We start from the raw sequence: 141273 nt of genomic DNA, 5'->3' as shown, positions 1-141273 counted from the left end.
GGCATGGGAAAGCAGCCGTGGCTGTACAGGAGGAGATGTGATGTAAACTGTAACAAGCATGGAGCAGAAATGGCAACATGAGAAGAACAGCTGCCCCAGTGCTGCTTCCAAGAGGTCTTCAGGGCCCTAGCCCTTCTCCCTGACACGCTATCCCCTCCAGCAGCCCGATGGGGCCGGGAGGGGCTTGCCCACCCTGTTCCTGGGGCCCACAGGGACAGGTAATAGTGCCAAGAGCCAAAGAAGAGGATAAGTCATCTGCTGTGGCAGGGAAGGAGAAGCTGATGAAGGCATCGGGGATTGCCACAATGCCACAGCACCTCCCCTGTGTCTCTGGGCTGATGACAAGCCTTCCCCTTTCAGGCTGCCTTAGCATAATTCTGCAACTCACTGTTTCTCTGCAGCACCAGCCTAGGGAGAAGTCCAAGCAAACAACAGTAAAAACGCAAAAGCAAGCGCAAAGCAAATGGGAAGGACTAGGAGCAGCGCAAGTGCTCAGCATCTCACACCGCAAGGGAAGAGAAGGGAGCAAGAGGAGAGGAATCGAGAAAAGCATAATGAAGTCACAAGGAGTTGGGACACTTCTGGACAAAACATGTTGCCCAGCTGAATTAAAGAGGACATCAGCAGGTTTCTATTTCTGAGTTTTTTGAGTTCAGCAACATTGTCAGGATCAGGGTTTTAAACCACATGTATCAGATCCTTGAGCAGTAGAAAACTGCCTTGAAAATCATGAAAGGCTTTTCTTTGTTTGGTTTTTAATTTTTTTTAAATAAATGGTGGGTTCTTTCAATTTGCCTGCTGGTTTCTGAGACTTTCAGGCCTTTTTAATTTGCATATTTATGTCATCTTATGCAATGGTTCAAGCCTTTTAAAATTATCTTTTTTAATAAAAGCTTGGATTTTCCCAGAATCAAATTCCAAGTAATAGCAAAATGCCAAATATTGTCATGGTACTGATAAATTAGCTAGCTAAATTTAATAAGAATTTTCTGATAAAGAGCAAGTAATTAACAGGGTGATTACAGCAATCTTTTTTTATATGCTGGTGACCAGAATGCCATTGTATGTTCTTTTAATGTGCCCTAAGTGTGGTCTGACTATATTAATGTATGCACAGATCCTTAGTATTCTGAAATTTGGGAGTTAATCATATGCTGAAGTAGAGCTACACTGATCTGGTGAACTTGTCATATGGCCTTATCCTTTAAATTAAATATATTTATATTTATATTTATATTTATATTTATATTTATATTTATATTTATATTTATATTTATTTTTATTTCTATTTTTATTTTTATTTCTATTTTTATTTTTATTAATCTCTTCTTGAGAATCCCCATAAGAAGGTATCAGATTAGAGCACTTGTATAGGGACTGTTGTGCAAACACAGCCTGCATGTCTTACAGACCTCTGAGAAATATAATTTGATAAGGAAGTAACCACTCTTCAATGGTTTTAATTTTTTTTATTATTATTTTTCAGCTGAAACTTTTTTCTCGACAAAGCAAAGCAAACCTTTTTGTTCAACTATGGCACAAGTGTCTGGCCCAGCGAAGCCTTTTGAAGAAGTCAGCTAATTCCAGAATTATGTGGACTCTTAAAGAGGATTTTGGCACAGCCCATTGGTTTAGGGAGGAATCATAGAGCTAGAAAGGAGTAAGGGATTAATGTCGTGTGACATGATATCCACTGACCCTAATTGTCAACTTCAAAGCAGCTCATGGGTAGTGGAGTTATTGCCTCCCAGCAGACAGATGCTTCTGACTTATCTCAGCTCTGGCCGCAGCCCCAGTTGATGTCAGCATCATTTTTACAGAATGCAAGTGAATTAGAAATAATGTCAGGGAGCAGGGAAGGAAAGACAGTGGGGGAAAGACCAGTGGAACAACCAGCATTAGTGGGAGGATGGCCAGAACTGGAGTACAAACAGGAGCACATTGAAATCCTTTGGGTAAGGGAGGGGAAGCTACCTCCTACACTGCCCTACACTGCCCTGGGAGTGAGGGAGGGCTGGCAACACCCAAAATAAAGGACGCACAGGAGACTGGGAGTGTGACACAAATTTTTTAGAGTGGTGCCTGAGGGTTAGCAGTGAACAGGACCAAATATCACACCAGAAAGTGTGACACTCTAAAACTGGGCTGGCATTAAAGAAGGCAGCTGAGTTACACAGTCTGTTTGCAAATTGAGTGAGATGAATAAGCTTGGGCTGGAGGGGGAAAGAAGATTTAAATCATTTGTGGTAGGATGAAAGCTTTTTCCCACAGAAGTTCAGGACATAAGGGCAACATACAGCTTAGTGCTAAGAGGCACTAGGAAAGGAACTGTCCATCCAAGCTGCAGACCAACAGGGAGTCTTCAGCATCAGTGAGAAGAAACTTTCTCTGGTGGGATTTCTTGTTGTTGTTTGTTTGTTTGCTTGTTTGTTTAAAAAGAGGGAGATTTTTATGGACTTGGTTCTTCACTGATGTCTTCCAGTATCACACAGGAACATATGTAGAATCTAATCCAGGGATATTGTAGATCAAAGTGGTGCTCCAGCTGCTGCATCATTAGATACAGCTCTTGTAGCAGGACTCTGTTTGGTTTTCCCTTTTCAGACAATTTTCCGTCAATAAAAAAAACAGATAGAGAAAAACAAAATATGGATTAAAGTGCTGTTATTAAAATAAAAACTTCCTCTTTGAGCTCACATGCCAGGAGACATCCAGCAATCAGCATGGGAGAGTGAAGCATCCCCTTGCCTTTAGAGAAATTGAAGCAGAGCCATTTCTCCTCATTAGCTACTCACATTCCCTCCCTCCAGCTTTGAGAGCTACCTGTGTAACCATGTTACAGTGTTTCTACCAATACATGTAACTTCAAAGAGGATTTTGGGACTCTGAGAACATGATTGTAAGAAATAGCCTATACTTCGTGCCACTGTCAGGATGCCTCTTTGGGCCACTGAGCTGTTGGAAACATCACTGCAAGCAGCTGTAAAAATCAAATGACAGTGAATGCCCAATAACTTGGACATTTCTACAGCTTCCCTCTTCCACTGCAGTTAGTTTAATTCTGATGTTGCTAGGATATATCATCTTAGAGAACATAAACCCTACAAAGCCCTCACTGACAAGAGGATTAGAAGAGACTGTCTACCAGTGGATTATATACATGAAAGAAGAATAAAATGAAACATAAAATACTTCATTTCTGGATAAAATTATGTAATTCTATGGATGCAGAGATGAAATGGTCAGGCTGGCCTTATCAGTTGTGCACCCCCAAACAGTAATGCTCTGCTCCATCTGTTCTCTCAAGACACATCTCTGCAGAAGGGCAGTGGTGGTTTAGGGAACATCACAAACTTCTCTGTCATCTGATTAAATGCAGACAAATCCAAAGTAAACATAAGTACTCACTGTTTGAGCTGAGGCAACATTATTTCCCATTTATTCAGTGTCAAGAATTGCATGCTTTTAGAGAATGAGCCACCTCACTCTAACATATGTCAGAAGTTGTGCCATTGGAGTATCAGGCCAGAGAGGTCCAGCTTCCTTTGCAGGACACTCCAGCAACCTTCCCGGTCCAGCAAGGGTGGGGCAATGTAGTAGCTGTGCTTCCTCACTAACCTCTACCTAAACAGCATCAGCAAATACACAGACACTCTGCCATACATATATACACATGCACACATAGAGACATATATAAACAGATATATAAACCCCCAACAATATAGGACCTCTGTGTGTATGTGTCCATATATGCATATATGTGTATAAACTGCTCCTGTATTTTTTATTAATCAGATTCAGGTTATTTAATCAGGTATCTCCAATTTTACAGTTATTTCCCCTCTAAGCACTAAATATGTCATTAGAGGAAACCTGCCTATATCCATTGTGCCTTTTATCTCTTTTCTGATGCCAACTAACTGCTCAAACATTAAATAGCTGCATTCCAGCACAGTCTTGGACTTGACATCTGTATATGGACTAATGTGATTCAAGTAACCAGGGTCCAGCAGGTGCTGAAGTCTGTGCTGGTTTTGGCTGGGACAGAGATAATGTTCTTCACAGTGGCTGGTATGGGGCTGTGTTTTGGATTTGTGCTGAACACAGGGTTGATAATACAGAGATGTTTTTGTTCTTGTTGAGCAGGGCTTACACAGAGCCAAGGCCTTTTCTGCTTTTCCTACTGCCACACTGGTGAGGGGGCTGGGGGTGCATGGGAGGTTGAGAGGAGACACAGCCAGGACAGGTGACACAAAGTGACCAAAGGAATATTCCAGACCATGTGACATCATGTTCATTATATAAAGTGAGGGAAGAAGGAGGAAGGGGAGGACATTTGGAGTGATGCCATTTTTCTTTCCAAGTACCCATTACATGTGATGGGGCCCTGATCTCCTGGAGATGGCTGAACACCTGCACGCCCAGGGGAAGCAGTGAATGAATTCCTTGTTTTGTTTTGCTTTTGTGTGCAGCTTTTTCTTTTCCTATTAAACAGTCTTTATCACAGCCCACAAGTTCTCCAGCTTTTACCCTTCTGATTCTCTCCCTGATCCCCCTGGTGAGTGAGTGAGTGGCTGTGTGGGGCTTGGCTGCTGGCTATACCACAACCAAGTCACTGCTCAGTGGAGTGTAAATGCATGCATACAGATATGCTCATACCAAAATGGATAGGATTAAATTAATGCATTGCCACACTGGCTGGTCAAAACCATCTTATTTAATCCATGAAAGAGTCAATTAAATTGCTTGTAAACCTAACAGGAATACTGTGCATATCCAAGTCATGTGCTTCGCATGGGCTTAACTCCAAGTTTTCCTTCACAGCAAAACTCTCCCCTCTGTGGCACCCCTAAGATTTGGGGGCAAAGTCAGAAAGTGATGTAAACCTTAGTGAAAGAGACCTGATAATATGCTACAGACATTTGTGCCTAAATGGTACCCATCCTTGTGTCTAAAACACCATTCACTGGGACTGAGCAAACCTTAGACACAGGGAGCAAGTAACAGGAAATCCATTAGGTTTAGTGACTGAGTACTTACTTGTTGGTTAGTACTAATCTGTAGTTATTTCTCTGATGTGCACTTCAGTGTCTGTAACTGCCTCTGCATCAAAACAATGTGCTGTATGATCTTGACCCTTTACTTAGACTTTGATCTCAATCTTTTCTTTTCCATTTACCATCTTGACTTTGATCTGTTTGGGAAATCCAGACATCATGGAATTTCCCTGATATTCATCTCTGTATGTGACATATATGCCCTACTCGTTTGCTGCCACACTTATGGCCACATGCTTCTGCATGGGCACCCTTCCATAACACCATGTATTCGTTCCCTATGAATGTTCAGGATATTTCAGTCTCTAAGATCCCAGACAGCACTTTCTTTTTTCTTCAGCCAAGGCACAAAAAAACCCACCCAAACACTTGACAAAACAACACCAACAAAAACAAAACCAAAACCAAAACAAACAAGCAAACAAAAACCAAACAAAAGCCCACAAAAACAAAAACAAAACCCAAAACCCAAAACCCAAAACCCAAACAAACAAGTAAAAAACTAACAAACAAAAAAAACCAAACCAAATTATAGAAAACTAATTCTACTTCTTTCTTCTTGTTTTCTTCTTGGCTTTGGTCTTATTTCCTAATTCAAGTTCTCAAACTCATTAATGTTGCAACTCTGGGAATTTACTGGTCATGCAACTCTCCACCTCTCTGCTCTTGCCCTGTACAACTACACCATAAGTCTCATTAATACTTGCAGCATTAATTATTGTGAGATTCTCACATAGTTTGGGTTCTTTACCTAGGCATTTTCACAGAGCAACCCTCCTCTCTTTAACAGGTCCTCAGTTAAGCTCTTTCTGAGCATCATGCACTCTTTAGGCCATCACAGGGAGATACTGGGAATGTGACAAGTTGCAGCAAAGCCCAGTAGTTTTTTGGCAAACCTAAACTCTAGCTGAGCTGGCCAAGCCAGAAAAACCTGGTGCACTTCCTCACACCTAGTCCAAACACAGTTTTTGCGTGCATCAGGCTTAGCAGCAAGCACTCACATGCAAAGGAGGGTTTGTATCAAGGTATCTACAAATCCTAGTTATCCCTGGCAGGCAATGTCAGGATGCTTACTAGAATGACTGTGTCTTTCCCATCACCATGTGACAGGCTACCAGGACAGCAACAGGAGCAGCTATGACAGAGCATTCCCAGAGTATCTGTACACCCTGGCCCATGTTAAGAGTTTGCAAAGTTCAAGCTTTCTCCATCAGACCAAGCTGAAGATCAGCAGAAATCAATGCCTGAGTGCTAACAAGGTCTTTCTTGGGAACAAGAATAGTCTGAGGTGAGCCTGTCCCCAGTGAAGATGGTTTTCCAAGATTTGCTGGAGAGTCATTTCCGAAAGCAGAAAGTGGAGTTCTAAGTCAGGACTGAATGTAAGACAGCTTGTGAAATCCTGAGACAAAATATTCTTTTTCAGATAGGCCAGGTGGAGATAAGATGTCTTTCAACACCTGAGTGCCCTCACTGTAGTTAAGACGAGTAAAAAACTGTCCAACATGTTAGTGCACAGACTGGCTTGAGGGTTGCTTGTTCACATCCACATAGCTCTGCTCAGCACAGCACTCATTTTAGTCTCATTAGCAGATGTCCTTGAGGTGTTTGAGGTTGGTGCCTCAAGACAAAGAAAGAGGTTTACAGATCAAAGTACGCCTTTGATCATCCAGGACATTATTTTTATGAGCTGGGTGAAAACACCACAAATTCCACAGATTCAAGCATAATGAATAGGTCAGAGAGCAATAGGTGGTATAACTTGACACTCAATTTCTAAATGCAGAGGTGGCTTTCTCAACTTGGTGGCTGCTGGGCAGCAAGATTTATGGCTTTGCATACAGGAGATAACTCCATTGCTAATAGGAAGTGAGCTATTTGTTAAACAGAAGAGCAGGGTGGCTGTGTCCCTTGGTTCTGCTTCCCATATTGTGGCTTTTGCCAGCATTATGTTTCAAATGATGACTTCAAAGGTTTATAGGAAGCTCAGTGTCTGAAGACCTCTGAATCCAATACTAAGTCAAGAACAATGTTTTGTGTTGGAGAGCAATAGGAACTAAGCTTTCCCCTGTATATGAAGCCACACCAGAGAAGGTCCTCTGCAAGGGAGTTTGTGTGAATTGCTGGAGCTGGGAAAGGCCAAGAGGGAGATTAAGGCAACTTTTAAAGGCAACTTTTCTTTGTCTTTCCAAGGCTGTTTCACATTTCAGATGATATGTACGCACCGTTCTATTTGGGTAACCTCATGAAACGAGCAGAACAGAAGGCACATGGGGAGTCACATATCACTGATAGAACTGATCCTAATGCTGGTGTGGGACATACATTTTTCCAAACTGCTTTCGTTTTGCTCTAAAATGATACTGATTTTTGTCAGAGGAAATGCTTACAAAGTTCAGCTGTACAGGCTGTGAAATGCGTGCTGTTATGCTCAAATGCTTTTAGCAGTTATCTAAATCTCTCATTAGACAGACACACATACACACCCTTATGACTTGTCTGTGCCGTAATACTGTTGCTGAGCTGACTTAGTCTCTGTCAAGTGCTTTTTCTTGCAAATATTGCCTATCTCTCCTGGGGTGTCATGAGTCCAAACAGCTCAGCTGGCAACAAGTATGACCAGTGTTGGGTAGAAAAACTATACTTTGTGTTCAGACATATATTAGCAGAATGTTGCTGAACCATAGTGGAGTGTAGTACTGCAGAAGCTTCAAAATATTTCATCAGTGCGCTCCAAGATCATTGAGAGACGAGATCTGTCAGCACACTGAGACATAGAAGTTTTGTTCTGACCACTCACTGGGTTCTGTAAGTACCCATAATTCAGTGTTGATAGCTCTGACTATGTATATTTTTAAATCACCCTGACAGATGCAAAGACTAGAGGCCCAGCTTTCAGCTATGTCTCAGCAACTGCAGATCAGTAAAAACTGAGTAGTTGCCAAGACAGTTGTGTTTGCAGTGTGACTGCTGCTGGGAGTGACACGGCTATAGAGGTCAGATCTGCCACAGTCCTTCCACTTCGAGGCAATGAGGGAGGTTGATAAGTTTGGCAGAAATCCAGCAATGATAAACATATCTTGGAAAGGGTGGAAACCACTGATCCAGTTTTATGTATGTCCAGATAATTACCCACAGGAAAAATTCACATTGAGAACAAGCTCTTTTTTTGTTTTCCTTTCCTTTTCTTGTATTTTCTATTTTTTTTTTTTAATCTTTTTTTTTTCCTTTTTTCCCTAAAGATTGAGTCACTCTGGAAAACAATTAAAAAAAACCCCAAGTTGAGTAGAATGGGATTTCTTTTCCTGACACTCTCAAAAACAATCATTGTTTTCCCTCTTCCTGCCCTGCTAAATCATGTTGCGAGTCTTATCATGCTTTGGCTTTGTTGGGCAGGTCACATGTCAACATCAAGACAAAGTCATACTGAAAACAGCACAGCCCTTGCCTGTAGACAGACCTGTGCTTGCAACAGTGCCAACAACCCATAGCCTCTACTAAAATATCTGCACTAGTTACTTCCTGACCCTGCAGTCCCAAGTATATTTCCTAAGTCAGGAACATCTTGCAAATATTCTCCTATGAAACACAGAACTGTCTTTCAAGTAGCAAAATAGAAGTAATTGGTGCTGCAAACCTTCCTTCTTGTTCCCAAATAAAGAAAAAAAGGAAGGATGTTTTGGTTGTTACCACAAAGCCAATAAATGTGCTTCAGGGGTCATTAACTTCAAATCCGTTCTTTTGGAAAAAAGATTAAGTGCAGCACTGTACCTTATCCTGAGTCCCCTGCCAAGCTTTGTTCAGAAACAGCATTTTACTGACAACTTTTTTTTTCTCCCCTGTGAGAAAAACCTGTTCACCCAGGGCAGAAGCTGACTGTATGCAGCACCTGGCTGCATAACAAGTGCCACTCTAAACTACTCAAGCACATTAAAAGAGCCTCACTTCTCTCTTTATTTTAGGGTCTGCTGTGGCAGGGACAAGGGAGTTTAATCTCTGCAACTCAGGGAGCAGCACAGCATAGGAAGTGAGCTGGTGCTCCTGCCAGCCACTTTGAGATCCCACATCAGCATCCGGTGGCTTTGGGTCTCCCACATCCTGCCAGAGAGGTTCAACCATCTCCTGCTGCATCCTCCTTTAATGCTTTCCAATGAGAAACTGCCATGAAAAGGAGGAGGCAGCAGGAATTAGGAGATTTCAGGGTTGGGAGTCAGGAGAGGGGAAGGGAGCCAAGGTGGGGCAAGACACTTGCATGTCCATTTGGGCTCACTGGGAGAGTGGATGAGTGCAGGTCTTTCATGGCACAGGTGGTCACCTCTTGTGAGTGAGCCATGACTGATATGGGATACTTTATAGGGATGAGATTTTCCTTTTAATCATGGATGTGTCTTACATTTCAAAAGCTGTCCAGTAGCCAATGAATCTACTAAACTTTAGGGCACGATTTACTTTGTTGTGATTGACCACAACACATTCTGAGACATTTCAATGTATCCTCCATGTCTTGGAATCAGCTAATGCAATACTCCCCAGAAAGACTGAAATTGCTTTAGTTTGAAGCCTTATGTAATACAGTTTTTAACAGATTCACTTGCTCAATCTGCATCTGAATTAGAAATGGTATCATGAGTTTTAAGGGGTTTAAGATCATGAAAGGAGGAGGATTTATCCTATTTCTTAATAAAAGAATCCTGAAACATGTTAAAGCTGCTGTGCTGAGACTCTCAGTATATAAGAAATCTTATGAAAATATGTTGCATCCAGCTTTCTATCAGATTGAAGTCACTCACGAGAACTTACAGTGCCCTGAAAGTCACTGGTTTATTCAGAGAAATCATCTTAGTCAGATCGAGACTAAAACTAAAATCTGAAGTCAAGTATTTGAGTATGTGACAAAACCAATTTTTTTTTCTTCTTCACTAAGAAGTGTTTTAGATAAAAACTATACTTATGACTGAGGAACAACCAATTCTGTCTTGTGACTTACCTCTCATGAATGCATGATATAGTTAATTTTAGCACATGCATCATTAGGTCATTCAATTTTAATGTTATCATATTAAAAAATCTTGTGACACATTGTGAATGAAATGATAAACTTTTGATAATATCCCTTTGTTAACTGCATCTAAGTGACCATTTAAGAATTTTAAAATACAAGTGGGAAATGGTTCTCTAACATTCAAAGAGATAAAGAAGGAATTTTGGTCGGGGTTTTTTTTTAAGAGCTAGAAAAGATATTTTAAATTCCTTTTAATGCAACTTTATGAGATAACCACCATCTGAAGATATACCTAGATATTTTCATGTGTCTAAAATTAGCAAAAGTGAGATCTCTCCTGCAATTATAAAACTCTTGGAATTAAGAAAATATCTTTAAGTATTGCCAAACTGCTTTTAAAATCAAATTGCTTTGCTGTAGATGAGAGGTTTGATCAGCTAGAAGAAAATATCTTCTTTTTACTGCTAGAGAGGCATCTTCCAAAGTTAACATCTTGCATTATCAGAAGCTATTGATGACACCATGAAAGTTCAAATAATTTGAACTTTTTACATTTTCAGATATTCTTTGTGTAGTTTTAGCACCCTCTTGAAAATAATAAAAAAACATGATGGGTTTCATATCTGTGCAATAGTGAGCTATCATGGAAAACCATTTGACATTTTTAGTTGAAAGCACAGATAGAAAAAAAAAGCTGTATTCAACCATATTTCCAATGTTTTCTCAGTTGACAAAGAAGCTCAGGACTTGAGAAAACTTTCATCCTATCAAAATGTATCATATCAGCTCCTGGCTCATCTTGGGACCAATATTATTCAAGTTACTGTCAAGACAGAATGATCTGTATGTTTAACTATGGCTAACACTGCTGTAGCAGCAACAGCAGGCACCTCTCTGTTAGCAACAAAAAAAATAATTCAAGAATTTCCTCAAATAATTACTCTTCTTGTGATCAGCTCTTCTTGCTTTTAGTTTTCTTTCTGGTTAAAACCACTCTATCTGCTCTATACACTATGCATGTTGGAGCAATACCATTCAGCTAATTCAGCTCAGTATTTGTCCCCTAATAATTGCACAGGACAAATTCCCTTTAGATAATATAAGGAAATATATGGAAGGTAATCTTAGATATTCTTTCAAGTAAGCTAAAGCCTCAGTTGGATTCAATGATCTTAGAGGTTTTTTTCAGCCTTGATGGTTCTATGATTGACTCTATCATTCTTTGAAATGCATTTAAACCTGGTATTTTTACATTTGTACATTGCTTAAAATTGCTTCTGTAGGAAGACTGGAAAGAAACAGGACCCTTTGGTTTTACAAATAATGCTTTAACATGAACACAGTTTGAGTAAAAATGCACAGAGCTACAAGACAGTGTGGGGGAAATGAAGTAGCTTCCAGCAGAGATAACTCTAGGTAATTCATTCAGAAGTCCTCCTGGAGGAAGAATTATGCTTGGTTCTTCTGTTCCTTTTTCCCAGGACGTTACCTATCCAGGCCAAGTTTTTCCTTCTGCAAACAACAGAACTGTAGGCATACCCACTTCAGTTTTTTAGAGGGTTTTCTCATCTCAGTTCCCCTATAAAATCCTTACCCAAGCCTTGACCTAAACTCAGAAAGAAACACTAGATTTCCCATGCTGGCATTATCAGGGAGCTTTGTTCTTCAAGTGACCACTGTGGTATCACAGAGCCCCTGGTGCAGCACACTCAATCTCCCACTACTGGAGCTGGATAAACATTTTCAGAACCCCTGCTGAGACTCCAATCTTGACATCTCCAGGCCATGTTATAAAAAAGGTATCTTGACACCATGGCTTAAAGCCCAACCCTGTACACTGTGTTCACAGGAGAAGCATATGAATGGAATTTGTTGTGGTCTCTTGCTAGATGGGTGCTCATCTGGGATGTCCACAGCTACTCAGGCTCCCCCCGAGGTGTTGGAATGTCCTCTGGTGGTTAAAAACACACCAGATGTGCACTTCCAGCCAGATGTGTGCTGTCTGGAGAGGGGGCTTGGCAGACACCATGGGTGGAGATGTGAGACCCTCTGAAGTCACAAGTCATACAACTGAAAGGGGCAGAAGGACTGGGTCCATTCTGTGAGCAAACCAGGCATCTGCTTGGGACAGACAAATTAGGGAAAAGTGTTCTCAGAGCTGCAGTGTGACTTGGCTATCTGTCAGCCACACATATTTCCCCACAAAAAGGTACATTTTTGGTTCCTCAGTTACATGCAAGGCTTGCTGCCCAAGCAGGGTGCTGCCTTCCCAGGACCATAGCTGAGGGATTCGCCCCATGAAGGGGCAAGGCCAGCCCTGTCTTTGGGCTACATCTGTTGTGCTCAGAGCCAAAGCAGCAGTAGCAAGAAAATGTTGGATTATACATAACCATAACATAGGAGAGAAGCCACAAACCTGTTATACAGGAAAGGAAAAGAAAGTGGCAGTAAGAATGGAAAGCAATTTCTTATTGCAGGGACTCTTTCCTTAGAGTGGCAGTCCTGTCTTGAAGGCTATGAGAAAGAGAATTCTATGTGTGCTTTTGGCTGCCCTGAATGGCTCTGAAGACCAGGTGATCTCACCAGGTCATTTTTATGGTGATCTGTGGTCTGTCCTCAAGGTACATTTATGCATTCATGTCTCCTTCAGAAGAGTTATGACTACATAAACTGAGGGCTGAAATCAGCCCATCTGAAGTGAGTCAAAGCAGAAGAAACTCGTTTTCCCTTTGGGCACAACGTTAAATAGATCTGTCAACCTGATGTTTATGCTGGTGCTGTACAGGAAAAGCATTCCTCCACCTCGTGGCTAATGCCTGGCCATATGTTTGTAAATGCCCTTTGGCTTGGGCAGGTTAAATGCTCAGAGCCCAAATCTAATAAAAGCCCACATTTCACTGATACTATACCCACTGCCCTGTCATGTGATTTCATTTATAATAATGATATTTCTTGTTGTAATTCTGTTATATCAGGATGTGGTCTTCCTTGCAATTTTTCTCAGTTTTGCTCATATGACATGATCTATACCAGAATGTTATGAAAATCAAAGGAGATGTAAATCCTTCTAATGGCATGTCTGCTTTAGTACTACAAACTACCAGTAAAATACCTTAGCAAAAATGAGAATTAAAATGCACAGGAAATTCAGTTTCTGTGAGAATCTTAAATCAATCCAGATGCTGCTGACACCTTTCACAGCCTTTTCTGTGGTTGTGGGTGTTGGTGTGAACTAGAACACCTACTGTCTTGCTAATTTGTGTCTGTGCATTAACATTGATATAATCAGTAATATGCATAGCCCTGGCACAAAACATACCCAAGGTGAAAGATAAACAGGTTTTGTAAATTATAAACACCTCTAGCTGAAATTATTTTGCTATCAGCCATGGTACTCAGTTCTATATTTCAGTCCAGTGAAAGGGATGGAGAAGTTTCAATGAAAGCTATTTGACCAGACAACGATTACACTACTTGAAATACAGAAATACTGAATTTTGCACACTGAAGTGACTGAAGTTCAAGAAGCTGCTACTATTGTAAAATACAGTGACAAAATGTACAGAGAACTTACAGGGTTGCCTGGGGGAAACCTCATGATTGCAGATAAATTCTGTCAATGTGTCTGCCAGAAAGGCTGCTCTGCACTTAGAACTCAATAAACATGATTTGTGTCTAAGATTCACTTTTGTCAAGCCACCTATTACACATGTTTTATGTGTATTGCTTCCCCTCAGCCAGGGAGGGCAAATATATTACACTTCTGACATCATCCTCATCGTGTTTCTTCACTTGCTAAAATTATTTGGATTTATTTAAGTGGAACTAGTATGATTTACAATTTCCTTTTTCTTTTTATCTTTAATAGCCCTCACAATTTGCAACCTGTTGTTATGGTTTATAGCACTGTGTGCATGACAACATGCTTTGGTCTTTCCTTAGCTATGCAGTCTTAGATGGCTCCACCACAGAGGTGAGGGTGGGAACCTGGTTTTGGAAGATGCCTGCAAAGAGTAGGGTTGTGCTGCAGCACCACCTTTACCCAAAGAAACCCCACAGATGTGCAGGAAGAGGCATTATGGTAACACCCACAGAAAACACAAGTTATCAACACACAGCAGCAATGACATTGAAGACCACTGTAACCATTTCTTTGAAATGACATGGTGCTGCCTGAACTGTTTCTTGTTTCATAACCCCAGACTTGTGACTGTACATCCAGAGCTGCCCTGCTCCAAACTCTCTTGGATTTTAATGCATGGTAATGATCATAGCAGGACCAGTTCATAGGAAAGCAACCTCCCTGCTCCTACATTATGTTGCTTTAAGGGTATGCACTGCATACATATATAAAGCTTTTTATTCACAGTATCACACTTCAGTTCAGCTGCTTAGTCCTCATAGTTCCTGGTATATTTTTAGCTGGACATTTAGTTATAGACTCTGTGGTCTGTGACTGTTGGAGCTTGGCTCCTGTATGATTGTAGAGGTCAGGAGGTGGTAGGAATCCTTTTCTATCTCTGCAGACAAGCTATGGAGCAGGGCTAGTCATTTGGATGCTATGGGAAATGGCCCATCTGTGAGACTACAACAAGCTGATGGGTTACTGAAATTTGAGTCAGCTCCCAGCAGTACAGTTTATGCAGCCTTGAAAACCAAAATTCCTCTCGCAGACATCATTCAATACCTCTTCCGACAAAATTCATCACCTTTATGCCTCTTAACACCCTCCCTTCAGACTATCTGCCTGAAGAGCAGCATTTTTTTCTTTTTGTATTTCAGAAAGGTTACCAAAATACTATATGTTCTTCTGGATTCAAATGTTGCATGAAGGAAAGCAGACAACTTGAGCTCATGTTGCACAATTGAGGTCTGGAAAATCAGCAGGAACTTCAAACTTAAGCAAGTTAGAAAACTCAGGCTGTTGACTATAACCCAGTGTGGTACATCAAGGTGTCATTTAGCACACAAATAAAAGTTTACCACAGTGCAAAAACTTTAAGGTGTGATAAAATACAAACTTTAGACTTCAAGACCCCATTGAAAAGGCATCCACTTCTTTCCTTCATGTCTTGTTGCAGGGAGAGAGCTTCATGTAAAAATCCCTGCCTGAATTTCAAACTTTACTTGTTGGTTTAAATGAGCCAAATTATAGCCATTTGTTTCTGTTGAGCCCTGTCGTTTGAAAGATTCCTGCATTTTCTCTCAATCAAGGTACTTAAGTAGTGCAATGCACTGGTGTCTTAATTTTCTCTTTGAGATGCTAAAAATAAAGTAGTCTTCTGTTTTCCTTACTTCAGATTTTTTGGTTTTCAGTTCTTTAAAATTTCACTGGTCTTCCCTCTGTAGTTTTTATCAGTCTATTTCAAACAAGCCATGCAGATCAGATGCCAGACTGGTTTACTGGGTCCCTCAGCTCTTGGCCCCAGATGCTCCTAGCGAGCTGACTCTGTCCCTGGCCATGGTGTGTTCTCTTTGTTCTGACTTGGATGTCCTTTCATGTGGCTGGGCCAAAGCAAATCAAATATTACAATGAGGCCTTTCAACAAAACTGCTATTAATATGTATTACGGCAGTGCCTGGAGTAGCCAGTTGAGATGGAGACTGTGTGTGTTGTCTAGCTAAACACTGTCTCTGTCCTGAAGCAGCAACAATCCCTGGGTAAAATCTGCCACACTCCCCTGTAGTATCTTGATGCTCACAATCATTAGCTCCATTGAATTCAGTGGCACCATCAATGCATCAAAATATAATATTTTGTGTATGACAGCAGCAGCAATCTGTTAAAATTTAGAATTGCCCTGTTCCCTGGACATGTGATATTTCTTGAATTCATTACAAAAGACAAGGTGAAAGAAATATCACAAAGAGCTGCTTGCAAATCCCTTCTGAGAATCCTATTTCTCCTACAAGGAAAGTAAGAGACACTTTAAAACTAGGATTTAGGAATGCCACTTTATTAAACTGGTAGATGATGACATACTGTATGTCCATTTGTGCCTAGTTGACTTCAAAGGATTCAACTGACAATGCATAAATTAACTGATTAAAAACTTTATTGGAAGACTAATAAAATTAGAACAGGACCTGGATATTCCATTTCAGCTTTACTGAACTCTATTGTTAATAAGTTCTGCCTATTACTGTGGACATATAACTGTGCAGGGGCTTGGTGACCTATCAAAGCTTTTTGAGTTTAATTAATAATGATAAAATTCTGCTTATAAGTCTTTCAGCTTAGATAGTAAATTACATTTGAAACTATAGCCTGTGCTTTAGCATGAATAAATTTTTTCTAATTAGTGATGTATCTTCTTCAATAGAAGAAGCCCCTAGTCCATGATCCTAGGCTGGGACTTCCAAGCACTTCTGATCTGCTTCAGAAACATGGATGGAAGCACACAGGCCTGGGAGCTAAGTTGCAAAAGGAAAGAAAGATCATGGAGAGTCCTGTGCAACCACCTAATGTATAGTTCCATTGTCTCCACATCACCGCTAAATCAAAATGGACAGATAATGGTGAGGACAAATGAGCCATCAAGTTTCACTTACTTTCATTTTCAGAATGGGCTTCAGTGAGTATTGCAGAATTTCAAACGTTATTAACCCAGAGCTTTATAAAAAGAATATATAGATGAATATTACATATAGACAGAATAATAAATACAGAACAAGTGTTTGCCTGTTTTAATACACTGGCACATTAAGTCTTCCTCTTACAGACTTGCTCAGCTGCAGGTAAGGTTGGAATATCTAGATTTATTAGCCTAAAAAAATTCAATTGCTTTGTGCTTTAAATTTCTTTTTGATTCATAAAAAAGCCCAATTTTTATGCAGATTTTTTTTTAAATTATAGCTTCCAGCAGAAATCAGTTTCATTCTTTATCGGATGAAATGGACTACTGTGCCACTATGTGCTTCTGGGTTTTATGCAGAGAAGACAGAAGCTGGGGATGCCAAAGCCCCTACAACCTGGACAATGATGGCCCTCAGCCACTCTGATCTTCAGGAGCAGAGCCAGAGGGTTCAGACCCACATCTCTTCAGCCACATGGTGGGAAGACCCTGCTTTTCCCTGTGAAGCTGTCCTACTTTGCAGCACAGAGTAATAGGTTGCAGGGAACAGCAACAGAGCGTAGCTGTAGTCCAAGGATTAAGAGATTCACCCAGAAGGGAAGAAAACTGGTTTAATCTCTTCTTCAAGGGCTGTTTTATGCTGATGAATGCAAAACAGGTAAGCTGCCTGTGGAACAAGAACTGGCATGAAAGTACCCCTCTTTATTCAGGCATGAGCTTTGATGGGGCTGGGGGAGTGAGGATTCCTAAAGGGAGTTACTTCTGTACTGCTGGGCATCATGAGGTCTCTCTGCAAGGCTGAGGGACAGTCAGTCATAATTTCAGCACTGATTGCAATAACAACAAGCCTGAGCCCTGGGATTTTCAAGCCTTTTAGGAGGAAAGCGGCCATGTAAAGTCAAACCACTGTGCAATAAGGCATCACTTTAATCCATTAACTCTCCATTACAGGCTCAGTATATGTCTTAATTACCAAGGCTGACTTTGGAGGGTAGCTTAACCACATGATTGCCACTAATAGGAATGAAAAGTTTATTGTTGCATCCTAGACTTTGCCTAATATCTTAATTTCACCCTCAGAGCTGTGCCTGCAGGCAGCAGTCAGATGAGATCCATTTAAAGAAAAATGTGTTTAGTGTCAGCATTCAGGATTTAGTGCACATAGCTTGATCCTCTTTATTTGTAATTCCCTGTTCAGGCATTTCCCTTCAATGTTGTGAGAGCATCTTGAGCTCTGAAAAGGCCAGGCTGAAGGATAACATGTGGTGCAATTACAGAAGAGCTGCTTTTCCTGAAGTTAAGGAATGTGAACAAAAGGCTTCCTGGGCCTGTCCAGTTTTTAAAATCAATTGTGTCAAGCAGGGAACAGGAGGCAAGGAACAGACAGGGCTTTGGCCTTTTTCTTCTCCCTTGGACTGCCTCCAGTGTCACCAGTGCACAAGTCACAATCTCAGCTCTCCAATGACTTCTGTTCAACTGCAGGGAGCTGCTGCATCCCTGACCCGCTGGCAGCCCTCTCAAGGGCATTGCAACAGCTGAGAATAAAAGGAATGCAGCAGTTCAGGTCACCTTTCTCTCATCCCTGCTTCAAAATACTCCTCTTCCAGAAAGGAAAGCCATGGTTTGTTCTGGTAGTGCTGCACCATTCAGCAACTCTCCTCAAATTCACATTAACCAAGGTTGCGGGGGAGAGTTTAGAGGTGTCAGTGCACAGCAAACAGTTGACACCCTAGAAGCTGAGGCTCTTGATTTGGAAAGCCATCTCTGCCAGTGGGAAACAGGTTTGAAAAACTACTCTCTCCTTCAGCCCCTTCCTTCCCACCCACATGCTGCAGCTCATGCTCCCCTCAGTTGTGCCAAGGCAGCTGCTTTGGGGACTGCTGCAAACAGGATCGCTTCAATTCTCTCCGTTTAAAAATAAACCTTTTTTTTCTATTATTCTTTAGCTTAAAATACATCAATAATTTACTCTGCAGTCCAGCCACAGAAGCTGGTGCATTGCTCAATGGAGGGGACAGAGAGACACAGTGCTGGGCAGCAAAACTGTGCCTGAGGAACTGTTTCATTGTAGTACAGTCCTGTTCTCCTATCAGGTTGCTAGTGTGACCTGGATATTCCACTCTAGATGAGCTCTTTGGTCATTAATACTGAGCTGTACACTGCTTGGTCAGGCAGCAGTAGGAATTCACGCCCAGTGAAACATGGAACCATTGCACGTGTGCTGAATTTAGGAAATAATGCACCATGGACTGTTTAATCTTTAATATTCATGCTAACCTTATCTTACGGGAAACAAAGTAATACCTTTCCTGCAAGACTGCAAAGACAAAGTTAACTCATCCACACTCCCAGTTATCTGGAATTAAGTTCAATAAGTAGAATTAGGCATGTAAATCAAGCCTGTATCTTAAAAAACTCCTTGCATGTTTGAAGGAGACATTAGTGGTTTTGGATTTCCCAGTGAAGAAAACAGGTGTAACTCAAAGTAATGATGCAAAACTAAACAATTAAAAATTTACATTAAATAAAAACAGAGAGAAGTGGTGGATTCTGCACAATCTTGCATGAGCAATAACCTGTATTTCTTATATTCCAGAAGGATTGGATTAAATGATCAAACTGTAGCAGAGGGAATAATTTTTCATAGGCAAGACAAGCACAGAGATAAACTTACTGGTCTTGATCCCTGTCTACTTTCTGTGAATCTGAAAATGATTAATGGATTTATTACCCACAGAACACATAAAATAAAGTACATTTTTTACCAGCCACAACATAACTGATCTTATTAAATACTTAATTGAGTTCAGCTAACCTGTTCATATAAACAAGACTACAGAGATCAACCACAGGATGGCCATTTTCTGATTGGCCTGCAAATGTCACTGTCGCCACGGCCTTGGCACTGCCTGTCTGAGCTGAGGCAAATTTATAAGCTGGATCTACAGCACAACATTCACCACATAGTTTTTATACTGATTTTAACTATTTTGACTCAAGGTGTGGCTTACTCTGAGGAAGTTAAATGACATTGCCCTGGGGCTGATTCTTAAACTGTATTTCTACTGGAACTTGTGGGTACCTTAAGGAGGGTGGGCTATATTAGCCACAGTTCCATCCCACCCAAGAAGGGGCTGAGATGTGGTGTCTAAGCAGTATGTAAGTTGGTACTGACCTGAACCCAAATTTTTATCTGCCTTTTTTCAGCACAGGGATGTGAACTTGGTTGATTTACTCTGCTGAGTTGGACAACAGTATAAACATGTACATTAGCAGACAACTCTGGGTGCTGCATTTAAAGAGGAAAGACACTTGTCAAAATGGATGTTTACACTTGGACAAGTCAGACAACATCCTCAGCCACCACTTGCATCTCTCTATTTATTCCACTTTTCTTTTTTTAAGGGAAATATGTCTTCAACGGGACATCAAGACTGAGATTATTACACTGCAGAAAGAAGATGTGATGAGTGTTTCCTACCAGCTATGCTTTCTTTCCTTTGGGTCCTCTCCGCATAGGAGCATTGCAGTAGAAGAGATACTATATATCCAAATAAGGAATTCTGGTTCTCCCTGCTGGGGCCAGACGCATTATTTTTAAGCCTTGAGCTTAATGAGGGCATCAGATTTGGAAGATCTAAATGCTGCTTGTTCCGTATGTCCTTGTAACTCTCCATAAGACAGGGAAATAGTGTTTTTATTTTGCAAGTTGGGTGGAGTCTTTTTCCTAATTACACCATTGTCAGCTTAGAAAAGTATTTATCTGTTATTTACCTGTTATGGATGTTCCTCTTCAGCCCATCTGAATTCTGTTTGAACGTTTTTCCCCTGAAATTCAATATTGACAAGGCTGGCATCAGGAGGTAGTTTAACATCCTTGTGACCAAAACAAAATTTCCCACACATTTTGGTTAGATAAATAGTCTAACTTTAGAGGAAGTTATTCCTGCAAACATCCCAGTTTTATATGTGATTGGCAGCTTTAGCTGAGAACAGAACGATGCCAACAGGCTGTGTCAGGTCAGGTGAGGTAAGAGAAACAGGTGACCTAATTCCTTTCCCACCTGCCAGGAGGATCAGCACAATGGCTTATTATTCCTCTGCTTATTTATAGGCTTTTGCATATTCACCCTTCCACCGTCGGACCATATTAGTACCGAAATTCTATCTGTACCTCGTTTTCCGAAGTGGACACAGACTATTAGTTGGCCTTTCCGAAGCACGGGCATTATGAGCCTCCCTTTTGTTCTGCAGCCCCGCACTCTGAGGAGCGGCGTGCGGGACGTGCCGGAGCACCGCCAGCCCCGGGGCGTTCCGCAGGCTCCCCTCGCGCGGGTGCGAGGCACGGCGCAGCCCGGGAACGCAGGAACGCCGGGCAGGAATGCCGGGCAGGAATGCCGGGCAGGAACGCTGAAGAGCGGGAGCAGGCCCTGCACGGCGAGCGCTGAGGGCGGGCTCTGGCGCCCCCTGCCGGGCACGGCCCGCCACGGCCGCCTCCCCTCACGCCCGCCCCGCCCGCGGCCTGTGGCGATCCCCGCCAGCCGCCTGCCGTCGGGGACCTGCCAAAGCTTCTGGGGTTCCTCCCCGCCAGCCGGTGTGGGAATCAGCGCAAATCTCATAGGATCGTGGAATCGTTTATGTAGGAAAAGACATCCAAGATCATCGAGTCCAACCGGACTTAATGCGGCACTGCCAAGGCCACGACTAAACCATGTCCCTCAGTGCCACATCTACGTGTCTTTTAAACACCTCCAGGAACAGGACTCAATCACTTCCCTGGGCACCCTGTTCTAATGCATGACCATACTTTCTATAGAGAAATTTTTCACAATACCCAATCTAAACCTCCCTGGTGCAACTTGAAGCTGTCTTGTCCTATCACCTCTTACTTGAGAGAAGAGACCGATCCTCACCTGGCTACGCCTTCCTTTCAGGAGCTTGTAGAAGGTGATAAGGTCCCCCCTGAGCCTCCTTTTCTCCAGAATAAACACCCCCAGCTCCCTCAGCCTCTTCTCATAGGACTTAAGCTCCAGACCCTTTCCCAGCTCCATTGCCTTTCTCTGGACACACTCCAACAATGTCCTCAATGTCCTTCTTGCAGTGAGGGGCCAAGAACTGGACACAGGATTTGAGGTGTGGCCTCACCAGTGCTGAGTGCACGGATGATCACTGCCCTAAATCTACTCATTTCTACCATACACAGCAATGCCATATGCACCTGGGGGCAGTAAGAGCTGGGCTTTTTCTGTGGCACAGGACATTGCACAGCCTCTGATTCTTCTTTAACCAAGTGTGGCCTAAACCTAAGGCAGAACTGCAGTCTCCAGCATCCCACCCAAGGCGAATTCATCTCTGTGCTCACCAGCCACAGGTGGCTAGATAATACTGACACAAGTACCATCAGAATCTTAATTCCCACAGCCACTCCAGGGGAAATTAATATCCAATGCCATTTTTGAAAAAGCAGAGTATTTTTTATCAAAACAAAAGTTGTCGTCCTAAAACAGAAGATGTGAAATGTAGTACAACTTGTATTTGTGAGTCCCTTCCAACTCAGAATATTCTATGAATGTGTAAAAATATACTCTGAAGTACCATAGAGCAGCATGAGTATGTACTGCTGAACTTAAAAACATTTGCCACTATTTAATGACCTATAAACAAGGATGTTAGTATGAGGATTCCTCCATAAACGTTTCCCCTTTCTCAATCTCAAAACTCCAGTTTTGGGAAGTCTGTGTAGAGACATGACATGGGGCCAGATCCCACAGCCATGAACTCAAAACCACACGCCCAGCAAACCAAATGGACACAATGTGAAATAAAAAGCAGCTGTTCTGTGATGGCTTAAATCTGTCTCATCTGAGGCTACCATGGCCATCTCCCTCTTTTCCTTCCCTACCCTCTCAGAAGCTGACATCTGTCCTCCAGCTGAATTTGAGGAGTCTGATTTCAGTTTAGCTTAGAGATGGCCCTAGAACATCTTTTGGGCAGCCTATCACGCTATGACCTCATCCCCTGCTGCTCAACAACAGACTGAAGTTATTTCAACCAGCCTATTAAATTGGGGAACTACAACAAAAGCAGAAGCATTCTATGACATCCAGCATTTATAATACTTTTAGCATTAATCACCTGGTTTTTTTTTCCATGAGCTAGAAACTGTATTTCTTGTTAATTAGATTGCACGGGAAGTTACCCAGTAGTTTGCAAAAGCAAACGTGATCCCCTCCTCAAGATACAAAGACCTTAAACAAAACCTCTGTGATGTTTTGATAATGCTCTTGTGCAATTTGCTTTTATGCTTGGGATTTTTTATAAGGACTGTCTAATTATCTCAGACTAATCCTATGAACATCAGGCATTCTGCAGCTACAACCAACTTATTTGCAGCCACAGATAAATCCTTGCACAATGCTCCCTTTATGAGTTTTCTAATTAAGTTAGTACTTCTCATAACTAAAATCAGAAACCCTGGCATACTTTCTATTCTTCGGATCCCAGCACTTTTAATTGCACGGATCTATTAGATCACCTAAGTCAATTGACCTGTACAAACTGGGTCCTGTCAAAAACAGAACAGAAAGCCTTTTGGGGGAGTTCATTACCTTTTTTCAGGGAAAGCAGTAATTGGAAATCCTATTTTATAAAATATCTAGGTCAGTTTCATATTCAAAGATTAATTCCTCATTTCATTGCTATAAATGCCTAAAATGCCTGAATTATCAACTCCTTAAATGCAGTGCATTCTTTCTCAGCTATTGACATGTATCTCACTGCTGCTAAGCAATGCTGAGAATGGATGGGGGGACTCTGCACTCATTTACCTCCATGGGAAAAAGCCCACGTTGCTGCCAGTGCCTCTGTTACTAATTATTCCTGGTGATTTTCTTCATTCAGGATCTCAGCTGACAATGTGAACCATTTGGTAGTGCAGGATGGATTTTGTTCCCATGGAGCCTGTGAGCCTTTCTGTCTTTGGCCATCAGCTGATAGGGAGACACCAGCAGGTCTCTAGGTGGCCTGAAGTGCCTGTCACAGATCCACAAAAGCAGGAATTTTCCACAGGGTTTGAGGTAGGAGTGAGAGGTGGCATTTTTACAGCCAATGCAGCCACAAGGTTGGTCACTTTTATTTCACTGCACGCCAACTTTGTTCCCTGAACCAAGCCACCTCCCAGTGCTGGCCTCGGCACACCCCACAGAATATCACTTCATTCAGCACAGCTGGAGTCCTAACCCAGGGCTCAAATGCCATGAAGGCAGAGTGACGTGACTCTTCTGTATGCTCCCTTATGTCTCTAGCTTTTATAAAAAGGAATCAAAATATCAGGGGAAAGGAAAGAAAGAAAACAAAGATAAATAATTTAAATAGAGAATAGAAAGTGAATAGAAAAAAATAGCCAAAAGAGGACGCAACAAATGCTGTATGCCTGAAGAACAAGAACAAACCCTGCATTTACTTGTTGTATTCAATTAGGAAAACAAAAAAATTCACTGATTTCATTGAGAGCAGAATCATACCCTCGCTTGATGCCTGTGAGATTGCAAAAAAGGATATCTATGTTTACCATCTAAAATAACCCCTTCATACTGAAAATTTACTACTATTCATCTGCCATGGCTTCATCCAGTTTCAAGGACTTCAGTGGTCTTAAAAAAACTCAGTAACTTCTCTCTTGACAGCTAAGTTTTTAGTCTCATTCATGAATATTAAGATCTCAGCATTCAAAGTAGCTCACTGATTTTCTTCGAGGATTTTGTGGACTATTTTAGCCTTGAAAAAAAAGAAAAGCAAAGAATTTGCTTTGAAAAGCAAAAGATATGGACAACAGGCTTCCATCCACCACAGAAATTTATTCCGCCTTTGAAAAAATTCTAGGATGCCTACACATCAGAACAGTTCAAAAGCACTACAGACATAATCAGAAAAAAACCCCAAAACCCAAAACCCAAAACAGGAACAAGACAGAGAGCGAAACATGTAATGTGAAGAGGCATCTGTCCTAACAGGTCAGCATTATAAAGAAGACAGAACAGAAGGATACAACCAAACAGGTTCTACCACTGCATTTCACCAAATTCATTGCTAATGTTTGAACCTTCATTGCCAGATTAATAGTCCCTCAAGTAATCGAGGATGTCTGCTATCTCTTCCCTGTTCAGTCATTCACACAGCAGAGGTCAGCGCATCACTGACAGAGGATTTCCTGGTAAGAGTACTTAGCACTATGCATGGCTCAAAGCAAGGGCTGCCTCCCAATATCCCTTCCTTTGTGTGAATCCCCTGACAGCAAAGCTACACACTCAGCTTGTTTGGTTTTGAGGTTTCCAATGAATTCTTGTTTCACATTACATCTTTATTCAGAAGGAGGCTGAGCACATGCAGGTCATAGCATTAGGCCAGACCCTAATGCTGTAGACACTAAGCGCAAGTGTGTGAGACCTCTTACAAGGAGGCAGGAACTGCACCCACCAAACCTGCAGCCTTCTCAGTCAGAACCTTACCTCAGAACACAGCCCTTTCACAGACCCTAGGTCTTTGCTTCCCTGAAACTGAAAGATAGCATTTTTTTCTAATCACAAAAGGGGGGGAAAAAAAGGCTAAGTAAAACTGGATTATTAACATTTATGAATTTGACAAAAAAGTGTGTCTGTTGTTCCTGGGTTTTCAGCTGTTCAGATGGACAGTGAAATGAAAATTACTCTTTCAAATAGTCCTACCCAGGTGTCAATTAACTGGGAATCTGTTCAAAGGCTTCAGGTACGGATACAAACCCACTTATGGTTAATGTATTCAATAAGCGGCCTTGCAGTAGATTCCTGAGAACGGATAATAGACTGCAAAAGCAACACTTTGTTTTCATACAGTGAATGCGAGTCCTCCCAACAGTCCAGAAAGGTTGCCCCTCCCTTCAACCTTGCCTCTTCCAAAATGTGGAGTTCTTAATAGCTGCTAACAGATTATTTTATTATTATCTAAATTTCAAATATAGCCACACCCTGCAGCGTGAGGTGGTGCCCTGTCCTCACCCTAGTAAATAGTTCCCATTATCTAGCGCAGTAATTTACATTAATTATGAAATGATTGGCAAGAATCATGTGAAAACTTTGGCAAACTAGATGGAAGACAAAGGCTGGGGCAAGGAGTGACTTCTTATGAACCTCATATAGTTAAACAAGGCCAAGGGCAAGGTCCTGCATCTTCGTCAGGGCAAGCCCTAGTAACCAACACAGACTGGGGGAAGGATGGATGGGTGGATGGATGGATGGATGGATGCATGGATGGATGGATTGAAAGCAGCCTCGCAGAAAAGGACTTGAAGCAGCTGGCAGATGAAAATTTGGATGTGACTCAGCAGTGTGTGCTCACAGCCCAGAAAGCCATCTGTATCCTGGGCTGCAACAAAAGCAGCGTGGCCAGCAGGGTGAGGGAGGGGATGCTGCCCCTCTGCTCCACTTTGGAGAGACATCACCTGGAGTGCTGCATCCAGCTCTGGGATCCTCAGAGCAGGAAAGACATGGACCTGATGGAGTGGGTCCAGAGGAGGGACACAAAGAAGGTTAAAGGGCTGGAGCACCCCTTCTATGAAGACAGGCTAAGAGAATTGAGGTTTTTCAGCCTGGAGAAGTCTCAGGGAAGATCTTAGGGCAGATCCAGTACCTAAAGAGGGCTACAAGAGAGCTGGAGAGGGACTTTTTACAAGAACATGAAGTGACCGGACAAGGGGAAATGGCTCAAATGGAAAGAACGCAGGTTTGGATTAGATATTAAGAAGAAATTCTTTATTGTGAGGGTGTTGAGGCACTGGCACAAATTGACCAGAAAAACTGTGAATGCCCTGTTCCCATGTTCGAGACCAGATTGGATGAGTCTCTGAGCAACCTGATGGTAAAAATGTCCCTGCTCATGTTATGGGGGTTAGACTAGATGATCTTTAAAGCTTCTGACCTCAACCATTCTGTCATTCTGTGATTCTCTGAAATGCTACCAGTAGCCAAAGCTCCAACATAATTCACACAACTCTACATGTTAAATGTTCTTAAAATAATGCAACCTGAAGACCTCCTTCACAATGCTTTTTTCCCTCTGTAATTTTGTAGTATTGCAGCCACTACAGGTCTGCCTTTCTCAGTGAACCTGTACATATGTCAAGCTAGTACAACTAAGGAAAGACCCAGACTGCAAGACACATATTTTGAATAAGTATCAGTTGCTCCTTAACCTTTTTTTTTTCACATGTTGCCCAGCCCACATAAGATGAAACTCATTGCCAGTCTGACTGCTGGGTTATGTTGTGAAATGAAAAGATCATTTGGTTTGGCTTTTGGCCATTTGCATAGATATTATTAATGAGAGTTTGGATATATTTAAATTCTGGTTTCAGCAGACTCCAGTGCCAGGATAAACTCTGTACTTTGTGCACAAGTGAAACTCAGTGACAAGTCTGCACTTGAAAACAACTTCAAACCCAAACTCATCTGGCAACCTGGGCACACCCGGTATTTTATTCTTCCAAAGTCTGCCACACAACGCCCACTGTGGATTTACAAATTGGTGTCTAATTGACAAATAACTAAGCAGACACCTAGATTCTCTTCTGTGTTCTGAAAGAAACTGCCTTTCTCATAACAAGTTGCCCTACATCTTAAAGACACTTTAGATTTTATCTGGACTAAAGGATTTTGCCAGCTGAAGTCCTGCTAGTACAGGTTTCTGCTGGTGGTTTTGAAAAGCTGCCCAGAAAGATACCTTAAAGCAGCCACGGAGAATGGTAGGAGATATTATAGTGATGTCTAACAAGACTCACACCATTTAACACACTGAGTGAAAATACACACCAGGGTGGGCTAGCCTGAAACCTTAAGTTCTTCAACTGAGTTTGTTCCAGGTCAGTAGTTAAACAGTTCTGTAATTTTTAGGGTCTGAAACAGGTGGTGTGCGCTTAGATTCCATTTCATTGGTAAAAGCTGCATGCACAGTAGGAAATTCTTTTTCAGTAACATTTCAGCAAAATTTTTCAGTTACAAACCTGACCTGAAAACCAGATGGTTTTAATATCTTGGAGAAGTAATGCAGCCTCATGCAGTGATATTAGAAACAGCTGATATTCTCATTTATGCAGTAAAAGAAAAAAAATATATGTAATTTGATATGGCACTATGTACAGTAGTACCAATATGCTCTTGCAATAATGTTAAATTAAAATTTTGACATTCCTTGTTATCCTTTTTCCTTCAATCAAAAAGCAACTAATTTGTTAGAAGAAGTGCCATGAATTCATGGAAATGTTTTAGTTTCAATGGAGGACTATTTTGAGAGAAAATAACACATATGCAAAATCACTCTGACCTGCTCAAATTAACAACAAAATGGTATCAATATTGACGAGCATATGCTATACATATTTAAGGAAGGAAAGCAGAAGCCTACTGCTGGTAAATATTTGTCCCTAACTAAAGTTACCTTTAGCTTTGAATTTAAGAGAAAATGTCAGTGATACACAAAGAGTAACTTAGGTTTTACAGGGGATGTGACCATTTTGAGTTATAGCTCAGCTCTCCAATGGATTGCATCAGGTTAAACAAAAGCAAATACTGAGGTGATAGTTATGAACTATGCCTTGGAAGAAGCAGTTAAGCAATGAAAGCTCAGGTATTGCATTTTTCATGCATGTGTGACTGCTTGAAGGCCACAAAGGCTGTTTGCTATATACCACTACATCCTTTTTTTCCAGAGCACGTGAATGAGGTTTGCAGCATGCTACCTGGTGGCAATGCCCTTCCAAGATTTACTTTAGTATCTGAGCCCTGAGAAGACAGTCACATCCAGGAAGTACTGCAAAATCTCAGCTACTACTGAGAGCAGCAGGACGAAGAAGCTCAAGAGACGTGAAGGACCAGATCTCTCCAGGGCCCCTTCCAAGTGTTGGGGAGTTGAAAAATATTGTGCAGTTCATCCTGCAGGCATGGCTGGAGCTTCAATAACATGTATGCAGCACCTGAGAGATCTAGCAAGATCTTCTCATTCATTTAAGTTAATTTATGTCCTCAGAGGACATGGTTACACAGGCATTGTTTTGAATGGCAATAGTGCCCAATGGAGCTGCCATTCCCCTTGCAAATTCTCACATCAGCTTTATCCCTGCCCTGAGCCAAACTGGGGTGGGTGTGTGAGTGTGTGTGTGTATGTGTGTGTGTGTGTGTGTGTGTGTGTGTGTGTGTGTGTGTGTGTGCAGCTGCAAGGTAATCTGATCTGGCTGGAAACAACTTATTTTTTTCTGAATCATCCCAAGCTCTCCCCATTCCACCACTTGGTTCACAACCTCACTGTGCAAGATGCTGCAAGGGTATGAACCAAGCCAGTGAAGCAGCTTAGGCAGCATATCAAGGTCTGCCACTGTATGTGTTGCAAATAAATGAAGGGAGCCACAATAGCAGGCAAACAAGTGCTGGCTGACAAACCCTTGGCATAGACTCATCCATGAGCAGGACACTTTAAGGCCAAACCCCAAATCCCTCATAGCTGTTACAGAAGTCCTTGGTCCACACAAAGATAACTGGGAGGAAATCAGAGCTGTAACTAAATTCAGTGAATTTAGGTTACCATGTAAGAGATTCCAGGAAGAGAGGTTCTTGTGACATATCTTGGTAAGGGAGAAACAACATAAATTCTGTACCTCACATGTGTCTTGCAATTAGCTTCATCTGTGCGTGACAAGCCAGGCCAGTCTTATTTCTAGTCTCACAATTAGTAAAATGTTTTAAACAGAGTATATGTTCTTTAAAGTCTGAGGTTGGGATCCTTATTTAGGTGCCTACAGGGCAGGTTTCTGATCTCTTCTTGCTGTTTCCTCTTAGGAGGAACTGAATCACATCCTAAATGTGCACAAGCCCCAGCCTGGCTGAAAATGACTGGGTCAGAGGTGGGGATGGACCTGTTAAGTGAAATGTGTGGCTTCTCACCTGGGAGATGTGCACGGCCCCCACCTCAGTGCCACGGGGTGGGTAACAGCTACTGATATAACAGGATGGAAGTGACAAAAGTGTGAGTGAACAGAATCCCCAAATACACCTGCAAAACCATTTGCCCCAAAGCAGGTCACGCTAAAGAGGAAAATAACAATAATGAAATTTGCTTAGGAGATGGCCATCAGCTGGATTAAATAGTAACCAGGAAATTACCGAGAGACTTCTGAAGAAAAAAAAAAAAGTCAGCTTCAAAATAAGTCTAAACAAAGCATTAAAATTCATGATGAAGAAAGAGAAACTTGGCCTGACAATGCAAGATGTCATGCCTTGGGCATGGGGTATGTGAGTTATGGGTGCCTGTAACTTGTGCACCTGGGAGGGAGTTGAAATTTCGGGGAGTACTCACAGAAGGGTGTTAAAGCATTTGGTGTTTGTTAACATTCTGATTTATCTGCTGTAATACTGGTATGGATTCCATGTGTGTAGCACACTAATCACCACGTGATTGTGTGACATTAATAAATTAGTGACCAATTATTAATGAACCCCTGTGACTAAAACCATATGGGTGGAGCAGCTTTTTCCCTGAGAAGGGAGCTAGCAAATTCTAGTCCCACTGCCAAAAATACAGACAAGAGTGGAAGTAAGGCTGAAAAACTTTAATGCCAGTGTATTCATATAGTTTGTCTCTGAGACAACCCTTTCAGAATTCTGAATTCCTTGATAATTCTGGATTTTTTTTCTGCTCTTTCTCCAGCAGCATTTCATTGTTATTCATGGCAGACAGACACATATCCATTATCCTAGATCACATAAAAGTATGTGTGTTGTAGGAATTTAGCTCCATAACAACACTTTTCTACTGCACACCACTCCCCCATATTTGTAGAAACATATTTTAGGCCTGCTCAAATGCTCTGATCTATTTCCACATGTAGGAAAGTATCAGTATCAGATGTGAACTTCACTAAATGTGTTTTTTTTTGTCTCACACCAAATCCTAATTTTCTCCATCATTACTAAATTTGGTGATGGTCAGAAGGGTGTTTTTCCATGCCTTGTTAGAACTACAAAGTTTAAGCATTTTACTGATTTTTTTTTTAAATCAGCACTTCACCAAGAAGTATCACAGGATTTCAGTGCATGGATATGCCCATTTCATCTGTGTTTACAACAGAAAACCTATCATAAATTCCAAGTAATTAAAGGGAAAAAAAAACCCAAGCAGTTTTGGTTTAGACTGTTTTTTTCATTCATTGATAACAGATCTGTGCTACATCACCTAAGAGTTTGAATTTCATCCATATGAAGTGCCAGGCCACAGTATCACATCTGTCATGTTAAAGCATAGGAGATGGTGTTTACACCAGTGCTGTGGTCCCTGGGGTCTGGCAGATGATACCTGATCCACTGTAAAATATGCTCAGACAAAATTATCTCAGCCAAATATGTATTACACTTCAGCTGGCATTAAGAGTTTGTTCTACTGTGTTTCAAGGAACCCCAGTGGTTTTGATCCTGTACTTCGTGCCTGAGGACCCAGTCCTTCATCATGTGGGAAACATGGCCTTGGATGGTTCCATTGTTCAGGCTCCATGAACTGGGCCCCCACCCTCAATAAGATGAAGGGCTTTTTGTGCTCATGAAAGCCAGCCTGTTCTTCACCACTGCATCAGCTGGTCTAATAAAAGATATTACTTCTCACTGTAGGCATTGCTTCTCACTTTTGACCACTTGACAGTTCAAAAGTTTCCCACTCTGAAAGAGCCTCATGACATTTCTATATTCTCTCTACCACCAGAATAGTATGTGAGCAGAAAATGTCCATTATATAAATGAGATTCTATCACAAAAAGTAAACTTCTCCAGGAAGGAGCCTTCAGCTGGATTGCTCCCACTGTGTTTGTCTGGCTGGAGAGCTGTGCCTCCTTATGCTCCTCATTTCCAAGGAACTCTGTGAGCATGGTCCTGTTTCAAAAATGAGACTTCTGTCCCTGCCTAGAATACAAACACCACACCTGTTCATAAATCAGTCTAATTAAACAAAAGCATGACTGTCCTTGGAGAGAAAGTTGAACTGCTTTTGCAAGACTCATTTATTTAAAATTTAGTATGGCAAATACCGAAAAGCAGAAGTTCATAAAATAACCTTGGCACATGGATTGGTTCATGTTACAATTGAAAGGACAAGGGATGTCTAAATAGCAGAACTCCAGCTTAAAAATGGAAGGCAGAAGTAAGCGAATGAGTTTCAAAGTGAATCAGTTTCAAAGTGAATCTGTTTCAAGGATGCTGGACTGAGAACATCTGCATTTCCATCAACAGTGTTAACAGTGATGAAATGTACCCACTCTAAGTACTTTACCATCTTTTGCGAATACAAAACGTTTGGAGGAAAAAAAGAACATTTATGTTTAACTGGTACACATTTTCCATACTTTTCCATGTAGATCATGACCAGAAGTTTGATGACAGAGACAAGAGCAAAATATCCTTAAGCAACTGAAAATATTTTGCAGTCTGATTTAATTTGTCTTGGTGCTGCTGCTCAATCACTCAGCAGTAATTTTTTCCATGGTGTTTTCATACATTTTATTTTCACAACAAACAGCAGATGTCACCAGGACTTATCTTAGAAATTGATCTTTTAAACAGCAGCTTTAAAGCATGCTGGCTAAGGAAGTGGCATGAGAACACACTAACCGAATGCTCTTCAACATTAAAATATGAAAGCTTTTGAGGGTCTGTCTCTGACAAATGGACTCTCTAACATTTCTCAAGGTAAGACATCCTGTGAAAATACTCAGTTCTTCCAGCACACAGCTTGGCCACTGCATCTCACCAGAGCAGATGAAGCATCATTTCCTCATCGTGCAGCTCTCCACTACAGTGGTTACACAGAACAGATATCAGTAGTCAAACTTGTGATTCTGTGAACTAAACATTTATCATTTATCTGTTGAGTGCTAAACATTTGAATTAAAAAGAGCCATGGCCATGCTTTTGCTTTGTTTAAATGAGATACCTTAATGTAAATTTGGTACATCAAGTTCACATTTTTATTTGGTTCACATAGTTTTCCCAGCAAAGACAGGAGGGAAAGAAGCTGTGCCTCTCAGGCATGCCTACTTTAGTGACTTGCAGTCACTAATCCTGCTTGATCTTTCACCTTCCCTCTTTGCAACTATGGTTCTCAGCATTTTATTTTGGGTGCTTTCCTGAATTATTTAATGCAGGAGAAATGATTTGCTACTGAAGTTTTGTGAGAAGAACCAATTCCTTCCTCGTAGTAAGCCACTCAGCATCTGTGATGGGCAAAATGAAAAGGGAAAAACCATCTCTTTACAGGTGACCAGTCTAATGATATAGCTGTAGTTCCTTGATCCATTTTGTTTTATGAAAGAACCGGTTTAACAAGCAATCAGCCCCATATTTTGCCTTCATCTGCTTTTACTTCTCATCTGTATCAGTCCTGTGGAGCTGTGCTGCATATTGGATTGCCAAATCATTAAATTTAATAATAAGCTATAATACCTTGGGGTTTTTTCCTTCTAATGTATCACCTGAATTACAGTGGTGCTGGCAACTAAGGAGCAATAAACTGCAGAGTAGATGTGGGAACACAGAGCTATGAGACAAGACACCTGGCAGCAAGGACAAAAACTACTTAAGCCACTTTTACTATCCTAGAAAATATCCAGTGTCTCTAACAAGACGGGATATAGAGAAGTATGATCCACCTCAACTGTATCTGTTCTCTTTGTAACACATTACCCCCATCATCACTGGTAAGCATTGTGTGAGCTTGACTGTCCACCTCAAGTTTAACTGAGGATAGTTGAGAGATAGATCTTAAATGTCTCTCTTTCCTCTGTCTTTAATCTCTCTGTTATTCACTCCTCTCCCTTTTTCTCCATGATCCGCCCTTCCACACATGCTTCACTTCAGAAATTGCTATGCAAATTGTGTTCCTACATTACTGAGGTTTTTTTTTAAATTGTATTAATGAGGAATAGTTGCATCCTGTGCTATGTGGCAGGTTAAAAAGAGAAGTTACTTAAATATGAATGTACATATGGTATCTTACCGACTTTAAATACACTGTATAATCCTTGTTTCAGCAGTTCTATTGGTTCAGAGTTTACTATTAAAAACAACCAAAAGTGATGTTTTTTCAACTGTTTCTGATGTTCAGTTCATAGCTGTAAGGATTAGTCTTTTCCCAAGATGCCAAGTTTTCCCATATGCCTTGAAATGAACAATATTGGAAAGCCTTTACAGACTGATTTTAATGGAAAACTGCAAGGTCTTTCCAGTTTTTCTTTCCTTTTTTCCTTTTCCTTCTGAATCCATCTTGACTCTTCCTTAAACCAGTTCCACTCTATCCTTTTCTCTGCTCCATTTTCAATGGTTAAAAGGATGTGTGGAAGGACACTTGATTATGTTGTCTACTGAAAATTACTTCAGTCATTACAGGGTCTCTACAAAGACTTAATCTTGTTTAAAACATGAATATGTCTTAATTATGGCAGTTGCATAGTACCAGTAATGCAGAGTCAGAGTTCCTGAACAGGAATGACTAAAGTGCCTTCAGTTTCCTTGACCTTCTGGCTGAATCACTCATAAACATCTATTAAACTACTAGGATTAAATGACATTGCCTCAGAAAATATGGACTTTGGCTGCATTAGAATTTACTACATATTTGTAACTAAATATCTACCAGGAAAAGAAAAAGGAAAAAAGCATGATGTGCGTTGCTGTGATGGAGATGTGCGACAGCACTGTAAGGTCTACCAGCACACCAAGGTTCTGGTAGCTCATCAGGAGCAGTGTGGCCAGACACCCATGTGGGTGGGAAGCTGAGGACACTGGCTCAAGCTGTCATTCTCTGCCAGGGGACTAACACCCTCAGACATATTTTGTATTTTGAGTGGATGCCTGTAAATCAGCATGTTTGGAATTCTTTGGAAGGTCAGATGACCACCAATTTCCTGGATGTACATTTGGCTTGGGATAGTTCTGCTATCCTTGTAATTATTTTGGTTTTACATGCAATTACTTGCATACTTCCTCCTTTTATATTGCTTACATGTTTAACTTTAAGCTATTCCCGGTAGCTCTTTTCTAGAGAATTAAGAATACTGAAGAATACTGAAGAATTAAGAATACTGAGAATTAAGAATCTTTTCAAAAGGTTGAGTTTGGTCATTCTGCAACATTAGCCTTAAAATTAAAAACAAAATACAAATAAACAAACAAACAAGCCTTTGGGGCTTCTCTGTAGAAGTCGTCCAAAAAATTGCCAAGTTTGAGCTGGTTTAGGTGTGATTAAAAATCCTCCTCTTCCTGATTACTTTCAGGCAGTGTGATGCAAACATTACAGAGTCAGGACGCTCTTGGGTCCCTGTCAGGAACAATGCCTTTAACATAAAAGAAATAAACTCTATTATAGACACCAGGCAAATCTGCTTTAGCTCTCCCCAGTATCCCTTTGTGGTATATACCTTGGCTACTGCTGAAGTTTACAGGACATGTACTTCCATGCCCAAGATATGGAAAGGACGAAGATTCCTCTACAGAAGTCCACTGATGGGCTTTTAATCTGCTGTCTCTGCTCCTAACCTCTGGGTTTTGACATTCTGCTGTAAGGTTTGGGACACATCTTTGCTGATGCTTTTTGTTTTGTCAGGTACACCAGACAAAATAGATTGGGTTTGCCTCTTCCTAAGCCAACATGGGTGATTCTGGTATTGGCGTGAGCTGCCAGTTTGGTGCACCCTAGCCTTGTTGAGTTTCCACCTAATTACCTTTTAAAACAGTCCAACATTTTCTTCCCATTTTCTGCATGATTCTGCATTTGTCCAGTTTTCTAATATTTCTCTTGGTGACATCTGCAAAAACTGCTTTTAATCATGTCCTGAGCAAGGGGTCTGATACAATACAAGAGCTCCTGGCAACACACATACACATATGTATAAAGAGTGCAGCAAGGAGACAGGAAAAAAAAAAACGGTAAATGGATGTGGAAATGCTACCACACTTTATTTTTTTTGTGTGTGTGTGTGTCATGTTGCTTTCAGACATATTCAGTGTTTTGCATTTGTATGATTCTTTTCCTATAAAGATTTTGGAAAACTTTATGGGAATGAAACACAAATTCCCTAGCACATCTTTTGTCATGCTTTAGTAACAACTACAAATAACCCTATTACCTTTCCATCTTGCTACCTGCCCTTCCTGACATAAATGTGTCTCAAAAGTAGGATTTTTTTTTTCTTTTTGCAAATAAATTTGAAGCACACACCATAGGTTAACATGGAATCATAGAATAGTTTGTGTTAGAAGGGACTATTAAAGGACATCTAGTCACACTCCCTGCAATGAGCAGGGACATCTTAGAGGAGATCAGGTTGCTCAGAGCCCCATCCAGACTTAAATTCAGGCAACTGTGTAGCATGGCCAGCAGCTCCTCCGAAGTTTCCACAGCCCATTTCCACTGTCCTATTTACTGACTAAGTCATAATTTGTGCTTAAAAAGGAGGCAATTACTCCAGAACATCTGAAAGCCACATTTTCAGCAGCAGCTCTGTTTTGCATTCTATTTACTGTTTCTACTTATTTCTGCATGCTACCATCTGGACTCTATCTCCTTTCTACTTCCTCATGATTTGCAATTTCCTAAGTTCCTGAACATATTTTTTGCATTTTATGGACAATCAGCGATTTTTTAGCTTCACAAACACAGCTCAGCATTCCCTCACTCTATTTTTAGCTCAGACTGGCTACTAGAGACTACAGCCTGCTAGTTTTGAGCCTGCTAAGGCAGCCGACTTGTAGATGAGCCTGGCAGATGGCTCAATTCTTTTCCAAAAGCTCAGTGAGAATTGATCTGTCATTTCTCATCAGCCAGTTGATTGCAAGTCCTCGGACACAGCTGATCCTTGAGTTTTGTCTTCGTATGTTGCTTGAAAGCCTCAGTGTATCCCAGCCCCGCTCACACCGATTGAGAAAACACCTTCCATTCACTCCCGATTTACTCCTCTTGGGTTTGTTTGGTTTTCGGATAGACTCTTCCATTTGGAAGGGATCTACGATGATCACCTAGTCCAACTGCCTGAGTTATTGAGGGCTGACCAGGTTAAAGCATGTTGGTAAGAGAGCTGTCAAACAGGGACAGCCTTGCAGCATTGCCCGCCTCTAGGAAGCCCGTTCCACTGTTTGATCATCCTCTCGCCAAAGAACTGGTTCCCAGTGTCCCGTGTACACTTAAGGAGCAGCTTTGAACCATTCCCACGCGTCCTGTCGCTGGCTACCCGCGAGAAGAGCTCAACCCCTCCCTCTGCACTTCCCCTCCTCAGGAAGCTGCAAATAGCAACGATATCGCCAGCCCTGAGCCGCCTTTTTCCCAAAACAGACAAGGGCAGAGCCCCGGGCTACTCCTCAATGCTAGTTTTTTGTTGTTTGGGTTTCTTCGGGGGCTTTTGGTTCGGGCCCCGCCCCTGAGGGCGGGAGAGAGGGAAGGTAGGCGGGCCGAAAGAGAGAGAGAGGGAGGGACGTCGAGGAGGCATTGGCACCCATCGGCGCGGCGGCTGGGCGGTCTGGAGGCGCTGGGAGCCGCGGCTGCAGGTGGGAGCGCAGAGCCGCGGCCGGGCGGTCGGTGCCTTGCGGGGAGCACGGTACGCCTGGCTGGGGCGGAGGGATGTGTGGGCTTGTACCTTGGAATTTAGTGCTTGCCGAGCCGCGCGGCAGCTGAGTCCTGCCGTGCGCAGGGCTGCGCGGCGTCCCGGGGACATCGCCGGCTTTTGTCATCTTCGCTGCTTGCCGCTGCCCGGCACCGGGCGTGGGGGAGCAGCCTCTGCTGCAGAGCCGGGGCGCGGGGGCTTCGCTGATGCCCGCTCCGCTCTGTCTCTTCCTCGTTTTACAGCAAATTGTGAAGTACCACAGATCAATAATCTTCCTCTTACGCATGTGGAAGGCGTTCCTGTTGTGTTGCTTAAAAACAAGAAAACAAAAAGGCTCTAAGTTAGGCGCTTTTTTAAAGCACATTTCCATTGTTGCTGAGCTCTGCTTTTCGGTAAGCTTCTATAAGCATGCCAAGTCAAGACGGAAAACAGTTCAGAATATGAACTGTAGAGTCTGCAAAACAGATGGAGAACCGCGGATAACGTGGTGCTGCCTGTAATGCTCTCTCTATTGCTTCCAGGTACTTAACAGCACCAAAAAATGAAAGCTTTCCCATCATGTCTCTCCATGCAGTAGCGCTCGCCAGCTTCAGCGGAACAGAAGTCTTCAAGCACCCCTGCTCTGAAAAGGTGAGGCAAGGGAGACCTCTGAATGGTGGCTCGGTGTGCTCGTTAGCTGGGGGAACTTGGTTCAAAAACCAACTTTTAGTTTTCAGCGGTCGTAGTAAATTATTTTTAAATACTGCTGGAGTTGGGAAACACCGTCCTAGTGTTGGGGGCAGGGGAGAAAGGCAGACTTCTTTTATACTAGGAAAATGTCAAATTATCAGTGGATTTTATTGGTTATGGCAGTGTGTTGTGGTGTTTCTCACATGCTTCTGTTTTTGGATTTACTTACAGTGCTCTTTAATTGCTTTTTTCCCCCATTTGTTTGGGGGGGCAGTTATGTGGCCTTTTTTCTCTGTGATGTAGTTGAAATCGTAGCATCTTGAAAGTAAATGGAAATCTTACCTGAATGCTCAAACCACCGGTTGCTTCTGATAGGAACCAAGAGATGGGAACATGCTTAAAAAAAAAAAAATCTTAAAACTCAGCACCCTTAATAGTTATGCTTAGTGATAAAGTGCTTGCATTTATCCTGCTGTTGGGCAGTTGGGATACTTGCATTCTAAGAGGTAGAATCTGTTAATTGCTGGTATTGAAAACAATTTAAAAAAATTAATAAAATAATTACAAATAGTTCCTGCTTTATCCACTGATATTGACAATATGGTATTTTTATTTGCAAAGCCTGCCTACATGCCAGTTTCTCTAAAGGAGTGCAGAGGGGGGAAAAATAAAAAACACTAGCAGATACTGAAAAGAGTATTTTTCTAAGCACTGGCATAATCAAATGCTAAATATTTTAGATTAAACATACTATTTTTGGCTTGAAAAGTTATTCTTCAGTTAAAAGGGAAATTCTCTGTGGGTTTTAATTTCTTCTGCTTTCCATGAGTCCGAAGTGTATCTGGGCAAGATCTGAACTCTGAGTCACCTGCCTCTTCCACGTAGGAAGTGTAGAGGTCAACAACACTGGGTGGCCGAGGACAGCACACCTTTAGTTCCCTTCTCTTTGTATGGGATCACACGGTGCAGGGGAGGGTGAGAGGAATCCTGGACATGCTTCAGTGTGCAGACATTGGTTAAGTGTTTTTAACGATGTGCCTGTTGGAGCAGGGCATCCCTTTGATTGCCCTGGTTTCTGTGATGTGCTTGGCAGGTCCATTACGTGCTTGTGGCAGTAGGGTTGTGGGGGGATAAATTTTAGATCCTCGCAAGGAATTTATGAGCTTAGGGAGCATACCTGTTGCTTTGCCATCCTGAGTGTTTCATAGCACCTTGTTGGAATTAGCCCCTGAATATTTGCACTAAATTGCTTCCCTGGTTCAGCTTACACTGGTTGGACAGTATGGTAAATCCAGCTTTGAGGGTAGAAATACTGAATCGGAAGCATCGTGACTGCACAAAGTGAAGTGCTGCTCTGGTATAAACCTGCTCAGGCAATTCAAACGGATTCAAAATTTTGGTCAGTTTGTAATGGCAGGCTCTCATGCCAGGTCAAGTATTATCTATCTGTGTCACCTCTTGCTTTATGCTGGGTCGGTCACGCTGCTGTTGTGAACCACATGTACTGTGTTCTGTCAAATTAGGTGACATGACCACAGTTGCTCCCAGTTGTTAGGGCTGGGAGATCAAGCAGCACGTGGATCAGATGTTTGTGGAATTGGATCCTTACAGATTTAGCTTATAACTTGTACATCTAAATAGGCTGATTTCCAGATACAGGTTGGTGGTTCCTTGAATTCTTTTCCACTCCATTCTTGTTGTTTTGGTGGATACACAGACACCCTATTCAGCATTTTGGGTCATTTGTGCCTTATGTGCATGTTTAATCCTCCTGCTGTGGAGCGTTTTCTTTTGGTCACCTGCCTTCTGGAGTGAAATGAGAGATGCAGAGCTGAGATGCCAGTGCTCTCCAGACAGTGCATGCTTCTGGGGAGATTTTCAGGCAGCTAGAAATGTAGCCAGGCCTCAGAACAGTGTTCTTCCTGCTGGGATGACTGTGAGACTGAGGGTGTCATTAGCAGAGTGCTGTTATCTTATAACCAAATTGTCTGCCTCTCTGTTCTCGTTGTAGTTAAACCACGAAAGTCTGAAGGTGGCATTCACCGACTCAGCGTGTTCTTCAAATTCCTCAGTGAGGATTAGCTGCCTTGCTCCGACACCTCAAATCTCTGTTCTCTCAGGTAATGCCAGCTTGTTCTGAATTGCCTCACTCTGGGGAGTTTTGCTGGTGCTTGTAGTACTAGCAAAACCTACCAGTGTTTGTGTGTACTAAACAAGTCTAGTTTGTTTGGAGAGGGTTTGTTGCTTATTGGCTTTGAGGGTGGTATAACATTAAAATACATTATGCAATTTGCAAGTGTGGGTGTTTTTTGCCTTTTAACAGTAGTTTGGCCATTTTAGTTAATGCTGACATTTTGCATGTAAGGGTGGATCAGGTTGCCCAGAAAAGCTGTGGATGCCCCATCCCTTTAAGTGTGCAAGGTGAGATTGGATGGGACTGAGCAGCCTGGTCTAGTAGAAGGTGTCCCTGCCCGTAGCAGGGGGATGGGAGCTAGATGATCTTTTAGGCCCCTTTCAGCCCCTAAAATTTTATGACTTTTTGATTCTAACACTAAATGTTTTGTTTTGCACAGAGAAGGGGATGTTTGCAGCCCAATTGAAGGTACTCCTCTGCAATTGAAATGTCAGTAGTTACCAAAATAGCTTTATTTTCATGAAAAGATTGAAATATGTTTGTTTCAAAGTCAGCTAGTTTTAATTTTCCCATTTCTGTCCTTATACTGCCATGGCGGATACACTGGCAAGATGTTTCTTTGCAAGTCTAGCCAGTAAAATATGCAGTTTTGCTGCTATTTCTGCAAGAGCTGTGTCCCAGTAAGTGGCAGGTGACTGATCCTTATTACTGACATACTCTGGCTGATTTTGACCTCTCTCTACTAGGATAACTTTGCTAGCAGCTCTTGCAGTATAGCTTATATGTGATGGTCTTGGTTTTTTTCAGCTTTTTCTTGATGAGCACTCATCTTCATATGGACTTGTTCTTCCAAAATACATGGGTTTTTTATTTTGGTTTTGATCCCTTTGTTAGTAAAGTTTCTTATCATGTAGTTCGAGTGCATGCAGGCTTCCAGGTGAGAGACTTGTGGAGAAGTTTACTGTTTTCCAATGAGATATGTCCAAGGAGAGGAACCTCTGGGCAAAGTCTGCAGTCTGCAAGACTTGCTGCTTTTTTTACCAGCAGTGTTTAACATTCCTTGTTGTCCTAACTAGGAGTTCCTTGTCCTGGAAATGGTTCTTCTTAACTCTGTCTATTCTTAGAATTTTACAACCGACTTATCTTCCCCAAAGGAGACTGCTGTTCATTGTGTTGATGTGTTCAGTGGTTTCTTTTTGAACATAGACTTTGTGTCTAATCTCTCAATTACCTGGATTATGGAAGTTCCTCTGAGGCTTCTTTTTTGTTGATGTTTCAGGGTTTTTATTTATTTTGTTTTGTTCAAGGTATAGGACTTCAATTTATTCTTCAAAAGCTGCTGGTTGCAGTGCACACTTCTGTGTCCTGCTAATGTTGCCATGGTCTGCCAGTAAAAGTAGTTTTCCTATTTTCTGTTGAACCACAGCTTTGCCGTAGATCACATAGGACTTGTTAGTGCTTTTGATTCTTTCAGAGGCATTATAATGATCTTGCTGTGACAGAGCTAAGTTTGTTATGGTTTGGTGTAAATGTTGCCACACCTATGAATAATGGACTGAAGGTTACTTTAGCCATTTCTGCTCTAACTGCACTGAAACACACAAGCACGTTGGCCTTGTATTCCTAAGTGCATTTTTTTTTTTACTCTTTCTGCTCTATTGATCTTCCATATATCTTGCTGTAATATAATCTTCTATCCTATTGGCAATAGGACCAGTACCTGTATCAGTAACAGTTTTGTTATCCTGTTTTGTGAACAGTGATGTTTTTGAGCATACTGACAATCAGTCGCCATTAAAGTCTTAGCTGATTGTGTTTGGATAGTAGCAGAATATTTTACTGTTGGTTTATTACCTAGCCTTATCAATGGCAGAATTGCTTCCTGAGTGCAGAAAGCAAGAGCTTTCTTGCAGGAAGAGGCAGCAGTGAGTAGTGAGTGAATTGAGCTGTTTCCTGTCTTTTCACCTGTATAAAAAATAATGTGCATTTTATTAACATTGTATATTAACCTTTTCTTAGTAGTGTTTCCTAACCTCTTGGTTTCTTCAATTTTCTGAACAGATGAATCTTCAAGGCCAGCAGTGATTGGACATGCTGGATGTTTTGGATCATACCCAGGCAGTGCTGAAGCTATCAAAGGCATTCTCGTGTCTGTTTTAAATGCATCTGGTTTGAAACCCTCTTTGGTGTTGGAGCAGAGCACAATGCAGGGAGCTGAGCAACCAGACAGTGATGTGGAACAGTGGGAAGAAAGCAGTGCTGGGGACAGCCATGATGATAGTGACAGTGATTCTGCACATCACAGTACTGCCTGCACACAAACAGACATTCGGTTTACAAGGCCCCGGGTATGTTGGAACAACACAGACTGTGATTCCCCCAAACCTTCACTGGATACTTCTCCTTGTCCCCATTATACTGATGGAGATTCTGCTGCTTCCTCCTTGAATGGTTTCACTCTTTCGGACATGTCCCCTCTGAAGCGTGACTGCTTTACCCAGGTGACATTGACAGGAGGCACCGTCACATCCGCTGTTGTGCATACTGGAAAAGAATGTTATACCTCCCCCGAAAGAGACTTGGCTTTCACAAGCTTGCTTTCAGATTCAGCTGTTGGTAAAGCAGATCTAGTGAAATATCCTTATGCTGTGGAGCCTGCACCTCTCAGCAGCAGTGACAGCAATTCTCCCAGCGGCCTTTCCCACTCAGAGCCTGTCAATCCAACAGGTAACTTTACAGCTACATTTTTGTTGTAAGATTTCTGTGATAGGAAAGACAACTGTAATTGGAGTAGGCTTTGTTTATAGTGATTGCAAATTAGACAAATACTGTCATTCAAAACAGAGAGGGAAGAAACCTTAAAAACAAAAGAGAACCAGAGAGTTGGCCTTGGTAAAATAGGAGACACTCATGCTTGCAGTAGGCATCTCTCATAATGCCCAACTGCTTCTGTAATATGCAACTGTTGATGAAATGTAAAGATTGCTGATCTGTGAGAAATGTAGAACATTCACTGGATGAGCTTTCTACCAACTTTATCTTGTCTTCACTGTTACCCTTTTCCCAATAGCAAATAGCATGGATCTGGGCATTGGGTAGTGAGTCACTGGTCTGTGCAGGCTCCCTGGGTCATCTTGTGTTTGGTGTGAACTAGAGAAGACTGACTCGTTGGATTCTGGGGTTTTGGAGGTAGGGCATCCAGTTTATTATGAAAAAATTGGCTTGTGCTGGAGTGGTATTGTTTTTCCTCTTCCCCTTTCCATGTGCACTTGAGGTCTTGGAGACAAACCCACATCTGATATAGAACAGGTTCTTTATACCTCTCACCAGTTTCCAGCCATATGGATAATCCTGTTTGTTTGTGAAACGGACTGGCTGAGGGCTGCTAGCAGAGGGTGCCCCTTGAGCAGGGTGCCCTCTGTCCCTGCAGTGTCAGGAGGCTCTGGGCAGCACAGGCCTGTAGGTGAGGAGCTGTTCAGTGGTTACACTCAGCACTGAGATGGCTGGGGGAGCAGCTGGCCTGGCCTTGAGTCTGTGTGTGCCTCTATGAGATGTGCCAGCCTTCCTGGGCTGCAGGCCAGGGTCCCTGCCCCTTGCCTGGGGCAGCAGAACAGTCCCCTCCTGTTTAACACCTCATGTTGATAAGAGCAGCCTTTGGTACAGCGAGGTGTGAAGCATTTCGATTTTGTTTATAGAGGGTGTAATTGGTATCTAAGGACTTATTCTTAGTGTAGGGCCAGAAGAGTGTTCAGATGGATGGAGCATCTCTCCTATGTAGATAGACAGAGTTGGGGTTGTTCAGCTTGGGAAAGGCTCTGGTAAGACCTTGTAGAGGCCTTCCAGAACTTAGAGGGGGCCTTATAAAAAAGAGGGAGAGTGATTCGATATTAGGAAGAAATTTTCTACTTTGAGGGTGGTGATGCACTGTGGCTAGCACAGGTTTTCCCATGAGAACTTTCTCCTGTGTTTAATAAACAAAGATAAAGTTTGGATGTTGTTAAAACAGTGTGTTGAGATTTGGACAGTTCAGGCCTGGCCAATCAGGCCTAGGGGGAGGTTTCTGGCTGACCAATCTGGGTGACCTCTGAAAAGTTTATATAAACTGAAATCAAAATAATAAAGGGCTTTTTTTTTTCTTGCCACATTGAGAACCCGGGTCCTTTCTCTGCTAGCAGCTCAACAGAGACAATGCACTGTTGCCCAGGGAAGTTGTGGATGTCCCATCCCTGGAAGTGTTCAAGGCCAGGTTGCATGGGGCTTTGAGCAACCTGATCTAGTGAGTGATCTTGGAGAAAACTGGTGTAGTGGAAGGTGTCCCTGCCCATTCGGGCAGGGGCTTTGGAATGAGGTGATCTCTTAGGTCCCTTCCAACCCAAACCATTCTATGATTCTATGATGATAGATTATAAGCTTCAGAAAAATGTTGAAACTGAGGCCTGATTTTTCTGCTGGGATAAAGGCAAAGAGCAGTGAGTGTTCATCCTGCCTTTGTATTATAACTAAAAATGACAAAGGGTTTGTTGGTTTGTTTTGACTTGGATTTTTTCTTCCTCCTTTGGTCAATAATAGTCCTAGCAGTTACACTCCACTGACATCCACTACCAAGTTCTGATCCTTTCTCGGTGTTAGCCCACAGCTCCTCCAAGGTCTGAGCTGGCAGCAAGGTCTCAAACAGGCACGTGCCATTGCAGGACTGGGTGTTCTTAATGACACCTCTGTCACTGGGGACAGGCTGTCGTCAGCAGTTAGTATGTGACGATTGCGGCTGTTTCCTTCTGCTGGGTGTTGCGTTGGCTCTGTGCCTTTGGGAAGTGCCAGGCAGAAGGAAACCGCACCCAGCAGTTAGGGCTGGCTGAGGCCAGTCACGCGTGGTTGGGGAGCTGGGTCTGGAAAACACAGCCCAGGCTCTCGGGGTCAGCGAGGCACGTGTGTAAGAACAAATAAATCGTGCGTGACTCGACCTTCTGGCATGAGTCAGATGTGTCACAAGCTTGTGTTGGGTTAGTAGCACTGCTGGCTCTCCAGAAAACAAAGGGAGCAAGGAATGTGGCAGCAAGTCCACTGAGGAAGAGCATCCTTGATTTTACTAAAAAGTACTCCTCATAGGAGGCAGGATCCTGTTAGACACTTCTCATTGTGGTGCGCTCTGTCTGCCTTAGACTCAGGCCTGTTCTGTACAAAGTGAAAACTTTGGCATTTCATCATTCCCTGTTGCATTTAACCATTTAACTCGCTCCTGAGTAGCTTGGGTGATGAGGTCTCATTCTCTTCTACACTTTCCAGTACTATGAGGATGTGAAAAGTGAATAATAAAATTAAAAAGAAGAAATACATGTATAATATGAGGGCAGGAATTACACAATAGTATTTCCTGACTTGGTATTCTTTTGATTGCTATCTCAGAGATGGTGGTTTCTCACAGGAGAATTCCTGAGGAATGCACAAGATACAAGAAAATTATGTAATAGCATTTAAATATGAATAAATCCTTCTTTTTCAGTGGGATTTAACTTTTGTTTAGTGGATTTTCTGCTGGTCCCCTGAGATTCCTACTAGGCCTTGTTCATGTGTTTGAGGCCACCAGAGAATGGCTCTTATTCAACCTTTTGAAAAGGCTCTGTCATTGTTAGTGAAGAGCTTATGACTGAGTTTTGTGTTTTCTGGGGACTTTGATGTGTCTGGTGTGTCACTGTCAGTTCACAGGGCTTGTTCTTGCTCTTACCTTCGATGTACATCAAGGTCACTTCCTTCTCTGGCTCTTAGGGCTCTTTCTCCAGCCCCAGCAGCCTCCAGGCAACAGTGTTAAGGAGCAGAAGGGCAACCAGATAATTTTTCAGCATCAGCCCCAGAGTTGCATCCCATTGCTGGATGTGCTGGGCTTCTTACTTGTGCTTCTTTTACATTCTTTTTACTTAAAGATGTGAGTGGGATGCAAGAGGTAAACAAAGGAGCAAGCCCACATTAGATTTCAAGATTATATTGAAGGTGAATTGTGTCTTGTCTTTTAAAGAGAAAGGGGTCATTTTCCCACTTCCTTATTTCTGCTTATTTTAGTTTAGCAAGTGCTGTTTGTTAACTGATGAGAATAGTCTTTTATCAAGCTATAGAGCTTGTCTAGTAAGATGAATCACCAGGTAGGTATGAAAATAACTTAATTAGGCCATTAAATCTGTTCTGAAAAGTCATATTGTCAGCCTTTCTGTTGTATACACAATGGAGGTATTAATAATTCCGTACAAAAACCCTCCATCTGCGTCGCTACGCTCGAGCACATTGACTTTTCAGCCTGATGTCATTGATGCTCAGGGCAGTTCACCATGTTTTCTCTAAGTAAAACAATATAAATAATCCAAACTAGGCCTGAGAGTCAGTGACCCTTAGCTGCAGAAAAGGTTTACATAAATAATGATCATATTTTATGGGACCTCTTTATCCAGTCTGTGACTTTTAAACAAATTTAGGAAGGGTATATTTTTAAAAATAAAAAGCCATTGATTAGCTGTGCTATTTGCAAAGACGTTAAATGGTGTCTGTGTGGTGGCCATTTGCTACCACATGTGGTCTGTTTTATCCTGCAAACATCAAGAGAGTGAAACAGAAAATGCATGAGTTCAAGGTCCAAGAAGAGGTAGTAAACATCAGTAAATACTTGATGTGTGCTCTGCTGCACATTGAAAAGTTCTTACTGGGGAAAAAAGAGATTCATTTTGTTTCACGTGCTCGTCATACTCATCAGTGAATGCCAGGAAAACAAAGCTGCAGTTCTGGGAAGCAGGGAGTACTGTGGCTAATGCCACAGTTTGACACACTACCATTTAGTATGGGGTGCGTTTTGAAACAGGAGGGAGATTTCCTCAGGATATGAAAACTTAATGGCAAAGTGTTTTCCAAACTTGCTGTAGTCACACAATGCCAGCAGTGATATGGGGAGTCTTTTAAAGGCTGGTGCATCTCTCTGCATGCCTGGACAGCAGTAAGATCTGTGTTTCTTCCAGCAGCTGTGAATGGGCAGAGTTCATGGTTAGCTGTCTGTGTCACCAGCTGCAGAGCATCACTGCAAATCCAGCCTCAGGTTCTCTTTGTGGGTGTTCCCAGCAGCTCAGACTGGAGCTTGGAGAGAATTGGTGTGTGAGTGCAGTGATGCTGACACAGCACAGCATTTAAACTGTGTTTCTCTGGTAGTTCATACTTCAGGTTGCCAGAGGAGTTCAAATGCCGGTGTGTTTCTCACATTTTTCTCCTCCTTAGCTTCCAGCACAGCCTCCAGCCCCAATGATGTTCAGTTTTGGGAAAAAAGTTTGCCTTGGTTTCTGGAAGTCACCCTGCACACATTGCGGGAGCTGCAGAGGAAGAAGTAACTAATAAAAGCTCTTGTTGTACCCACAGGTTCTACTTCTCCTTTGAACATAAGTGCTATACCCTTCAATCGTTCATTGCAGGACATCTGCATGCTTCCAGAGGATGTGGAAAAGGTGAGGACGACAAATAATAGCATAATGTTTTTATATGTTTTATAGTGGCAAAACCAAATGGCAAGAGGTGTTCCTCAATAAAAGAACTTCCTGATAGATGTACTAATCTTTATAAATACTGTATTTTCCTTCTTCATGCCCTCTGTGGGAGAACCTACAAACCTAAAATGCCTATTTCATAATTTATTTTCTACTCTTGATCCATTAATTAAATATTTTAATTATTTTAAAATAAACAGATATATAGGAGCCCTGCACATTTACACATTCCATTCCATCATTTCTCCACACATTCCTTGAGAACAAACTTTAATGTAAATTTAAAGTTACTAGAGTAATCTTAGAGTATGTTACATAGAATTTGTTGTAGCTGCATGCGTATGGATGGATTTACCTCATGCTTTTACTGTCAAAAGATGGGGAGAGGATGGTTATTTTTTGTGTGTGCTTATGATGAGCATGTGATGTTTGCTGTCAAAGAATTACAGTATGAATAACAAGCACAATAACTCTAACAGCTGCAGTAATTCAAGCAGTTTCTCCTGGTTTCTAATAAGGGCCCCAAACAAGTCTTAGATGTGTTTCCAGATAGGCAGTCCACCCAAGCTTATAAACAGAGCTAAAGATGGGGAGCTAAAGCTGTCACACATAACTGTGTGCTAAATGTTAATCTTTGCCAACAGAAGAATTGCAATGAGTAGGATTTAATATAAAAGAGCTTTAAAAATGTGTAAAAAGGAGGTTTCTTTGCTGGACCATGTGCATGTCCTGGGCCCAAGAGGTAATCATCTTTGTGCTCAACACTGGTTTTACTGGAGTGGCAAGTTCTGCATTTGATTTGAAGCTCTCAACATCCATAAGGTGCATTTCAAACAGCAAAACCCACTCACTAAATCACACACCAAAACTCAACAAACTTGTGAACTAGTTTTTCATGTTGCTTTTTATGAAAGGTGTTTCAGAAAGGAGACAATGTTTCTCCGCCTGTAATGTGGGAACTAAAACAAAAGTAATTTGCTCTCAGACACCAGGAGACAAATGAGTAGCTATCTGGATTAGAAACCACAATCTTCAGTATTGAGTGAGCCAAGATTTTATCAGCTAATACTACTGTGCTGAGATTGGGGGCTGATGTGATTACAGGTTAAAAGATAGCAAGAGCTCAGTCCCATTATGGGCAAGGCTGCCTTTAAAAAACTCCAAACAACAAAACCCACAGAACTCCAAGTACTTTAAGCTTGTGAAATAATCTCTTTGAACTTTAGGACTGAAAACTAAGGTACGTGTGGTGTCAGCAAGTCCAAGAGTTGATGTTGTGTGCCAGGAAGGAAGTGGGTTAGATAGTCTAAAACGGGCTTTCCACTGATGTGAGTGGGAGGGAACAGAAATGAGAAGGTTGGTGTGTCACAGCTGAGTTGGTACTGCTTCCTAAGGTGAGGAAGCTATCAGGCAGAGCTGAAAGCTGATAGTCATGCTGAGCACAGAACTCCCTGTATTTTGTTTCATCTTTGTGCTATGCAGCTCTCTCTTAACTGCTTTTATCAGCAGGGCATGCTGATAGGCAGTGCTCTTCACTAACTTGAGGCTTTTTGAATCTTCAAAGTAGATATCTCCTGAAAGAAAAAAAGGCTGTTTAATTATTTCTGTGCTACTGGAAATATAGGAAACCCCTGGACTCCTAGAGTTTGCTGAAAGTTGTCTCTAGAGAAACTGTGCACTAAGCAAGTAATGTTAGTCAGTGTTGGGGAAAAGATAAAAGTCTCTCCAGACACCCAGAGGGACTTGGTGGGTGCTTTCTAATGCTAAGATTAACCTTGTTGACATGTATATGTCTGTGAGCAGTAAGAAAGCTGTGCTGTCTGTTGCACTCCTTAAGATTTAGCTATTTCTAAACACTGATGTCTTTCTTCATGATTCCCATACAAGTTGAGGGGATGTCATGAATACTGATGTTGAGTGGTACAATTTCCTGAATGTAAGCCACTTTTATAGAGCCTAAGTTATCCTGCACACAGAATCTCTAGCCTTAGATACTGCCATAGCTTTTCAGATGTAAGTTTAGGTCTGTATGTTGCAGTTGAGAGGAGAAAAAGAGATTATCCTGGCTATCTCTGGGTTTCCACCCAGGCACCTGAGTACAGCTATCTCTCCATGATGAATCCACTTTTGAGCTGAGACTGGTCTGGGAACTGTGCCCAAGCCATCAGCAGTAGCTCAGGTGGGCTGGTGGGATGCTCTGTTAGACCTTAGCAAGCAAAGGATACAGTAGTGATATTAGGATAGGGAGCCCCAGCTGTGTGTGGATGTCTCAATAGTCCCTTTTCCTAGAGAATGGGTGACCAGGGCAGCCAAGGTGGAAAGGGACATCGTGAGGAAAGGTTGTATGTTTTGGAAATGATATGCTGAAGCTTTGTAACAGCAGTGGGAAGCCCACGGGAGCCACATTCCTACTTACCCTTATCACAGACTTTCTGTGTAGCTAGAGCTGACCATGTAAGCTATCTCACTGCATATTCCCTACTTTACTGCCCTAACTCTTAACACATGAAAGCATTTTACTAGCTCCTGTACTTCCCACCACCTGAAGATCTACACTCCTTTCAAAACTTGCCACTTCTGGCCCCCTCCAGCTAGCATGCGTGCAAAACTGCTTGTACATGTTGACTTGAAATTAAATAATGTTAAATAGGCTACTTGGATGCATGCTTGCATACTAAATAATGCAGTGTAACTAGAAGACTACATCTCTCAAATGCATACATATACATCAGTTAGTCATGTAATCAAGTTCATTTTTATCTAATACGTGGGTAAGATAAAAGTAAATTGTATGTTGTAATCAAGGATGAGACAATTATCTGGGCAGTTGCCTTTTGCATATTGTCTCTGAATTGCCCTTGGGGTGGTTTTTTTGTGTTTAAATAAGAGGTTGAATCGGTTTACATTTTTATTTATAGAGTTGAAAAAGTATGGTGGGGGAAAATTATATATTTCACTTCATCTTAACTAAATATCAAATATGCTGTGTACTAATGAGTGTTCCAATTTTGCGTCCAGGAAAACGCACACTTTTTTGTTGCAGATATGATTATAGCATCGCTAGAAAAAATGAAATATAATATCCTAAGCCAACAACAAGCAGAGTCCTGGGGTGTGGAGGAAACAAGTGGATCAGATGGCAGCTATCACACTGATTCAGAGTTATCTTCTTACCCTGGAGTTAAGAAGTCTGATTCTTCTGTTACCTCTTCAGACAGTGGTTATGAAGGCAAGTTACTTAATCTAGAATGTAACTTTGTCTGAAAGGCTTTGCTGTTTGTTTCTGTGGAAGAAAATACTAACTAAATTGGGGCATAGCTTGGAACCAAATCCTCTATTACCTTTTTTGAGTCTCTGCAGAGCTGAGTCCGTTGAATATCATTATGCAACAAGTGTTTTTTCCTGTGGGTCAAATACTTCCTTTTGGATGTTCACACTAATGTTTTATTAATTGCAATTATTTTTTATGTTACAATGTAAAAATGTAAAAAAATGAAGGGAATTCATTCGCCTATAGTTTAAGGCAAGATAATAAATACACCTGGCATTATAATGCTTGAGTCAGCACATGCATTTTTAAGTAGGTTTTAGTCTCTTGAGCAGTAGAGATCTTAGTGATGGATCATAAGTCTAAACTCTAAATGACGTAACTTCTGTGGAAAAATGGATGGTGTGCTTGGACATGAAAACAGGAGAGACCGCTGATAATACAAAAGATTTGGGTTTATCACTACAAGATTCTGGCTAAGAAACTGAGGTGCATACACTTCATGGCAGACTCCCAAGAACTGGCCTGCTCTGTGTATGTATAAAAACAATTAAAATTGCTCTGTAAACGCAGTCTGTGCGCTAAAGTTTTGGTAAGTGATGAAAAATGTAAGCATAATTGCAGCTATTTATAAGTGCTGGAAATGTTTTACTGATTTTTTGTCCTTGTCCTGGACAGGCTGTGCTTTGCTGCCCATCAGCTCCCCAGTGCATCTACCATCACATCATGAGATTACCAGATTTCGTTGCCACAGTGACTCAGAGGATGAATATGTAATTATTGGTAAGACTTTAAAATTGTAACTGCAGAAACAGATTTATTGTTCAGTTGAATCTATGCCATTGTTTGGGAGTTCTATTGACTTAGTAGATGTTATCGTGGGATAAATAACGTGAGAAAATGGAAACAATTATGTTTGTGTAGCTCCTTATTAGAACACATGCAGAAATGCCAGATTGGTGCAGGATTTCCTTTCTAAAAAAAAAAATCTTTGCTGGTTTGAGCGTGTGGTGAGCTGACCCTGGCTGTACATCAGGTGGCCACCAAACTGCTCTCTCACTTCCCTTTTCCACTGGAAAGGGAGAGAAAACATAACAAAAGCCTTCTGGGTTGAATAAGGACAGGGAGACATCACTCAGCAATTACTGTCATAGACAAAACAGTCAACTTCGGGAAATTAATTTATTGCCAATCAAATCAGATTGGGTAATGAGAAATAAAGTCAAATTTTTAAAGCACCTCCCCCCCACCTCTACCTTCCTGCTGGGCTAAACTTCACTCCCAATTTCTCTACCTCTTGGGGCTTTCCACACATCTTGTCAGGAGCCTGCTGCAGTATGGGCTTCTTCTTTCTAGGTCACAGCCTCCTTCAGGCATCCTGCTGCCCCAGCTCCTCCACAGGCTGCATGTGGATCTCTGCTCCCCCATGGACCTCCATGGGCTGCAGGGGCACAGCTGCCTCACCATGGCTGCACCAGGGGCTGCAGGGGAATCGCTGCTCTGGTGCACCTCCTGCGCCTCCTTCTGCACTAACCTTGGTGTCTGCAGGGCTGTTCCTCTCACATATTCTCACTCCTCTCTCCAGCTGCAACTGTGCAGGGGTTTTTTTCTCTGATCTTAACTCTGTTATCCCACAGGCACTACCACCATGGTTCATGGGTTTAACCTTGGCCTGTGGTGTGTCTGTCCTGGAGCTGACTGGCATTGGTTCTGTCAGACATGGGAGACACTTCTGGCAGCTTCTAACAGAAGCCACCCCTGTAGCTCCTCCTGTTACCAAAATCTTGCCGTGCAAACCCAACACGGGGACTGAAATTATGTCTAAGGATTAAACCAGAAGAATGCGGGTGAAGAAAGTGTGAAACTGGTACAACCTCAGTCAACTATAGCAGCATTGTTTGAGAGAATTTAGGACATGATCATTTCCTGATTAAACAGATTGACTAGGTTTTCAGCAGCCTCTCACTCTGCTTCAGGATCAGAGGAGAGTGTCTCTGTTTTCTTATAGCCATATGTGCTTTGCTTCTCTTTAGGACATCCTGAATTTAGTTTGTTAACTTCTGGTTTTTACACATACAGAAATAGAAACCCTTATAAGTAGCCTGTGCAACTTTTAACCTTCATTTTATTTTTTCCTGATAACAAATGGATTTTTATTGTTCTCTTTGGTTTTAGAGATTTATTTTTTCACCTCATTTTCCCCTGATGTAAAAATGAAGAACTAGCTCCTAAAAACTGCATTCCTACTAGCCAGAGTTACTTTGAGATGTATAAATGGGGAAACATTTGTTTTGAGAGCAATAAGCATGGTCAAAACTAACACTACCAATGTGAACACCTTGTTGGCATAAGCATAACGTGTCTATGTAAACATAATGAAGAGTGTCCTTTAATTGCATTCATCTCACCTGCTACTAATGTGTTTATAGCATTAGCTGGTATGGTTGTGATTGGTGTCTCTGGATATCTGTCACTGTCCGAAGAAATTAACGTGGCCTCTCTTGGCTCTGTATGCTATTATTTGAGTGCCTTCTGGCTGGACTTTGACCAGCAGGCACTTAGTCTCTCCTTACCATTTCTGCTCTTGAAGGCAGGCTGATGGTGATGATAGGATGCAAAGGCATTAGGGAGTATTCTTCATCGTGTCAGAGATATGCAGAGGAGATAAGACTCTTTATGCCTGTTTTTCAACTAGGGCTGAGGTTATTTCCCACATCCAGCAAGGGTGTTGTGAAAATGAATATATTTGAAACTGACACTGTGGTAACACAGAAGGTAGATTTAAAATAGTGCTGAGTAACAGATGCTTTGTGTCTTAAGTGGCTCGATAAAATTTTCTCCTTTATTGCAGAACTTGAAGACCTTGAAAATCTGTCTGTCGCCCCTGATAAAAGGTGTGTATCTTTACTATAATACCCTGTGGCACTACCTTTTCTGCTGGAGCAGCTTTCTGGTGGTTGTTCTGGCTGGGGCAGGGAAGGATGTGGGAGTGGTAAATTGGGTCCTCCCAAGGAAGGGGAAGGAATGCTGTTTGACAGCAAGTGTCTCTGGTGCTTGGCTTAGCAGTGTTTCTCTGGTCCCCGAGTCTTGCTGGAGGGTGGTGTCTGTGGCTCTTTGAGGGCCTGGGTGTATCAAAGAAAGAGGTAGGAATGAAGGAATGGGAGAGAACTTTCCAGGGATGCAGAAAAGGCCACAGAGATGCTGATGACATGCTAATATTTTTCACTGACAGTATTTGTTACCTTTCAGATCATCTTTTGAACCAGGCAGTAATTCTGCTGAAGCAACAGCGCAAGAGTTGTGTAGAGCTTTCAGAAAATACTGGTTGCAGGCAGACTCTGCAGTTCAGCTGTCTGGTTGCCTGAGCTCATCTAAGCAGAGAGTGAGTCTGATCTGAAAACAACAATCTCTTTATTCAGTTCCCCAAATAATCATGGTCTCACTGCAGCTGCTTCACTGCTAGGAAAAGGAGGAAGCTACATGAAAAAAAAAGAAAACAAATACAGATGAGTGCTTACAGTTTATTAGTTCACTTTAGATACATTTTTAGAAAATGTCTTCACTAGCAATTTTCAGCACATTTAAGACATTTGTGACCAATCAGAATGTGCATTCTTCTGGGACTGATATGAGTTTGACTGAGGGAGGACTACATGCAGATGAAAACTTAACTTTAAAATACCAGAATATAAAGGGAGATAAACTCCCACAGATTTTTAACATGTGTCCAGCTGATGGGCTGGTTATCTTCATGAACTTGTCTCTCCCAATAGTCTGTGCTGAAAGAAGAGATTCCAAGAGAACTTGAGTCCAGTTTGAATCTGGCTGAAGAAATAAAGATCATATCCAAGTTAAGAGGATCTTCTGGCTGGTCCCCACCAAGATCGCAGATTATATTTAATATTCATCCTTCAGTCAAGTAAGTTTTGAGGAATCTGGGCACTGTCATTTAGTATAGCATGGGGAAAGTTGATGGAAGGAGCTAGGGTGATTAACAGATCTAGTGTATGTGCAGATGATCTGTGAACAGATCTAGAGCTGGTGCATGGCACAGCCTTCTCCAGTGTCTGTCACCAGCCTCACTGGAAAACAGATGGCATCTTTTTCCCTCTCTTGGCATGTCCTGATTAACACGGCATGTGCAAGTTTGCATAATTCCTTCTCATACACATGATAATACACGTATTGCTTGGTGTTATGGTGGCAGTGCACGTAGCTCCCAAAAATGTCATTTTGTGACACTACCTGGAGAATATTCTTGGCTTCCCACACTTTCCTGCTAATATTTTATGAGCAGCTGGCTTTCAGAAAGCAGGGGGAGGCACCAGGTAACGTGTGAGGAAATGGCTGTCTCACCATGCATCAAATGCTGTTAAGTGCAGACAGTGGGCAAACTGGCTGATCCCTGTGTTGGTGCATGTTCCGTTGCTTTTTCAATTGCAAATGTGGGTTTTTCCCTCTACAAAACCCATGATTATTACTGCCACATTAAGAAATGGAAAATAATTTAGGTATTTCAACAAGAATGCTATATATTTCAAATATAGAATCCCCCTTCTTCATGTGGAGGAGTAGGAATCAGCTTCTGACGCAAACAGTTTCTCTGGTGCCAGTGTAGCTCTTTTGCACTTTGGAAGAGTGTTAACTAAAACTGTGTTTTGGGTGCTGAGAGGTCTAACTATTTGCCTCCATATACAGGAGAGATGCAGTGGTGGCTGCTCAAAACTTTACATGTGTTGGTTGTGGAACGCCGATAGAAAGCAGTAAGTATTACTGAAAGTGGGGAAAAAAACCCTTAATAAATGCATTGCTAGCAATCAGACTATAATCTTCACCAACACAGATGTAGCACAATTGTAAGATCATCTGAGCCAGAAGGAAAATCTCATTGTTGGATGTGCCTATAATAGTCAAACAGACAGTGGAATCTTTCCAATGTCTGGAGTTTTTCATTGTGGACAAAATACAATAGTTGATAGATGTCCTTCTCATACACAATAAAAATTCATAACAGGCAACAACAAAACAGGAGAACTATTAAAAAACATCAAACTTCTAGGCTGGAAGGTGCTGGTTTTACATAGTCCAATTGTTTCTTTTAGTAATTCTTTCCCTGTGCCAATTTAAATAGTTCTGAAAGTCTCTTTTCAGAGATTTTATGCAAGCTTATGGAAGGTGTGGTTTTGTTCTTTTGGAGTGTCTTTTTAAAACTTTTTATTTCCTTAGAACTTGATCACAAAATCTTGCCTGTTTGTTTTTTTGGTTGGTTTTTTTTTTTCAAAATGTCTGGTACTTTTTGAGAACCGCTTGAAAGCACAATGATTTACAGAACTGACTAACAGACCTTGCCTAAGAAATCTTTGAAGTGGTGCTCAAGTCTCGTTCTGGGTCAGCTCACAAGAGCACTGTTTGTGATAGCATGTGAAGTATCAACAATCTATGATGGCACATTAACTCGAGGAAATACGAAATGGTGTAATAGCTGGGAAAAACCCCACAAACCTCTTGATGTGAAAATGTGTTAAACAAATGTGACTTCAAAATTGGTGGAAGTACTTTTGTTGCGTATTTTATCTTGTGCCTCTTTTGTGGGTAAAGCAACAGTAGTTTCTCTAAGATCTTTTGGTGATAATTACAATCAGTTGAACAAATGTGGAAGTGAGGAAAGCTTTCTGTTCTAATGCCAAGTACAAACCTTGTACATGTGTTCACCACGATAATAAAACCCCCTACTTAAAAAAAAAAAATCCCTTTCCCTTCATTCCAGTAGATCTGAGTTATTTAAACAGAATAGGCATACAGACAAGAGTTATGTCCCATAAATTCTTAAAATACTCACAATTTCATTGCTGTCTACCTGCAGAATATATCAGGAGACTCCGCTATTGTGACTACCTGGGGAAATACTTCTGTGACTGCTGCCACAGCTATGCTCAGTCTGCTATTCCTGCCCGAATACTTTCCAAGTGGGACTTCAAAAAATACTATGTGTGCAACTTCTCCAAACACCTACTGGACAGCATATGGCAGCAGCCCATTTTCAATGTGTCGTGTATTAACAAAACCCTCTACACGAAAAGTAAAGAAATGGACAGGGTCAGGGTAAGTATGGCCTTCTTTTTATTAGGAATTTCTGGGTCTGAGACTTTCAGGAAGAAGTCCTTAGGGCAGGATGTCCTTTGTGGCGTGTGTATGTGGGAAGGAGGAGAGTTGTTTTTTCTGGCTTATCCTGTTACCACTTCTGGGACTTGCCTTCTCTTCCCTCACGTGAAGGAGGGCAGGGGAGGAATTTCCAACCTATGCCAGAGGTTTCCTTAGCTCTGTTGTCTTTGGGATGTATTCCCGTAGTGGTTTCCAGTTTCAGTTCATGGAGGGGAGTTGGTCTCCTGTAGTAAATATTTACATCTTCCTGGCTTTTGGCTGTTGTAAAGTTCCGTAATTTTTGAATGACTCCTTAATTTTGTGGGCCATTAGGGGAAACACCCTTGGCTCATGTAAGAGCTGTAGCTCCTACAGCTCGAGGAAGAGTGTTCTGCTGGAGATTACAAGTAGGCATGTGTCCCCTTCTTGGCTGAGGAGACACTTACCTGTTCTTGCACAGGTGTGGGTCTAGCATGCATCAAGAGCTGCAGCCATTTTTGGCATTAGGACTTGCTTCACATGTCAGGAAATAAAAATAGCCTTTGCCGGCCTTTGGCTTTCGTGCATTAGAAAATCCATTTGTTTAATTCTGTGCTAAGTGTAAAGATCCTGGTTTTAGGTGTGGTCTAGTGTACTTACGAGGGCTGCTGACTCAAATAGTGCTGCTCCTCACTTATGAATATATAAATGCAATGCTTTTTATTTTAAAATAGTCTTGTTTTTCTTCATCTTTTAGGAGGTGCAAGAGCAGCTTTTTCATTTAAAAAAGCTTTTGAAAACCTGCAGGTTGGCTGAAAGGTATGGATTGTGATTATGCATGAAAAATAGCTTAGTAAAATGTACATGATGTGCTTATAGGGCCTTGTTCTCTTGAGACATTTGGGTGCAGTTTTAGATAAGTTGATATGATAATTAGAGAACTCTCATAACAAAACTACATTTTACTGCACTGCAAATATTGAGTGAAGTAGAAGTTTTATGTGGTAGCTGTTTCTTGTAATATAGTTAGACATTTGGTTTTAAATGTTGAATGATTTTAGTTGTGTATTTTTTCCTGTTCTGTCTCCCTTACGTTCTCACTCATTCTTAGAAGGTCAAAGATACTTACTTGTCTCTCTTAAAAAATATGTCGGGATTTTTTAAATTTACAAGTGTGTTCCTTGAGGATTTAAAGATTTCTTCCAGAAATCTGTCGTAATGCTCAATTCAGTTTATTCTATGAAAATACTCAAATGAAAGTAGTAGTAACCAAAAGTGATAAAGACCAAAACATGACCTTGCTTATTGCTAGAAGTGAAAGATTTTTGGTATTCACCTTCCCAAACAGTGAACATAACTAATACATAGGTGTGTGAATAATATGAACATCACTGCAGAATTGCTGACCTTTTTAAGAACAGGCATAAGCAAAATACGATTTAAAAGTAGACTCTGTTTTCTCCTTGACATAGACGTCTTCTTTATGCATCAATTACATGTTGTTCACCAAAATCAAAGAGAAACATGTTTTTATCTCTCTTCCCTGTGATTCCATTACTGAAATAAGTATTAGGATTGTCACTGTGCCTCCTGTCTGCATCAGTGGTATTTTAAAAGCAATAGCTCTATTTCCAGTGCTCACTTGCTCTGCACAAGCATAGTTTCACCCTGTAGTGACCTATGCAGGGTAAAGCCCCTCAAAATCCTCTTTGCAAAGCAAATAAATAAGCCTAGCTTGTTATAATAGATACAATACGGGGGTTTTACCTACTGTTCCTGAGGTAGGAGAGAGCCATTTACACATTATTTAAGGATTGCTGGGATAACTGTATATGGCAACTCCAATGCTTCAGGAATGTACATTTAAAGCAGATAGTTCATTCTAAATCCTGCAACCTCCAGTTTTTATTAAAGTGATCTCAGACTCGGAGGGGAGGTAGGATATAGCATGAACTTGCCTTGTATAATCCCTGTGTGACTGCAGAAGTGGAAGAGGCTTATTCTGGAAATATAATTGAAAAACGACTTTTTGTAACTTGAATTGGATTTTATTTCTCTTTGCAGTGTATTGAAAGAATTTGAGCAAGTCCCCAGCCATCTGACAGAGGAGCTGCATCTCTTCTCACTGGATGATCTGGTGAAGATCAAACGAGGGCACTTACTGCCCCTTCTTAAAGATATTCTGAAGAGCTCCACCTCTCATGTAGATGGCTGTGAGGTAAGGAAAAAACAGGGCTTTTAGTGTCCTTGCAGCTGCTACTGTGAGGAAATACCCTGCTTCTATTCCCAAGTAATTTTTTTTCTTTGATTTAAATTCAACCATTTTGCTGTCATTATAGCTCTGTCAAGCAAAGGGGTTTATCTGTGAATTCTGTCAGAGTGCAGAACTGCTCTTTCCATATCAGACTGCCAAGTGTAAAAGGTGCCCAGGTATGTTCCAGACTGAATGTTTTCCTTTCTTCCTTGGGGGAATTCTGTTGTGTAAAACTGTTTAGACTTAGTTTAAACATTGAGAACTAACTTCACTGAAAGCATGTATATTTGAAAACCTGCATGTGCATTTGGAAACCATGGGCAGTATGTATCTCTGAAAACCAGCTTGTGGCAGCTGTTTTGTATCAGTGAATTCAGAGAGCAAAACCAGGGATTTGTCTGAACATGGTTGTGCTTGCAGGGGGAGGCTATTGAGGCTATTTTTTGGGTCTATGCTTGAGAGAGCTGTTTTATCAGATCTTGCCAGCATTCACTGTAAATTATTACAGTGATGGTTATTGCCCTGGCCTTGCACTGCTTCTGTTTACTTTTGTACTGATAGGTACATGGTAGAACATCATTCAAGGAACACAGCTATTGATTAATTTTCTTTAATTCCGGGTTTGTTTTTTTTTTCTCTGAATGCTGCTCTGTATGTATAAACAGAGTGCAAATCATGCTTTCACAAAGCATGCTTCAAGTCTGGAGGCTGCCCCAAATGTCTGCGGATCTCAGCTCGGAGGACACTTTCAGAAACTCCATCACTGGTGCCTCAGTGAAACTGGGTTACTCTGACTGCTGACTTCAGAAGATGCTCAAAGCCAAATCTTCAGATGCATGACTAAGAGTTAAATAATGTTGTTTTAGACATTACTGTTTTTAATGCATGTCTCCTTTATGGGGGTTAAAATAAAAAAAGAGAAAAACAAAAAACAAACGTCAGCTTTATTATCCTCATGGAAAACTCACCCTAAAGGAGTGTCATCTTAACTGGTGACAAGACTGGATGTTAATTTTTGGGCAGCTTTTTGTTGCTATGTTTTGTCCTTGTATGTAAGATTTTTAATAGTATATTTTTTCATGTAAAAATGATCCATCTCTGTAATTCTGCAGATAATGTATAGATAGTAAATGAGTGTTGGAAGTCCTTGCCTGTGTTCAGTTTTGGAAATGGGGAAAAAAGTGGTTAAGAACAAAATTGTTCTCTGAAAAGCTCTACAATAAATAGAAAAGACTCACCTGCAAGTTTTAGTCAGATGCTAATCTGAAATTCTTATGGTAAATGCTTACTGTGAACCAGTGAATTTCAAGTTTCTTTTAAACACATCTATGCAACAACTTGTGGTGGGTTGACTTTAGCTACTGCTGGGTGCTCACCCAGCTGCTCTCTCACCCCATTCCTCAAGAGAACAGAGAGAAAATAAGACGGAAGAGCTCACAGGTTAAGGTACAGACAGGGAGATCACTTTCCAACTACTGTCATGGGTGAAAACGACCTCAATTGGGGAAAATTAAATGCATTGTGAATTAGAAATTGGCTAGGGTGGTGAAAAGCAAAGACTAAACCAGTAATTTCCCCTTACCTCACCCACCCCCTTTGCAGGCTGAATTTTGGTTCTTTATTCCCAATTTTTCTACCTTATAGCCTGCCCCAAGTGGTGCAAGGGGGATGGGGAATTGGGGTTGCTGTCAGTTCATAACTGCTCCTTTCTTTTCCTCCTGCCTCCTCAAACTTGCCCCTGCTCCAATGTGGATCCTTCCCATGGGCTGCAATCTTTCAGGTTAAACCTGCTCCTGCACAGGCTCTCCAGGAAGATATAGTTCCTTCAGGAAATATTAATATGCTTCAGTGGAGTCCTTTCCATGGACTGCATGGGAATCTGTGCTCTGATGGCTAAAGCACCTCTTCCTCCTCCTTTTTCAGTGACCATGGTGTTTTTGCTCCTCTTTCTCATGGTGTCTCTTAAATATATTTTCTTAGAGGTGTCACCATCTTGACTGAGGTGTTCAGCCGTGTTCATGGTATGTCCATCAGAGCTGGCTGGAAGCAGTTCTATCTGGCATGGGGTGGTCCTGGCCTCCTCACACAGAGGCCACCATGCAGTCACCCAGTGCCAACATCTTGCCACGTCTGCCAACTACTCTGCTCTAGAAGTTTCTTTCCAGAGCGCTTAGAAATGTGAGGAGAGGCAGTGAGTGAGCAGGAGAGATTCTCCTGTTTAAATCCACCCTCACACTTGTAGACTGAGTCCTTGCCTAAAGGTGAAGTGCTGGAAATTGAAAGCAGCTTTCTTTCCCTGCCTGATTGGTTACTTCTAATGAAGCCCTTGCCTTCAGAAAGGTAGAGCAGCTGCTTGAACCTGTAAAACCATTTTTATGTTTGTGCTGTGAAGTACCAATGAACAGAGAAACCCCAGGGCCTGAAAGCACATATCAACGTTCTGATCTCTCCAGTGGGGTGCTGGTAGTATTTTGAATTTTTTGTTCTCATTTTTTCTTCTCCTCATCTGCTTGCTCCACCTTTTAGCAAGGAAAGGATCTGTTACCTGGGACTGTGTAAGTTCACTTCCACATTAATGTTCACAGCTACTAAGCTCACTAACACTTCCACTAATCTATTTTTCTGTGATCAAAAACAGCTTACCTACTTACTGCTCTGAAGCAAGATTAGCATCTCTTACTTAAGATCACCAATGCAGGGTAATATGTGGTAAGTAAGAGCCTGCTTATGCAGCTGACTGTATTTAATATTATGCAACAGTAAATTCTCATTTAAGTTGGGTGCACAACTAACTGAATCACATGAAAGGCCTTGCTGCAGGGATTTTGTGCTTACGAAGCAGTAGACTTGAATGATCCTTCTGTAGGATAACCTGCAGGGCAACTGAATACATCTTTTTCACTATTCATTAATTTAGAAGAGCTGATCTGGTTTCTGGCTGTGCTTTTCATGAATGTTCAAGTCTTACTAAGCAGTAGCAGTGCTCAGGAGGGGGAGCTCAGAGAGCAAGTTTCGTGCATCACGTGTTGATACTTCACATGTGCTCAGTTCAGTCCAGGTCTCCATAGAGCCTGTGCAGTTTACCTTCACTAATTATTGCTAGGTGCCACAACACAGGTTGCAGCAAGAGCAGATCCTCAGTGAGTCTGTAAAGCTTTTAGGAAGCAGAAGGCCTGAGTGTATCAACATGCTAATAATCAAAGTAAAACTGGTTAAAATTTTAAAACTGGTTAAAATTTTTCAGCAGCTTCTGCTGCTGAAGCTACAGTAAGAAGGACTAAGTTGTGAGATGCCAGCCGGTTGGTCCCAACATGGAAGGAGTAACAGAGGTCACTATTTGCTGTATTTGAGGGGACACTGCTGTTTACTTAGGTCTGGAGGAGGGTCCTACTGAACCCTACATTCTTGTGTGCTGGTGTCAGCACAGGAACATCCTCAGGCTATTCACCCTGAACCTCTTCTCTGATGAGAATCAAGGCATGGGTGACTAGATCTGCAGACACAAGTGATTGTGTGTTGCTGAGGTGAGAGTATCTTCTTACCAGCTGCTATCCTAGGATAGCAAAAAGCAACCATGATGAAACTGAAAGCATACATTATCATTCCATATTTGGTGATAAAGGGGCTTGGGCAGAAAGGGATGACTTCTGTGCTACAAACCCTAAACATCTTTAGGGTGTAGCCAAGTTCTTTGAATCTAGTTTTGAGATTCATTAAGCTTCTCAGATCAAATACTGTGCTCTTCCTGAGCTTATCTCTATGGATAAGTACTGAGGTTGATAATTTCTGAGGCTAGACCAGATGATAAGGCAGATCCAAGACAAGAATTTTTTTTAAGAAACAAAAGCTATATGGCTACAGTAAACTTCTTCATAGGAAGTAAAAATCCTACAGTCCTTACATGTGTAAGCTCTGAATTCTTTGATAGGAGCTGACGTGAAAGGGTTAGGAAAACTTACCGAAGAGTTGCGCCAGTTCAAAATAAGCTGCCTGCTAGCTAAAAAGCTGAACATGTTTCACATGTTACAAGAGACCTGACTCTTCAGCTAGGGAAAGGGAATTGTCACACTTGTCTGTTTGCCTGAGCCAAAGATCATTCTTTACTGGGGATTTTTATGGTGCCATGTGGATACATCAGGAGCACTGCTGAGGACACTACTGGAAGAGCAGTCTCAGGGGTTTGGAGGTCAAGAAACCTATTCCTAGCTAACTGCCTGCCTTACTCCAGAGGCAGAATTCAGGTAGAGACAGTTTTATTAGTAATTTCCATAGGTACAAGTTTTCAAAGAAATACAATATTAACACCTCACTCTCACAGTTGGCAATTTTACCTGCTTTTCCAAGTTATTTCTTTCAACTGATTTGTTGTATTTTCCTTCTTAGTTCCAGTTGTGAGTTGTCTGGAGGTAGAAGTGCTTTGCTAAGGCTTCATGCAGTGTGTTGAAGCTGGGATTTTTCATGATGCATCATGCAGCTATTACTGTAAACAACAGAATAATACTAATTATCAGGTGTAATATGGTCTCACAAATACAGGTCTTGTTGCGACTGTAAGCAAGTATGTCAAGTACTTAAGTATTTTATGGGTCTGTATAATTCCAGGGATGTTTGTTACACCCATTCACTTTAAGAGAAGAAAACATCTACGTGTTTTACGAGAAATTATATTTTGGCTGGTTTTGCACACAACATATACAAACTTCATCAGCAGAAGTCTTTAATCCCTTGAGGAGCCTATATTCATGTTTTTGATATTTTAAAGAAAATCTACCCTGATTTTCCTACGTATGCGCTATGACTGCTGCTTGCTAGAACTTTCATTTAGGCCAGCAGTCTGAATACTCTGAAAAACCCCTGAAGTCTTCTCTCTAAAATACCGGTTTTACTTACAATTATTGGTATCCTTTGGTCTAGTGTACTTGCCCTCCCTCGTGATTCTGAACAAATCTACAAGACACTTTAATTTTGTACATGTAAGTGCCACATTTCATTACACATTGTCCTTTCTGTCTGGCCACAGACTGAAAAGTCTTCTGAAGATTGCAAAACCTGGAGGTCATTAAGGGAAATATAGCGAGTAAAGGAGGGAAAAGAGAGATTGAAGTTTTTTATTAGGAAATAGAATCATAGGATCATCAAGCTTGGAAGAGCCCTTTAACATCACCTACTCAAACAGATTTACAAGAAAGGTGTGGGTAGAATACACTTTAGTGGAGTGTGGAAAGAGCTGAGCAAGACTGACATCAGTAAAAGAAGATCTGCACCAAATAAGTCATCTATCCTGTTTACAAAGAATGACAATATTTTACATTTTACTAGAGTCAAAATAAAAATGCAGATTAAATCTGTTATCAGTGAATTAAACTTGCCCAGAACTGGTCTCCGGTAGTGAGGACAAGCAGTGCAAGATGGGCCAGGCTGCCCTACTGCATGCTTTTCTTCACAGTGGAGTCACCAGATCCAACATTCCTGTTGTGAAGGACCATGCTAACTCCTACTCTGTACCTGCTGTTGGGAGCCAGAATTGTGCCATGTTTAGGCTTAGCAGTCAGTAAGCCACTGTTATGATCAGGAAAATTTACAGGCTTGTGGCTGCCAATTGTTTGCCTTCCATAAAACAATAGCATCTACCTAAATTATTTTTCCCCACAAAATTGCTCAAAGTTTGTTATTTTAGGGCTTTTTGTGTCTTAAGGCAGAAGGAAAAGGAAGTGGGTTTTTTTTTTCTTTCTCCCCATAATGCAGGTTTCCCCTCAGTGTATCATTTACTGTTCACTTATTTGCAACCAAACCGAACCCAGTGGCAGCCTGCTCTAAGCATGGGGCTGGACAGCAGGGGGCCTTGGGGGACAAATATGATCTCCAAGAGTGCTGGATATACAGGGTCAAGAGCACCAAAGCACCATTTGCCTGGAAAGCAAGTTTATACAGCAGACTGGTAAGCAATTGAGGAATTGGCCCACCCGGTTCTGGTGAGCAAGAGCCAGGTTCTCTATGACCTTCATGGCCTTAAGGGTGAGTATCTGTGGATATACCATGGAGCGCCTGTGTAGCTCCAGGCATGGATGGTGTGAGCAGAACCCCACATAGAAAGGGAAATCTGACACAAGAAGGCAGCAGGAGTTGGACACCAAAATGACTGAGTGTCCAACTGCAGGGGTTATATCCATGACATGGATTTTTGCAGTAGCAATGCCCATTCCACAGCCCTGGGGTGGTACCTGCCTCTTGGTGCAATATAAATGAAGCCAGACATCAATGGCCAGGATCCCATATAAAGTGCTGAATTCAGGAATAAGGAGGAACTGAGTAAAAATGCAGTCTTCTGGAGGACTTATTTCAATGGTCCTTCCCAGTGAAAATTTTTCCATTGCCTGGAGGTCTCCTCCTCAGGCCCAGAATTGTCCTAGTCTGAGCATCTCAGTTCCAGTTTCCTGCCAGTGTCTGCCTGTGATTTAAAAATGGTGACATCTGCCTGAATGATGGACAGATGCTTGCTCAAGAGAACCCAGGGAACAAGGCAAAATGCTTGTGGAGAATCTTTTCAATGTCAGCTTTTAGCTGAGAACATAATTTTTATTCAAATGTCTGTCTTGTCCTGGCACTGTGTTGCTGATGCTGTGGACAGTGCAGTGGATGTTCACGGAGCTGTTTGGGCAATGGACATTTGCAGGAGTTGAGCTGGACTGATTTTTGACAGCTGCTCCCACTGTCCCTGTGTCACTTATCTGAAATGATCTGACTTGCTTTATCTCCCCAAGCAGCAGCAGCAGTTCCTCTTGGATTCCTTTCTCTGCTATTTTAGTCAAGGCATTTCCAGTTGTCCAGAGAGGCAAAATTAAACAGAGATAAATCCCCAATGTTACCAGCCCCCCCTTCTCCTAAGCCTGCTTGTTTTATTCACTTTTTAAATAATTTTTGCCTCTTTACAGCTCAGATGAATATCTATATGAGAAAGAAAATAATAAAATATTGTTGCTATTCCATAAGCTAAGGATAATACTAAGGAGGATGCTTGCCAAAAAAAAAAAAAAAAAAAGCTAGTAGATCCTTTGGAAGAACTGCCTGCTGCCTTCGGAGACAACACCAAGAAGCATTTCTTGGAAGAAAGGGATCATGGTGCCTTGCATAAATCAGAAGGAATGTGGTGTTGTGGTCACTTCAAAGCAAGTCAGTGACTGCTAAAATGCTGCTGTTGTGCATCAGGGAGCATGATGTGGTAAAGGAGAATTTATTTGCCCCACCTGGGAGCCATTTTACTGTGCTCTCATCTCCATCCAAGAATTACTGCAAGTCAAGATCCTGCTCCCTGAGTTCTCAGAGGGGGAAACTAAAACCTGGAATGGTTTTACTGGAATAGGATATGTTTTTAGGCCTCCTACGCATTTCATGGATGAGGCAAAAGAATGTGACTAGTAATTTATGTCTTGGCACAGAAGATATATCCATGCTTCTATAACAGAGGATTCCCTAAAAGCTAGCTTGGACTGTAGTAATTCCTAGCTGCAACTGCAATGTTCCTCTCACAGGAAAATACTTCAGCACAGCATTTTCTGTGCCAGCACAGCACTAACATGGCCAGCATGTTGTGCTGTGTCACACTACAAAAAAAAGTTGTGGTCTGTGACTGAAACAGAGCCACAGGGCTGTTCAGAAGTGTAAGAAAAGATTGAGAAGTCACTGAAGTAAGAAAATATGATGGGATTAGATCATATGTAATTAGAGAAAATGTGGATAGCAAAATGCAGTTGGGCTGAGGCTTTTACAGCCCTGCAGAAGGTGATGGTACAGATGGGAGCACATCCCACATGAAGACCAGCAGACTGAGCAGAGGAGCATCTCTAACCTTGAGAGACACAACAGTGATGGAGAAAGACTTTATCAGGAAGGGTGAAATGCACAGAGAAGGCTGAAGAGGCCCTGTCTCTTCTCCATAGTGAAGAAAAGTTGGATTATGTTTCATCAGTGTATTAGTCAGCATGTTAACAGCACCACAAATCAACTGTCCCTCTCAAGAGTCTGCTCAACAAAGAGATTTGGTTGCCCCAGCCTCCCCTCTAAGTGCCCTCAAAGACTCCTGACTCATTCTCCTTGTTCAGTAGAACTGTGTCCATTCTAGGGCTCCTTCCATAGGTCTCAGCAGTCAGGCACAAGGCCAGTGCCAGAGCTGGGCAGGCTGGATTCCCCTAACCCCAATTCCCAGGATTTCTGCATCTGACAGACTGATGGGAAAGCAGAAATAGCTACCAGCATATCCCACACACTTCCTATTTCAAAAGTGCATTCTGGCTAGTTAACACATGTGCTTCCCCTTTCACACAGCAAATGTGCACAGCTGCTGCTCCAGCAGGTGCTGGTTGCTGATAGCCAAGATGCTTCCCTGGGTCAATCTTCCAGTTACTCCAGCCAGGAGATGCAGAAATCCACAAACAGCCCATCTACTGGATCCTGATCTGGCCTTTGTTCCTGAGTCCAGGGCCTGTCTCCATGGTAGTCTTGTCTCAGCACCGTGCTGAGTACTCACCAAAGGAATATGATTATATTACTCATATTTTCTCAGCAATTTTTATTACATTTTCATCTTTCCAGACTTCATTTCCACAGGGAAACTCTCCAGGCCATCCTACCCAATCCTTTCCTCTACAGGTGCCTGTGGACACATCGTTCACTCTACTTTCCACGAGTTCCTAGTTTACACAGCCACACTTTTTCTCCCTATCATTTTCTCCCTCTTCCTCTGACATCTGCCACCGGGGGTTGTTTGGGGCCTTCAGCAATCCTTCCTTCTCACCCTTCCTGCCAAGAAGGTGCACCTTGGTCCCTGCAGCGAATTGCCTCCAGCCACTGTCTCTCCTGGACACTCATCTCAGCCCCAAGTACTGTCCTGCTCTCTCTCTGCATTCCACTTCCAGAGGACCAACCTGAAGAACTCTAATTTTCCAGCATGTATCACATGAAGTAGGCTTTGATGAAGTAGCCTTCACTTTCTCCATGACTGAAATCCCCACTGCTCTCTGCTGGGTACTTTTTCACCACTCATCCTTTCTTCCAACTTGACCTGCCAGTGAAGCCTGAAACACCTGTCAACAACTAAACTAAGACTCTGTTTCCCAGTGGCCCTTGCTCGCCTACTTAGCTTCCCAGTCCAAGGAATTTAGAATTCCAGTGAAACTTAGAGGAAAAAGCCTCTTTCTGATGCTGCAAGGTTGAGCTCACACTTCTTTCCCCCCCTTCCTGTTGATGACAGAACATGAGCACATGCTTTTGTCTGAGAGAAAAGAGAACTGATTGTAAATCCTCAGATTTTATAATCCAGGAGGTCACAAATGCTCTAGATTTACAAATGCCATTTACCATGCATCACGAGAATGTGATCTTCAAAGCTGGGCTGTGCCCACATGCATAATAGTATCTGCCTGTCCTTAGGGTCCTGTTTGCCAAATCAATAAATCCATAGGTGTTGAGAGTCTTTTATGTGCACCAGATCTACCAGGAAAACAAACCCTGAAACCATGCTGGTGTCTAAGGGCAGATTTCTCAAACAAGACCTACCATCCACATTTGACAGCAGATGGCATAAAACCTACCTACCTGCTGGTCTTGTCACTCTGCTGCGCTGTTGATCACTTTATGCACTGCTCATGCAGGGCTGGAGAGCAGCTGGTATTTACTGTTTGCTGCTAACTTGTCCTGTCTGACCAAGGATGCGTGCAAAACCCTGTCTAAAGAAAAGAAGGCTTGTGGCTACACAGAATGTCTCTTCAGAGTTCTGCTTGAGCTAGGGGAAGGAAGAACAAGATGAAAGTTGCTGACACTGAATCATTTCTGTTTCTACCCCAGTGAAATAAGAGATGACCTAGGAATTTCCTAATTTTTGCAAAAAAGGGTTGCCCCCTCCCTCCTCTCTGTTAAGCAGGAATCAGAATGAAGCAAGGAGGGGGAGTGGATCAAAGCCCTGCATTTGTACCGTGACATGCAGTGATGCAGCATTTGACACCTGTGAGTCACAGAGTGAGAAAGAGGTCCCAGGGTTGTACAGAAAGTAAGGGCTGAGGGTCCCACTCAAGCAAGAGGCTCTGGCTTGGCATATCACCTGCCATGTGGTAGTTCATGCACTGGGGCTGCAGGAAACAGTTGTAAGTTGCTTGTAGAAAGCCCAGGTGGCCACTCTGGTATTTAATGGTCAGCTATGTGCCCACAAGTAGGTTATGTCCTTGTGCCTGGTCCTGGGCTTCCCAACCACAGGCAACTGGACACTGAAAAATAAGACATGACTTCAATTTTACCCTGTGTGCTGCCCAAGGACTTTGCCCCAAGGCAAGATGAGGGGCAAGAGAAGAATGAAGAGGAGTGTGTTTCATGTGGTGATCAGAAAGATGTGCCTTGACCTCTGAAGGGATTTGGCACAGTTCACAGGCAGGAAGAACAAGGAGAACAGTGATTTTATCTGTTTACCTCTCTTCCCACCAGAGTCAATCGATAAAGCAGAAACCTCAGTTTTCCTCTCATTGTGAGAGCTGGAAGATTCTTCCTTGGCTGGACTCCAAAGGACACTATAGATGGTACAGGAGATGGGACTGTTGCAGATGACAGCCAAGTGAGCTGAGCTCAGTGAGAAGCCAGAACAGGGAGCAGATAAGAGACACTCAGAACAGCAGGAGTGAGTCTGTTGGGAGTTTTGTAAATGTGATGGGGCAACAGCCCAGTGCTGTGAAGCGCAGATGGTTGCAGTTTTTCCTGTTGTAAGCTCTGCTTCACTCCCCCAGCACACACATCTTTCCTGTGCTTGCCTAGTGCACAATGGGGCTGCAGCAAATGGTTGTTTCCTGGGAGGAGGACACACTGCAGGACAGGCCAGGAAACAGCACCACATGTTCCAGCTGGTCCAGTGACCAGCCCTGTGTGTTGGCCTAGAAACCTGTCTAATTTTACAGGTACAAAATGCCATGGGTGTAGCCACACAACCAAGGAATGCAGTACACAGTCCTCAATCATTGGCTTCTCCTCTGAAAGCAATGGGAGAGGACATGCTGCTGTTATTAACTGTGGCCCAAATTCTCCCCACTGGCTGTGCCAAATCAGAGCATGGATGTATGTCACTCACAGCCACCTTGTCCTCTGCATGCAAAGGGGAGAGGTCTTGGGGTGTCTTGCTGCACCATCCTTATTACCTGCACCGTTACATCTCCTTCCAGCTGACCAGAGCTGTGAATTGAGAAAGAACTCGCAATGAAAAGATCATTTCTCCTGTCACCCTGCTGGCCTGTGCAGGTATGTCCACACACACCTGCTTTTACATGCTTGCACGCACAGATGCACACACACAAACCTTTGTTTAAAGGAGCAGGGCCATCAAAAAACCATCAAGAAATGCCAATTTTAATTTTACTAATTCAATTTTGGCTAAATTTTAATTTTGACCTGTTTAATTTTGACTAAATTATGTTTCAAATAAGGCAACATCTGAGATGTAAAATGCTGTGTATTTATCACCCAGTAATAAGTAATTTCTACAGTATCTAAACATGATGTGAAAGTCAGAATTATATTTTTAGTGATCTGATAAAACAAGAGAAGAAAAAAATTTCTAACCTCACCAATACTTGGTCCTCTGCCTCCATAGTACAAAACTTTAAAATCCTGAGTTAGTGTGAAGATCAAACTGAGGTCCCCAGCACAAGCTGGCTGTCATTTTAGTATTTCAATTCTTCTGTTTGAGGAACTGTGCAAGCATGAGATCTGTATGTAGGCCATCACATTTAAAATATGTTGCCTGTGGCCCAGCATGTGGGTCAGATGCCTTAAGTTACACTGCAATAAATACTGCTAGTAAAATGCTCAAGTGTAGTTTCAGGGGATGAATCTCCTCTAACACTAGCTTTACATTTAAAGGTGTGGTTGGGGGGTGGCCTGGGTGAAGAGGAAGGCAAGTGAGGTTTGAAGGCTTTCACAGAGGAGATGAGAGAAGCATTACTAGTGAACTGCAGGGCTGTGTTTTCCCAAGCAGCAGCTTTTTGTTCATGTTTGAACGGTTTGGTCATAATTTTAATTTCACTCCACGACAGAAACTTCTGAAAGTGATTTGCTTTGTATGCAAGGAAGGAGAGACTGCAGGCGAGCCAAACAGCTTAAATCTCCGTAAATCTGTGACTCTATGTCACTATCTCATCACTCCATGCTATACAATGTAGCATGAAATGTAAGAAACCGAGCCGAGTCTCGCACAGCACCCAAGCTGACGGAACAAGTGCCACTAGATGGGGCTGGCTGCACACGGCTCCGGAGGGTTCCTGCGCTGCGGGATGGGGACAGGGAGGGCAGCGACACCCGGCTCCGCAAACACGCCTCGGTGTCGCTGGAGCCGCATAAACTGCAAATCCTGCCCAGAGCCAGGGGCAGAACCAGTGCTGTGCTGCTGTGTTCTGCTGCTCTCTGCTCCCAAGGGGCGTCTGCAGAGCCGCACCGTGAGCAAAGGCTCAGCCCGGGGAAGTGATGCCCACATCCCCCAGCAGCTCTAGCGGCTGCAGAACACAGCTGCACCATGTGTTCACATCCAGCTTGGCACCTTCTCATTTCTCCGAGCTTGCCCGCTTCTATTCCTGTATTCCCTTAACTCCTTGTATTATTCACGTTTTGTGAAGGACACACTGGATGCCAGCTCTCTCTGCTGCTGCCACGTTAGCAATGCAGAGTGCATCCCTCTGCCCCTGGAGCCTGGCAGAGAGGCTGGGAGTCTGGGCCAGAAATCCTGAATGCATTTGGAGCTCTTTCAGTTAGGAGACACTTCCTATTAATTAATCCTGGAAAGCTTTACAGCCGGTCCTAAAATAATGGAAGAAAATTTTTTAAGTTATCCCTAGGGCAGCTCAGTGTTAGTGAATGTTTTTTTCTTTGGAAGGCACAGGGCTACTGGTCCTTAAAGACATATTTGCTCAGGCAGGAACTGACACATGGTGGTTCCTCCTGTGCCTGGCATAGCCCAAACTCTCACTGAGAAGCCAGAGAGTGAAGCAGTGCTGCACTTGAGATACTATTACTACTACTACTACTACTACTACTACAGCACCATGGAAGACAATGTAACTGCAGCTCACAGCTCCTCTGCCAGCCAACTCCAAGCTCAGAGCACAGAAGGAAGGTCACACATGTCTGCTTTCAGCTGTTGCCTGCATATCCCCTTGCAGACGTACCTGTTTTGCTCTGTACTCTGCAGTGCAGAGTTCATTTTCCTCACCATGAGCAGCCAGGAACAGGTGAGAGAAAACCAAAGGATGCTGTTAATTTTACTGGGCACCTTGCTAATTTCTGGATTGTTTTGAATTTCAGCCACGGGTTCTTCAGTATGCACAAATCTTCTGGAGTGATATCAGCAACTTTAAAGAAAACAAAAATCTGCTCTTCTTTCTGTACCATGGAGCCTTTTCTTTCCTGCTTCCTTCAAAGTCATGGAGTGGTTGTTCAGACTACCTGTTCCATGGTAGGCATTGAAACTGCTTTGGAGTTCCAATGCTAGGCATTCTCCTCTGTATGTGAAGCTTTAACACTGAGCCAAAGGCAATCTTCATGCAAGTGACACATTTCCCTGTTTCTGTGTTTAAATAATGCGTATTATCATTTGCAAAAACTCCTTCAGATTTTCAATTTTCACTGTAATGCCCATGAATTCTGTTGAACCTCTGAGCTCCCTCTTGCAGTTCTCTTTCTGCTTCTGCATTTAAATGTCTCTAATTTCACTCCCAGTCCCCACTGCTCTCTATCCCTTTTCCTGGCAGCCTGTAGCTGGATACTTGTACTGAGATTAATGACTCCAGTGCAAATCCCAGCAGAAACATGCTGTTGAGTTTTTAGTATGATTAGTACAGCAAGTGGAGAAAGAGTCACAAAGTTACTTCCATCCTTCAGATCCACAGAAACACGATTTCAGGTTTGTTAACACAGTGAAGCCACACAGCATCCTTGGCTTGGCCATTGTCCCCAGGCTCCTAAATTCTCCTTGCAGGTCCTCAAGGCATTTGAAGACTCTGTGCTGCACACACAGATGGGTTACTGTTCTGTGGAAACCACACAAACACAGCACTGAGTTCACTTGAGACTGTGGAGGGGAGAAGGAAAACTGTGTCTGCACAAGTGAGCAGAGGTTGGAGCACTTGCCAGGAAGTGAAAAGCATTCCTTCTTTGGCTCAGGCCAAGGTGGTTTCACTCCTTGTAACCATAGCGGAGCAGAGCTCACCAGCCACAGGTCAATAAGAATAAAGGGATATGTGGGGGAAAGCAGAAGGGGTGGTGAGGAGAGAAACAGGGACTACTACAGCTGCACAGCTATCATCAGGCATGCAAAATTCATGGGGCCAGAGAGAGGTCAGCTGAAGACACCTGCCTTTGCAGCCCAGTGCTCACAGAATCAGGAGGCCCATGTGTAGAGCTTTGCTGATGCTACTGATGCAATTTATCCAGCAATTATTTTGGGAAAAATGCTGTGTTCCCATCACTGGGGCAGATGTGTACGTCAGCAGAGGAGTGCTTGGATACAAAGAAAACTTGTGTCATCAGTTTTTCATCTCTCCCTTAGCATTTCCCTCTTCTGTCTGGGATTCCCACCTGCCTTTTCTAGTGCTGTGTATACAGCATCTGTGAAAAGTAATTTCCAGACTTTCCAGCCTCAAGTCAAACAATATTGACTTCTAAGGCAATTTACGTTATTGACTATCAAGACACACAACAAATTCAAGGCACTTCCAGCCACAGGTTATGAAAACACCAGGTTTGGGCAAGTCCCATAGGGCCATGCTGGGAAGTCCCCTTCTCCTGTTCAGTCCAGGTTGTAGCTTCAGGTGTTCCACAGTCAGGGAAGACTCAGGCATTGGCTTCAGTACATCAGAGCCCAAACTCTGGTACAGACCTATGGCAGAAATCCTTCAATATAGAAAACATCCTTGGAATAGGCAGAAGTACAGTGTTTGTTACAGAGATCAGACCAAACCACTTCAATCGTAGCTGTGAAAAAGTATCAGATTTTGTAATTTAACCAAAAGATATGAAAATCTGTTACACTTAATAGTCATCTATCTTGTTAATTGAATTGTAATAAAATCAGCGGGGTTTGATTTTTTAAAATTAAAAAGGCAGTTCAGTTCCCCTGTGTTTGTGTATTGTATGGCTTGTACAGGTATTATGTGGGAAAAAACAAGCACAAGCTAAGCCCTTCCTGATCAGTAAGGTGTCTAAGGGGTAAAAAATCAGAAGCTGGTACTCTGATCCCTGTTCTGTTGCAGGCTATCTTCGTCATCAAGGCACTTAGGCAATATGGTTTTGGGGAGGTTTGTGTTTAAAAAACACCAGGCATTTCAGATTTGGGGACTGCAACTCATTAAAAATATAGGTTTTCTTCCTCTAGTAAACAAAATGTTTTTATAAGAAATACCAAGATTTATTTGCAGGACATTCTATAGCTTGTAAAAATGTTACAGTTTTGACAAATAGTTCCTAGATGTAATTTATAATCCAGGAATAAAGTCTTTTTTTTTTTTTTTTTTTTTTTTTGTAAGCAATGACAAGCCTCGTGATGTAAAATGACATAGTGCTAGAAGAGAGAAAAAATCTGATCCCTCTCCAAGTATCACTGGAGGAAACACAGGGTCAGCATATAACTTCATTGATTTCATATAGGGCTGAGTCTGCCTTTTGTTTTGATTCAACTATATATTCATTGATATGAAATAGACCTTTCAGAGCTGAAAGCACTGATGCCATCACTGCTCCAGCTGAGTCCCAGGTTGTCCAACAGAATAACATAACATGAGATCTTGTATTTCTTAACTATTTTATCCCATTCACAGTTCCTCTGTTGCAATCCAGATCACTTTTCACAAGGTACAGGAGTCAAGACTCAGCCTGAGACATGAGGTTTCTGTAGTATGATGATGAGCAAGCATGGGAAAAAAAGGGAAGTCTTCCAAATTTAAGTGTATTCCTGTAATGTTAGATGAGTCAAAGTCCTTTTCCAAGGTCCACTGTAGCAATCATAGACTGGGGAAGAAACTGGGTCAAAAACTTTGCGTCATCCTTCTAAAATTATATACACACACCCACAGCTGTTCAACCTCCTTGCTCACAAATGCAGATTAAAGAAATTATCTGGCCTCAAAATGGCTGTGGTTCATTACTGGAGAAGGTGCTTAAACTTCTCCAGCTCCACTTTAGCAGAGGCCCACAGCACTGCAAAGCTGTAATTACTCTGGCCTTAATGCACAGGCTGGATGGCTCCCATGGGGAAGGAGGCAGACGTGTCAAAAATAGAAAGATGTGCTGTACAGTGGAGTGAGGTGGAGAGAGAGGGAATAAAATGATTCTGCAATTCCCAGAAATGGAGCTGACATAATTTTGTCTCATCTGTGAGCTTCAGGTCCCTTCTGAACAGACTGGCTTGCACACTGTTACAACATGAAGCTGCAGCACACATTTGTCTGGAGGGTAGGTGGCAGTGTGAAATTCTAGGAACCTTAATAATAAGGAAATATTTTCATGCCTGATAAAGTTCCTTTAAAACGAGTTTCACTTTCATTCAGCTACACTCAAAATCTAGATTAGGCACACCTGCATGGAAACCAAGATATACCCGTATTACGTAACAGCAGCCTCTGATCAACATTAATTTAGCATGAAACAGTCAACCTCTTATGAACTTCCACTCTCCTCATAGTGGAACAGTAACCTGTGCAGTTACTGACTGGGGGTCATCTTTCCATATTTCTTGCTCACAGTACTCCTTGGGGGAGGCAAGGAAATGGGACATATTTCTGTATTTCTCATCCAATAATTTTTTTAATGTTTTCTGTCTTTAATGTCTAGATATTTTTCCTTTAGGTTCTTTGTGGGGAAGCAAATGGCAGCCACATGAGTGACATTCTGAGGTTAATTCAGAATATTATGATTCCAGAACAAGGGCTGTATGAAGATGGTTTTTGTTTGGAGGAATTTTAATGGAAGATTCAAAATCCCAGGTGGCAAAGCAGAGAGCTGGTTCACTTCAGTGTACAAATATTTGATTTTAAAGTAATTTTAGGCATCACTAAGCATGTATAGATTCTTTACATCATATTTCACCTTGATGAGATTTGTATATTGTCCTAACTCCCACTTGATGAATTAATAAACCAACCTGGTATGCTTATAAAAAATGCTGTGTGTTTCTCACAGTGCACTTTATGTTCTAGACACAATTTTAAGTACAGCACTTTTCTAATGATAATTTAAGTACCTGGATTGTCTGGAAGAACAGGAATTGGATCATCTAAATGTATTAGACATGTATTTACAGATAACATCAACATTAAGGTGAACAGAGAGCAACTCAGTCTCATATCTGAATAATTTTTTTCTACAGTTTCTATTGGGTGGGTCCCCATTTTAAATTTTATCTCACCAACACTTTACACTGCTTACAAGCAACCACATATGGTTGCTTTTAAAAAAGCCTTCTCTTTCCTTATTGTACAAATCAAGAATATATGAACACATATGCTCCAATTTAGGGAATGATCATATTTTGCATGGGGATATTTGACTTGCAGCTATCATCAAGATTCTTACAAATAGTGGCTGGCTCTACACTCCCCACAGCTGTTTCTGCTATGCAATTATCATCTACTGTTTTTGTTTAAATGAGACTTTCATGTAGGACAGGATTAAGAAGAGGGAGAGGGTGCAGTGAATCTTTCCAATGTATTCAGTGGCACAATTAACATCCAAGTATGGTCTGGAGCATTATGATGTGCAGATCTGTTTTCATTTTCTGTTGTCTATACACCTGAGGTTCTTGATGTCATTAGGAATAAAGTTAATATCATTACAGGCAACATCCAAATACTAGAGACCTTCTAATAAAAACAACCTACAAAGAAATAAAATAAAATGATAAATTAGGAATTAAAATTAGAAATTACAGAGAATTATGGGGTCAGAAAAATATAGGCTGAAGGGGATCTCTGGAAGTCACCTAGTCCTGCTTTGCAGCTCACAAACAGAGTAGCAAAGGTTTTCAAAAGAGATGTCTGACTGTTAGAAACACCTTAAGTGAAGTCACTTATCTGACATTTTATGGTCTTATATAATGGGTTGCAGACACATGATGAGTCAGAAAAGCAGGGCAGATGAGGATCACATTTCTTAAAAGTTTAAAAAATACTGGATTATTTCCTAAGGTCAAGAGTCTTGTGCTCCTGATTGAGACATCAGAAGGTCTAAAGTGGTGCTGCTCTGAGTAGGGTTTGGCCAGAACTCCCTTCCAGCCTGCATCTACAACACTGTTGTCCGAAGACAGCCTTTGCCCAGGGAAAAGCTTTATATCTAAGTCCATAACTAAACTGTAAAATTTCAGCTTTACATCATTTTAGTGAAGTCATGGAAAATAACTGTACCTGTACAGGAAAGAGGAGTAAATTACTGAATGACAGATTAAGGCAGAGAAAGAAATCCATTAAAGGGGTCAAGTCTGGAGGGTGAAACAAAAAGTAGGCCCAAAAGGTACATAAAAATTGGATCCACTTCATAAACAAACACTCTCCCATGATGTTCAACTGTGTTAGACTTCCCTCTGTGACCTTCCTGAGGCATACTGGATATAGTCACTTAAGAAGCCTGGTCAAGTTCTGAACTACACACATTCTCTAGAGAGGATCCAAACAATTCAGATATGCAATCCAAAACATCTCCAGAGCCCAGGCAGAGAAACTCTTCTGCAGTTTGTTGCTCTTTTGTCAAATTCTTTTTTTCATTTCTAACCTAGTAAGTTTTATACAAACTCTGATAGCAGAGCACTACTTCTGCATTCTTATTATTATTGTTACATACACAATGTCACAAACTACACAGATGCTGAGATAATATTTAACTGTTGCCTTATATAATTTCAAATACACTGTAATATATATATAATCTGGCATCTAGTTCCATGTAAGTCAGAACTTAATCAGTTTCACAACAGATTTACAATAAAGTGTATCTACAACATACACTACCTATTAATCCCTGTAGTATTATCAAATATAAATCTAAGGGTTCCAATAAATAATGACAAAATCTATGGGTTATAATAAATACGTAGATTAATGTATATAATGAAGATTACTATAATGAAAGAGAATTTATATACTGCATTGGAGGTCAGAATTTTCTTAGATCCTTGGCATCTGTTTTGCAAGGAAAACAGTGCTGCAGTGCTGAAGATTTCCCAGGGTAATAACAGATTATTACAGTCAGAGTAAGAAAGCATTGTCTATATTTCATTAAAATTAAAAACCCAAATGAAAATCCTTCTTTGTGTAAACAAAAATCTACAACATGTGATTCTAAAGATGAAAGACATTTCCAGCAAAAATGAAAATCCAATGCAGACATTCTCACTGGTAGCTGTGAAACCTTCAAGAGATGATGAAACCTTCAAGATGAACAAGACAGTCTGAGAAAAAACTGATGTTTAGGTCCCAAGTGGAAGTGTTGTGTTGCTTCTTGTAGCAGAAAATTGCTTTTAGCCTTCAGGGTATATTCTTTAAAGATGCATTGCTCATGTTGCTGTGTTTAAGAGTCAATAGCACCTTTCATTTAAAGCATCTTTTGGAATTGTGACCTCATTGACAAAAGAGTGATCTTGTATTTGTTACTCTACCACTGCACAAAAATTAAGTGCTTAGAATGATTTAAAACTAAATATTAGTGATTTAATACTTCATATTAGAGTGGCTGTGGGGATAACTGATTTACAAGTTTTTTTCTGTAGCACTCTTGCCTTAAATTCTCCATTGTTTATTTCTTCTTTCATCTCACTCTCTTTTGCCATTTCCTCTGTACCTTTACTGTGTCTCATCTTCTTTCTGATGCATCCTGCATAATTTTCATGGCACTTGCCCAGCTGCACCTATTGTGAAATTGTAATTCAACCCAAGTTATGTCAGCACCATTCAAAGTAGTTGTTTTGGCACTTTCCTGCCTGAGTAGAGAGGAATGCTTGCAGCTACACCTGGCAAAGACCAACATCCAGGATTGTTATTATGAACTAGAACTGGACCTGCTGTGGGAGAAGTTACTCTTTCTATCTCTCTGCTACAGCTGAGCTCTCAAAGAAAGGTGGGACCATTGGCTTATCTCCCTGGCTTTCCTGCCCTCAGCCACAGTGTCTGACAGCCTCCAGCCCTCAGGTGGGCACAGTCCACCCCCATGACATTTCTGCTGCCTTTTCAATCAACACTTCTTCATTTTGTTACAGCCCCACTTCCTACACTCCCCTGCAAGGGAAAAGACAATGACACCACACAACACTGCCTTTTTTCCAGCCCAGGGTTTCTGCTCTTCCATCTGAGTCTCACACTTCATGAGGCACAAAACAATGCATCCACCAAGATGATGGAAGTACCACTGCTGAGGAGCTGCTTGCTGATCAATGGGCATGCTGCTGTACAAATATCTTTCAGGTGTGATAGTTGTATTTGGAGAAATGATCCTTGAACAAACTTTACTGCAAGATCTTAGATTCCTGTCATGTTTATTATATAAATACACAATCTATAAATGGCATTATTCAGTAATATGTACTACTAGAACAAGAGCCAGCACAACAGAACTTTGTTTCCTCATGAAAGGTTTTTCTATCATTTTTAAAATGGCTTAAATCAGTGAAGCACAGCTCTGGTAGTGAGCCAGTAATATTTACATCTGTTTGGGCAGCGCCAGACTGGAACTGTATTGTACCTAAACAGATTTTTAGATTTCAAAATAATATCCAGAAGGGCTTAATAATATCAAGGGACTAACAATTATATTATTTGTATTTTCAACCTTACTTCTTTAACTGAATTTTCTTTACTGTTTTTCATACTGTTATAAAGGTATTACTGTCAATATATTATTGTTACTCCTTTTAATTTAATATTACATAGAGGATAAGTACATATGACAGTGTTCTGGCAAAATGAAAATTCAAATTATTTACCATTTCTCTCAAGCATCATAAAAACTAGTCTGATTTATTTTCTTTCTCTTTGCCCACTTTATTGACTATGTGAAGATTGAGGAGTTTTAGCTATTTAGATACTCCTACAGAATTACAGAAGCTAGATGGGGTAAAATCCAACCTTGATTTGGTGTCTTTAACTCAGTTCATAGAGACAACATTGTTTTTTCATGCTACAACCTTATTCTATTGTGCTGATGTGTGGGAAAAAAAACATTGTAAAATTTCGGTATTCTATTCTTTTACAGCAGATCCTGGGGCCTAACGTTGTTGACAGAAGTCAGTGAACCTGTACAGATGCCAAGGTTCTTCACTACAGATCTGTTTTCAGGAGTGCCTAGTTTCCATCTTATTTATATATTACTTAGATTAAAACTGTTATAGATCATGTTATTGTTTTTCACATTTATTTTTAAAGGTTATTCCTTAAATATTTAATCAACAGTTACCTTATATAAACTGGAAAGAGCTTTTCATTCACACATATAAACACACAAAATGCCTGGTTATTTCTGAAGCATACTGCATGGCAAGTCCTTTTAATTAGAAATCCCTGATGCCAGTAAAATAATACAAGCCAAGGTATTTCTTTTCACAGGATTTTATATTCTGAGAAGAGCATGACCATTCCCCCAAATGTAATTTTTCCATTTTATCTGAATCCAAGCTGTATTTCACTTCCCCCATGGTCTGACTCCATGTGATCTAATTTTATTTTCTTGACACCAGCAGTTTTTCATGCTATCTCTCATATTTTCTGATGAGCTAGGGGGAATGCATCTATTATCCAGTGGGTAGTATTCAAATCTGATAGGCAGAAGGCTCAGCTTCCAGGACTTGCCAAGAAGACTCTTCCCCAAATTACATGAAGAGCATCCCAAAGAGATGCAGGTCATATGGGTTATACTGCAGTCTCACTCACACTGCTTTGCACTAGTTGCTGAACTGCCAATCTATCTTATTCTGTGTTAATTTTAGAGAACACATAGAATTTGTAACTATGCACCACAGAAACTGACTTTGTGCAGTTTTCCTTTGTCAACATCCTCCCTTGGTGCAAACAGTTTAGACAGCAGCTTAGGAGGAAGAGGTCTATGGAGAAGTTTTGGCTGCTCAGCCATTTCTTCCTTAGCCTTTGCTCCTGACAGATGAATGAAGATATTTCAAAAATCAGAAAAATCTCACAATGCAAAACAAAATAAAGAATAATCTCTAGTTTAAGGTACTGAGCTATGAATGTGTGTTTAGATAAAGCAGGAGGTAAAAGAGTCATAACACATGAGAAGTGGCCAAAAATTTGCTCTCTTAGTGGCTGATTTTTCTAGTTATCGTTAGTGTTTCAGGAAATAAATCAGTGACACTAATTAAAAAAAACCCCAAACCTGTTCTATTAACTACAAATGCTTGCATTAAACTATGTTTTTCAGCACTTGGGGTGGTCCTATACAGGGGCCATGAGTCGGACTTTGATGATCCCTGTGTGTCCCTTCCAAATCAGGATACTCTATAGTTCTATGATTTATAATTCTATGATTCTATGACCTCTGTCACAAAAGGTGAGGCAATTAGAGTTTTTAATCTCTGAGCCAAAGGAGGAACAGTAAAATAGAGAAATCCCCCATGTCAGCCATTGCAAAAGCTCCCAGAAACAGTTTTCTGCTGGATAAACAGATTTAATAAGAGCAACTATTAACCCTGGGAAAAGACCGAGTCTGCAAGTAGTAATTTTATGCTTCTTTCTAGTTTCCTATTAGTTTATGAATGCATACAATGACACTGATTTCAATCAAAGAATCTCTGATTTGGTTTCATAAATCCCCTTATTAGTAGCCAATTTTAGCAAATATTTGAGTCACTGTAATTTTCAAGATTATCTATATCCTAAATTGCAGAATTTGTTGGTTATTTTTTTTCCTGTAGGGCTGAAAACATCTTAGACATGGTACAGTATAAAGACTCAGTCCTAAAGAACAGGAAATCAGAAGGAAAACACAGAAGGGAAGGCACTGATGAAGGTGACTTTGAAGAGAAACTGAAAGTGCCATCAGGAAGCTAATGGCTTACAGAAAGATTTACAAAGATTAAGAAAACTGTCACATACACCTAGAAGCAAGGACACCTCTAGGCAATTTTTTTCCACAGTAATTTGATTTAAAAGTAGATAAACCTGAGTCTTCAGTGCAATTTTGCATGTGGACAAGATTAATCTAAATCAAGTGCAGCATTATATAAAACTGTGATGGAAATAAAACCAAATACTGTGATGAAAAGAAAAAAGACAGTCCGGAAGCAAATAAGCAGAAATGAATTCAGACTTGACACTTAGCTATTGGACTTGAATAGCACTTAAACAAGGACCTGGAGAAAGGAAGAAAAGGGGGAAGTTTCAAAAGGAAGCCTGGAGTTCAATTATAGCCATCCTGAGTTTGAATAAATGGATAAACACTGCAACAAGATGAGGTACCACGACTCAAAAATGGTTCCTCATGTTAATCAGAGGCTGGGGACAGTACCGTTGCAATAGACTGGAGGCACAGGAGGACGAATATATGATATTTAAAAAAAAAAACCCCAAGCCAAGGAACACCAAACAACCCAATAACAACTCTCCTCCCTCCCCCAGTGCAAGACGTTGTAAAGAGCCAAAGAAGCTGAATTTGAGTCACAGGAACAAAACACTCTATAATTATGTTTGTACTTGATACACTCCAGCTTAGCATTCCGATCTTTTCCACTTCAGGATAAAGGTTCTGGCACCTGCCACGTGGATATTGCACAGGCAGTAATTCAGCTTGGAGGGTACCTCAGGAGGTCTCCAGTCCAAGCTCCTGCTCACAGCAGGGTTGACTATAAGCTCTGAGCACAATTACTCAGAGCTGTACACAAGGATGGAGACCAACAACCTTCTGGGCAACTTCTGTGCCTCCTTCCAACCCTGATAAAAAAACAAGACATTGCTGAAGACCCAATTAGGGCACACATCTAATGATAAGTGTACTCATTTTCTCTCATTTATAGGTAACCTGTGTTGAAATTCACTGACAGATGGTGAGAAATGGTCACAGATTTGGTTAAGAAGTTATCAATGCCCTGAGGAGCACTGCCTGAAAAATTCCAGGAGGAAAAACAGACTGGAAAGAAATGAGGGTTTAGGATGGAAGTGGAGTGGAAGAATTCCTGGAGTAAGTGTGCACAGCACATTCAGTTGGCTTAGAGACAGGGAAGGAGGTGAAAGCACAAGAGGAAACCTGAAGTTACAGGGGTGAATAGGGTTGATGGGTAGAAGACTCAGTGTGGGGAGCGGAGCAAATGCAATGCAGACAAGAAACCATTAGTGCTTCTGGCAGGGTAGAAAAGTAGAGGTGTTCAAGCTACTAGAGACAGAAATGATAAAAGCATGTCTAAGGGAGAGGGGAACACGATTTTCTCATGAGAAAAACTGACCATTATATTCAGTGAGATTTTAGGTAAAAATCCAAATGAAATCAGAAGAGAATCAGATATATTCTGAGTTGCAAGGGGCCCATACATGGATTGAACCCACCACCGTGGTACCACAAGAGCAAGTCTGTAATCACTAACTGCAGGTGTAATTTGGTTCAAGGCAATTGAGCCAGCAAGACTCATCTGTGCCGCAGAAGGGAGAACAGAAAACTGGTAGTGAGGAAATTCAGTGTGGTAAAGAAAAGAGGTAATGGAAGGATGTGTCTGTGATGAAACCTGCCAGGTTGCTTGGAAGAGGGTCTGAAGAAGGGGGAAAAACAATTCATAACAAACTAGAATCAAGAGAAACCTGGACACAGTTTTGTTCTGCTCTAACCATGGACAAGCACCAGGAACTTTCTGCTGCTCAGTATCAAAACCGGGCTAACACTGATGAGGAAAAAGCACCTGTCCTGCGCATCAGCTTAGAGCAGAACTCGTTTCAGAGGTACCCTTTAAAAACGTGTTTTACCGAGCAACGCAGTGACTGCCCAGTGCCACACACGGGGCTGGCCTTGGGGACAATTCCCGCTGACGGGGCGTGTCCGGGGCGTGTCCGCAGGGCTGGGCGGGGCAGGGGCGGTGGCGCCGGCGGCAGCGGGCGGAGGGGCTGCGGCTGCGGGAGCGCGCCCGCCCCCGGCCCGGCATCGCCTGTTGCTGCGCCGCTCCTGGCTGGTAACTATCCTCGCTAATTGCGCTTGTGGATGCAGGAGGTGGTGATGGTGGTCCTTGGTGTTGCTGTTAGTTTTATTGCTATTATTGCTATTATTGTTGTTTGCCCCTCGGTGCTCAAGAGAGAAAAGATTAAAGTTACTCTGAAGCGAACTCCTCCGGGAGCAGCTCGGGGGGAGCGGCTGGCGGGGGGCAGTGACTGCCGGCTGCGGGAGCGGTGCGGGAATCCCGGAATGAGCCTGCCGGCTGCGGGAGCGGTGCGGGAGTCCCGGGATGAGCCTGCCGGCTGCGGGATCGGTGCGGGAATCCCGGGATGAGCCTGCCGGCTGCGGGAGCGGTGCGGGAGTCCCGGGATGAGCCTGCCGGCCGCGGGAGCGGTGCGGGAATGCCGGGATGACTGCCGGCTGCGGGAGCGGTGCGGAGTGCCGGCGGTGCCCGGCGAGCAGCAGCAGCGGAGGGATGGGAGCAGGGCTCTGCTGCCGCTGTCACACTCTGCCCTGGCACAGCAGTGCCGCTGACTCTGGCGCACGGGCTAGCAGGTGTAAAGCTGGTGCTTCTTCATGCAAACTGGGTCGAGCTAAGCCGAACCTCTTCAAATTAATCTCGGCAGTATAATTGCTTTGAGAAATAGGCCTGGCACTGCAGTCCTGATTCAAGCAAGCCCCATTTGATCCAGTGGGGTAGAATTTTTATCTGGGTACAAAGTCTTTTGAGAGTGACTTACTAACACGGGGTAGGCAGGGGTGGGGGTGGGATGCTGAAGTGAAGGCAGTTTTGGCATTTCTGATAACTGAAAATGTTCTCTTGAGGTTGCATTTAGGGACTGATGAATAGTCTGTATCTGTGTTATGTGAACACTCACCACCCAGCATAGTTTTCTCTATCAAAAACTTAGCTGATGTATTTAATCTTAGTACTTATTTTTTAAATTCGTTTTTGTCCACAGGGTCCCACTAAAGACAACTTCTTTATAGCTGTAATAGTTTTGAAAATTTCTGAAGGGCATTTCCTGTGCCTCAGTATGGAAATGAAGAAGCTGGTTTGCATGTTGCAGATGACTCTGCTGTTTGTCTCCTGCCTGCAAGGTTAGCGTTTCCCTACCAGGCTGGCAGCAATCAATTTCCCTCTCTTTCCTCTGCTTCTCTTCCTTTGCACATACTCCACTGCGTAAAGTGAGTGGAATAGGCTGAGGGAAAAAATTGGATGACTTTCCTCAAAAGAAGCTGCGTAAATGAAATGAAAGGTATGGCTGCAACATGCATAATAGATGCCAGGGAGGGTTTATTTAGCATACCAAAGCATTTACAGTTTGCTTTATGTAATCGTCATTCAAGAATCAATACAGTGCCCGAGTGATTTATTTCATCATTGGCTTTTGTGCTTAGCGGTGTGAGATTGAAAGCAAAACATCACCACAAACAAATACACGTTTTCTGTGCCATGTGGAACCATGAGCACTCCCCCATTGGGCTGTGAGCTCTTTTAGGTGGGAATAGCAATGGTTGTGTCTGCACTATGGGGCTGGTGGGACATCTTACTGCCCACCCTGGCACTCCTGTTTCTGGGAAGTGGAATGAGGGTGTTTGTGTTTCCCTTCAGGTTTGAGTTAGGGCACAGCCAAGGGTGAGTATCCAAGCTGAGAGCTCAGGCACACTCCTGAGTGCCCTGGTCAGATGCAGGTGCATGCACTGAAGATGACAGCCTCAGGATACCCAAAGGATACCAGAATCTTCCTACTGAAACATTTTGCATGTGTTCCTGCCATTGACAGTGAAACACTGGGTTACAGACTTCCCTTGGGAGTAAATGTAGAATTGAATACAAGAGTGTGACTTAAGCTTCCTTTCCTGAGGAAGTTTTACATCCTGTAATGTACAAGGAGGATGAAATTTCGCCCTTATTGGGATTTCTGGCAAAATGTTTCCGGGCTACAGTGGGATTGGGTTTTTTCTCATTTCAAATGAGAGGAATAAGGTGGCCTTTGTGTTTGCAAGATCAAAGCCTGTCTTTTTTTGTTTCAGCATAAAAGATAATTACAGGAGCTGTGCTTAAACCACCATCTCACTCAAAGGTTTCTATGAGTTTTCCCTGGTGGGAAAGGAGCCCTTTTCCACTTTCTCTTCCAGACCCTTCCCACAGTGATGGCAGAGGCCTGACAGGAACTGGCTGATGGCACTGCCATCTGAGCAGATGTCTGGTGTGACAGGACACACAGGAGGGTCTGTGACCTGGTCCCCAGCAGTCTCTGTCATTGATCTCCTCTGGAGATCAGTCCTGGCTGACTGGTGGGATGATGCTGCTGCCATCACCTGTTTCCAAAGTGACTGCCTGTATTTCTCCAACAGTTATTAAGGTGTACTAACTGTGAATGAGAAGATCAGCAATAGTGGCAGTCCAGCAATGGAGTGTGCTACACTCATTATTCCTGAGTTAGACAACAAGAGGAAACTCAGGTGAGACTTCCCTTACAACACCACTACATCATGCAGTGCTTCCTGGCCATTAATGCTTTCTCCCTCACGTCCCATCACCATCTCTACGACAGAACTGCAATTCCTGAATTTTCCCATGTGTAATGCACACTTCAGATAGTCCTTGGTAAAAAATAAGTCCTCAGAAAACACTTGCCCTCTGATCACCCATTCAAAATCAGAGAAAGGATCAGTGGTCTGACAGGAAACATAGACATAAGGTTTTGTTGGGAGCACATCCTTGGAGATCAAAGGGAGGAACTCAGAGCAAAATGTCTTTTGCTCCTCCAAAGACACATGTGTAACCTGTACTACTGCTAAATAATCTGATTTATTTAATTTAATTTACAGATAACCTGCAGGTTTTTCTCAGGAAAATACAGTCATTCATCCGAAACTATAGCTTCTTCCTTGTTATTAGAGAATCCACGTTTCAGTTTTGAGGGATGGATGGATGGATGGAATAAGTACGAATTGTAACAGTGTAGGTTACCAAAATGGAATGAATTTCACCCAGAAGCTAGTGATCTTGACCTCTGACCTTTAGCATTGGCAACATAGGGAGCACTCAACTGGAAGATTCACAAATAGGTAACAGCATGACGAGTTGCACTTAAGGGATGGATTTCTAAATTGATCGTGGGCTCTGCAAAGAAAGCATACTTCCTTTCTCTCAGTATTTTGCTTCTTTCAGGTTCTCCCTGTGCCTCCTGTAGGCAGAGCCCCTGACCCAGCCAAGAGCCATGAGGTTGGTCCCACTGCATACAGGCTGTAAACTCTGCATGGGATGGGGAATATTCCCCATGGAAACATCTGCAACCTGTAGGCTTCCTCTTTTCCTTTCTCCCTTACCTTGTAACCTGGTGACCCTGAGTATTTACAGTGCATTAATTTCCTTCTCACTTACAGGAAGACCCCTAGTCCATTTATTTCTTATGGGAAGAAAGCAGCCCACTTAATCAGCATTTTAAATAAACCTTAATTTGTATTTTAATCTGCTTTAGTCATATTTACCCTGTTTCTTTTGTGACTATCCTTATATGTTTTTTTCCCTAGGGTTTTACTCTACATCAGTATTTAACATATTTCCCTGGTTTAAAATTGATGTGTCTTTGTTGGTTTTTATTATTGAACCTTCAATATTTACTCTTCCTTTCCTGTTGTGACATTTTAGCACCAGTAGTCCTTTATTAGATTGTGACTATACCCTTGAATACTGCAGTTTCAGGAAGTCACTGAAGTTGTTTGCAGGGTTTTTTTCTTTAAAGAAAGTCTCAGAAGAAGGTCAACACATTTCATTTTGCTCTTGCAAGCCCTTTTCCTGCAGAAAGTGGACTGTTTGAGCTGGGAACACTCATAGGAATGAGCTAAGTAAGCATGCATTTACATCAGAAAAGTTCCCTTCCTTGTAGCACTGAATTTTAATGTAACCCACTGAGTATGAGGTTTGGGTAGATGAAGTCCAAAGTTCCCATCCCACCAACATATACACAGTCTTTTCTTCTCAGCCTATTTAAACTGCATACCACAAGACGGAAAAGCAGGGTTAAAAGTCTAGTGTCAAATTATTTGGGGAGAGCAATGTGGCAGCACATTTAACATTAACATCACATTTTAATCAGCAAGTCCAAAAGCTTTTGGAAAAGGAGGTCAGCATCATTCTGGAACCGATTTTCCCAAACATATAGCACTGTAAATGCAGTGGTAAAAATATTTGTTTCAGAGACCTGGGTACTTTACAAAATGTGTTTATTCCTCTAGACAGAAATAGCTGTATTTCTTATAATAATGGATTTTTTTCCTCATTATAGTTCCTGTCACCATGCTGTTATGTTACCTAACCTTGAAATGAAAGCAGTTTTGTTAACTTTTTACAAATGCTTGTTGCCATGTTGGGATAGAATTGCCTATCCCTCTCAGTGCAGATAAAAAACTCCCAAAAAAGTTTCATTTTCTTGTGTGTACTGGTGAAAGGGAGCCAGTGTGCTGAGTAAAAGAGGAACTGAGTAGGGAAAAACATCTGAAAAGCAAGGCAGTTACTGCCCTTTTTTGTCATAACACTTTTATATGGTCATCATTTTAGATAACAAGGAAACAAAACCCACTGTCTGCTCTTAAGCAGAAGTTTCAAGTTGAATCACTGAAAACATACCTTAAAATAGTATCTTTAGAAGCAACTTCTTTGTTTCATAGTTATGTGAAGAAACATGAGAACATTCTCTGATTTTTATATATAAAAGTTCCTGAATGATGTTAGGAAGTGGTCAATGTAATGTTTCTTTTGCTTTTGGGAAGAACTACAAAGATGAAATTTCAGTGTATCTTAACAGACAAATTCTTCTTTGCATTTACAAGAAAATAAATAATTTAGGTCATAAATCAAAATCTCTTAATAAACTATATATCTTTTACTCTACTTTTAAATTCAAAAGCATCTGTACTAAGCATCAGCAAACTCTTCTAGAATTTTTGGCCTATTATTTTCTATACAGTTCTTGTTTGCCAGACATTCTGTAAAGGGATGATTTTTCTTTTCTTCCCCTCCCCATACATTTGCTGTCTTTTTGTGCAGGTGGGTGTTATGACTTCACTCTTCTGATTATTCACCTGTGTATCCAGGTCAGAGTTTTCAAAGAAAAACTTAGATTTCAGATTACCCAGTTTCAGACATCCAGGGATTCTAGAATCTCGGAGTTCAGCTGGGGTTAGAGAAAACAGCAAAGGAACACAAGTAAAAATAACTTGGATTACGTTTTGCAGGCACAGTGAGGTCATTTGCATGTTAGTGACTTGATCAGCTTGGCTCTAATGAGCAAAGTTAGTCAGAACTGTGATTAACACAGGAAGTGTGAGCAGGGACATACAGTGAGCAGCAACATCAGTTCATGTTCTCTGCCTTTGAATTAAAATGAAGTAGTTTACACATTCTTGAAAACCCCCTTAGCTTCCCCCAACAGGTCTTTTCTTGGACCCAGCTCATCAGGAGGGATCCTCACTGACTGCTCTGCTGGAAGGCTGGGCAGAGAAACTTCCAGCTCTTCTTGTCAAAAAGACCAAGAATCAGAGGAAAGCATCCCCCTCACCAGGTACCCAAAGCCAAATGCCTTGCCAAGGTGGCTGGTGGGGTTGTCCCTCCAAAGAAGCCATCTCTGGGTGTGGGAACAGCCTCCCCTGTACCTGGTGGGGAATACTAGGGGTGCCATCCATTGATAATGCTGGGGGCATCTGCTGCCTGTGAAGTGGTGCAGTAATAACATAGAATCACATGGAGGGATGATGCCAGGGGGAAATGGGGCAGAAGAAGATGCCATGCTACTCCCTTCCTGGTGAGGTGGGGTTGTTGGCTGCTGAAGGTCTCCCTTACTCATGAAAAAGTGTATCTCAGAGCCATCATCAACCTTTAAAAAGCTTTTCTTGAAAAAGAAACTGCCTTTGAATGTGCATGTCAGTAGGAAGCCTGGGTTTTGGGTAGTAGTATTGGAGGTGTCAGTATGCACAGGGCATTTGGGGCAAATGATTTGAAAAGTCTTGCAAGAGAAAAAACTGTTTTGCACATTTGGCTTCTTGACAGTTTTAAATGTTTTACACAATGAGGCAGTAATCAGGTTTTTTATTCTTATATTGCAAACAGTTTCTTATATTGTCTGTTTCCTTAAGAGAGATTGCTACACCATAAAAGAGCTAGCAAAGGAGAGATACTTCCCAGAAAATGAGGAAGAGATTTATAGTCAATCAGAGAGAGAAAATGTCCTTACCAGAGATCCTTTAGACCCACCTTCAATCTTCTGTAACAGGATAGATGACACTTTTTATGTCTGGTTTCTAGTATCAGAAGGAATCAAAACATTTTTTAATATTAACTGCATTTTTTAAAACAAGTAACATCCTTCCCCTGATTTTCATTTTGGGCATTCATTCAGTTAAAAAGGCAGTACAGTTTTAATGCTGTGATATACCAAGGAGCCTCAGTAATTTTGTGTGAATGCTACACATATAGATGAGAAAACAATTTTCCAAGCAAATTCAAAAGCATCCCTTAGATGAAGACTGTCATTTTACACTGGTTTTCAGATAACCCCTGCTGGCTGCCCTTGCTGCAAAGCTATGAGTGTCCAAGTATTTGCCTGTGTCTGCAGTTCTCATCTGAATCCTAATGTCCAGACTTTGTCAACATCCACTTTCAGAATTACATGCCCAAGACAGACAAGCAGAAGGTCAGAAGAGGAACAACCAACCAATAGTTAGACCTTTATTTCAAACAGTGAGAGGTCTCTTTTGGACAAATATGTTAGAGATATGTTTGTTTGGTTTTGGTTTGTTTTTTTTTAACGGGAGAACTGGAATAGATAACTCAGCAGCAGCTCAGTTGAGCTAACTTCTTTAAGCAGACTCAAATATTTTTAGAATCTCAGAATTTCTGCACTACTCTGCCTTCATTGTCTACACACACATATGTAAATGGGTTTTGCATCCAATGGTAACCAGAAATCCTAGCAGCTGAAAGAGAGGTATCCCCTTAGGTTGTGACCACCACGTGTCTGCCATGTATTTATCCTCTTATCCTTCCTCTCAGAGATTTTCTTTTAGTGGGATGTGAGGGCTCTCTTGTGTTAGCCCAGGTGCTATAGAATACAGAATCTATACAGTGGCATTGTCCCAGAAATTTCGGACAGAATTGTGGAATAGTTGAGTTGAAAAGGGCATTTAAAGTTCATCCAGTTCCTATCCCCCTGTCATGGGCAGGGACACCTTCCACTAGACCAGGTTGTTCAAAGCCCCATCCAGCCTGGCCTTGAACACTTGCAGGGATGGGGCATCCACAGCTTCTCTGGGCAACCTGTGCCAGTGTCTCACCACCCTCACAGTAAAGAATTTCTTCCTGATATCTAATCTAAACCTTTCCTCTTTCATCTGAAAGCATGCCCTTGTGAAAATTGCCTCTCCAGCTTTCTTGTAGGCCCCTTTAAGTGCTGGAAGGTTGCTAGAAAGTCTCCCTGGAGCCTTCTATTCTCCAGGCTGAGCAACCCCTATTCTTTCAGCCTGTCTTCACAGGATAGGTGCTCCAGCCCTCTGATCTTCTTTGTGACCTTCCTTTGGATTTTTTCCTGCAGGTTCATGCCCTAATGTTGGGGTCCCAGCTCCAGAGCTGAAACAGCACTTCTGTTGGGGACTCATTACAGCAGAATAGAGAGAGAATACAACTTCTATTGATGCTTCTGTTGATGCAAGCCAGAAGCACACAGCCTTTGCTTAAATGCTGACTTATTTTGCAAGGGCAGGCAGGAATGCTTGCTGAAAATATGTCCTTTGAGAATGCAGGAATCTGTGTGCTGGGAAGGGAGGCCATGAAGTTTTGATGCAAGGCTGCAGAGCAGCTGGTGCATGGGATATTAATAAATGCACAGTAATTTATTTCTCATTCATGAGTCTAAGTCTCTTGCACTCACTGATGGAACAGATCCTTGGGCACAGAATAGCTGTAGCATCATGGTTCACGTGCCTCCTGTCCTCACAGTGCTGTGGCCAGACCTTAACTTGGCAAAGGTGTCCCTGGGCTTTAGGCAAAGAAGGCTCACAGTGCTGAAATCCCACTGGGATATGGAAGTACACATACTTTTACAATTACAGGCAACAGCTCTTCAGCAGTGGAGGAAACAGAGGTTGCAACGTACAACTGAGACCACTGTGGAAATGTAAACAAAAGCTAAATCTATTCTTTTCAAAGGTAGCTGTAAACCCTCTTGTTTAAATGGGATTTTCAATGTTCCCTGTGCAGTTGGGGATGCATTTCAGTATCAGTGTGCTGCACAGGGGCATTGTGGCTCTTACTTATCTGAGAAAGGAGCTGGGAAACAGATGGGTTTGTGGGGGATTGTTGCAAGCCAGCAGAGCCAGACCCCAGTTTTTCTTCCTCTTCCCGTTGCAGTTGCAGGAGCAGCTCATGTGTATAGGAGGGAGGGGAACCAGGCAAATTGGTGGGATTTTCTTCAGTGAGAGATCTTTGCCTGGCTCTGCTTTAGTTCAGTGTTTCTGTCCAGTGTTTCTCACAGCTAAAATGAGTATTTCATTACACAACTATTCAGTCATGTAATATGTAATTCTGGGAAGAGCTGAAGAACATACCTAGTTAAACCTAAACCTTAGACACTTTACAGAGCAATGCTTAGAAAAGGATTTAGTGTTACTGTTCTGTCAGAAACTCATTGGTGCTCATGTGAAGCTCATAACTCACCAGGTGGTCAAAGACACAGAAATGCCTGAAGGAGCATTTGTTATGATCCAATTATTAAGGTTCTTTAGAAATACTTCTGCTCGAATTAAGGTACAAACGAGACCATATGCCAGTCAATAGTATGAGTTTTATTTGATAGAAAATATGAGAGAGAGAGGGAAGAAAAGAGAGAAAAAGAGAAGTAAGAAAAGAGGTGGGGGGGACAGAAAGAGGGAAAGAGAAAATATCACCATCCGTGGATCCCAACGATGTTGCGTTGATCCTCTCCAGCCGGTCTTCTCGGTGGTGGTGGTCCCCCCGAAAAGCACAGAATGCCATGGGTTAATATACACTCAGACCAGGGGCAATGTCCAGGCATGTCCCCCCGGGGGAGGGGCAGCCTCTAGCCGCAGACTCTGCTTGCATCACCTGCACTCCTGTGGTGCCAGGCCTAGCACTCTGGGGGGTCTGTGATGGATTGTGACTCCCCCTCAGCTGCCTCTCACGTGAAAGTCCCGTGGATGTAGCCAGTGAAGCTGGGGGTTCCACAGCTGGGCCAGTCTGTGTAAACCTGGCTTCTGTGAGCTGTGCTCTGCCCCCACCCCAAACTCAGCCAGGGATGATTCTCAGCACAGCTAGTGGCTTTGGTCTTTGTGTATGCACACCTTTCCCTCAGCTTGAGATGATTGAACAATAGGTTTCCCTTTATCTAATCTCAGCAGTTTGACTCAGTCCAAAGTCCCAGTCAAGTATCTTCAGGGAGGTTTCTTTAATTGTAGCTTCTTTATACACTTTTTGTTATAATGAGCAAAACTTTATATCAATGTTTGAGGCATGAACTATTTCAGTCTCTGACAGCATTAAACAAGCAAAAGCAAGTTTAACTATCAGGCAGACTACCCCTGCCACTCTTGACACTGAAGCCTCTTTCCCTTAAGCTATTTGATGATTAGTGCTCATCTTTTATCTCATTTCACCTCTCCTGTGTGCCTGACTGTTAGCCCTGGCTAGCAAAGGGGATTGAAATAAAAACTAAGGATACTCCTTCATTTTCCCCCAACCTTTGCAGCTCTCTGGATGATGGCGGTAGAGCATCATTCTCTCTGTCTTTTGTGTTTGGTTTCTTTTACCTCCCTCTCTCTGTCATCTGGCAGAGTGCAAGACCTTTGGGAAATTTACCTTTCTTCTCCTCTGTCTTTCTTCAATTCCTGGAACCACAGTGCCTGGAGGCTTCAGGAGCTTTTGTAGAAATTATCCCTAGTAAAAAAAGAGGATGCAAAGATGTGAAGGAAAGAAAGATGAGCACCCAGGAGCATTCTGGGGAAAAAAAAATCTCAGCTGAATTACACATCCCTCCATGCTTGAGGTGCCAGGGAGAATGGCCAGCAGTTTACAGTGGCTGAGGCCATTTTCATCCTTGAGCAGCAATGTGGCTTCTTGTAGCTGGTCCCAGGTTTTGGGATGGACTCCTTAGCCAGCCTGTCCATATTGGCCATGGCAGTGCTTGCCAGGTGCCTCACTGGGAACACAGCCAGCCAAATAGGAATGGGGCAATCCCAGCCCTAGGCTCCCTGCATGCCCATGTCTTGTCCTTGGCACAGCTTCAGCTGCATGGGCAGGGGCAGGGATGGTGGGGCTGCTGGTGATGTCTCAGTTGTCCATACAGGCCACTTGTCCACTTACAGGTCACCACAAAAGTTGGCCAGTGGTGTCATCTGTAGAGATTTCCTTCCTCTTCAATGTGTTCAGGGCTCTATGACCCTGCTGTTTGGGAACAGCTGAGCTCAGAGTTGATGGAGTTTGCCATTCCTTGCATGAGGGACTGATAAATATCCAGGAAGGGGCTAAATGGGTTTGTCTGAGGTCATCTCCAAAGCCATACTGCTCACTCACCCAGCTGTACAATGAGGGATGGAAACTGGGCAGCAAAGCCACATGGGGCTAATGACACTGTCCCTTTTGGGGTTTTGGTTTTGGTTTTGGGGATGGATTGTGTGCACCTGCTCCCTGCAGGTCAGTGAGTGCCTGGGAAAATGGACCTCACTGTTCACTTGGGGGTGACCTGCAAAGATGACATGGTCTGTGCATTTATTTAGTGGGACACAGAGATGAATAGGGCCAAACACTTGCTCCTTGTGCTGTTTATGCAGGGGATTTTTGAGCAGCTCTTTGGAACAGCTTGCTTTTTCCCATGATTTGTGACAGTAAACAGGGCAAAGTAACCACCATATGTGTCACTTGGATAGCACAGGGCTTTCCTCCTGGAAGGCCTTGGTTTCTAAATTTCTGACACCACCCCACACACAAGATCAACACAGTTGTGGTGGTTTTGTTTGCTACTGAATTGTTTAACATTTCAGTTTCCCCTGTGCCTCTTGAACGCTTTGTCAAAAGAGCATTTAATGTTTGTTTCAAGTTTGTCTTTTAGATAATACTCCAGCTGATGTCTTGTTCTCCTTTTCAAGAACAGTCATTTAGGGGCTCTTTCGAGTCTTCTGACACTTGAAAACACACCTGATGTCTTTGCCTCATTAGCTTTTGGTGTGCATTGGCCACAGCAGCACAGAAAATGGAGCAGCTAAGTGAGGATGTGGAAACAAGGATCTCCTCTGCTTGTCTGAGGATATGCTCTGGCTGCTCCCTCGTGGTGCAGGCAGCTCCTGGATGATACCCACAGGGAGCAACACAAGCAGCAACTCTGTGATCAAAATCATGCAACCTGACATGCATCTGACACTTCACCATGGTAGCTTTTGAGTGCTGGATCTTCCATCTCTCTGGGCTCTCTCAAAAATCTTTCACTTTTAGCAGTGAGCAAAATTAAAGTCTGGTTTTCTCTTTTAAAATACGTGCCTTCTGTAGGTTTTCTAACTTAGCTACCATCCCAATATCAACGGGTCTTCCTGATTATATTTTTAGTCAGGTGCTAAATATGTTGTTTGCTAAAAGTTGTTCAGGGTGTCTTACACTTTTGCTCAGGTGTGTCTTGGCTACCCTTACTGTCAAAGCCTGGCTCCTGCTCTAGGGAGAGAAGTGCTGAGAATAGGAACATCCTTTGGGTGAATACCCTACAGTTGCCTTGCAAGGTGTATTCACATCTCTTCTAGCCTTACCTCAGCAGATTTTCCAAGAAATATCGATGCCAACCAGTTGGAGAAGAAGCCATTTGACCAGCAAGAGGAATTTGAAAAAAAAATCAAGGAAAACCTTTTTTTTGCTTACTTGAGATGAGCAATGCTGATACTGAAAATATGAAGGAATCATAACTGGGTTTTTGTGGTGCCAGCTATAATCAGTGTTTGTGATTGTAGAGAGGGCAATGTTTACCCCCTCCAAAGCTTTTTCCTCTCATATTTTTAATTTATATGTGTCATGGAAGAGATTAATCCCAAATACAAGCTCTGACTCAGAAGTTTAGTTAATCACTATGTAAAAACATTACTGGAACTAGGTTTGTTCACATTCCCTTCCCAAAAATAGAGATATAACACATAAGAGTTTGTTGGATGCAGGACCATTGTGAAAAGCCTGACCTCAGATCACAGAATAATAGAATAATAGAATCACAGAATAATTTGGATTGGAAAAGACCCTTAAGGTAACATTAAGTCAAACAGTAAACCAAGCACTGCCAAGTTCACCACTAAGCCATGTCCCTAAGTGCCACATCTACACATCTTTTAAATACCTCCAGGGATGGTGACTCAACCACTTCCCTAGGCAGCCTGTTCCAGTGCTTGACAACCCTTTGGTGGAAGAAATTTTTCTTAATAACCAATGTAAACCTCCTCTGGCACAACCTGAGGCCACTTAACCCTTGTCACTTGTTACTTGGGAGAAGAGATTGACCCCAGCCTGGCTACAGCCTCCTTTCATACAGCTGTAGAGAGATCAATCCCTCCTGTGTTTGATTTCCATATGATGCCTTCACCCGAGAAAACCCATGCAATCTTCTTTTTTCTTCCTGCAGCTTCAGTCGATGCAGGACATGTTCCTTCTGAGTGAAAGGCACAGGGCACAGACAACCTAGTTCTGCCTTTCACCCTGCACCTGCAGGAGGATGTCAGGTCTCCCTGGTGCAGCTCCAGAAGCAGGACTGGCTCTGCTAACACAACCGTGGCAAGGCTGGAAACAAAACCCCTTTGGTTTGATGGTGTAGGGGGAAATACTTTTTTCGGATGTGCTGTAGAAACCCAGCAAGTTCCTTCTGTGTTATGCAAAATTTCCCCTCCCAACAGGGAACTAGTAACTGCTTGTAAGAGTTTCTGAGCAGCAGTTTCAGTGTAAAACTTTGGCCCCACGCTTGCATGTGGGAGGCTGCAAAAAAGAAGTGGAGATTCTGATCTGAACACCCTTACAAATATTATGAGGAGCACTGGCTTCAATGCTTGAAGAGCAAGTGGGCAGAAACTGCTAAGCTAGGAGAGAGGAAATGACAAGAGGTAGATGGAAAAGGGGGGAGGGAGGTAAGAGAAAATGTGCAAAGGAAAAATAAGATAATAAAGGGAAATATGCCAAAGAAAGAGGAAGAGATACAAGAACATAGCTTTTAAAAAAGCTGAGAAGTAAAAGAAAAAAAGCTAAAAGCAGAGCAGACAGCCTAGGATGTAAGATTTCTAACATTTTAAAAACTATAAAGTCAGAACATAATGAAAGAGTGTTCAAGAGGGCACATATGTGAGTGAGCCCATGTGCATGTGACATTTTGTTCAGTCCTACAGGTACTTGTGTGCAAATTTTCATCTGGATCCAAAGGAAATTGAATTATTCTTTTCTTGGCAAAAAGCTACCAGTTATTCAGGAGAGCAGTGTAATTTATAACCATGTGGGGTTTTTTCCTACCGTGGTTTGCAGCAGAAGACAGGTACTTGAAATTCTGGCAGTGGGCTGGCAGTGCCTGTGCTTGCAGCAGAACAGCTTTATTTTGGCTGTGACAGCCACCCTGGGGATGCTGCAGAGCCCTGCAGCCACATCCTGGGCAGGGTAGGGGCCCTGGGGAAGCGTGTTCTGCTACTGTGTCAAAGCCAACTACGGTTCCCTCACCAAAAATTGAGCGAAATTGAGGCTGAAAGTACATGAGAAGGTTGGTTAACCATGAGTCAGCTTCTGCCAGATCCAGATTCTCAAAAATCACTACTTTGTTTCCTCACAGTTTTGTGAAAATAACTGGCATAATAAGTGTAATTAAAATATTTTTTTCCATTTGCTTCTCTATGCTTTTTAGTCCTGTAAGCCCCTGGCTAGCTGACCCACCAAAGTCACATTTTCATGTTTTTCCTTCCATCACAAAGATGAATTAGTTCCTGAAAGAAAACCAGGAAAACTAGGAAACACACTGGGCTGAGTCAGGGTCTAACCAAGATTCTGGTTTTCTTTCATAGGACTCCCAAAACAGGATAGCCAGTATTGTTGCAACAGCCTCCCTGAATGGCACTTCTAGACCCATATCAATCTGGAAACAGTTTTATCAGCTGGGGGAGTCACTGCCAGTCTCTGCTGGAAATGTGGGACTTGCACTCTTTCCTGGGAGAGCCTTGGAGGTGTTGCCCTTCTCCCACTGCACCCACACCTGGGGGATAACAGAGGCCAGGCTTCTCCAACCTCTTCTTGTCACTCTCTCACCCAGTAAAACCTAAGATTAGCTCATGCACTGTTATTAATATTTCACTAGTACTCCCCATTGCGGCAAATGGATGGTTTTGATCAATAATTCATGGTTGGGCGTAGCCTATTAAATTTGAAGTGGGGTGTACACTTTCTTGTTATTTATTTATCATTGCTTTTATTTTACAGGGTGTTTTTTTCCCTGCTATTTCATTTTTCACTTGCTTAAATGCCTCTCCTTCAAAGTTCAGGCTGCTTGCAGGAAATTAATCTTGTGCCTTATGACTTTTAAGTAAGGCTAAGCTCTCTGCGAGGGTCTGAGATTGAGCCGTAAGGAAAACTTTCACACACACTCAGTCTCTTCACTGCAGGAGAGCTCTCTGAAACAAATAGCTTGGGGAATTTGGTAACAAGCCTGACTGACATCTCAGAGCTCATCCTTGGCCTCAGAGCTGTCTGCTTTTTGTTTCACAGGGATATTTGGCTACTTCTGCTGAGGGAACAACCTGCTCCAAGAGCAGCAGTCAATCATTGCCCTGTCTCCTCCCCTGCCGGTGGGCATTGCTCTGTCAAAGACCCCCTAGACACAGGTTTTGGGGAGTGTAAATCTTTCTGGGCTGGTTGGAGGTTGTATCCCCTAGTTAGAAGTGGTCTTTTTCTTTGCTTTGTGGAAATGGTGTACTCATCGTTTATTTGAGCTTTGTGACTCATCTTAATTAATGAATAAGACAGGTTGTAGTGAAACCGAAATAAAAATTTCCTTAGAAGACTCTAAGACAAGTTTGAGAGTTTAGGGTTTGCAAACTGAAAGCTGCACAAGCATGTGAAATCATAAACCTGTCTCCCAGCCCAGCTTTAACAGGCTGTTATCCTCCTGGTTGTTCCTGTTATCCTCCTGGTTGTTCCTGTGCCCAGATCCAGGGGAAAAGGTGAGGTTTGGGGAGCTGCTGCTTCTGAGAATTACCATACCAAAATCATGCTTTTCAGTATGACAGAACTTCTTTCTACATTCCTCCATCTCCAGCCTTGCCTGGGTGTCCCTCCCTGTAGATGTAGATGTCTTGTGGCTGATGAGGCTGCTGTGTTTGCTGTGGGACAGAGGTTTCCTTTCACTCACACTTGTGAGAATGGCATCACCATCTTCCCTGCCTCTCCTGCTCTCCATGCAGCAGCCTGCAGAGTGCCACTGGAATGCTGATAGGAGAGCCCATGTGGGTTGGTGACTCCTGCCATGGGATGTGGTGGTTGAAGGGAGGTTGGAGATCAGGTTTCTCAGGGAGTGAGGGCACGGTGGCAGATTTCCAGCTGGAGGCAAAGCTCTGGCAGGGGTAGATCTTCCCCACTCCTTCCTGCATCAGCAGATTCAGACAAAGAGTGAGATGCTCTTGTTGCACCAGGAGATATTTCATGGTATCATGATTCCACCCCCAGCAGACCCCAGTATCCATGTTGTGACAGATTCAATGGGATATCCCAGCATTGCTTTGCATTCTCAAGGCTTTTTCTGGCATATATAATGCAGGAAGAACATGGTGTAAAAGGTCTGAGTTTCACATGCACTCGGCAAAGCCCCAGTCTGTAGTTTTCTCTCCTGCAGAGATCACAGGTGGCATTTCAGGGTACATTGCTAACACAGACCCAGCCGTGGGTCAAATTACCAACTTGCACCTGAGCACATGCCATCAGAGTAATGACTCCTGCTTCACAAAGACCCATTTACCTTTCAACAGCATTGAAGATCTCAGGGTGCATATTCAGAGGAGTTTCAGTGCCTAAATCATTAGTGGTTACAGGAAGTGTCACTGACTTTAATAGGGAAAAGGACAGTGTCACACAAAATAAAGGTGCAATTCAGATAGCATCAAACTGTAGTGAGAATTAGATCAGGTCCTCTGTACTTATATATGAGCAACATGTTATTTGTTCAAAGGAGATCATTTTAAAATAATTTCCATTATTTTGATTTGCCCTAGTTTCTCAAGGACAATGATGTTCCTCTCAAAGGGTTCGTTTAAAATTATACTGTCATTAAATCAAAGACACTTTGCAAGGTCCACAAGAAGTTTTCATTCAGCTTGGAAGGTCTGTGCTGCAGTCCAAGCTCTGCTCCTTACACCAATCTTCCCATCCTGTGGATGTTCTTGGATGGAGGGCATGTCTACAACCTGTGACCGTGTCAGCTGTGGCCAGGAAGACGTTTCATTACATGAGTGTGATTTTGCAAAATAATGGCTTTTGGAGGAAGTAATTTCCTGAAGCAGAAGCAGCCTGCAGGAAGGCAAAGGTCTTGGGAGGTTGCAGTGGGCAGTTAAAAATGCGAGAGCCAAGAGTGAGTGTGCCAGGAAAGGCCATCACAGGAATACACTTCCCTAGTTCCCATAAGGAAACTGCTCATCTACAGCAGACCCGAGCTCACTCCTCAGCTGGAGGTTCCTGCAAACTCCCTCTTGGCTGCCAGAGCACAGTGCTGCCAAGTCACATGAAGCTGCTGGACCTCTTCTTAGGCAGATGCCCCAGATCCTTCAAATGTAATTCCCATTCATTGGTGGACATGGGATTACTGGCTCCTGCATGCTTTTTGGGTTGTCACTTACCTTGCTAAGAAACATCCAAGCCTCATGGCAGGAGAACACAGGCAGTTTCTGCCCTTCTCAAGGCAGCCTGGGATGAAGGGGAGAAAGGTGAGAGCCTGCTGGCAGGTGAGGAGGTGGAAGTGGAAGTGCTCTGTTGCTCATAGCTGTTGGCTGACTCAGGGGCAGAGGAGAGGAGAGGAAATGTCGTGGAAGGATTTGTAACCTGAGGTGACAGTCTGGCTGATCTGCAGTGGAGTGTGACTGCGTTACACAGGCAGCAGGATGAGAGGGCAGCACTGCAAAAGGTGTATGGGAAGAAAGGTCCTTCAGGCACAGGGACAATAAGAGACAAGATTTCTGAAGTGCTTTAGTGGTGACAGCAGGGAGGAAAAGATTGGCTTTGACCTCTTCTTCTGTGTCTCAGGGGCATGGTCTGTTTAGAATTGTAGTCCTCCCTCCGTGAGTGATTGGTACTTAACTTGTAGACAATCATCTTAGATATTTCCTAATGTCTTTTCCTGTACTTGGAGGACCATCTCTCTTCCAACTCTTTGACCTTTCTTGCACGTAAGTCTCAAAGGAGCTGCACTGATATTTTGGCCCTAAGACTGAAGCTGTAGGTCAAGTGTATTGTTTTTCCGAGGCAGGACAGTAATGGACATTTAACTCAGTGCCACTGTACAGCCTGTCCTAACACCAGCTGGGCTGTTCCTAGCCATAAGCATACTTTGTGGCAAAACGCAAGCTATTTATATTGAAGAGTTAGAATTCAACGCCCTTCTAGGAAACCACTACTATAGTGACATCCTGCAGTGCCCTGCCCTGTTTAAGAAATCACTTTAGAGATCATTCTCATAGAACTATAGATTGTCAGCTATACCGCAGATAACAGGCACAGTTTAACCAGGTACAGGTAGCAGTTAACTACTGCACCATACCACTTAAGTGTATTTCAATACTGGCCAATAAAATTGTTATTTGTGTGATGCTTCAAGGATGCACAGTGCAGGGTTTAACTAGTGCGTCATGACAGGGCTTCAGCTGGCGTTGTGTCTAAAGATAGCCTAAGTTTAATAATATTAGTTAAGACAGCATCATTAGCTATTAGCATCATTAGCTATTAGCGACACACCAGCAGGTCTTGAAATGAGGCAGAAAGAGGGATTCATGATCCACATGGCAAATATATATTTTGTTTATGTCTGTCTCATAAATCCATCGTCCTTTAAATCTCATCCTTGTTGCCCTTGTATCTCCAAGCTTGTTTGAACACATCTTTAACACAGCTGGTACCGGTGGAATGTGCTGGCATGAATCAGCGCTGAGGACACAGTATTGAGCTCAGACTAAGTCGTATGAACATAAAATGCCACATGGAAGGGTGGAAGATCTGAGTCACTCCCCTACCTTCTGCATAAGCTGTAACAACTCTAGACAGGGTGCTAAGAGTGTTAAGCAAATATATCTGACAAGGAAACACCCACCCTTAGTTTTCCTGTGCAAATAAGATGTTAGATTTAGGGCACCCATCCCTTTGGTGCCCTCTCCTTATCTCGGAAAAGACATCGTAGCATCTAATGGGATGTCATGGAGACCAACAAAATTAATTAAGGATTTGGAAAAGGTCTGTCAGAAAAAAGCTGGAGCAAACCATCAGGCTGGTGTAAAATATCCTTCAAAACCAAAGAGCTTTGTCCCAGGCTATCAAATAATTAAATACCATAGAGGAAGTATTTTTAAAATAGATATAAGTAATCAAAATTGTCTGAAACATGTTTCAACATATTTCTGAATAGAGCAAGTGTATGTGTGCCTCAAGGATTGATCTTAATTACAGAGATTTGTTAATGAGAAGGCTTCCCTGAACCTCTTTACATTGTCATGTAGCTGATGGTCCAACTGGACTGGTGAATTTTGAATGACAGTTTTTCATTAAAGCTGTACAGTTTGGTAATATTTTTTTCAGCTGCCTGTTTTCAGAGGTATAAGGCAGAACAGAAGTTGTTGAATAAACTGAAGAATTATTCTTCAGCCTGTGGAAAGTGGCAAAAATCTTGCTGTTAAGGCAGGACATTTCTTAAAATCCCTATGGGACTGATGAATAACTTTCCTCTTGATGTTGTATTTCCAGATCTGCTAAGGATTCTGCGGTGCTGCATCACCAGGGTTTGAAAGATAGTTTATATTTGCATCCATCAAGTACTTTTACATGTGACTCTCAGTGTATCGGGAGACATGTCCTTGAAATGTGTGTCAGTTGTGAGGTGGTGTGAGGAGCTCCATGTCCTTTTTCCAGGCTCCCATGTTCAATAAAGGATTGGACAAACTCTAGGGAAACACCAGGATGGTCCTGGGATGGACAACAACAGATCAGAACAGGGAAATAGGGTTTGACTTGTTCAGCCTGGAAAGGAGAAGGCTGTGAGGGTTCTTGGTATTGACATCTACCTAATCATAGCTTCTAGAGAAGATGGAACCAGCCTTTTGTCAGTGGTGCACACTGAGAATGAAAAGGTCACAAGTTGCATCAAAGGAAATTCCAACCATTTGCACGGAAAAAGTTTTCACAGGGAGGGCAGTCAAACGTTGGCAGAGGTTGCACGGAGATGCTGAGGAGTTTCCACGCCTGGTGACACTGGCCCAGCCTGGCTTGGCAGCCAGCCCTGCCTGGTGTGTGAGGTGGCACTGCAGACCTTGCTGTTCCGTGCCTCAAGCGTGGCTGCCCTTACCAGCCAAGAGAGGAAGCGTTTTGAGGTGCGTGTGCTCCCTGAGAACAGAAGCGCGAGGAGGTGGTGCAAAGCAGTGACCTATTGGAGCAGTAGTGAACTGAAAGAAATAGACCAGACATTTCCTTATAAAGACAAAATCTGTCACCACCTTTCTGGGCCCAGTAGTGGGCTGACACTCTTGGGGACTGCCTAGCTGCGCTGCAGAAAAGGAAGTTACACCATGACAACTGCTTTGTGGTTTGTTTCTCCACCCCACAAGAAACTGGGTTTGTGAAAGAAGTTTGGCCCTTTCTGCTGGATTTGCAGCTGTTGAGTTGTTTGCTGCTCTGACAGTTTGGACCCACGTCTTGAGCCCGGGAGGTAAGATCTCAGCATTTGGTGGTTTTTTGGCAACCTGCTCTCACTGAGCATACCAGCAGTTTAACTGCACAGGAAATTGTGGTTGCCATGAAGAACAGAGCAGGTTCTGTGTTAGTGTGAAGCATTTTTCAGTAGTTCTGTGCATGGTATTCCTATTGACCTTCAGGAAAGTGTTTGATGGATTTAATTGGGCAGAGTGGTTTTTGGCTGAGTAGAATGATAGTCTTGGAGCTGGCATTGGCTTGGAAGGGCATGATAAAGTAAGAAGCCATTATTTAGATTGCAGACTGGATCAGTGTAAGAAGGTAATTTTAATTCCAGTGATGAAAAACACTGATTCATAAAGATAATGTGTTTTGGCTCATAGTGCTTACAATGTAATCTACTGGCTGTTAGGACATTTATATCAGGCTTTTAGAAATGTAATTTTACTTTCCAGTGCAGAAATAAAACTGATTCATGATAGAGCCTGATTGTAGTAGGGACTTCTGCTTTAAAAATAGTGATATGGGGTGGTCCTAATGTTATATTTGTCTTTTAAGTTCTTGACTGATGAATCTGCTGAGGCTTGTCGCTTGTCTTCTTTCAGATTTCAGATCAGGCTGTAGATGAATTGTGACTTGTGAGCATCTACATATATTTCAGGTGGTAATATTGTGAACAGGAATCTCCAAGCTTAACTGTCTTCTCTTGTAAGAGCAATAGCCTTACTGGTTTTGTCACATAGTGATTTCCTTGGCATATGGATTTGGTTTCAACACTGACCCAGTGGAGCCTCAGGTCTTTGTTCTCATAAGCAGAGTCACAGACCAGGTTGTCTGACTGATCTCTGACTGCTACAGGTTTCAAGTGAAGATGATCTCCAGCAAATGCAGCTGTTTGCTCAGCAGATGGCTGTTTGATCATCTTGCTAAAAGCAGATCACACCCTGAAACGTCTCCTGTAGAGAAGCTCCAGCATGTTTCACCTTCCTCCCCTCTCGCCTGTCCCACAGGAGCAGTCTGGCCTCCTGAGCTGGGGAAGCTCTCATGAGTAGACAGGAGATGTGGAAACCCCCTCTGTGGTGGGAAACTCCATTGAGAAGAGATGCTAGAGCCAGGAAGGACTGGGAAGTACCTACCTGCTTGCTGCTGACATGAGTGGGGATTTCTGCTTCAATCCTGACCATAAGGTCCACATTTACTTAGGTCAGAAGCTGAAGACAGTGTTCACTCTAAAGGTCCAGAAAGGGATGTATTATATTACTGGCTTTGAATCTGCTTCCTCAGCTGAAACTGAGTAACTGTTTGGACTGCAAAGTGTTATGGTTGTAAAATGTTTGTATTTAAACAAATCTAGTGGTGTTGCTTCTCTCCCCTTGCTCACAGAACCTGCCACACACTCCATTGTCTTGCATTTTGCTATCAGTTTTTCTGATTGTTCCTTCTCATTTCAGTCATGAGCAGCTTAAAACACATCTGTGTAGCTTGGAGCAGAGTTATCTTGATAGACAACCTACTGTAAAAGTCACCACCATATGTTTTTTATAAAGCATGAAAGAACTTTAGGAGGAGACTGAGTATAGGGGAAGGAAGGAGATGGGGGAGATCAGGGGAGTACAGTGCATTCAGAAATGTAGCTGATTTTCATACTCAGTGCTGTCATGCAAAACAGCAGACTCCGTGAAAATGAATCAGTGAAATGATGATACAAACCATAAAATATTTCTTAAAATGAAAAATACTTAGGAAAAAATCTGAAATATTACTAGGTGCTGCCGGATGGAGTATAGGGGGTTCTGTTGGATGCTCTGTGCATTTCTGCAGTTATCCAAGGGGAAAGCTGTAGGATGGAAAATAAATTCTTGCCCCATGGGGAAACAAGTAGGGTGTCCTGGACATGGAGGCTGTGCCCACAGGCAGGAGAGTGGCTTGGGAGAGGCATGTCCAGTGACAGGGCTTGGTGACCATGCCAATAAGCCAAACCATTCTTCAGAGGAAAGGGGAGCAGGAGGACTGTGCTTCCTGCAGCTCCAGGTCCTGCTTGTGTTCCCCACTGCACACGCAGAGACAGCACAGCTCCCAGCACAGCATCAGTGCAGGTTGGGGGTCCAAGCAGCAGCACAGCTGGTAAAAAGGACCATGTTCAGGTATGCTCTCCATTTTCTGGTCTGATTTTGTGGGTGGAAGGGCCTGGTCACTGGTGAAATCACTGAGGTGTCCTGCAAAACAGAACAGAATTCAACTCCTGGCATGAGAGCGACAGCAGCAGATCTGTAAATCCTTGTGGAACCAGTCAAATGCAAATACATCTTTTTATCTAAAACCCTCTTTTTTACAGCTGGAACATGTTTTTAATATTTTCCATGCACAGAGGAACTGTTTTCCTGCAAACAAGCTGGAAGTACAGGCCATCTTCTCCTTTTCTTGCATCAGTTACCAGGCTCCACAGGACGTTTGGGGCTGAGTCAGTACTTTGTGACCTGACCTCTTGCTGCCAGACTGCAGTACACAGGAATAGGAAGAGAAGATTTTATCTATCTGTCTAGGGTTTTATGCCCATCTGCCACCTGAGTTGTGATAGGACAGAGTTGGGATAGCTTCTCATCCCATATCCAAAGCAGCCCTGCAGATGCTCTGCTCTTCCCCCACCTTCATTAGTGAAGATGGAACTGGGTGGGACAGGGCTCTCCATGCCAAATGGGACATCTGTTGAATGACTGAGGCTGTTTGTCAAATTGGCTTGGTTTGAAAACCAGCTTTGGTTAAAAAAAAAAAAAAATCACTGGACAGTTTTTGAGAATCAAAATGTTCCTTTATCTATGGGAAAATGTTTTCACTTTAAAGCTAGTTAACCTGTGTTGATAAAAAAATGGGAAAGGTAAGTGGCCCAACAAGAAATGTAGTGTACTGGATAATTTATTTTTTTTAAAGAAAAATTCTACAGACTCTGATTGAAAAATAATATGCACATATATGCTGTCTCCCTAGTAGGATGTATCTGACACGTAAAAGACACATAAGGAGAATATTTATAGGTTCTGAGCTCTGCTTTTTCAATGTCTTAATTTCCTTGAAGGATTAGACCTTCCTGCCGCTGAGTGATATATTGGAAAGAGATCTCCATCTCTTTCCAGACCCTGTGGATTTTCCCTTCCTAAGCCCTGTTGACCAGTATTTGATTTAGGACTCAGGCATCACATTGACAAATAAGGTCCTTTATAAAATGGAACATTAAGAAAATAACTCATGGGCATCACCGTATTGCTTTCTGAACAGTGATAAATGTCTTTTCTCTGTATTTTTTTTCAAATTGTAAAGGAAAAAAACCCAGGTGAAGTGCAATGCCTTAATTAACCCAGCACCTGCATATGTGGTGAGACTTGCTGCAGCAGACAACAGTCTTTTCAAAAGCCTTTGAGGCAAAGATTGTCTTTTATTGTAGGCTAAATCATGAATCTTTATAATGTACCAGGGAGGAAGTATTTGCCATAACTTCAGAAAGACTCCTCTTAGTGTTTTGAGTGCTGATTGAAACAGCAAGGTCCCACCCCAACTGAACGTACTGTGATCCAAGTTACGCATTGCTAACAGAGCCAAGCACGTTTCTGTCTACTTTAGGATTTAAAATTTAGCTCAGCATCTTTGAGGAAATTTAAAAAATACTCTTCCTCATCTAAAGTTATTTCAGTAGGAAAAGTGTCATACGCCTACATGCACAACACGAAAAATTGGGTTTTTTTTATGAACCACCTCATGTGTTTGAAAATGTTGCAGTTTGTGCTTCTTAAATGGTTTTCAATGTTGTTGTGTAAGAAATGTGTCTAACTGATATGTAGTACTAAACCTGTTTGTGTTTGCTGATAATTGTCAGCCATGGTGAGTAACTGTCTGAGTAACTCACTAGCACAGAAGAGATAGATGAACTCTACTTTTTATCTTACATCATCAGCAGAAAAAAAGCTGTCACAAAAAAATGTCCACTCAATCTACCTGGAAGCTGTGGCACCAAACAAGAATAAAGGGCATGGGATTGTTTGTCTAAGAATTCTGATACCCCAGAGCTATCACTGCAAACAATCACTGACAGCTCATTTTAATTTAGCATTAAAGCTGCTATCCTATTTTGCTGTGGGTCCAGTATGGATCACCCTGCTGGTGCAGGGCTATAAGTATATTATTTTGATCAGAACTGTAAGAAAAACAACAGATAATAATACATATATGAAGGAGAAGCATGATTGTAGCAAATATCCTGAGACTGTGAAGTTTAATTGAGAGATAAACCGTTCTGGATTATTCAAAAGAATATGTTTGTCTTACTGTCAACAAGATGGCTTTGCCTGCTACATTTTAGTTGAAGATTTTTGCTGATGAGCACAAGATGAAACTTGTAAATTGAGGAACTTCTAGGCCACACTGCTGTGTGTGGCTGTAGCATCAATTCTTCTTTCAACATGAGATCTACCAAGTAATTTCTCTTTTTCTTACCCTTTAATGACAATGAAAATGGCAAAAACTTGTCTCCAGAAGGAAAGTATCAGAACCTAACTCAAAAATCTTCTTCTATTGTCTCCTTCTCAGCCCTTCTGCACTGTAGGAGATCAGCTGAGACAAATAATTTGAACAGAAATGCATATGGATATATGGATTTAAGTGTAGTACCTTATGAGAGAAAGGTAGTGGGAAATATTTCTGGGGAGGAATATCCTAGCAGGGATATTCTAATGAGTGACCAGGAATAGGCAGGTATGCAAAGGAGCAATAAATATAGGACAAATGTTGAATATGTCCAAGACACTCTTGTTTTCCATTGTATTTTTCTGGTCTTCAAGATGTTTCAGATCTATCACAAGACTTACTGCCCAATCCTGATGCCTCTTCTCTTAATCCTGCTGCTGGTGGCATGATCCAGGGCAGGCTGTGCCTTGGGGGAGGATTGCTGGGGGTGTCTCTTTGAATGTCACCTAGGAGGGAAAGTCTAATTGAGGAAAAGCTAGGGAAGTATTCCCCAGCTCTTACAGAAAGCTGGACTTTGGAAATTGAATGTGTGAGTGAGATAAAAAAGAGAAAAGGTGAGAGAACTGTGAGCTCTGGTAAAGTAAAAGGCAGAGTTGGGGGGGAGGGGGGCAGTCTTACACTGCCCAGAACAGCTGTTTTTGCAACAGTGAGTGCCTCTTATTTCATCACTTTCCGAAAAATATAAACAAGTTTGACGAGAAGATAGCAGGGAATTGACATATGACAGGGAACACGTGTCATGTCCCTCCCCAACAGCTAGTCAAGTTATCACATAATTAGCAAAGTACTAGTGCACTAACAAAGCAAAGCCCTGATGGTAGAAAATGAGTAAATATTAGTAGTTTCTTCGACTTGACACCAAATTCACAGTTACGTTGTTCCTGACAAATATGTCTGTGAAGTGCAATGTTGTCCCATGAAATTTGGTTTTTTTGTTTTGGGGAAAGGTACAGCTTTATGCCTATCTATAAAGTGCCATTTCACATCTTCAGGGCTTTCATTGCCTTGCATGCAACAAAGCTTAAACACCCCAGCAGTGGAGAAAAGTGTGAAACAAGGTAACCATTTCATACGAGTCTTGGAAACCTTGAGGTTTTAATGGTTTTGCCATTTATTATTTATATTGCATGGTGGGTGTACACTTTGCCAAGCAATGCATAACCAGGCAGCTTCTCAGACTATGGCTTCAAAATCGAAAAGAAATGAAAGAACATCAATATCACTGTGCTTCAATTTAGCAGTAATGTTCAGGTTTAAGATTATTTTAGTTCTTCCTTTATATTCCAGTCTAAAAATAGTTTGTTATTAGATCTCTTAAAACATCAGTGTGATCATAGGTTCTTCTGAGGATAAGGTCAAATAAAAGGAGGCTTTAGGGCACAGCTGTAACATACTGTCTTGGAAATGATGGCAGGGAAGGGAGTGCTTTGTTAGAGGCTCTTTGATATCAATTTGCTTCAATTCTCAGCAGCTTAGGTCAGACCCTTTTCCCTTTTTTGCACTAACCTTTAACTCAGCAGTCTTCTGGTAAGGAAAAAGTGTATTTGCACAACTTTATGTTTTGCTTTTGCAATAGCAGGTTAATGGTGCTTGGCAAACAAGAACCAAGTGTCGCTTCCAGGCAATGTTGTAATCCGGATGTCCTGAGCCATCTGTAACTCAGACTGTCTCAGGGAGTATTTTATTTTCCTTCTGAATGTTTATTACCTCCCATTTATCTCTTTTTGACAGTTCCACTGTCTTTCTTGCACTAACCTGGGGAGCTGTCTTCCCCTCCTCAGCATTCTGTCTCAGCATCTAAGCATGTGCTGAGTTTCACCTCATTCTCCCAAAGACATTTCAGTTCTTTCACTGATCTTCCATCACACCAAGTTCAAGATCCTTCTTCACAGCTGCTTCTGATCTTCAATGTCTTGTTTGTGCTGGCAGCTAAGCTGTTTGCATTCAGTCCTTATTAAACTCCCCTCTGTCTTGCCAAACTTCTCCCCTGCCCAGCTCTTCTCTCTGCTTCTGGCCATACATCGCTCTGCTCAAAGTCTTTGCCTGGTTCTCACCAGCTGATTTCCCCTTTGCTCCTCCCTCACATAGCTTCTCAACAAATGTTCCCTTCAAAGGAGCTCTTTCAACTCGTTCACATTGCCCATCATCATTGTACTCTCCTCCTTTGCTCTGATATCATTCTCTGCGTTTTTTTCTCTGCATCTGCCTGGTCATACTGATTTTGCACATGATTTGGAGTAGAGCAGGGCTTACAATACCTTGTAAGTTACCAATAAATTCACCCAGGATTGTTGGATGCCCTCTTGATGGGATGCCCAAAGTATTTTCAGTTTGCACTGGGGATGGTGAAGTGCTGAAAGTGATTGACCCCTAGGAGCAAATGGCTCTGCTCTTGGCTGGTTAGATCAGAAGAAAATGTCAGGCCTGACCTCCCCCAGTGCTAACCAGAAGCATTTTATACCTTTGTGTAAGGATTTTATATGCTGAAAGATGGCCTTTTGGAAGGGAATTTTTTTCCTTTTCGCTGTGTGTTGCTAAAGGTTTGGACTTTTACTCAATTGATTTCCTTATGTTTTGTTTTCCCTAGTTGAACCATTTAAAAAAATGGCAGTGATTTTTCATTGGGAATAACTCTAAAGCTTTCAATCTGAAAATTCTCATTTTCCTTAATTAGGGCTGGCTGACAGAGAGGTCCCTGTCTGAATCTCACTTGTGAATCCACAGTGGGATATTAGTCAGCAGCACCCAGTGGTGTGAGATACTGGAACTGACAGGCAGAAATCAAGAGGTCCTATGGATGTGAAAATGCAGAAGAAACTTAGTTGTATGTTGGAGCAGGCCGTGACCATCCTTCTGTCACCTGAAGACAATTCCTCAGGTGATGGAGGAGCAGTCCTCATTCTCAGTGCAGAAATGCATCTCATTGCTCAGCTCAGTGTAGTTACCTTCACAACAGAGTGGATAATACTGACCTAAAAAAGATGTCAAAAGGGGTCATTGCAGCTAAGCTCTTCATCCTATTATGTATCATTAATATAAACATCCACATATGTAAACATGTACAGTAATAGTATTCTCAGTATTTAACAGATTATGTAGTTACATATCAGTGGTATGACTTATGCAATCAAGATGAGTCAATTTTATGTTGGCACTAATTTTTTCTCAATGCTACTTTGCAAAAGTAATGTTATAGGCAGGAACCTGTGGTGTTTCTTACCTCTTAAGCCTAGAACAGTCTCCATGATATTAACAGTTGTGTCACAAATTCTATTGCTTGATCAAGTGACTGGACTAGAAGGAATGATCTTGCAGTGGAATATGGATTTTCTGGTTGATAGTGTAAGATTTTCACATGTCCAGGTGTGTTTTAGTCAACATACAGTTTGTAAAAACACCCAGAAGGCAACTAGTTGCCAAGAAAAAGATTGGCAGTGAGGAATCAGAGGCAGGAAAGATACCAGGACAGACCAGGGGAAGACTATGGATCTAATTTTGCCCTAATGTGCATAACCCACATTGCTAGTGGATCATAAGGGTTTTTTAAAGGTAATCCTTGAAAGTATGTTGGTTAGAACCAACTTCAAGAGCACTGGCATTATGGATTCTGCTGCAATTCTCTACTTATGAAGGTTGGAGTGAGTGAACAAATTTTTCAGTGCTGTCCTCATCCTAAAGCCACAGTGATTAGGCAGAAAAAGGGTGCATGATACTGCTGGCAGACAACAGACAAAAAGTTAACCACATGAAATTGCCTTTGGGCTGTTTCAAAGCCATGGTCATAGTGGTTTTCAGAGCTACAAGGAATCAATACATGAGTTCAGGGGAGCGTTGAGTCTGAAGCCCAGATAGGCTCTACATAACTTTGTGATTTTATAGAGGCCTATATAAAATATATATATATTTTTTTTTTTAATTATACAACATTAATTTTAGTTTGGGAATGGCATATTTCTGATTTTTTTCCTCCTTTGAACACTGTAGCTACAGCAACCACTTCCCCAAATCAACTCGAGTTTCCATTCTATTCTATTTAAATAGTTGTTTGGTTAATTAATACTTAAAGAGACATAGGAGACTAGAGTCATTCTCACAAATATAGAATAATAGATAGTCTGTCTCCTGAGCAGTTTCCTCATGAATAGATGCAAGGGACAGTAGGTGCATGAAAAAGCAGATGGGTGTAATGTGCATCTTCTGGCACTGTATCTAATGATGTGATAAAAGGAAGTGAACTTTCCCTTCCTGGTTATTAAGTAAAGTGCCTATATAGTGAAAGTCTAATCTTTCCTCCCATTTTATATCTTTGATAAGAGGAAAGGCAGGAAAACTAGACATGGAATTGTATCTCATCTACACAGGATTTTTCCCCTTCCCTTGATTTCAGGATACAGAGAGGAGCTGGGTTTTCAGCTATGGTGAGCTGCTCCAGGACTCTAAAAACCCAAGTAAAAACCTCTCTGTTTCTTCTCAATTGCAAACCCCAAAAGCACCAAATGACAGCAAGTGTCTTCTTCTTGCAGACCTGCCACTCAGAGAAGTAAGAAATGGCATCGACAGCACACTTTTCCGAGGAGGAGATGGCAGAGCTCCGGGAGGCTTTCAGCAAAGTTGGTGAGTGCAGCCAACAGGAAAGGCACTGCTCAAGTGTGAACCTGTGGCAAGCTCTTTTATCATGTTCTGACTGACCACGAGAAAATGGAGTTTGCTCCAGCATTGATCTGCTGTGTCACAGCAACCACAGAAAGCCCTTTTGCTGCAACTGCAGCCTCCCAGCTGAAACCACATCAGCTCACTGCAGAGCACTGGCCTCTCACAGAGGGGGATGTTGGGGCTCCAGCAGGGTTTGTGAAAAAATTCAAAAGCTGTGCAGCAAACCATGTTAGAAATACTCTCAAGTATTTCTCAAGTTTCCAAAAAATATTGTTTATTCATGATGAATTATTTGGAAGGCAAAAAGGTTTTATTTTAATGTAAATTGAGTATTCCTTGTGGGAAGGAAGATCATGGAGAGGACAAATGTGCAAATGGATAAAAAATTTATACTCCCTTTACAATGACCTTTCAAGTCCCATATTTCTACTGTGTGTTTTCTTTCCAAACCTTTAAACATCTCATCTGATTTGTCTCCTTTAAAGTCACACAGACCCATCACTGTCAACCCAAATTCTAAGGAAAGGCTCTTGTGCTTCTCACAGCTCACTTAGCTTCTAATTGCAGATCTATCAGCCTCACTGGATTATGTGCCAAGCAGTTGTCCTTGCTGATTCAGGTGGTGGCTGCTTGATTTCTGAGTACACAGTAGTAGGCTAGGCTGACAGTCTTAAGAATCTAGTCTCTGTGAGTGTCCTGCACACCCAAAGCACTGACAAGGCAAATCACAGAATTTTGGCATAGTTTGGCTTGAAAGGGACCTTGAAGATTATCTAGTTCCAACCCCCCTGCCATGGGCAGGGACACCTTCCACTAGACCAGGTTGCTCCCCCAAATGCTAGAAGGAAGCTCTCATTCTCTTCCAGAAATTTCCCTCTCCAAATCCAGACCCTTTTGTTGTATGACTTTGGAAATGGATAGGATGCTCTTTGCAATCTGTATTAATCCATGCTACTGATGCTCAGAGCTGAGTGCCTTTTTGCAGCATGCAACAAGTGACTCACATTGCAACTTCTTATGCAGGAAATCAGCTTTGAACACTGCTGCTTTGAAATGACCTCAGCCTACAGGATGGGGAAAAGGAGCCCACAGAAAAAGAAACATAGATATGTAAAAGCCAAATATAATTCCATTTTACATAGATATATAAAAGCCAAATATAAATAACAATATATAACTATATATACATTTATCTGTGTCATAACCACAGTGTTTTAACAGAAACTCTCCATGTGATAAACTCAGTTTGCTTTATTATCTGTGGGGTTTTTCACTAAGTGGAGAATAAAGGACTGTGAACTTGTATGGTTGATCTGCTTATCAAATACGACCCTGGGTCTTGCAGGGAGCTCAGCAGGACTATTCATGTTAGCACCATCACAGAGAAACACACAAGTTTTTATTTTGAGGATGACCATATGCAGTTCTAGTTGATTACTTTTGATGTTACTAAATGCAGAAAACAGGCCAAAATCACAAATTATATTTCTGGATAAATGCACATGTATTTTGTGTCAACTTCACTTTCTTTAGCTGTTCTATAGACAGCATGCTTCCTCTATAGAGCACATTTGTCAGTGTGTAAACTTTGGAATGGAAATTATATCCATTTAAACCTAGCTTTGATAAGGTATTTATATGTCTAAAAATATAAATTCATCAGCATGAGTTTTTGTTTTTTAAAAGGTGATTGTAATTTTTCTTGAGTGCGGCTCACACCACAGTAATTGAAAATACCAGCTTTCAAGACAAAAAAATCTTTGTATATAATGTACCTTTCCTTGATTAAAATAAAAACAGCCTTTATGAGCAGAAAATTTCATTGGGCTGATGTAGAATGTAAAAGTTTGCTTTAATCTTTGCAGATATCAGTGGGAATGGCTTCATCGATACCAATGATTTAACAGAGGTGTTGAAGGCTGCCAATCTTCCTCTCCCAGGCTATAAAGCCAGAGAGCTCATTCAGAGTCTGACAACCACGGGGAATGGCAGGATCAGTTTTGATGAATTTATTTCAGTAAGTAAGATGCTATTTATTTCAATCACTCAAGGTGATCCCCAGGGCACAGCAGAGGCACAAGCACAGGGTCTCATGGGCACCTCATTTATCCAGTGAGTCTCCTCACTGGAAAAGTTGAAAGCAGAAGGTAACCAAACTAGAAATTCTGCAATTAATCAGGACAAGTTATGTGGATGCAGCTGCTCATTGCATACATGTAATATCTTTCAGTTTGGTTGGTGCAACAAGATAAAGTTTTTCAGTTATACGCTGCAAAAAGATGATGTTCTGGCTAGATGATTAAAAAAGTTTAAGCAGATTGAAACTGAAAACTTCATGGGCCATTTTTTGATCAAAAAACTTCTTCTTTTTCTCGTCTGAACTGGGTTAAAAGCAAACGCTGAAATAGTGGAATTTTCCTCGGGATGGAGAAGTAGGTTTTTACTTGCTCCTTCTTCAAACCCAAGCTGCTCTGCTCCAAACTAACATTTCTGTTACTTAGCTGATCTTTGTTTCCTGCTTTGAAAGCATAAAAGCTGTGTATAATCCTGTTGTAGCTCAGCAGATACACAGACTGTACACAGAAACCCACTGAAAATACCCAAGCTGCCCTTCCCTATTCGTGAAGCAGAGACAATGTGTCTCCTGGCCCAAGAGCTCATTGTTTTAGCTTGGTTTAATTGCCCAAAATTCTAAAATCCTCTCTCATGCTTGAAAGATTTTCCAAGACCTGAAGAGCGATGACGTTGCTAAGTCGTTCCGCAAGCAAATCAACAAGAAGGAGGGGATCTGTGCCATCGGTGGCACATCGGAGCAGTCCAGCGCTGGCACACAGCACTCCTACTCAGGTAGGGGCAGCTGTCCCACCCTGACGGCAGCAGCTGAGCTGCGGCAGCACAAACATCTGTATGCTGCTGCCCCTGCTCACCAGTGAGGCAAGGCACAGGTTCCCTGCTGCTGATAACCCATTTCCCTGTCCATGTTATTAGGCAATCATTCTGTAAACTAGCTCCCCTTGCAACCGGATAGTTCCTGAGTTTTTCCTGTAGAGGGCACAGCCCCGTCAGGGCTCTTCTCCCAGCCTGTTTCTCCAAGCTGAAAGCTGGTTGTTCCTGTTGCCTGCCAGGCACAGCCCGCTCTGAAGCAGCTCCAGAGGGAGGAGATCCCACCCTTGGCTGTCTTCTCCAGGGGCAAGAGGCAGGGCTGACTCTCTCAGGGAAAGGAGGACCTCTGCTTCCAAGGACTACATCCACCTGAGCAAAGAGGGCACTTCCTCTGAGCTACTGGGGTCCCTGTGAGCTGCTGCTGGTACAAGACAGCTATGCTACAGCCCTTGAGCTGCAGGCAACGTTTGCCTATTACCCTCTGAATGCTCTTTGTCAGAGTCCAATGCTGGCCAGGCTTTTCTAGATATTCCACATGAAGAGGGTGTAATGTACAATGCAGAGTTACTTGAAGTTATGTGGGATTTCTATTTAGCAGAGTGGTAAAACAATGCATTCAAATTACGGTGAAAGCACGGATTACCCCTTGCAGAGTTTAGCATCTGCACCGTACAGCTGGATGACATGAACTTCATTCCCAGTCTCTGTAATTTGCCTGCCCTCATGACCCAGGCAACCCCAGTGGATGGGAAGGGGTATTGAAGGAATATTAACCAGCTCGAGGCCACTGCTGCCCTCAGCTCATTTGCTTGTCTCCTGAGAGCCTCTTCTGTGTAGGGTTTTGTTGATCTGCCACTCTGGTGGGAGAGGCTCTCCGGGGAGTTCTGCCTTTGTAAGGAAAATGATGGTAGAGGCACTGCACAGCAAACTGATGGATTTGACGTTGTGTCCACAGAGGAAGAAAAATATGCCTTTGTCAACTGGATTAACAAAGCCCTTGAGAAGGACCCTGACTGCAAGCATGTGGTGCCAATGAATCCAGAAACAGATGACCTCTTCCAGGCAGTCGGTGATGGCATAGTGCTTTGGTAAATAATACCCTTCTTTCTCACAAATGGGAACCATGAGTCTGCAAAAACATACATTTCTGCTTAAACAGAAGCTGCTGAATTTACATTAAGCTCAGGAGCATTTGCAGACTCAGGGCCTTAATAATACTAGGGTTTTTTCTTCTTCTTTTATGTTCAAAAATATAAAGCATAATTCATGCTTAATGAGAATTTTTCCTTGCCTCTAGACACTTACAATTAGATGAAGTCAGTGAAATTTGAGGAGCTGCTTGGTTTTATTTTTGCCCAAGGACTTTTGGTGTTTCACACAAAGAGGCACAAAATAGTGAGTGCTTCCACAGACATTTTCTGCACAATAAACTTCTCACACGACTTCACCTTGTGGCATTCTTGGCCTCACACCTATCATACAATCTGTATGTAGCCCAAAATAATTGCTCAAGTATTGAGTGTATGCCCCTGTGTGTATAGGTGGAAACAGAGGGTGATTATCCATATTTGTTAAGTAACTCTCCAGCTCTTAGACTTGTCCTACAATGCAGAGACAAAAACTATACCTGTATTTTGTGCACATATAGCTGTTAGTGTATTTCTTGTTATTTGTTTTCTTTTATTTCCAGTAAGATGATCAACTTTTCAGTGCCAGACACCATTGATGAGAGAACAATCAACAAAAAGAAACTCACACCCTTCACAATACAGGTACTAAAACACAGCAAGATTCTTTGCTTTTCCCCTTAGGATGCTTTCAAATAATTACTTAGAGCAAAGGCTGGAGGTACCCTGGTTCTGCCCAGCATGGTCAGTGAAAGTTGTTTGTGACACAGTGAGATGCTCAGGTCCATGTCATAGAAACACAAAGACCTATATTTCTTTCTTTCCAAATATATGAGTAACCTGACTTAGCAAACACAATGAATAATGTTTACCAGATCAGAGCTTTAGATACTTTTGTGGTAGATGCCATTTGGATGCAAGAGCAGATAGATAATACAGTGACCAGTTATAGCTGGGGTAACTATCAGAAGGCTGAATCCCCCTTTTAAGGCATGACAATGGGCTTGAACTCACAACTGCTGTTGTTGCAGTCTGATGTCCTCACCAAAGTATTAACTCTGACCCTGGAAGTACCATGGTGTGCAAAAGGCCTGAAATGTTACCATAGCCATTGCCTGCCTTTTACAAGCCAGTATTTCACATTGAATACTGAATCCTGCCTTTATTTCTATTACATGCATATGTATATTATTTGTTTCTAAATGGACAAAAAGGGTGTTAGTCTTCACCTATTTAAAGTTTATTGTGTTTCCCACACAGCAGTGTGTGAGAGATATTTTTATATGAACAACACCTATGTATCTGGGTATAGAATATAAATAGATACATGGAATAGGTATGAACCTAACCCAGTTTAGCCCTCAGCTACCCTGATTTGATGGAACATTAGCCAGACTCAAGTAAGCTCAGAAGCCATTAAATTGGATTTTTATGCTGTGTACCACATTTTTCAGTTCTAATCGTTTTGGTCAGCAGCATAACTTAATGATGCAGCTCAGATCAATCCCTGTCACATATAGACATGATTTGATCAATATAGCTTCCACTTTAACTTAACCCTTTTACAGCTGTCTGCTGGAGAAAAGGTAATTAATTTGAAATGGCCTGATTTTTCTAGCTTACGAGAATTTACACTGTCTCTCTCTGCATTTCGTGTCTAATCAGATGTCCCAGTCATGCCAGCAGTGCTGAAATTCATGTGAAAAATTACAAGTATGTGTGATAAATTATATTTTCCAGGCTTCTTTGCCTGCTTTACTTGCTCTCTGTAAACCTTTTTGCCAAGACACCTTTTTGCACAGTGTAGACCTGAGGATCAGATTTTCTTATTTCCTTTATTTTAAATGGACAGGAAGTGGCGAAGGAGCATAATGTTCCTGAAATATCACTTGGTTTCTGCCTGTCACTGTGAATCACTGAATCCCTCAGCTTCCTCTGCACACTCCCAAAACCAAGAGTACATACAAAGTTCAGAAAGAAAATATCCACATTTTACCAGTTTCTACCTAGGCTGAACTGCAAGGGTAAAAACTCAACAGCTCAATTCAGTCTGATTCCTAGGACAGTGTGCTCTTTGCAAACACTGCCAGCTAGCAACCTGCTTGTACCTTAGGTGTCAGGGCTTTTGCAGAGTGCTTAGGGAGAGGTAAGCCTGGAATATCTGCCAGTTGGTTGGGTTGTAGCTCCTTTGTTCCTCCATGTGTGCAGGACTGAGCAGAGAAGAGTTTGCCCCATGCTGAAGCTAAGTCTCTACTTGAGCCTGAGCTATAGGGAGAGCCTGGCATTGGTAACCAGGATCGAGCCAGGACATCCCTGTGAATGCAGTCGTAAGCTCTGAGCTCCAGTGCCCTGGGACATGACATTTGTCACCTCTGCCAAAAAGAGGTCCTTTCTGTCTTTGTCTCGAGACCCAGAATTCACCTGTAATCCCTAGGAGAGTCTGCATTCCCCTGCTCCCTGTGGGCAGACATGTATCCTGGGCTGCATCTAAAGAGCTGTGGCCAGCAGGTCAAGGGAGGTGGTTCTGTCCCTTTACTCCACTGTGGTGAGACCCCACCTGGAGTGCTGCATCAGGAAAGACATGGTTCTGCGTATGTAAATGCATTTACAGTGAAGCTGCCTGCAGATTTCACTCATTTTGGCTGTGCTCCCTTCCTGCATCCTCAGCTCTCAAGTTCTACATCATTCAAAACTTCTTGTCTTTCCCTAGGAAAATCTGAACCTGGCCTTGAACTCTGCTTCAGCCATTGGGTGCCATGTTGTTAACATTGGAGCTGAAGACCTAAAAGAAGGGAAACCTTACCTGGTTCTGGGTCTTTTGTGGCAAGTCATCAAAATTGGGCTCTTTGCTGACATAGAGATCAGCAGGAATGAAGGTATGTATGGCTCTTCCTTTCAGTGCTCCACTGTTACCACTGCACAGTCTGTAGGATGAAGCTCTTTAATTAAAAAATCCTAATTTTTTTTCTTCAAGCATTTGTTGTCTCTTTTCTTGGCTGTTCTAATTTTCCTTGCTTTTCACAAGTTTCAGCACTCGAAAGTCCAGGGCTTTCTGTAGATTTGTGTGTTCAGAGCCTTTTCATGCTCATTGGGTCAGGAATGGTGGTCTACATACAAGAATATTGATGTTTTGGCCCTAAATCTGGAAAAAGAAAATCTGCATTCAGGAAGCTTGGCTCTTTGTTGCTCTTGATTGCCAAACATCTCCTCTTTCTTTGTGAAATCATAGTTATAGAACCATAGAATAATTTAGGCTGGAAGGAACCTCTGGAGAACCACCCTGGAGACGTGAAGCAGCCATGCAGCTCCCTGCTTTCAGCAGTACAATTTCTTAAGGTCAGATAAGGTTGCTCAGGGCCTTTTCCAGTGTTTTCTGGGCAGCCTGTTCCAGAGCCTAACCACTCTTGCTCTGATTTTTTTTTTCTTAGATCTAGTTGGAATTTCCCTTCTGGCACCTTGTGTCCACAGCTCCTCTTCCTTTTGCTGTGCATACTGGGAAAATGCAGGTCTGGCCCCTCTGTAATGGTTGAAGACAATACTTACTCTCTTCTCAAACCTCTTTCCAGGTTAAACAAACCCAGTTTTCTCATCCTCTTCCCATATAACACAAACTCCCATCCAGCTCTCACACAACAGTGACACTTATTTCCTCCAGTTTCTCTGCAGGTGTTACCTTCATTGCCTCACCCCTTTCTATTTCTGTCCCTTTCATTGACAGAGCCACCAGTTCCCATACCTTTGTAGGTAGCTTTGCCATGCTAGTTTGCTATTTTTTTTTCTCGTGTTTTCTCCCTCACTTCTCATCTAAGACTAGGCAAGCCGAGAAAATTTTGATTTCTTTTCAGGTTCTCTCTTTCCCTGAGAGCCTTTCCCTGAAGCTGTTTCAGGTAAAATTCCCCTTTCTTGAACATGGAACCCTGTATTTCCAATGAACTTTCATGAGCACATGATATCAAGGCAGTAGTACATGCCACCCTCTATGGGAATTTCCTGGGATGCACTGGGATGCACATTGGATTTTCCCTTGGCCATATCAAATGATGGCTCAGAGTAGCTTAGAAGACATCTAATACACTCAAGTTGTTCTCCTCCTAAAAGGTTCGTAGAAGCTTTTAGCTAATAGCAGTTATTCATATCAATTCCCCAGTGAACATCTTTGAACATGGCACTATTAAATTGAATTCCATTTTTATTACTGTCATCTAGTTCATTCTGTGTGATTTCCTGATCGTCCTCTGTATTGACTCTGCCACCTAGTGAATATCAACTTCACATTTTTAGCCCATTGCAAGTATTTGTGCCAAGATAATTGATGCAAAAAAAAAAAAAAGAGAAAACATTAATCCAAAAATCAATCCACAATCAACTGCACAAGAATCCTTCTTTCCGCCTTCTCACAGAATTAACATTGTTGTCTTCATAAAATCCTCTGTCTACTTTCAAATGCTTCTATTATCACCCTCTGGTCCAGTTTAACCCCATTGCACCCTATATAAAATTATCTATGTTATTCCAGCTCTAGCATGTTTCCACTGTTTCCTTTATTTAGCCAATCCATAATGCATTCAAGGACTGACAAAAGATACTGAAAGATTAGAGTAGTGTAACACACTCTCCCTTTTTACCACATTATTAAGTAGTTTCCATGTTAGCTCTTTTCAAAAATTGTTCTAAAGCCTTTCATGTTCCAGAGATCAGCTGAACATACTGCAAGGGTCAATCCTTCCTTTGTGCCTGTTTCTCCTCTTAAAGAACATAAATACTGTAAGAATTTTTCTATATAAATAGGTTTTCTCCTCCAAATGACAGATGAGTTAACCCTACTGGCCCACAAGCCCATGAAGTCACGTGCAAGTGTTTCAGAATACCTGTATAAATCCAGTTTCAGTGTGAAGGCCACTGAGATTTCTTTCATCTAAGCTGCAGAAAGTCTGCGTTCATATTTTCATTCCAAGCTTGCCCCTGCACTCAACATCACTGCATCCAGCTCTGGACTTCTCAGGACAGGAAAGACTTGGACCTGTTGCAGTGGGTCCAGAGGAGGGCCACAGAAAGGCTCAGGGTGCTGGGGCACTCCTAGGGAGACAGGCTGAGAGAGCTGGGATTGTCCAGCCTGGAGAAGAGAAGGCTCCAGGGAGACTTTATTGCAGCCTTCCATTACCTAAAGGGGCTAGTGAGAAAGATGACAACAAACTTTTTAGCAGGGCCTGTTGCAATAGCAAAAGGGCTAATGGTTTTAAACAAAAGAAGGTAGATTTAGACTGGATATAAAGAAGAATTTTTTGCAATGAAAGTGGTGAAATACTGGCAGAGGTTGCCCACAGAGGTGGTAGATGCCCCATCCCTAGAAACATTCGAAGTCATGTCAAATGGGGCTCTGAGCAAACTGATTTAGTTGAAGATGTCCCTGCTCATTGCAGGGAATGCTGTCTAGATCCTTATAGCTTGTGGGTAGTTCTTAGACTACACTGAAATTGTCTTCCACTTGGCTATGAGCCACTACTAGATACACAAATTACAGCCTTGTCCTCATTTTATTGATGAGACCTTTTATCTGTTTACAGCCTCTGTCACGCTAACCCAGCTTGAATTTTGGCAACATTTTGGCCACTCAAATTTAGAAATTAGGGTAGGAAAATGTGAAAGAGAGAAAACAGTTATACATTTTCCTCAACAAGTATTCACATAATTATTTTTATGGGGTTTTTTTTTGTTTTTTTCCCTGCTTAGCCTTGATTGCTCTTCTGAGAGAAGGAGAGAGCCTGGAGGATCTGATGAAGTTGTCTCCAGAGGATCTGCTGCTGAGGTGGGCAAACTATCACCTGGAAAACGCAGGATGCAACAAGGTCAACAACTTCAGTTCAGACATCAAGGTATGAGAAACACTTAGCAACAAAAGCAAAACAGCAGCTCCACACCCAAATTCCTGTTCTCCATACAGAGATTGTGCACTGTAACAATCCAAGCAGCTTGAGACTGCTCTGTCAAGCCCATGGAGCTGGGTACATTAAATGCTTTCGTTGGGGTTTACCTTTCCACTCAGTAGTATTCCTCTTCTTTCTCCTGACCTCCCAGTCATCACTGCCAGCCCCAGTACACCAAATCTCTTGCTCTGGATAGGGCATATGAACACTATATTTTCAGATCCTTGCCTCTATTGCTCTCCTCCTTCCCAAGTGTCTTTAAATAACTCTTGACCTGACTATGGTTTGGAAAAGCCTGGAACTTACTCAAACACATAGAGAAAGATGATTGGCCGTTTCCAATTCCCCCACTTGATCTTTCCTTCACCTGGCCTATGTCCTCCTCTGTCCCAACCTTTGCTATAGCCCTGAATGTACTTACCACGAGTTTTAATTCATTTGGACTATTCAAAATACTACAGCTAGACTGAGTGACACTTGCAAGGGTGGGTGTGGAGTCTGTGCACCATTATTTCCCATACTCAGGACTTTGTGGGCTTGTGGGCGCAGATTTCAGCAGGGCTTTCTCTGTAGGACCTCCATTGTTCCCAGACAGGTGTATCTGAACCTCAGTGGTGCCCAGGGATGAATTTCTAAACCCAGTGTGAGGCCAGCCAGCATTCCAGAGCTGCAGGGGGTGTAAAAGGGAGGGTTCTGAGCTGGCTTCCAGGAAAGCTAGGCATTGGCCAGCACACCAACCTCACCAGCCATGACCTGACTCATCTGCTCCCAGAACAGCATGGGGAAAAATCCAGCTCCAGAGATACCTGATTGTAGTCTTCACTAGGGATTGAAGTTTAAGCACAAGCATTTAATTGAAATACAGAAAAAAACCCACCAGTGAGGGCAACAGGAGGGGTAGAGAGTCACATTTGACAATACAATTTTTATTGTAGCAGATTTTTGGTTCACTGGGTGGAGGTGACTGGAGATTATCCATAGAAAGGGAAGGGAATGGAGTCTTTCCCATCTTTCCTTGGGCTGGCCAAAAGGACTACGCTGCAACTGATGAAATCCTATCTACAATTGAAAGCTAAATTGCAATTACAGTATTTACAGTTGGAAAATAAGGCACACACAAAATTTCAGTGTTTACAGATATTGTCTAAATAAGTCTGTCTCCCCATCTCACTTCTGTTGTAAATAACCACTTTCTAGATATGGTGCATAGTAATGCAGATGTAAAATATTTAAAATAATTCAGGTAGTCTGCTTTGTATTTTGAAGAGCATTATTTGGGTTAGTTAGTCAAGTCCCTAGACATGACATGTAGCTTTATTTTCAGTTCTTTGAACTATTTTTGAAGTGAGTTAATATTTTCCACATATGGAAGCAGCATTGTATTTCACAAAAGATTAAAGACACAACATGTTATATCCTTGTCTTGTTCCTGCCCTTTTGCCTGAAAAATGCTGATACTGTTGTCAGTTTTAACTTTTGTCCTTGAAAACTATGCTTTCTCTTCCACAACTGTTCCAGCCTTGCTTTGAAATCCACTTTAAACATCTGCTTTCTCCTTCTGCATTTTCTTTTATTAAACGCTCAGCAGCCTGACTTCTACAGCATTATAAAGGTATGCATTTTCTTACCTCTAATTTTATGTTTAGATTAAGTAAATTCTGATACTTTTTTGTTGTTGCTGTCTTTTCTGTAAGTGCAACACACAGAATTTTGTCTCATGTGTTGGGCATTCTGCAGCACATATATATTGGCTCAGGGAAGAAACAGATCTGGCAAACACAGCATAAAGCAGGAATCGCTAAGTGCTTCCAGCTTAATTAATTTAATTATGTAGCCCAGTGATCGATGTAATAAAAATGAAGCATGCAGGCACATTGTTCAGGGGAGCACTGGTATGCAAAGGCTGAGCTTTAGATGTAATTTTTCTTCCCTTTAATTTCTCTGTCTGTCACAGGACTCCAGAGCTTATTACCATTTGCTGAACCAAGTCGCCCCCAAGGGAGATGAAGAAGGCATTCCAGCTATTACTATTGACATGTCAGGATTAAGGGTAAGATGAGATAAGTTTGGAGTAAATGCCGATATTTTCTGTCTGTTACTTGCACTGCTGGCCAACACAGGGCTGCACTGGGATGTCAGAACAAGCAAATTCTTTCTAGCATTTCAACATGATCTTGTGTTTCAGAAACCTAAGCTTCCAAAGAATTAAATTATGTGTTTGGATTTTTCTTAGATATTAACTCTGAAACTTCAGCAACCATTTAACCACACTGATAAACTACTAGCATGTAACAAGTGTATAATTTATTTTTAATTTCATCAAACTCTCACATTTAATACGAAATATGGCTGTAAAAGCAATATGATGCGATAATTGAATCGTAGGCAAAGGCCATTTGAAAACACAGACTTGTTAGTAAAAGTGAGAAAAGTGGGAAAAGTGGGAAAAGTAGGAAAATAAATCCATCAAGGACCTGCTTTAGGAGCTCGATCCCCACACGGAGAGCCCGAGTGGGTGTGGGGTGAGGCTGATGTCCCATTCTGTGCCGGGCAGGAGAAGGATGACGTGCAGCGAGCCGAGTGCATGCTGCAGCAGGCTGAGCGCCTCGGCTGCCGCCAGTTCGTCACTGCCACCGACGTCGTCCGCGGGAACCCCAAGCTCAATCTGGCCTTCATCGCCAACTTGTTCAACAAATACCCTGCCCTGCACAAGCCAGAGAACCAGGATATCGACTGGAGCTCCATTGAAGGTCAGGAAAATGCAAATATCTCATGGTGCACCATACTTTCTTATTTCTCATGTCAACCTGTGTCTCCTTCTGTTCATGATTCAGTGCTCTGTAAATTCTGAGTTTGGATTTCTTCCCAACACACTTACATTACTGAAGTGTTGTGTTCTGCAGGCCTTTGATTGATGTATCTGTTGTTTTAGGTGAGACAAGGGAAGAAAGGACATTTAGGAATTGGATGAACTCCCTTGGTGTTAATCCACGTGTAAATCACTTATATAGGTAAGATGAGGTATTACCCTTCCTTCAGATGATAAATACAGAGGGCAGGTTGTTTGCAAAAACATAAAAACTTTTGGGCCCTGTAAGAATATATGCTTCTTTGTGTTTCCTGGGAAACTGAGTTTACCTCTGGTAATAGTTGAGTTGTGTTTATTTCCTCTATTCTTTGGACAATGATATATATATTTTCTTGTTTTCAGTGATCTGTCAGATGCTTTGGTTATCTTCCAACTCTATGAAAAGATCAAAGTGCCAGTAGACTGGAACAGGGTGAACAAACCACCATATCCTAAATTGGGTGGCAACATGAAGAAGGTACAAAAAGCTGGAATGGCTCCAGTATTGATGCCTTATCCTCAGTAAATGTCTATATAATTTCAAAAAGCAATGTGGGTATTCATGTTGCTCTCCAGTCCCAAGTACAGCACCTTAAATGATTTTTTTGCTTAGTCAGTGGATAATTTTTCATCCCAAAAAAGAAACATACATTTAACTCACTCGCTCTGTTTACAGGTGAAAAATTTTTGTCAAGTAAAAAGACTTGACAATTTTGCATCAGTATTTAAAAACTGTACTTGCAGATCCCTTTTACTATTGTTTTAGGCACCGATTATAATGCATCTGGACCGCAATTGCAGCTGTCTGGATCACTGCCCTCCACATCAAATGAAGACAGTGATGATAAGCATTCTTGATCAGATGCATCAAGAAATGATCAAACAGTTGCTGCTAAATACAGAGCTTTCTCCCAACTATCTGGATGAGTAATTACATCCAGTTAGACCAGAGCGATCAACCAATCTAAAATATTGGCTGGGACACTAATCCTTTGTCTCAGTGCAATGCTGTGATGGTGGAGGTACCCATGAGCCATACATTTTTATTTTCCAGGGCAATCTGCTTTTCAGGCCCTGATAGTGAAATGTAGCATTTTGTGCTGTGTTAACTCTTTACAATGGTATTTTTGGATGGAGATCCTGCTGGTACTCAAAAAGCTATGTTATCACAGAGCCCCAAAGTTCCTGTTTGCCCAGGAGGATCTGGGCTGAGTGATCCAAAGAATTTAAAGTAACAGTGTCTTGTCTTCTTTCCTTTTTTTTCTATATTTTTGAACCGCACAACTGACTCTGCCATTAACAGCTTGAAAACTGCAACTACGCAGTGGAGCTGGGAAAGAATCAAGCCAAATTTTCCCTTGTTGGCATTGCTGGGCAAGATCTGAATGAAGGAAACCGTACACTGACGCTGGCCTTAGTCTGGCAGTTGATGAGAAGGTAGGGGAGCCAACCATGAGCTTCAGAGCATTTTGGTAAGCTCAGTTTGCATTGCAATGGTTTCCTGATGCTATCACTGAGAAGGCTCTGCAGGCTACGGCCTTCTAACTCCTCTCTTTGTGCTTATGTGCAAAGGCAGAATGACCTTCTGCTCACTCCTAGTTAAGGATGTGATCAGAGCACATCTTGTGGGCAAGGCCATTACAGTCAGCTCATGCAGAAGATTATTATTGCCATTATCTGTATAGCAAGAATAAATGTTTATTGCTTGGAAGAGAGGAAAAGAAGTTAAAAGGTCACTGTATCAGGGAATGGGCAGAATGTACCAGAAACAAGGAATTGATGCACAAGTTTTCTTACCTGCTCTCTGAAGTGGGTACAACTCAGTAACTCTCCCCATTTCAATGTAATTTTCTTTGTGTTTAAGAGCCCCATAACTGAGAGGAAAGAGACCCAGTAGTTAGGAAGTGAATACAGACTAAATTCAGACTACAGAGAAAAGTATAGGTTTATCAGTAAGATAATTAAAATAGGGATGAGGTGATTACTTACAATCAATTTGGGATATCTTTGCAAGATGTATGCTGACATATAAGCAAAATATTCCAGTCTTGTTTTTGTGCTGAAGGTCAATCTTAGGTGAGCAGGATTCCCTTCTATCTCTAAGGTCAGTGATAATTTTTTAAGCACTACGAGAATGAGTAATTTACAATGAGATATATTAAGAGGGACCTTCCAGGAATTTTAAGTAACCAAAACTTTTAACATGCCCAAAACATTGATTAAGGAATTGGGTATGAATTACACTAATTAGATTAAATACTCTGTTATAATATAAATCATATGCACTGTGAGTTTGTGTGAGGCAGAGGAATATCAGGTCAAAGAGGAGTGTTGGGGTGATCCCAATCAAGCTGTGCACACACAGGACAGTTCTGAGGTTACAGCAGACTTTGAGCAAATATCCTGGCTTGCCTCTTAAGGTACACCTTGAATATCCTTGAAGACATTGGTGGTGGAGAGAAGGTCAATGATGAAATAATTGTCAGCTGGGTCAACGAAACACTGACTGCAGCCGGGAAGGATTCAACCATCTCCAGTTTCAAGGTACAATTTTGGGTTTTTTTAAGCTTCTGCTCAGGATTCTTGTTCATGTGTTCATGTGTTCAGTGTGATTGTGTGTATGTTATATATGTTGCCTGTATATAGATGTGTATATGCATGTGCACAGACATGCTTTACATTATGATACAACTCACTACATTGCTTGATTATTTTTCATTCCCTTTTGAAAGCTTGTTCAAATACACTGGTTTTATTCAAGGGACTTTATTGTGAAAAAGTATTGGAAATATTACATGATCACAACAGAAAACACCTTGGATTCCAGCCTGGCATGGGAAAGCAAAGGATGGAGACAGGAATGATGACTGGAATTAAGCAAGAACTGCTGTGCTGTTGGTTATGAATCAATAGCAATTACAAATGACAGCATTAAAATGAACAATAGCAATACATTTATAACTTGGTAGTACCATTCAGGGGTACCTTGCCCTATTTTGCAAGGTACCATACAAACACAGAGGTGGACTAACTCTAGAGAGCTTCCAATTCTGCTAATGTATCTATGGTGCTTCCCAAGCTAGGGAACACTCAGTGGATATAAATCAGCACTTTGCACCCGGCAAGAACAGATCCATCAAAATTCATGTAATGAGTTCAGGAATCACACAGCTGCTCCCCCTCTCACTTCCCATCAGTAGAAGTGTATCAGTGTCATCTCCCCACAGGAAGCAAATGCACTAGCCCTGCACCCCATCTTCTGCTTTAATGACATTGTGATCTGTGACAAGGTGACCTGCTTAATGGATGAGGGAAAGGTTGTGGATGTTGTCTGCCTGGATTTTAGTGAAGCCTTTGACACTTTACCACAGCATGCTCCTGGAGAAACTGGCTGCTCATGGCTTGGGCAGGTGCACCGCTTGCTGGGTAAAGTCTGGATGGCCAGGCCCAGAGAGTGGTGCTGAATGGAGTTACATCCAGCTGGTGGCCTGTCACCAGTGGTGTCCCCAGGGCCCAGTATTGGGGCCAGTCCTGTTTAACACTTTTATTGCTGGTCTGGACAAGGGGATCAAGCACACCCTCAGTCAGCTTGCAGAGGACGCCAAGTTGGGTGGGAGTGTTGATCTGCTGGAAGGCAGGAAAGCTCTGCAGAGGGATCTGGACAGGCTGGATCAATGGGCTGAGGCCAACTGTATGAGGCTCAGCAAGGCCAAGTGCTGGGTCCTGCACTTGGGTCACAACAACCCCTGCAGCACTGCAGGCTTGGGGAAGAGTGGCTGGAAAGCTGCCCAGCAAGAAAGAACCGGGGAGTGCTGGTTGACAGCAGCTGGACATGACCCAGCAGTGCCCAGGTGGCCAAGAAGGCCAATGGCATCCTGGCCTGGATCAGCAACAGTGTGGCGCACAGGACCAGGGCAGGGATTGTCCCCCTGTCTTTGGCACTGGTGAAACCACACTTCAAATCCTGTGTTCAGTTCTTGGCCCCTCACTGCAAGAAGGACAAAGAGGTGCTGCAACAAGTCCAGAGAAGGGCGGTGGAGCTGGGGAAGGGTCAGGAGCACAAGTCCTATGAGGAGCAGCTGAGGGAGCTGGGGTTGTTTATCCTGGAGAAAAGGAGGCTCAGGGGTAATCTTATCACTCTCTACAACTGCCTGAAAGGAGGGTTGTGGCCAAGTGGGGGTCAGTCTGTTCTCCCAGGTAACAAGTGACTGGATGGGAGGAAATGCTCTTGAGTTTGGAAATGGCATGGAGAGATTTATATTGGATATTACAGAAAACTTTTTCCCTTGAAGGGCTGTCAAGCCCTGTGACAGGCTGCTCAGTGAAGTGAGTCACCACCCCTGGAGGATTTAAAAAACGTGTAGATGTGGTGCTTAGGGACATGGTTTAGTGGTGGACTTCAAAGTGCTAGACTAAGGTGGACTCGATCATAAAAGTCTTCTCCAACCTAAACGATTCTGTGATGTTTCATCCATTGGGTAAAAAAAGATCCTTGAAAGAGTTCTTAGTCTGCCTTAGATAAAAGATTATTCTGAGCAGATCTTTGTGAAGATCTAAATGGTATTAGAACTGTCCATTGCTCTTGAGTCTAGACTCTGGCTCTGTGGGAGTTCTGTTATCCTGTTATTGCATTTAATTTTATTTTTCACCTCTGCAGGATAGCAAAATCAGCACCAGCATGCCAGTCCTGGATCTCATTGATGCCATTCAACCAGGATCAATCAAGTATGACCTCTTGAAAACAGAGGACCTGAATGATGAGGAGAAACTAAATAATGCTAAGTATGTTTCTGCCAAGTGACATTTAACATGAGTTACCTGCTCAGGCTTGCCTAACTCTGAAAACTGCTCTGCTGTCATTCTCATCTGGCACAACCTCAATTGAGAAATGCCCCTAGAGTTAGAAGTGTGAAGGCTAGGAGTTAGGTAGTAAAAAGACTATCAATGGAAATGGAGTGTGTAATGTTGTAGTTCCAGCTTTATAAATCCCTTGAAAGGATTAAAATCACTTGGCTTCACAAGCTCCTATTTTCTCATATTAAATATAAAATTCTTTCAGAGATCAGGGAACAATGCCAACAATAGTGAGCCATGGAAAACAGGGATTAGAGGTCATGATAGCTCTTTAATCACCTACAGGTGGAACAAGGGCATATTTAAGAGAGAAAGGGGAGGACAGGATTCATGCCTGAAAAACTGTTTCTGCAGATGCAGATATTGATTTTTTTCCCTGAATGCAAACGATTTCCTAGCAGAGAGTCAATTCTGGAGGCATCTCCCTCTCCTTTCAGAGTTACACAGATCACCTTCTGGTCTGATCATCAGTTTAACTTCTCCTTTTCTATGCAGTAACTACAAAGGAGAAAAGGATGACTGTAAAGGAATCAGAGCTGCCATCATTTTTGTAAAGGCTTTTCCCACTGTTCTTTTTCCCTTCAATTTCCTACCATCTATTTTCTTTCTTTCCTCACAATCCTGTGTGTGCTTTTCTCTGTACTTTATTTCATCATTCCTCTGCTGTTCTTTTCCTCATTACCCACTCCCATTCCCCCACGCTCCCAATGCTTCTCTGCATTTGGGGGAAAATTTCACAAAGGTATGTGCTCTCAAGTGGGAAGAACCTGGGATTTTCTAGCTTTTTTTAATGAAAAAAATAGAGAGAAGAGACAAACCCACTGGAGAACAGCCAGTGGCTCTGAGCAGGGAGATGGGAATGTCAACTTGCACATTCTGGGTATGACTGAAACAAGTCCCCAAAAGCTGATTTCCAAAAACCCTAATCTCCACTGACATCAGCCTTCTGCTTCCATCCTTGCAAGTTTGTTTATGAGTAAAGTCTGAGTCTCAGAGACTGAGGGGGAGTAAGACTGGAATGGCTGGTTGTGAGGATAATGTTTTAGGGGATGGAAGATCAAATGTTTCATACCAGGATCTGACCTGCAGTCTCCCATCCTGCAGATAACTAGTGCTCTTACCATGGGGAAATGCACTCTACCTTTTATTAGAAATGTACTTTATTATGAACATATCATACATTCCAAAGTTTAACTTTGGTGAATCAGTGAAACCCACTCTGGTATTGATCATGTAAAACACTTAACAGGGGGGAAATTATTGCTACTGTACTAATTTCCGTCTTTATTTTTTCCTTTTTTTCCCCACTCCTGCAATGCAGATATGCCATCTCTATGGCAAGAAAAATTGGAGCAAGAGTCTATGCCCTCCCAGAAGATCTGGTTGAAGTAAAACCCAAAATGGTCATGACAGTGTTTGCTTGCCTTATGGGAAAAGGCATGAAGAAAGTTTAAAGCACAAAAGACTTGCACTGATGCCTCTTATTCACCCTTTAGATTCCTTCAAACTGAATGCTCTTCTCTGTATCAAAGAAATATGCAGGGTGCTCATGCCTTTAAGGCATGAATGCTATACATGGTTCCAGATACTACAGAAGTCGTGTATTCATGTGTATCCAGGAAATATTTTGTTTTGAACAGTAATATGTGCTTGATTTCTTTGCCTTATTTTCCACTTTGCTAGATATAACCATTCCATATTCCTAAATAAGTTTTCAACACCAAGGCCTAAGCATATCCTTTTATTATTAATGGATACCAGGGTTTTCTGTCAGAGGTCATCTAGACCTCTGACAGAGGTGGCTTTTTAGGACTATGAAATGTTATACCCTGCTTCTGCCTGAAAACGTTGTCATGCTTTTCATAGCATTTCTGGCATACCTACTTTCAGTTTGCACCTGGGACAACAAAATGGGTTTCCCCAAGCCAATGCAAGTAGTAGTGACTATATTTTTGGAATGGTAGGATCCTCTGAGGAAATTCTTGTGGAAAGAAGTGTTTGGTGTCTGTGATGTGTTGCTGGTATGTAAACTGAGCAGTAGTTTTCCCTGCAAGTTATGCCTCTGCCATACACGGCATTACTCGCAGATTACATTACTGCTCACTGGAAAAACCACACTGCAGCCTGGTCCTCCAAGAACACCCAAAATCTGGAACCTTTGCAACAAATATCCTCCAAAGGATAATTCATTTTTATGTCATAATACACTTAAACAGATTGCAAAGCATGATAGAAATGAAAGCCATGTTAAAGAAACTAAGGGAATGTACTCAGTTAGTAGCAATATAATAAGTGAACCAAAGGGATGTAGAATGACATATTTATATAGTCAATAAAAATTAAACTCTGATAACTTCACAGACTTGCACTCAAGGGGCTGCAGCTCTGATTCAGGAGAACATTTATACTTGTGCTTGCATAAGAAACGCATACTAAAATGCTTTCCTGAACCCAGGCTGGGATCCTCAACAGAGCTAAATCAGGTTTCCTTTGCAGCTAACAAGGCACTGTCAATTTGCCTCAGTTGAGGACCTAGCCCTGTCTGTGGATAGTCAGTGGGATATATTTGCACTGAATCTCTTCCTTGGCATGAGATGTTTACTGGCCTTTACATGGATTTTATTGGTGAAATGCAGAAGGAGGGAATTTTGCCTTAATGCAATCCTGTTGACACAGTCTCAGTTCTCTCCCTCTCCCCTTTCCTTCAGCCCTTCAGAACTGCCTTAATAAAAAACCAATATTCAATGACATGAGAAATCTCTCCAAATAAAATGTTCTATAAAGCCAAATTTGTAGTCCTTTCTTTTAGTTGTGGATGTGCTAGTCAGTGTGTGTCATAGAGCTGAAATGGGGACAGATGTAAAAATAATCTGTGGGCTCATTGAGAATGTGTCTTCTGTATTATTATTGAAACCACAGACTGCAGAGAATGGAAAGAATTATTTCCTCGGCCATTTCTGAACATGCTGCTCTGAGACACTGCCAAAGATGGGACAGTGCTGGCTGGACTTGCAGTATGAATTTCCCCATTTGGTGCAATACCAAACATCCTCTTTCTTCACCCTTCCTTTGCTGTTGCCAGAGAAGAGGGGTGGCACTGAAAAGGCAGCTTTGAAGCTGCCTTTGTGATTGATTTGTGGTCCCTTTGTGATTGACTTGGGAGTCCTTCAGAGGTAACACAGAGAGAGGAAACGGTGACTGCAGCATGTCCCTCAGGTGGGATGACCATGTATTGTGTGTTTGTTTGCAAGCTGAAGGGGCCATTTTTGGTTGGATAGATGGTGTAGATCTGAAAGCACCAGGTAATCCTGCCTGAAGACAGCCCTGATTTGGGTTCCTTGTTTCAGGGAGATCGTCTCCCCCCAGACTCAGTGCAGTCATGAAGGATGGAGTAGATGACAGATTGGAAATGGCAGGGTGAGAAGGATGGCTTTTCCCTTGAGCCCAAATGAATGCAGGCACTTGTTATCCCCAGAGAGTAGAGGGGATTTTCAGAGATTTTCCATTCACCAGCATTTATCAGCTCAGCTTTTTGCACAGGGGTAGGATTTTTAGAGGAGTCTGCTGAAATAGGCAGAGAGAGGAGGCTTCCATACATCATGCATTTCCACAAGGCAAGACGTAGTATTTCAGTGGCCCTGGAGAGCAAAAGCTGCCTCTACTTCAGGCTCTGGAGAGGGGCCAGGTGATGTATGCTGTTATTCGAATCATGTTTTGTGAAAGGGGCTGCTTTTCGTCCTCCTCCTCAGCATCCCAGCGCCGGAGCCTGGCACCCTGGCACGCATCCCTCCCGGTTGCTAGTCCTCTGCCCGCAGGCTGCTTTTGGCAACACCATCTCCAGCAGTGCCAGCCTGCAGCTCTGCAGCACGGAGAGCTAACCACGAGATGGCACTCACTCCAACCGGACTGCTAGAGACCGGCAGGCTGGAGCGCACTCAGAGTGCGAGCCTCTGAGAAACGGAGAAAAAATTGGGTATTTAACCCTCGGCACAACGCCAGCATCAGCCCGTGGGCAAAAGGGAGTCAGTGCTGTTGGCAGGGATATTATAGTAAATACCTACCAAGTCTTCATCCCTGTCTCTGGAATCTCACTTGAAAAACGAATCTGTTACAGCCCTGAAGGTGTGGGAATAGCTGCATTCTGGTCTAGGAGTATAAACATCTTTACTTTTCAGTGCATTTCTGTTTAATTTAGTGTTCTTATTTATTTGATGGACTTGAGGTTTTGCTTTCATGAACTGGTAACAGCAGCCTGTAATGAAGCTCTCAGCAGATGCTGAAGGGGTTAAGCCCATGACAAATATCACCAAAAATACCCACCAGGATCTGGATTTTTTTTGCTGTTGCTCTTCTCCAACTTTCTCCATCACTCTTAGAGAAAGCAGCTGTCTTTGGGATTCACTCCCAAATCAAGCTGGCTTTGTAAGCACTTCCATTATTGATTTTCATTGCACAATTAATCATAATTTTCAATGCTTCAAAAAGGCTTAGACATTCATACGAATAAAAATAAAACATCAGCATTTAGACTAACTAGAAGAAAAAACCATGAGGGCAATCAATCCACATGCTTCAGGGTGCAGTCTGATCACCAGATGGACTCAGAAGGAAATATCCCCCCATAGTGTAGTAAAGCATAATTAGCTGTATGATGAGGATTTTACACCTTCTTGTAAATCATCTATCCTAGCTAGAAATCGTGTGTTCTGGCCTTAGAAAGGGGACAGCAAGCAGTACAGCTGGTTGCTGTGCTCTTGTACAGAAAGGGTTGTTTCTATTTCCTCCAGAGCTGGAACTGAACCAAAACCCCAACCTGACATCTCTCATCCTTCTAAGTGCAGCTTGATTCTGTTATGAGCCTAATCAGAAACTTCAGGTCTTGGTGTCCACTGCTGCCTAAATGAGAAGCAGCTTTGATCTGCCTTCTGCTTGGAAAATAGTACCCATCTCTGTCAGCTGGCTATAAAAAACACATGAGCAGCACTGGTCCTACAGCAAGTACTAGCTACTGCTGCCTTCAGCCTGCTGCAGAAATGGATCCTGGTGCCTCTGATCCTGCAAATCCATGTGCTGAGTTGCTCAGAGTCAACTCTCTATCTTCTTCCACTTCTGGCAGCCTACTCCACCATACGAAGAACAGACTCATCAAGAATTTGGGAGCATTTTCCTTCAGGCTGCTCAGCCACTTAAGCCCGGTATTTTCAGGCATGCAGACAAGGCAAGCAGCAGAGAGTAGCACCACTGAATGCCTAACACTCATTGCCTGCTGTGTGGTGAGGCACTTTGGAGCTAAAATTTATCCACAAACCCAAGAAGCTGTTCATGAAGCAGGACACAAATCAGAGGAGCACTGTGTACTGGTAAGGTGGCATCTGTGGACTTTGTACAGCTCAGTGTGAGAAAACTCTGAATTAGGACCAACAACGCTTTACAATACTATAATTTTGTTTATAATTGTCAACCAGTGCAGTGGTTCTCTTCTGCCACCAGGAAAACGATGTCATTTCCCTGGCAATTCCTTTGCTGCTCTGAAAGTAAAACACAGCTCTGAGTCTTAGTTCTCACTGACTAAAATGACTATATTTTTAAAGCCCTGCTTTTTCATTGCACCTTATTTACATTTTGTGCCCTGACAACTTTTCAAAGGCAACAGTGCTTTATGGGAAACCTAATTTGTTCCCAGAGTTCAAACTACTATTACTATTCCAGATCCATGATAAATTGTCCAAAGCTGAGAAAGGCTAAAATTCACACATGCCATGCTCACAGGTAATGCTAAGTCTGAAATTTGTGAAAAGAGCAGAAAGCTACACAACCAGTCATGCCTAGACACACTGAACTCCCTCAGGACAGGCACTCATTTAGAGCATTTGTTAAGAATCTAGGGAAATATAGCAATGAATATCTGTAAATGCAAAAAGCACAGAGAGGAGCCCCACACATCCACTCAGGAAATCTTCTAGCAGGTGATTGACATTTCTGGTGCTGCTTTGATTGACACAGGCAGAAAAGCAACATGCCATTGCCAGGCACCTCTGGCAGCCTGTGAAGTTGTCCTCATTCTTCACTGCAGTTAAGCAAACTGAACACCTCAAAGCACATGTCCACTTGTCACTGAGGTGGGGAGATATTCTGATCAGCCCCTCAGCAGTGTGCCGTCCCTTGATTTTGCAGCCCTGGAGCAGAGCACCCTGCATGTGCGAGAGGTGGTGGATGAGCCTTAGGAGCATCAGCCTTGCCATGCCTTCTCCTCAAGGCCTGTGTTTGCTTGGGTGTCAGTGAAACCGTTCTGTGGTTAAAGAATATGACAGTGAAAGGCTCGGTCAGCCACAGCAGGGAAAATAACAGAGATTCCTGAGGAGGGATCCAGGCTCTGCCCACCAGTCCTACATCCTCTGCTTGCTGCACTCACAAATCACATTTGGCATTAGGGAAATGGGGCCTCAGTGTCCCATAAAGCTTGTCAGACCTACCTGGGGTGATCCTGTCCATGTAGTGATCAGACCTTGCAAAACAGTCAAATGCCTCCAAAAAATTTCCAAATTTATAGGAACTTCCCAATTTTGCTCTTGGAGCCAGATTCTAGAACAGTGATGGGTGTCTCTCGGGTGTGGATCTGCTTGCGCAGACTGCTGGTGGTGGGGAGCACACCAGCTGAGAGAGGTGAATGAAAGAGGGAAGGAACTTTGACTTAGAGACTTTCTCTTCAGCAGCATCCTCAAACAGGCCCTGGCATCCTCCAAACAAATCCCAGCATTCTCCAAAAGAAGGTCCACTCTACTAATCTCTACCAAATGCCATGCAAGAAATGTAAGGAAGTGCAAGGCATGCACAGAAGTAAGGAAATTCTGTTGATGCAGTCAGAGGCAGGCAGAACGCATCCCTACTCCAGGGCTAATTGCATTCTGGATATGTGCACACATAGGCTTTGTACACAGGGAGGGAGACAGGTGTGCATCCATTCACATGCAACTTGGCCAAATTGTGCTCTCTGTAGGAAGCACTTGGACACCTCCCTCAAGTGCTCAGTAGTTCTGCTTGAAGTGCTCCTGGGGCTCTCTTTGGTATCCTTTGCTTACCAAAATTCAATTTGCCTTGCAAGTGCTCCTTGTTAAGACACTGGCAAATAAGTCAATGTGCACTGCAAAAAGAAAATGTGAGTCACTTGGACAACATGTTGTTTGGGTGGTAGTTTATAACAGACCTTTAGGAAACAGAGCTCATGAAGAAAGTGTTTAAACAGTACAGACACCTCCCCTTTTATCCCAAACCATGCATACACTACAGCATTTTTCTCGCTGCTATCCCAGGAAAGCTGACTAGCAAAGACAGTACAATTTAAAAAAAACCCAAAAAAACCAACAAATAAAATACTTTGGTACAATCGAGTCTTCTTCAAAAATGCCAAGGAAACATGTGTATTCAGCCTCTGCTTATACCTATCAGCCATGATTGAAACACACTGCTGAGGTCTGTTTCCTCCCAGGTTAATCCATCATTTTCTAGCACAGGCAGCATCTGATTTTTATATTTGAGAATGATGCGAGGGAGAAATGCCAGAACCACAGAAATTTAGACACAGTCCAGATTTTACCCTCCTGGTGGTTTCACGGGGTGCAAAATTGTTTCCTGAGTGAAATAACAGAGGTTGGTGACATTGGCCATGTATGTAAATGATCATAGTGTCCTACAGAGATTAATTGGTTCATGAATAAAGATGAGGAGCTGAGGTGTGCAGGGAGAAATCATTTATCAATTATATGCCTTGGAAAACTGAAAGATGATGCGGCCTTAACGGCTGAATGGGTTTGAAAGAGGGACTTGTAAATTGAGTTCTAATTCTGTTCTGCCACATTCATAATAAAGAGCTGTTACACTAATTGCATCCTGGTGTGGCTCATGAGCAACAGCACTCAGCTGCATCGCACAGTGAGCAACAGAGATCAGAGTTTAGTTAGATTTTAGTCATCTGCCTCATGGGGGAAGGATGCTCACTGGTTACCTTTGGCCTCATCAGTAGCGATAATTCATGAAAAAAAGGGCAAGAGCCTGTAAACATTTTACATGGGATTATTTTGCATTTGAATCTGAATTTAAAGAACCAATAAGGACAGCACAGACTCACTTGCCTTTTGTGTTCTGCTTCAGTCACATGGATGCATCAGCACGATTACCCATCCCTGGAGGGACTCCCTGATTAACTGGAAACAAGAGGATTCTGGAGGATCAAAACCATAACAGACTATGCTAATCCCAAACAAGGAAAAGGATCTGAGGGATGTGGCTGCTGATAGCAGCTGACCTCTGCTCCCCCTGCCCCTTCTGAGTGCTTGTTAACAGGTTTACTGCTACAAACAGACAGCACCAGCCTAGCATGGGCTTTAGCACACACTGAAATACAGGCTCAGATCTGAGAGCCTTGATGCAGGATGAGACTTGTTATTTCAAATCCTGCTGTTGGATACTGTGTAAGCCCCAGGATCAAAGAGGACAGCCACACTTAGGTCTTGGTTGAATATAAAGGAAATCTCATGACACTTGGTTTGCTGAAAACCCATAGTGCCACAGATGGTAGTCACTGGAGATTACCACCTGGCTGCAGCAGTTCAAGAAGTTTCTCCTTTGACTTGTTTAATCTGACAGCTTTCCAGGGTCTGGCTCTCTTTCACCCAAAAGAGCAGTGGGCAGGAGCCCAGCAGGATGACCAGGCACAGCCCAGCATCTCAGCACGTGCTGGTGCAGAAGTGGCTTGAGCAACGAGAGATACCCTGACTTAGCAGGGACATGGGTGCCTAGCCTCTTCTGCTGCCACTATTTTGGGCACTGACATCTTAAACCACCACAAAAAGATGTTCCAGAGCCTGGTCTGAGTGAGGTGCAACACCCACGCTCTGTTCAGGGGACATTGGTGCTGCTACATGGGAATATGCAGAGGAAGAGGAGAAACAGCATTCAGCCAAAAGAGTGAAGACATCTCTTTAGATTATATTTTTAAAAGCAATATAATAATGGCATCAGGAGGCTATATATATTGCACCTCCTAATTCCTAAAGATGCAAAATTTTCAACAAAGAAATCAAGAGAACACAAACCAAACACAACTGAAATTGCCCCCCAATTAGTACAAGACTTCTGGTCTTACTTGCTATGGCAACACTTAAAAGCATCAGGTCAGCATAGCCCATGGACTACCCAGTGGAAAAGGAATAATTAATGCAGGTGCACCAAAATCTTTGAACTGTGACAGAATTTTTGATTAGGCAGCTCTTCATCAGGGAATGCTGACTCAGCAGAAGGTAAAAGGGTTGCTGGAAATGATCAGTTTTGATGAATTTCCCAATTAGAGATAAATAAATTTGTTGAAGAAAGGAGGATTTCAAATCTTTTCAAATTCAGATACAACCTCAACTTGCAACACTTTTTAAATTCAATCTTATTTCTTCCATGTTTTGAAAAAGAGCGTAGAAAGGCAAGTTAATTTTCAATAAAAAAATTAATACACCTTGGAAAAAAATCAAGCAACAGCTAAAATTACCAAGATGAAATGCTTTTATTAGCTCAATTTTATATTTTTATTTCTTATAGTTTTATTTGCTCAAGTTTATGGTTTTCATAGTTGCCTTTCACAATGTTTTTTAAGACAGCATTTTTCTTCCCAGATTATTTGGGAAATATTTCCCAGGTTCTCAGAAATTCTTAAAGGTTATTAAAAGATTTACTGGTGTAGGTACAGTTTCTGCAAACAACCATTTTGAAATTTTTTAAAGTATTTCCTGTGCATTCCAGAAACCAAAAAGCAAGTATGAAATCAGTATCTTTCAAACACTGTTGAAACGGTCTCTTTGTAATAAATTGGTGCATCTACTGGAAAAGCAACCAACATTCAAAAATGTCTTAAAACTACTGTTTGTTTAAAAGTGTCTTTTTGGTAGAAAGCAGAAGGTGTTCTCTTTTCTCACTTAATTAACCCTCTCAGACATGTAGAGATATGCTGCTTTCCTTTCCTTCAATACCAGCAACCCAGCTCCATCATCAGCTTTTCAATCTTTTCTGTTAAACCTAGCTCAGTAGATCAAAATTTTCTTCATATCTGTGCATGAAACATTTCCAGATGAAAGTGTCTGGATGAGCAAGT

At 42.2% G+C, this 141273-nt stretch overlaps 3 protein-coding genes and 1 long non-coding RNA gene across 9 annotated transcripts; 3 read left to right on the top strand and 1 right to left on the bottom strand.

The window, feature by feature from the left end:
- Positions 1 to 19806: 19806 nt before the first annotated feature.
- LOC146444724 (uncharacterized) lies at positions 19807 to 31566 on the bottom strand. Its single transcript, XM_085049562.1, has 4 exons — positions 31501 to 31566; positions 20806 to 21041; positions 20406 to 20459; positions 19807 to 19920 (listed from the first exon to the last, which is right to left on the bottom strand). Exons 1-4 carry the CDS (start codon positions 31564 to 31566, stop codon positions 19863 to 19865), a joined length of 414 nt encoding a protein of 137 aa, XP_084905688.1. The 3' UTR covers positions 19807 to 19862.
- Positions 31567 to 37096: 5530 nt separating this feature from the next.
- RUBCNL (rubicon like autophagy enhancer) lies at positions 37097 to 60389 on the top strand. 5 transcript variants are annotated; one of them, XM_085059766.1, is made up of 16 exons: positions 37097 to 37231; positions 37809 to 37917; positions 39968 to 40076; positions 42152 to 42817; positions 47477 to 47562; positions 50620 to 50830; positions 51548 to 51652; positions 53721 to 53763; positions 54119 to 54251; positions 54643 to 54788; positions 55568 to 55632; positions 56733 to 56971; positions 57747 to 57808; positions 59054 to 59207; positions 59329 to 59419; positions 59909 to 60389. In XM_085059766.1, the coding sequence occupies exons 2-16, from the start codon at positions 37846 to 37848 to the stop codon at positions 60019 to 60021; spliced, it is 2295 nt and encodes a 764-aa protein (XP_084915892.1). In that variant the 5' UTR covers positions 37097 to 37231; positions 37809 to 37845; the 3' UTR covers positions 60022 to 60389. The 5 variants fall into 5 exon arrangements, with proteins under 5 accessions (XP_084915892.1, XP_084915901.1, XP_084915911.1 ...); XM_085059775.1 differs by having other exon boundaries at positions 37101 to 37281; XM_085059785.1 differs by lacking the exon at positions 37097 to 37231 and adding an exon at positions 37655 to 37679.
- A 23994-nt stretch (positions 60390 to 84383) lies between these two features.
- On the top strand, positions 84384 to 133927 carry LCP1 (lymphocyte cytosolic protein 1). Of its 2 annotated transcripts, none has more exons than XM_085059745.1 (16): positions 84384 to 84405; positions 113373 to 113463; positions 115368 to 115519; positions 116220 to 116349; positions 117341 to 117473; positions 118076 to 118157; positions 120223 to 120388; positions 123243 to 123385; positions 125391 to 125486; positions 125991 to 126186; positions 126369 to 126447; positions 126648 to 126762; positions 127588 to 127721; positions 128705 to 128828; positions 130942 to 131066; positions 132460 to 133927. In XM_085059745.1, exons 2-16 carry the CDS (start codon positions 113397 to 113399, stop codon positions 132590 to 132592), a joined length of 1875 nt encoding a protein of 624 aa, XP_084915871.1. In that variant the 5' UTR covers positions 84384 to 84405; positions 113373 to 113396; the 3' UTR covers positions 132593 to 133927. The 2 variants fall into 2 exon arrangements, with proteins under 2 accessions (XP_084915871.1, XP_084915861.1); XM_085059735.1 differs by lacking the exon at positions 84384 to 84405 and adding an exon at positions 104190 to 104350.
- LOC146444722 (uncharacterized) lies at positions 120395 to 123226 on the top strand. Its single transcript, XR_014851928.1, has 3 exons — positions 120395 to 120848; positions 120941 to 121018; positions 121358 to 123226. It is a non-coding gene; the product is annotated as an uncharacterized LOC146444722 (long non-coding RNA).
- Positions 133928 to 141273: the final 7346 nt, after the last annotated feature.

Source organism: Lichenostomus cassidix, chromosome 1, assembly GCF_008360975.1.
Source record: "Lichenostomus cassidix isolate B80296 chromosome 1, HeHo_3.0, whole genome shotgun sequence".
NCBI lineage: Eukaryota > Metazoa > Chordata > Aves > Passeriformes > Meliphagidae > Lichenostomus > Lichenostomus cassidix.
This window is presented reverse-complemented; position numbering and strand designations above follow the sequence as displayed.

What these genes read in the sequence shown, in the direction of transcription:
- LOC146444724 (XM_085049562.1), bottom strand. Translation starts at nt 31,566, where the DNA reads ATGCTCACAGAGTTCCTTGGAAATGAGGAGCATAAGGAGGCACAGCTC. An exon ending in TCTCCAGCCAGACAAACACA is followed by an intron (nt 21,042 to 31,500) that starts GTGGGAGCAATC and finishes CCCGCTCTTCAG; the next exon opens with CGTTCCTGCCCGGCATTCCT. An exon ending in TGTCCACTTCGGAAAACGAG is followed by an intron (nt 20,460 to 20,805) that starts GTACAGATAGAA and finishes ATTGAATTTCAG; the next exon opens with GGGAAAAACGTTCAAACAGA.
- RUBCNL (XM_085059766.1), top strand. Translation starts at nt 37,846, where the DNA reads ATGTCTCTCCATGCAGTAGCGCTCGCCAGCTTCAGCGGAACAGAAGTC. An exon ending in TCAAATCTCTGTTCTCTCAG is followed by an intron (nt 40,077 to 42,151) that starts GTAATGCCAGCT and finishes TTTTCTGAACAG; the next exon opens with ATGAATCTTCAAGGCCAGCA. An exon ending in TCTGTCGCCCCTGATAAAAG is followed by an intron (nt 53,764 to 54,118) that starts GTGTGTATCTTT and finishes GTTACCTTTCAG; the next exon opens with ATCATCTTTTGAACCAGGCA.
- LCP1 (XM_085059745.1), top strand. Translation starts at nt 113,397, where the DNA reads ATGGCATCGACAGCACACTTTTCCGAGGAGGAGATGGCAGAGCTCCGG. An exon ending in CGTGTAAATCACTTATATAG is followed by an intron (nt 126,448 to 126,647) that starts GTAAGATGAGGT and finishes TCTTGTTTTCAG; the next exon opens with TGATCTGTCAGATGCTTTGG. An exon ending in CAACCATCTCCAGTTTCAAG is followed by an intron (nt 128,829 to 130,941) that starts GTACAATTTTGG and finishes TCACCTCTGCAG; the next exon opens with GATAGCAAAATCAGCACCAG.